The following is a 100,961-nucleotide window of genomic DNA, read 5'->3' on the forward strand; positions in this document are numbered from 1 at the left end:
CCTGGAATCTCACCTTGGAAATTTACTCCTTACTTAGGCCACGTTCAGACACCTGTGTGCCACGGTCTGTGTATGGACTGATCACCGGTCTCCAGACCCAACCTCTGCACCCTCCTAGTTGGATGTAAGGCCGTTCCGTTCACAGCGGGAGCCCGGCAGTCAGTCTGTACACGGCCATGTTTCACTGATGTCTGAATTCAGCCCTATCGGGATTTTATTGGGGAGGGTCTGTGAGTTTAGCCTTTCATCGATCCTATTTAAAAGGAGAGTCCATCTTAGGTCGGGATCACACATTCGAGAAACTCGGACAAGTCTCGCATGTTAATACCCGGCACTGCCGCCGGCACTCGTGAGAGGAGCGTGCGGCCGCATAGCTAATACACGCAGCCGCACGCTCCGCTCCTGAATGCCAGCGGCAGGGCCGGGTATTAACATGCGAGACTTGTCCGAATTTCTCGAATGTGTGATCCCGACCTTAGACTTTCCTCTGTATCGGTTATAAATGTCTGATTGCTGCAAGTCTCCCCCCATCTCCACAACAGGTGTCCTCCAATCCCCTCTTGCCTATTTAAATGGCTGCTCTGTGCCTCTTCTCCATTCACTTCCATGGAAGTTCCACAAAGGGGCAAACACACATTATAAAAGAGAATAAAGAGAGTAGCTGCTTTAACAAGCGGAGCAAGGTAGGTTCTGGTCCTTCAGTCGGACCAACCTCTGTCACACATATATTTCAGATCTGCTGGATATGCAATTCAATGTCTAAAATGGGAACAGATTTTTGACATCTGACCAGAATCTGCCATTACTTTGTGATTGCTGGGAGTCTGACCTTTGGAAACCAGACCAATGTGCAGGATAAAGGGGCTTCAGGGATACTCTTTACATTTTTTTTCCCTACACAGCAGCGCTCTTGCGCTCCTAGATGCGCAGGGAACGGCTGCGCTTCTGAGCTCCCGACTCCGCAGGGAATGGCTGCGCTACTGCGCACCTTCCTCCGCAGGAAACGGCTGCGCTCCCGACTCCACAGGGAACTGCTGTGCTAGTGAGATCTTTGCTGTGCAGGGAACAGCAGTGGCCCCCATAAACTTAAATGGAGCCCCTGTACAGATGTATCTCTTCAGTCTCCGAATCGTCGCAATATGTCATCATTTTCTGAGATCAGAATATCCCCGCCAGGAGGTCTGAGAAACTGAACCCCATCTGTCAGTTCACCACTGTACAATTATAACATGACTAACATAAATCTCAATGGCTTCATCATAACCACCAGTCATAAACTACAGCTCTCATTTTCTCATAATGGTGCTATAAACTGTGTTCCTGTCCACATCCTTCTCTGGTTCTTCCATTTCAGGTGTCATATATGCGGTACCAGGCTCTTGATGCCAGATGCAGATTAATAAGGACCTGTAAGCCCTCCTGACAATTTTTTGTTTTACTCAATGATGTGTTATGCTGTCCCTCTATTATTCTTCCTGGAAATGTATAACTAAATTTACCACTGTCATTAGGATATGTCCCTACATAGGCTGACACTGTGCCCCCAATGCTGACCCTATCGCCCATTTGCCAGTTTACTCCTCCGTTTCCTATAGGTATAACAGGGAAGCAGAACATTGCAGAGCACATTTGGATGTCTCTACACTCCGTCGTCCTTCGTTATGGATCATTATTATTGATAATTGGCATTTGTTACAATCTGATTTCTAGATAATAAATATACTGTAAATTGCGCCTCCTATAAGTGTCATCTTTTTGTTAAAGACTCAACCAGTTTGGAAAGCTTTCATTGTAAGTATTCAGAATATAGGTTGGTTCACGACCGTAGATTATAACTACAGAACCGGAGGAGCACTTCACCGAACTCCAGCGGTAAAATCCTGGGTGCAAACATGGGGAAGATTCAGAGAGACCGAACAGTCTGAAAACGGAGCAGATTTCGTGTGGTTCAAGCTGAACGATCCCTTTACTACAACGCTGGACACTGTTCTCTAACTTTCCACAGCCTCCTCGTTGGATTAGTTTGTGCCAGTTTTTTACTCCCCATCCTTCTTCTCAGGTGACCTGTGTAGAACTAGATATTTGCTAAAATGTGCGCACAATAGGTTTTTTGGGGATTTTTTTTAAAGGGTCCCCCTTTTAAAAACATAAACACTCGTCCCCTTCATTTCTACTGTAAAACTAAAAATACTTTGCTGTTTATATTTTAGATCTTTTTAGTCTTTTTTTTTTCCCTGTTTCAAGTTTTGGAAAAATGCCTAATAAGAGAAAAAATAATTATATGAAGCTTTTCCTGATGTAAAACGCTCCCAAATAAGCACTGTTCAATTAAAAGGCTAAAAAAAAAATGCAGCGGCAAAAAAAGTTTCTCGCACGTATGATCCTGGCCTAAGGGGCATGTGCATTGCTACTTCATTCTATGGGGCTGCTGACGGCTGCATTCGGCCGATCGATGTGGGTCCCAGAGGGCCAACCCCCTCCTGTCAATGAATTATTACCCATCCTGTGAATAGGTGATAACTTGTTTTACCGGACAGCAACTGAAAGCTTCCTGGTCTATAATTATGTGGGAAAAACCTACAGCCCTTCATAAAAACTGACTTCTCCAGCAAGACCTTTTCCTAAATCTAGGCCCATGTTCACACGCAGGCTGGATATGATGGGGAGCGCTCCCTTTTAGCAGTCCCAATAAGCACATCACTGTTTGGCACAGGATTTTTCGTTCCAGCAGAGCTCATCTTCTCTTTCTTATAAAGGCATTTCCTGCTTTTAGTCACCTCTAGAGCCGCACCTGGAGCCTTAGCTCAGTAGGTCTAGTGAACATCCCACCCTGGCTCTATAGTCACTCCTAAATCCCGGACCCTAGAACCCACAACTTGGCAAATAAAAGTTACTCAGTGCACAAATCCTCAGGGCCATGTACCTCCCCATCCAACAATCTACCTGCTTACAAGGGGCCAGCAATAAGTGAGCATTGTACCTTAAACAGCAACCGTTCTTTTAATTTTTATTTCATACATCATTAGCACACCTGAAAATAAGAAATTGTGTAATATATCTTATGTGAAGGGACAGTAGAGCGCGACAGACCCCGCACTACACATGGAGGACAGGTAGAGAGTGACAGAACTACACACGGAGGACAGGTAGAGAGCGACAGACCCCGCACTACACATGGAGGACAGGTAGAGAGTGACAGAACTACACACGGAGGACGGGTAGAGAGCAACAGACCCCACACTACACACGGAGGACAGGTAGAGAGCGACAGACCCCGCACTACACACGGAGGACAGGTAGAGAGCGACAGACCCCGCACTACACACGGAGGACGGATAGAGAGCGACAGACCCCGCACTACACACGGAGGACGGGTAGAGAGCGACAGACCCCGCACAAAACACGGAGGACGGGTAGAGAGCGACAGACCCCACACAAAACACGGAGGACGGGTAGAGAGCGACAGACACCGCACTACACACGGAGGACAGGTAGAGAGCGACAGACCCCGCACTACACACGGAGGACAGGTAGAGAGCGACAGACCCCGCACTACACACGGAGGACAGGTAGAGAGCGACAGACCCCGCACTACAAACGGAGGACGGGTAGAGAGCGACAGACCCCACACTACACATGGAGGACGGGTAGAGAGCGACAGACCCCGCACTACACACGGAAGACGGATAGAGAGCGACAGACCCCGCACTACACACGGAGGACGGGTAGAGAGCGACAGACCCCGCACTACACACGGAGGACGGGTAGAGAGCGACAGACCCCGCACTACACACGGAGGACAGGTAGAGAGCGACAGACCCCACACTACACACGGAGGACAGGTAGAGAGCGACAGACCCCGCACTACACACGGAGGACAGGTAGAGAGAGACAGACCCCGCACTACACACGGAGGACAGGTAGAGAGAGACAGACCCCGCACTACACACGGAGGACAGGTAGAGAGCGACAGACCCCGCACTACACACGGAGGACAGGTAGAGGGCGACAGACCCCGCACTACACACGGAGGACAGGTAGAGAGCGACAGACCCCGCACTACACACGGAGGACAGGTAGAGAGCGACAGACCCCACACTACACACGGAGGACAGGTAGAGAGTGACAGACCCCACACCGAGGAAAGGTAGAGAGCGACAGACCCCGCACTACACACGGAGGACAGGTAGAGAGAGACAGACCCCGCACTACACACGGAGGACAGGTAGAGAGTGACAGACCCCGCACTACACACGGAGGACAGGTAGAGAGTGACAGACCCCGCACTACACACGGAGGACAGGTAGAGAGAGACAGACCCCGCACTACACACGGAGGACAGGTAGAGAGAGACAGACCCCGCACTACACACGGAGGACAGGTAGAGAGCGACAGACCCCGCACTACACACGGAGGACAGGTAGAGGGCGACAGACCCCGCACTACACACGGAGGACAGGTAGAGAGCGACAGACCCCGCACTACACACGGAGGACAGGTAGAGAGAGACAGACCCCACACTACACACGGAGGACAGGTAGAGAGTGACAGACCCCACACCGAGGAAAGGTAGAGAGCGACAGACCCCGCACTACACACGGAGGACAGGTAGAGAGAGACAGACCCCGCACTACACACGGAGGACAGGTAGAGAGAGACAGACCTCGCACTACACACGGAGGACAAGTAGAGAGCGACAGACCCCGCACTTCACACGGAGGACAGGTAGAGGGCGACAGACCCCGCACTACACACGGAGGACAGGTAGAGAGCGACAGACCCCGCACTACACACGGAGGACAGGTAGAGAGAGACAGACCCCACACTACACACGGAGGACAGGTAGAGAGTGACAGACCCCACACCGAGGAAAGGTAGAGAGCGACAGACCCCTCACTACACACAGAGGACAGGTAGAGAGCGACAGACCTCACACAACACACGGAGAACAGGTAGAGAGCGACAGACCCCACACTACAAACGGAGGACGGGTAGAGAGCGACAGACCCCGCACTACACACAGAGGACAGGTAGAGAGCGACAGACCCCGCACTACACACAGAGGACAGGTAGAGAGCGACAGACCCCGCACTACACACGGAGGACAGGTAGAGAGTGACAGAACTACACACGGAGGACAGGTAGAGAGTGACAGAACTACACACGGAGGACAGGTAGAGAGCGACAGACCCCGCACTACACATGGAGGACAGGTAGAGAGTGACAGAACTACACACGGAGGACGGGTAGAGAGCAACAGACCCCACACTACACACGGAGGACAGGTAGAGAGCGACAGACCCCGCACTACACACGGAGGACAGGTAGAGAGCGACAGACCCCGCACTACACACGGAGGACGGATAGAGAGCGACAGACCCCGCACTACACACGGAGGACGGGTAGAGAGCGACAGACCCCGCACAAAACACGGAGGACGGGTAGAGAGCGACAGACCCCACACAAAACACGGAGGACGGGTAGAGAGCGACAGACACCGCACTACACACGGAGGACAGGTAGAGAGCGACAGACCCCGCACTACACACGGAGGACAGGTAGAGAGCGACAGACCCCGCACTACACACGAAGGACAGGTAGAGAGCGACAGACCCCGCACTACAAACGGAGGACGGGTAGAGAGCGACAGACCCCACACTACACACGGAGGACGGGTAGAGAGCGACAGACCCCGCACTACACACGGAAGACGGATAGAGAGCGACAGACCCCGCACTACACACGGAGGACGGGTAGAGAGCGACAGACCCCGCACTACACACGGAGGACGGGTAGAGAGTGACAGACCCCGCACTACACACGGAGGACAGGTAGAGAGCGATAGACCCCACACTACACACGGAGGACAGGTAGAGAGCGACAGACCCCGCACTACACACGGAGGACAGGTAGAGAGAGACAGACCCCGCACTACACACGGAGGACAGGTAGAGAGAGACAGACCCCGCACTACACACGGAGGACAGGTAGAGAGCGACAGACCCCGCACTACACACGGAGGACAGGTAGAGGGCGACAGACCCCGCACTACACACGGAGGACAGGTAGAGAGCGACAGACCCCGCACTACACACGGAGGACAGGTAGAGAGAGACAGACCCCACACTACACACGGAGGACAGGTAGAGAGTGACAGACCCCACACCGAGGAAAGGTAGAGAGCGACAGACCCCGCACTACACACGGAGGACAGGTAGAGAGAGACAGACCCCGCACTACACACGGAGGACAGGTAGAGAGTGACAGACCCCGCACTACACACGGAGGACAGGTAGAGAGTGACAGACCCCGCACTACACACGGAGGACAGGTAGAGAGAGACAGACCCCGCACTACACACGGAGGACAGGTAGAGAGAGACAGACCCCGCACTACACACGGAGGACAGGTAGAGAGCGACAAACCCCGCACTACACACGGAGGACAGGTAGAGGGCGACAGACCCCGCACTACACACGGAGGACAGGTAGAGAGCGACAGACCCCGCACTACACACGGAGGACAGGTAGAGAGAGACAGACCCCACACTACACACGGAGGACAGGTAGAGAGTGACAGACCCCACACCGAGGAAAGGTAGAGAGCGACAGACCCCGCACTACACACGGAGGACAGGTAGAGAGAGACAGACCCCGCACTACACACGGAGGACAGGTAGAGAGAGACAGACCTCGCACTACACACGGAGGACAGGTAGAGAGCGACAGACCCCGCACTTCACACGGAGGACAGGTAGAGGGCGACAGACCCCGCACTACACACGGAGGACAGGTAGAGAGCGACAGACCCCGCACTACACATGGAGGACAGGTAGAGAGAGACAGACCCCACACTACACACGGAGGACAGGTAGAGAGTGACAGACCCCACACCGAGGAAAGGTAGAGAGCGACAGACCCCTCACTACACACAGAGGACAGATAGAGAGCGACAGACCTCACACAACACACGGAGAACAGGTAGAGAGCGACAGACCCCACACTACAAACGGAGGACGGGTAGAGAGCGACAGACCCCGCACTACACACAGAGGACAGGTAGAGAGCGACAGACCCCGCACTACACACGGAGGACAGGTAGAGAGCGACAGACCCCGCACTACACACGGAGGACAGGTAGAGAGCGACAGACCCCGCACTACACACGGAGGACAGGTAGAGAGCGACAGACCCCGCACTACACACGGAGGACAGGTAGAGAGCGACAGACACCGCACTACACACAGAGGACAGGTAGAGAGCGACAGACCTCACACAACACACGGAGGACAGGTAGAGAGCGACAGACCCCGCACTACACACGGAGGACGGGTAGAGAGCGACAGACCCCGCACTACACACGGAGGACGGGTAGAGAGCGACAGACCCCGCACTACACACGGAGGACGGGTAGAGAGAGACAGACCCCGCACTACACATGGAGGACAGGTAGAGAGCGACAGACACCGCACTACACACAGAGGACAGGTAGAGAGCGACAGACCCCGCACTACACACGGAGGACGGGTAGAGAGAGACAGACCCCGCACTACACACGGAGGACAGGTAGAGAGCGACAGACACCGCACTACACACAGAGGACAGGTAGAGAGCGACAGACCTCACACAACACACGGAGGACAGGTAGAGAGCGACAGACCCCGCACTACACACGGAGGACGGGTAGAGAGCGACAGACCCCGCACTACACACGGAGGACGGGTAGAGAGCGACAGACCCCGCACTACACACGGAGGACGGGTAGAGAGCGACAGACCCCGCACTACACATGGAGGACGGGTAGAGAGCGACAGACCCCGCACTACACACGGAGGACAGGTAGAGAGCGACAGACCCCACACAACACACGGAGGACAGGTAGAGAGCGACAGACCCCGCACTACACATGGAGGACGGGTAGAGAGAGACAGACCCCGCACTACACACGGAGGACGGGTAGAGAGCGACAGACCCCGCACTACACACGGAGGACAGGTAGAGAGCGACAGACCCCGCACTACACACGGAGGACAGGTAGAGAGCGACAGACCCCGCACTACACACGGAGGACGGGTAGAGAGCGACAGACCCCGCACTACACATGGAGGACGGGTAGAGAGCGACAGACCCCGCACTACACACGGAGGACAGGTAGAGAGCGACAGACCCCACACAACACACGGAGGACAGGTAGAGAGCGACAGACCCCGCACTACACATGGAGGACGGGTAGAGAGCGACAGACCCCGCACTACACACGGAGGACAGGTAGAGAGCGACAGACCCCGCACTACACACGGAGGACAGGTAGAGAGCGACAGACCCCGCACTACACACGGAGGACAGGTAGAGAGTATTATGTCTCCTTATAGTCTGCAGTGACCTGATATTGGAGCAGGTTACATACAGGGAGGACACAATGTGCACCTAGCTGCTGCTCCTCCACCTCTGTTGTCCTACGACGTCACTGCACTGATCTCTATATTTCGCTTTTTAGTTTCCGGAACTGTTATTCTGGTCTCAGTTTCCACACGGGGAGATAAATTAAGCGGACCCAGCAGGGGAGTGAATTCACAGACGGACCGTTATGACCACGCGTTGTTAGGAAGGTGCTTGTTCCCCAGCCTGTCATGTAGGTATACTGTGCATGTGGTCTGCATTGGTGTAGGGTCTGCATTGCCTCCGTTTATGTTATTTCTGTCTGTCCTTGTTCTTCTGCACTGTGCCTGACTCACTATAAGTCCCAGCATGCAGGGTGCACTGATACACTGATGACTATTTAATACGAGTGATTTGATTTATGTTTTTCTGAACCATTTATTCAGCATTGTTATGAAAGTGTCCTGGGGAGAAATAATATACCGCAGGCATGGAGGAGGTGAGTTATGTCCCCATGTGGGAATGTAGGGATTAATTACTGTGACAGCGCTGTAGAAGTGACCCCCTAAACCAGTACAGCCTGTGGCCAGACCCCTACATAGGCCCCAAGCTGACTCCATCCAAATAAATGCAAATTTCACCCCCCTCCCCCACAAAAATCATAAATATAGATCTCTTAACACACACCGCCAATAAACGCAGATATCCCCGCCACCCCAAAGTATAAATAAAAGCTAATATTCGAGTGCACACACCCCATTAAATATATGCTACAGACCCCCTAAACAAATAGACCCCTTCAATAATTACAGGCAGCAGGCCCCATTAATGAATATAAATCCCAAAGAAGACCCCCATAAATCACCAGTGGTCAACTCAGACCTCATCCTAAATATATGTAAACCCCCCTCCTCAATTTATATGGACCCCAGAGCAAGTGCTGTCAGCAACTGGAGACACCCCAGTCTATATGGATTTCAAGGGAAGAACACCGAAATAAATTAATATAAGCCTCAGAGTAGACCACTTAAAAACACAGGTCCCAGGACAGACTTTTTGCCAAAAAAAAATTCTCCCCCCCCCCCATCCCCACACAAACACTAATCAAAAAATATTTTTTTTTTTTTTTTTTAAATATGCATTTTCCCCTGCATGACTGCTGGAAAATATATTATTCCCAAAGCAGGTCTAGCATCAGTTTGGGGACCTGGTGAGAATGGGGGGATTTGTATATGAGATCCTGAGTGCGGTAGTAATGGCTTCCTATGGAGCCATGAAGACGTGCTGTTCTGTTACATGGACAGGTCTGGTCTGATGGGGTAGGAGCTGCTGTCTGACATCGGGACATCCTCGCAGGACATGAGGTCCGGGGTTTTCTCAGTAGGGGATGGCACCGGAAACATTTCCTGCTATGAGAGATTATGTGTCTCCGCCACTGATTGCTGCTCTGCAGGAATTGTACTGTAACAGGGGGCACCCCCCCCCCATCATGTACAGTCAGCGAGTACTTCGAAATGCTTCTAATATATCAGTCGTGTTGATCACAACTAGTTTGCAAGACAAAATCTTCCCCATGTTCATTTCTCAGGCTCCCAGAGGGACGTTTGAAGATGAGTTGGAGTGGTGCATCAGTCAGCTGGAAACTGGGCTCCTGCGGCGCAATCCAACGCCGAGACAAGGTGTGTACAGTGTGACCCCCGGACTATCACAACCCCTTCATAAATTGGCTTTTTGCAATTTGTGTTTTTTTTTTTTTTCTCCCCTCTTCCTGGAGTCATACTTTTTTTCTTTTCTTTTTTTTCATTTATGGAGTTGTATGAGGACTTTTTGGGCAGGGCTGTGGCGTCGGTAAGCCAAACCTTCGACTCCTCAATTTCCATGACACTGACTCCTAATCCGACTCCACGGCCCTGTTTTTGGGGTACATACAACTTGTTTTTATTTTTTAATCTTGTTTTAATAAATTGCTTGAATAACTTTTTATTTATTTTTGTTATTCATTTAATTTTGAAGTTGGGTAAATGAATGTGAGCTGTATTTTTATATATATATATATATATATATATATTTTTTTTTTTTTAATTTCTTTTTCCCCTCCCATAGCTGCGATTGCATGTTCTTTATACTGCAGTTTTGCAGTGTACAGTATAAGAATATTATTAATCTCCCAGGGGCCTTCAGTAGGCCCCTAGCTGCCATTGCAACCCATCAGCTCCCTGTGACCTTATCTCCATGGGCGGCAATGTGTGTTCGAATTGATGTGCCATGCAATCAGGCCATTTACATGCCATTGTCAGTGGTTAACAGTAGCATTTAAAACGTTAAACAGCAATTTGAGCTCACTGCAATAGAAAAACAAATTTTCTGTGACTAATGGTATTTCCTTAGTGGAAGATACTCAGCGGGTACTGCGAGTCCTGCGTTCTCGGAAAACTCCCTTTGTGAAGAAGAGGCAGGTGATGAACCAAGTATTTGGAAACTACCGACTTAAGATGGCCGAAGAGAGACGGGTACAAAAACAAGGTGGTGAGTGATAACTACCGTATATACTCGAGTATAAGCCGACACCCCTCCCCCCCCCCCCCCCCCCCCTGTAATTTTGTCACAAAAAACTGGGAAAACAATGACTTGCGTATAAGCCTAGGGTGGAAAATGCAGCAGCTACTTGTAAATTTCAAAAATAAAAATAGATTCCAATAAAAGTAAATTTAATTGAGACATCAGTAGGATAAATGTTTTTGAATAGCCTTATTGAATCAGGAGCTCCATATAACGCTCCATACAGTTCATGATGGGCTCCATACAAAATACACCCCATATAATGCTGCACAAAGGTTAATAATGGCCCCATAAGATGCTCCCTAGAATAATATGCCCCATATGCTGCTCCATAAAGGTTATGGCCCCATAAGATGCTCCATAGATTATGCCCCATATGCTGCACCATAAGATGCTCCATAGATTATGCCCCCATATGCCGCCCCCATATGCTGCTCCATGGATTATGCCCCCATATGCTGCTCCATGGATTATGCCCCCATATGCTGCCCCCATATATTATGCCCCCATATGCTGCCCCCATATATTATGCCACCATAAGATGCTCCATAAATTATACCCCCATATGCCTCTCCATATATTATGCCCCCATATGCTGCCCCCACAAGGTGCTCCATATATCATGCCCCCATATGTTGTCCCCATATGCTGCTCCATATATCATGACCCCATATGCTGCTCCCATATGCTGATCCATGGATTATGCCCCCATATTCTGCTCCATGGATTATGCTGCTCCATATATTATGCCCCCATATGCTGCTCCATATATCATGCCCCCATATGCTGCTGCTGCAAATAAAAATAAAAAAATGACATACTCACCTCTCCGTCACTGGGTGCCAGGTGCCGGTGTCGCTGCTGCCTCAGGACCTGGCACCTGAGACATTCACCTGTCCTGCGTCCATCGCTGCTCGCCGTCTGCCATGTCATCTGTCAGTGACGTTCAAGCAGCAGAGGGCACGGCACGCACTAACCACGTCACCGCGCCCTCTGCTGTCTGAATGTCACTGACAAGAGGACAAATCAGACAGCAGCAAGCACCGATGGACCGGGGACAGGTGAATATAGCCTATACTTACCCCGTCCTGGCTTGGTCTCTGTAATCCCGGTCTCCCTTCCTGCCTTCAGTGGTCACGTGGTACCGCTCATTAAGCTCATACATATGCGCATATTCATGAGTTTAATAAGCGGTACCATGTGACCGCTGAAGGAAGGGAGACCGTGGAGAAGCGGGGGGCTGCAGAGACCGAGCCAGGACGGGGTAAGTATGATCTGTGGCACCCCCGCTCCCCTCCCCCGCCGACCCCCAGGTATATGACTCGAATATAAGCTGAGAGGGGGACTTTCAGCCCAAAAAAATGGGCTGAAAATCTCAGCTTATATTCGAGTATATACGGTATTCAATGGTATAAAACTAGATTTTTTTTTTTATTTTTTTTTATTTTTTTTTTATTTTTTTTTTTTTTCTCCCTAGAAAAAGCGCCAGTCCTGTCTGTAGGCTCCTCCTGATATTGCAGTGTTGGCTTCTATTTGCAATCCCAGGCACGGCCATTGACAAGTGCGGCGCTGTTTCTGGAATAAAATACTCGATCAATAGATGATAAATCATTGACCATCGATGTCCGAGCGCTGGGACCCCTCAGTGAGAGCTATGCAAGAGCAGCTTCTACTCCAGCAGACTCTGGTGATCCTTGTATATCGTGGACTGTCGTGTAATACTACACTTGATGTGCCTGGCTGGCTGTGGTTTCCCTATGCAAAACTGGGCACATTTTGGGAGGTGGCTAAGTGTCCATATCTCTTGGACGGAGCGGACCGTTACAATACTGTCCTTGCTGCCATAATCTGCGTTCCTCTATATCTGCTGCTTTGTATCTAACAGTTGTGAAATCCCCTTACTCCAATAACTAAATATCTTCCTTTCTTTTTTTATACCAATAATCCTCCAGAACCTAAAATTCAAGAAGTGACATCTCGGGATACCCACAGCGTCGCCTATAGAAAAAGTGTAAAGGATGCACAAAGTGGCGCCAGGCGCTGGTTCACCCCATCCGGCAGCGAGTTTAACTTCAACTTCTTGCCAGATCAAGAACATCAGAATGCAGGGGGACAACCGGAGGACAAACTGGAGGACCACGCCAAGGAGGTGAAAAACACTGAGCCGTCAGTAAGCCAGCGGGACGGGACTTTATGTTTAGGTGGTGGCTCGGAGTTCACCTTCAATTTTCAGATCCCTGAAGAAACATGTAGCACTTCAGAGACCTCCACATCTCCGCTGACCACACATGGCGCTGAAGGTGACCACCTCGGTGCTTCTCATATGACTGTGGCAACTGTGCCGGAAAACTCGTCGCAGAAGTGCTTTAACATAGGCATTGCAGCCAGTACCCTTGGGGTGTCGGCTAATCGGACACAAATTGGTAACGCTGATGAGAAAAATATAGCGGACTCCCCAAAGAAGAAGAAAAAAAAGTCCAAGTCTAAAAATGCGGAGGAGCAGAGAAAAGTGAAAGACCCTAGAGAAACTGTGCTTCCAAGTCCACCGCTAAAGGAAGAAGCTAAGGTAGGTGCACAGGGAGGTTAGGACCTCCAGCACTGAGCAGGACGTAGGTTACTGCACCAAACCGTGGCAGCTTTTCTTGGTAAGTCAAAATCAGCAGGCAAGCCCAAAAGGTCCAGTCTGTATTTAAGGTCATTCAAGAAGCCATATTCTTGGTGCCAAAGAAAGGATGTGATCCAGTCTGTGACATAATATAACCTTGTTATATTGCGTCTCTATGGGGCCTGCATAGAATTGGTAAAACATGGCTGCTTTCTTCCAGAAACAGTGCCACATCCATCCATGGGTGTTGTCTGGTATCGCAGCTCAGCTCCATTGAATGGCATTCGGATGCCGAACCTGCGGACAGGTGTGGCACTGGTTCTAGAAGGAGTTAACCACTTTTTTTTTTTTTTTTTTTTTTTTTATATTTTATATCCTTTTTATTATGTATCATTGTACTGCTTGTTATATAGTCAGGAGATGATGAGCTGCGGAAGGAGCTGGACTGGTGTGTGGAGCAGCTTGAAATTGGACTACAGCGTCAGAAATCGACTCCTAAACAAGGTGAAGTTTAGGTAGAACTGTAGCAGCTTAAATGGTCCTCCATCTTTGCCATCCGTTATTAGGGAATTGCATTTTAAGGAATTACCCTATGGACATATGGGTATGAATAATATGATATTGTTTGATCTTCCCCCGTGAATTTATTATTCTCTCCTGAGTAGTGGAGGAAGCGGTACGGGCTATTAAGACTTTGAGGAGTGCGAAAGTCCCATTGGTGAAGAAACGGCAAGTGATGCGGGTGATGTTTGGTGATTACCGCCACAAGATGGAAGAAGAAAGGGTTAAACAGCTGAGACTGATGCAGGCTGGTAAGTAACCGAACGAGGGATTCACATGGCGTGTGGCTTACTGATGCTGAGGTTTTCTGGCTGCGTTTTAAAAAGGGGAAGGGAAAGCATTTAAACCAGGTTATTTGATGTCCACCTGTCCATTCTCTGTCTATGGGACTAAAAAATGGCCCAAGCTTTGAACTCGACAGTCTCATAGACAAGTATTGGAGCAGTGATGTGCATTCACAGCCACTGCATCTTTCCAATGTGGGGTATTTAATAGGCCCTGTTCTAGGGAGCGGTAGGGGTTCCCCCGAGAGCAGTAGGGGTTCCCCCAAGAGCGGTGGGGGTTCCCCAGGAAGTGGTGAGGGTTCCCCCAAGAGCGGTGGGGGTTCCCCAGGAAGTGGTAAGGATTCTTCCGAGAGCGGTATGGGTTCTCCAGGGATCAGCAGGCTGCCGCCTATCCTGTGTTCATAATGTTATGGCTGCAGTATTGCCATGACTCATTTGGTGTGTTGTGTGTGTTTTTTTTTTTTTTTTTTTTCACAGCAAATAAATCGGCAAAAATGACAGCAGTGACTCTGGCGACAAGACAAAACCGCAGCAAGGTTTTCCGTAAGAGTATTCACAAATCCCGAACGAGTGCTGCACCTGCAGACACCCAGGGACCCTCCCATCAGTATACAGCGCCACCGTCCTCCTCCTCTGGTCAGCAAGAATTCACCTTCAAACCGTCCCAGGTGGCCTTTTCCTTTAACTTTTTCTAATGGGGACAGCCACACCACGGAGCAGCCATTTTGTTGTGGACTTCTCTGCACCGCTGTAACCTGCAGCAATACCGTGCCTTTTTCATTTGGACACTGAACAATAAGCCAATGAATGAGAAATTGGCGCCATTGTTTATTACAAGTTATATTGTATGAACTATTTAGTTCTAGAAATGTTTTTGTTTCACTTTTTTTTTTTTTGCAACAAACTGGAAAGTGTGAATATCTGGGTGCAGCGACACTGCTGAATAAAGTGGTTACAAAGATGAGCTGTTCTGGATTCTGCATTGGGCGCTGGGATCACTGTTTCTTTTTTATACAGGAGCTTTCATGAATGACAAATCGACCCCCCCAAAAATTGGAAAAATATTGAAGACTTGTATCAATTGATGCAAATAAAAAGTGGAATTTAACTGCTCTTCTTTTCCATTGCACCAATTTTGATATATATCTCCCTCATGGGTTAAATGTATTTTTCCAGCCAGTAGGTCTAGTTAAAGGGATTATCCTGCGCCCTGACTTCCATTTTACGTTGGGTATTGCAGTTTTGCAGGATGGATATTGCTAGGGAGTTGAAGTTTTGTAGAAGTTGTATAGTCGTAGGTTGGAGACCAGGTTGGAGACCACTGTTGCCTATCTGTGACCCACCCCGCCATTCTAGTAAAAGACATCCTCCATTACTGCAGCCTTAAAGGGGTATTACACTACAGAAATTATCTCTGATGCAGAAAGCAAGCATGACCGGCTGCTCCATTCCACTCCTTGCAGTTTGACGGTCATAACTAGGTGACATATGGAGACCTGAGTGCTCCTTTTAAGATTAATTTCACCGATAATGGGTGAAATTTATCAGAACTAGTGCAAGGGAAGTTTGCAGCAGCTGTTCGTAGCATGTCAAACATAATCCAACGCTCATATAGGGGGTGAGCAGTGCCCTGCCTGGTTGTTTAGGGCATTTGCACTACTTTTCACATGCACCAAGTTGCTAAATGTTAGAATATATTGCACATAGGGTAGCCTATAATAAGTGCAAAGCATGACTCGGTCTCATGTCAGGAGGTGCAGTCTTAGCTCGCCCCACCAATCGCAGCCCCTGGGTACCACAAGCCCTGCCCTACATACAGTGAAATATCCACTCGCTCCAGCAGATGTCCAGTGTGTGAACAGGGGGTTAAGGGGACACGTTCATTTTATATGATCCAGAATAAGAGGACGACAATCACAATCCAAAGGAAACTGGACTACAACTCATATCCAACATTCTATATTTATCCCTTTTTACTTACCTGGTGCATTGCTTTTGGATCTGTATTAGACCAGATATTTTTATATAATCGCTCGGCGCCATTTTCTTTGTGACGTCAATAGCAGGTGACATTTGACCTCCCATTATTTTATTATTTTTTTCTCATTTTCTGACAGTTTTTTTACGGGGAATTTTGAACTCTTGGCAACTTCTGTAATTTTGTTTTTCTCTGGTGCTATAAAGAGAGGATTTCTCAGAATCTACAGCTGAAAATAAGTGGGAAATGGATGAAGTTTGGATCCTGTCTCTTTGCCTCACCTTACTTGGATTTTTCATTTTTATTTTATCCTTAAAAACCAAGCAAGAGCCGGAGCCAGAAAGTATCAGCAAGTCGTCTGGATCCTCCGCAGCGGCCTATTCTAGCTCCGGGGGTAAGAGCCTGGAGGTCGGCGACGATGAGCTGGAGAAGATGATGGAGCGGATGAATAAACTCTTAAGTGGAACGGAGCCGACCAAAAAAGAAATCCAACCGGAGAGGAAAAAAGTTCTTCTGGAGAAGCAAGAACACCTTCCCCATCGCAGAGCAGACACGGATAGCACTAATGAAACCCAAGAGCCAGTGGGCAAGGTGCCAGGGCATACCCAGCCCGCCAATCAACTGAGTCATCACAGAGTTCAGGTATGGGCCAGCCCCGTCAGCAATGCCACCGAGAGCGAGCGCAGAATTAGCAGCTCGGGAATTATACAGGGATATTAATATCGCCTAGGTACCAGACCAGGGTCCAAATCTGGAAGTTTGATTTTTCCATATAGCCACATCTGAGTCATTCTGCTTTCTTTAAAGGGATTTTACAGTTTTTTATTTTACTTTTTTTTTTTTTTTTTTTTTCCTGCTAGAGCTTAACTGCTGCTTTGCGAAAAGTTCTGCCACTTTCACATATATACTTTGTGTATTAAGTTCCTGCCATTTTCCAGATTTACTTGATGTGAGTGACAGGTAAAAACTAGAGGAGCGCATAAAGATTTCCAGCGGCCACGACGGAGGACCATTAAAGCCCTTCGACCCTCCTGCCACCTTCTGACACCCCCAACTCCTCTTCTGATTAGTAGGCCGAACAATCGCGTCTCTCTGGAGCTACTAATCAGAAAGGATGCTGCAGGTAGGAGGCGAGTCGCAGGGCTTTGGTCCTGCGGCCACTGACTACCGACATGTCCAATGGATCCGAGTACTAAGAATGTTTTTGCTCATGAAAGCCCATCCTGATGTAGTCTGGCTCATTCAGCTGCTTGGGGGTTGTTGTGGAACACAGACCATGCTCCCTGTTCTTCGGGGGTCTCCTGCATGTCTACGAGGCAGTTCGCTCAGGTCAGGAGACCACGATCTGTGCTTCACTGACGTTTGATACCAACCTAAGTGCATTGATGCAATACACCTGCATATTTGGTGTTTGTGAAGCACCCCGACCTGACATTGTTTCGGGCCTATGCTGTAATTGCAGATCCTGATAAGGTAAGAAAAATATGGGGGGGGGGGGGGGGAGAGATGCAGCTGCAGGCTTTTTTTCTTTATTCAATCACTGAAACTGCATCATGTGACATGGGAGGTATCTGAATGGCTAATAGTCATCTGTAGAGCCCCAGCATCATAATAGGAAGAGCCTATCTACCCGGAGAGAGAAAATATGAGAAAACCAATATATTGTTTACAGGAGACACAGGCATTCATGTGAGGTCGTCCTTCCATTGTAGTCAGGACTGAATTTCTGTTTAAACTACATTGTTCTTGCTCAGGGGCCCTCAATGTCCTCCAAATATGTCACGTCGCTTACTATTGATGGATGTAAAACATGAAATTATTTAAAAAAAACATTTTTCTAGTTTTTTTTTTTAATTTTTTTAAAGTTCCAGAATGACTTTTGGTTGGCATATGTTATTCCTAGTTTAGAACTTCAGGGGTACAGCATGACATGAGGATTGAAAAAAAAAAAAAAAAAAATCGCAGAAGTAGGAATCCCTTCATTGCCTGACATCCAGTCAGCTTTACCCTGAGTGTTCTAGTAAAGGGGACACGGAACTTGTCATAAATATGTAATTTTTAATATGACATAAATGCCGCTGTTCGGCAACTTTATCGCTTCTAATTGATTGGGCAAGAGATACCAACAAACTCTGGACAGAGGTTGCGAACGAGTCATTATCAGTACCGATTTCCACTGTCCTCCACTCGTCTACAGGTTTTATAAAGAAAGTTCTTTCCCCAAATGCAATAACAAAAAATTTGATCAAGACCTGGGCCAGATTTTCAACCTCACTAACGCCGCTCCCATCGCCTCTGATAAAAGTAAGGGACCTACCTGGCCTTTATTTAGACCGCCCTTTTACTAGGGACACAGACTCTTTACATAAGATAGACGAAAGTCCAGATGCTTTCATAGAGGATGGCGCGATCCTCCCACTGCAAGATTTACAAGCCAAATTCCCACATTACCATTTTAACTTTCTTCATTACAACAGGCTCAAAAATTCGATCAGATCCTATTTACAATCTGGACTTCCACATAGAGAGTTGACTGATTTTGAGAAGTTACTGTCTCAGAGAAATAAACCAAAGGGCGTGTTGGGTAAGTGCTACCAGGTGCTCTTAACCCACTCCACTTCGGTTAAACCAGCGTTTATATTGAAATGGGAAAGAGACCTCGAGGTTAAATTGCAAGATTGGGAAGTTGAAAAGATATATAAAAACTCGCATGGTCCTTCTGGTTGTGTAAGGGTCGAAGAAAACTCTTATAAGGTCCTTACTAGGTGGTATACCACCCCTGACACAAGAAAGAGGTGGCAACCTGAGACATCCTCCAATTGCTGGAGATGTCTTGGTGAGGGAGGATCATACCTCCTCATTTGGTGGCAGTGTGATAAAATTCAACCTTTCTGGGAAAAACTGCTTAAAATTTCTGCGGGACTTTGTCAGCTTCCAAACCCTCCATCCCTTAAGTTGATCTTTCTAAATTGGTCTAGTGACACTGCACAATATAAACACAAAAATCTTCTTGTGTACTTGTTAACAGCAGCTAAAATGCTTATCCCCTTACATTGGCTATCACAGAACTGCCCTACCCTGGGAGAATGGTTGCACAAAGTAAACCAAATATATTACTTAGAAGAAATAATTGCCAGTACGACCTTTAAGATGAATAAATTCAGTTCGACTTGGGAGCCGTGGACACTCTTCAGAGAACCAGATGACTACTTAAACTTACTAAACCCTCAGTAAATCATATCAATCTGCCCCAAGATCAGCTAAACTTGAAGCAACACTGACTAACCAGACAAACAGGGAAAAACAACTGCCGACTGGACACCATTCCTGTTGAAATTCCTACCCCTCCCTACCCCCAAATATTTTCCTTTTCTATGTTTTTCCCCTTCTCTCTAACTTCTATCTTTATATTTAATTGAAAGTTAATACTCTGACGCGACTATTGTATATATAATTACCATTGATCCAAGTTAGTGATCTTGTTTTGGACTTACAAGTTTAAGTTCTTTATAACCTAGCTATTGTCCGACCTGTCATATGGCAAAATGCCACAATTAGCAATATTAGAGTTGCGAACAGTTGTTCGAAACGTCCGGACAGAAATCTATAAAGCCAATGAGGCTTGCTCGTACTTGTCGCATGTACAGTCATGGCCAAAAGTTTAGAGAATGACACAAATATTATATTTTCACATGATCTGCTGGCCTCTGGTTTTTGTGTGTGTTTGTCAGATGTTTTTATCACATACAGAAATATAATTGCAATCATATTATGAGTAACAAAAGGTTATATTGACAGAATGAGTTAATGCAGCAAGTCAATATTTGCAGTGTTGACCCTTCTTCTTCAGGACCTCAGCAATTCTCCCTGGCATGCTCTCAATCAACTTCTGGATCAATTCCTGACTGATAGCAGTCCATTCTTGCAAAATCAATGCTTTTATTTTGTCTGAATTTGAAGGTTTTTGTTTGTCCACCCGTCTCTTGATGATTGACCACAAGTTCTCAAAGGGATTAAGATCTGGGGAGTTTCCAGGCCATGGTCCCAAAATCTCTATGTTTTGTTCCCTGAGCCATTTAGTTATCACCTTTGCTTTATGGCAAGGTGCTCCATCATGTTGAAAAAGGCATTGTTGATCGCCAAACTGCGCTTGGACGGTTGGGAGAAGTTGCTCTTGGAGGACATTCTGGTACCATTCTTTATTCATTGCTGTGTTTTTAGGCAAGACTGAGAGAGAGCCCATTCCCTTGGCTGAGAAGCAACCCCACACATGAAAGGTTTCAGGATGCTTGACAGTTGGCATGAGACAAGACTGGTGGTAGCGCTCACCTGGTCTTCTCCGAATAAGCCGTTTTCCAGATGTCCCAAACAATCGAAAAGGGGATTCATCAGAGGAAATGACTTTACCCCAGTCCTCAGCAGTCCACTCCCTGTACCTCTTGCAGAATATCAGTCTGTCCATGATGTTTTTCCTGGAGAGAAGTGGCTTCTTTGCTGCCCTCCTTGAGACCAGGCCTTGCTCCAAGAGTCTCCGCCTCACAGTGCGTGCAGATGCACTCACACCTGCCTGCTGCCATTCCTCAGCAAGCTCTGCACTGCTGGTAGCCCGATCCCGCAGCTGAAACACTTTTAAGAGACGGTCCTGGCGCTTGCTGGTCTTTCTTGGGCGCCCTGGAGCCTTTTTGGCAACAAGAGAACCTCTCTCCTTGAAGTTCTTGATGATGCGATAGAAAGATTGCACCTCAGTCAACAATCTAGCTGTGATACTCTTCCCTGTTAGGCCGTTTTTGTGCAGTGCAATGATGACTGCACGTGTTTCTTAGAGATAACCATGGTTAACAGAAGATAAACAATGATGCCAAGCACCATCCTCCTTTTAAAGTGTCCAGTGGTGTCATTCTTACTTAATCATGACAGATTGATCTCCAGCCCTGTCCTCATCAACACCCACACCTGTGTTAATGGAGCAATCACTGAAACGATGTTAGCTGGTCCTTTTAAGGCAGGGCTGCAATGATGTTGAAATGTGTTTTGGGGGATAAAGTTCATTTTCTAGGCAAATATTGACTTTGCAAGTAATTGCTGTTAAGCTGATCACTCTTAATAACATTCTGGAGTATATGCAAATTACCATTAGAAAAAATGAAGCAGTAGACTTTGTAAAAATTAATATTTGTGTCATTCTCTAAACTTTTGGCCATGACTGTATTGTTATTCTTGTCTATGTTAAAACAATATAAGGATGTTTAAAACAAATAAATGCCGCTGTTCTCCTGAATCCGGCGTTGTTTTTCTTTTGTTCCTGAGCCTCTCTGTTCCTGAGATATGGCCTGTTCTTCCTTGGATATAAATTACTATTTTCAGCCAAGTGGGCAGGGTCTTCAAAAAGACTCTCATAGAGAAGAGTGGATGACCACACCCAGTTGGTAAAAATATTTATATACCGGGAAAAGGAAGCCATATCTCAGGAACGGAGCGGAGCAAAAACAAAAGAAAAACATCTCCGGATTCAGGAGAACAGCGGCATTTATATCGGGTACAAAAAAAATACATAGGTCATCTTTAAGTCAGAAAGAAATGACAGGATACACAAAGAAATTCATTCATTCCATTACAACAGCAGGCGGGGATGTGATGGGTCAGCGTTGTTGTGCAACCTTCCATCGTAGGGAGTTTGAAGAAATGGAGAAGTGTCTGCTGCAAGAAATTGTGTCTGGGGAAGCAGGACAATGGAGACAAAGCATTGCTCAATAGATCAAAAACGTTTGGTAATGTTTCACAGCTCCTCTAGTGACAACTCTAACAATGGTGTTCAGTTCTTCATAGATTGGATGAATCTATAGGAACATTGGGTTGGTCGGAAATAGTAGTAAAGGCTCAGACCCAAATACGTATTAAGTCTTCATGCACCCAATGTAATAGCGCACCTATACTTGGCAATGTGCTGAGCCTTACTGTAGGCCTCTAATATAAAGGGGTATCTCAGGAAGAAAAAAGTTATCACCTATGTACAGGATTACGTCAAGATTGATGAGGGCACTATCACTGAGATCACCATTGATCACCAGAACTGGAGACATGTCCCTTGTTTGAATGGAGCAGTAGTCATCTCTGGAGGTCTCATAGGGAATGACAGGAGCAGCAGTCATCTCTGGAGGTCTCATAGGGAATGACTGGAGCAGCAGTCATCTCTGGAGCGCTTGTAGGGAATGAATGGAGCAGTAGTCATCTCTGGAGGTCTCGAAAGGAATGACTGGAGCAGCAGTCATCTCTGGAGGTCTCATAGGGAATGACTGGAGCAGCAGTCATCTCTGGAGCGCTTGTAGGGAATGAATGGAGCAGTAGTCATCTCTGGAGGTCTCGAAAGGAATGACTGGAGCAACAGTCATCTCTGGAGTTCTTGTAGGGAATGACTTTAGCAGCAGTCATCTCTGGAGGGCTTGTAGGGAATGAATGGAGCAGCAGTTATCTCTGGAGGTCTTGAAAGGAATGAATGGAGCAGCAGTCATCTCTGGAGGTCTCGTAGGGAATGACTGGAAAAGCAGTCATCTCTGAAGGTCTCGTAAGGAATGACTGGAGCAGCAGTCATCTCTGGAGGTCTTGTAAGGAATGAATGGAGCAGCAGTCATCTCTGAAGGTCTCATAGGGAATGACTGGAAAAGCAGTCATCTCTGAAGGCCTCGTGAATGGAGCAGCAGTCATATCTATTTAAGTATTCTTTCTATGGATTGGTGATAACTTTTCTAACAGAATACCCCTTTAATGCAGTGAAATATAGGATCTGTTTCTTTGAGCAGCGCATCCCATCAGACATAATATGGTGTGACAATATGGCGGCCCATGAAGTGCCAAGGCTTCACACTGCAGAGCAGTAGGGATTGTGTGTTCTTAGAAAAGTATTTTAGCATTTTAATATCTGATACTAAAATCCTCACTGAATTTCCACATAACGTCACCAGAGTTTTCATTTTGTGGTCAGATAAAAAAGTGTGCACATAAGGGACACAATATTCAATATATTTAGAAAATGGAAATCTGTGCTATCGGGTGTAATATTCCCGGCCTGCAGTGACAGCGGCGTACTGCTAACGGCAGCCCTGATTGCCAGTATTAGTCAGGCCCAGGGAAATGATACTTCGAGCTCATCTGGATGTCGCAGTGTTAGTATTTTTCCCGTGTAGGAGTCTCTCCTGGTGACCCACAAAGATGATGCATCTTGTGTCCTTTGGATGTACGCTTCGTATACTGTAGTCCTGGGGGTTTTTGGAAGCGTTTCCTTGGTCACATTTGCACCCAGGATCCCGGTGCATTCAGCCATTATCATCACTACTCTGCTCCTTTTGCCCCTTCTTCTTACTAAGAAGAACATGGTTGCTGAAATGTACATAATAATGCAGATTCATTATTGCATTTGCACCTGTTTTTGTCTAGTTTTTTGTGTTTTTAATTCACATGTTATATATGCAGATGGTATATCTGCAAAAAAGAAATTACAGTAGACATGTCCATTTTTGATTGTCATCTCGGATCAAGATTATCCAAACAAGTCCATGAGAAATAACAGATGGCACACATTGCCCTCAGTGTATAATCCCCATGCTGTCTGTTCTTAAAGTTTTTAGCACTCTGCTTTGTTTTGTTCCTCTGTTATTCTTCCTGAAAATGCTGACCCTACTGATAAGGTGAATGGCAACATCCCTAATGCGGTTTTCCTGGCTTGCGGCTCAAGTCTGCAGTTATTCTATGTGACTGCAGACTTGTGAATCCTCGCAGTGCGCACACTGCAAGCTGTCAGGATTCTCCAGTACCGGGAGCGGGTGGTTATGTGACCACAAGTATGCGATTTGCATACTTGCAGACACATTACGACTAAACGCATCCCACTTAGCTCAATTCACTTGCATTGAGCAACGCCGCTCACGTCTAGTAGGCACATGACCACACTTGCATTCAAGCGCCCTCCCGCTCCCAGCGCCGATACAGGAGAATCCTGACTGTGCACTGTGAGGATTTACAAGCCTGCAGTCACGTAGAGTGACTACAGACTTGAACCCCAGGCCTGGACAACCCCTTTAATCCTACTTTGCATGAGCAATAACAGAGGAATGCTAAAAAGTAGGGTTCTGAGAAAGATACGTGCAGAATCGGTATTGTATGGGGATACAAGAAGTGTCAGGATTGGAGTTCTTTCTCCTCCTGCTCTCCCACTGTATAAGTACACATGAGATGACACTTTTCTGCTGCCCCCTGTCACCATCTGTACCCTATAGATGTAGAGTAAGGTGACTTATGGTGAAGTCTGTAACATGTAATAAGTCAGATACTGGTGTAGATTGCAGCTGAGGATATAAGATCTGTAGGACACAATTCTGCAATCTTTGTATTGAGTTACCCAGAGGCTTTCTCAGGAATCTTGGACCGTCCGGCATCATGATCCAATATAATATCTGTTACTGAGATTATCATGGAGTAACCTCTTAAATGTCACAAGCGCAGTCCGGGGGATAATTGAGTAGAAGCAGCTGGATGGCGTAGTGCGGCTTCCTCACTGTAATTGCTTAATCCTACGTAAATCTTCAAGGATTTCTACAAAGAATCAGAAATTCAGACCTGAACTGCCCAATTTGATTGTCTGCGCAATCTGCAATCTGATTGTGATGCAAATGCATGACTTCCTGTTAGGAGTGGTGGAAGGCACTAAATAAAAATTATGAATAAAGTGCCTTCGCCACCCGGGGTCCACCGTGCGGCAGATGGTAAGACCGCTGCTAGGAGATGGCAGAATATAAGGCGGTAGAGTGCACGGGGTTAACGTCACCCTGGTGCACTGGGCACGCTCAGTTTAGCTCACAGAGCTGCCAGGATAAACAGAAATGCAAAAGTGCTGAGTCTGTTTAACTCACAGAGGCTCAGCTACACAGACGCGGTAACTGGTCACAGGAGAGGCGTGAGCTGACGGCACCAACTCCGTCTAGACCTACCGTATACGTCTGTGACAGAGACGTCGCAACTGCGAACGTACACTGTGCTGCTACAGCAGCGCGGCAGGAACGCAACCGCTAAGAGAACACTGCTATCAGGCAAGCGCAATATGGACGCTAGGCTGCTGAGGCAGGGATGCAATGGCGCGCTGGCGCTGTAACTGACTAAGACCGACACACTGTCACCCTTCGTAATAACCAAGGGAAGGGGTTTCATAATAAGTCAGTCACCAGTCCATGCATCCATCACCATACACACACAGCATAATATGCTACACTAGCGCATGGCGGAACGGCCATGCGCACTTTTTATAGCGCGCGGGACCTTCCGGAAATCTCCAGCAGTCCAGGAAGAGCCAATAGGATCCGGAGCGGGACCTGAGCACATGACTCCCGAAGTCCAATAGGAGCTCGTCCCGTGAGCATGCCCAATAGATGGAATAAAGGACTTAGCCTCTGGAGACAGTTGTTGTGAGACAATCTCCTCAGCAATCCCTTCTGCTGCAGCAGATGAGCAAGAGACTGCAGCATGTGAGAATCTGGGTTTCTGTATAGACGTGTCAGAAACCAGATTCCTAACACTTCCATTCAGCATTTTATGGAAATCAGATGCTGTAAATGATGCAAGCACAGACAGTACTACCTCCTAGTCTCTCCCTGTGCATTGTTTAGACACAGATATGACTGCCCTCTTGTATCACCCTGTAAATAATGTAGGCACACATAGGACTGCCTTTCCTTTCACCTAGTAAATCCAGTAGGCAAAGATGATGATGTCTTTCTTTTTCTCCTTGTAAATGATGTAGTTGCAGATAGTACTGACTCCTTGTTTCCGCACTTGCTTTCTTTAGACACAGATATGACTCTGTATGTAGGAACACACAGGGCTGCCTTTCTTTTCACCTAGTAAATACAGTAGGTAAATATAGTACTGTCTTCCTTTTTATATTTCTTAATGATAAAGGTACAGATAGTACTGCCTCCTTTTCTCTCCATGTGCATTGTTTAGACACAGATTACACTACCTACCATCACAGTAGCTCTCTGTATGTAGATACAAATAGGACTGCCTTTAATTTTCACCTAGAAAACATGATAGGTATAGATGGTAGTGCCTTCCTTTTTCTCTTTTTTTAATGATATAGGTACAGATAGTGCTGACTCCTTGTTTCTAACTGTATTAATGTAGTTGTATAAAGTACTAACTCCAAGTCTGTCTCTGTAAATGATGTAGACCCTGCTATTACTACCTTTATATCTCTGTAAAGGATATTGGAAAGACTGTAATTCATCCTTATTTCTGGCTTTAATTGTAGTAGATATAGATAAATACGGTAGATAGATAATGTAAAAAAGAGAATGTTCTGCCTATCTGTATCACCCTGTACACTAGAGTGACCAGATCTCTAATCGGGGGAAAAAAATGTCGGAATCTTGTTCGTCTGGACCCCACAAAACGATTACCCTTTCCAGATATTGAGATAGCCAACATTTGAGCTCGATCAAACGACGTTAACCCGTGCCGCTCGTCGCTCAAAGTTTGAAAAAATCCAAATTTTTGGCCTTTTTTCAAACTTTGAGCGACGAGCGGCACGGGTTAACGTCGTTTGATCGAGCTCAAATATTGGCTATCTCAATATCTGGAAAGGGTAATCGTTTTGTGGGGTCCAGACGAACAAGATTCCGACATTTTTTTCCCCCCATTAGAGATCCGGTCACTCTACTGTACACAGATAGTACTGGCTTCCTGTTTCTCTCGGTAAATGATGGCGGAAAGGTGCTGGGGTCAGATGAGATCAAAATTGAACTTTTTGGCCATCAAGATAAACGCTATGTCTGGCGCCAAACCAGCACAGTTCATGACCCCAAGAACACCATACTCACAGTGAAACATGGTGGTGGCAACATCATGCTGTGGGGATGTTTTTCGGCAGAGGGACAGAGAAAATGGTCCGAGTCATGAGGAAGATGGATGGTGTGAAATACAGGGATATTCTTGAGCAAAACCTGTTTCAGTCTTTCAGTGATTTGGGACAGGGATGGAGGTTCTCTTTCTAACAAAACAATGACCCAAAGCATACTGCTAAAGTAACACTCAAGTGATTTAGAGCATAAAAAGTACCAGCACAAAGTCAAGAAAATTTCATGTATATAAACTCAGAGTCTTGAAGATTGCTGTTCACCAGTGGATATCATCTTACTTGAAGGAGCTGGAGCAGTTTTGCCTTGAGGCATGGGCAAATATCCCAGTGGCAAGATGTGGAAAGCTCAGAGACTTTTCCAAAGCGACTTGCAGCTTTAATAGCCGCAAATGGAGGCTTTACAAAGTACTAACTTTAGGGTGCTAAATAGTTATGCACACAGAAGTTTTCAGTTATTTATTGTAAAAAAAAGACAAAACATTTTAGGCATGTTCTTTACATGAACTTATGCAAACCCTAAAAAAACAGTGAAATTCCAGGTTGTGAGGTAGCAAAACACCAAAAATGACAAGGGGGTGAATACTTTTGCAAGCAACTGTATAGTACTGCCTCCCTACCTTTTCCTATAAATAATGTACAAACACTATTGCTAGCCTGTCCGTAAATGATGCAGGTACAGATAATACTGCCTCCTTTTATCTTCCTGTAAATACTGCAGGCACAGATAGTACTGGCTTCCTATATTTGCCTGTAAGTATTGCAGCCACAGATAGTTCTGCCTCCTTGTCTCTATCTGTAAATAATGTAGACATGGATATTAATATCTCCCTGTTTTTCGCAATAAATGATGTAGGTACGGAATTCTCCCTCCTTTCCTCTTCCTGTGAGTAATGCAGGCACACATAGTGCTACCTCCTTGTCTTTTCCTGTAAATAATGTAGGCACAGATAGTGCTGGCTCCATGTTTTAACTGTAAATATCATATTCATTGATCATTGATGCTTTCTATAGTGATCAATATGGACTCTATGTGCAGTTTAGCAATAGGAAAGTGAACTGTTGGTTCGTTTGCACCCATTGGTGACACTGTATACGGCTGTTGAGTTCTTGCCACCTGTCTACAGTCTGCTGCTTGATGAATTGGATGTTTTCTATGTTTTAGGAAAGATCTGCCCATGCTGCTGTCGAAAATATAATGGATGAAATTGGTGAGTAAAAGTATTCTGCTATTGCATAAAGTGCTGTGTAGTGTCAGCCAACTACAATATTCTGTCTTTTTTCTAGAACAAGCTGTGCAGGAAACTGAGGAGTCAGATTACTATGCCAGACGTAGGCAGGAACGGGCAGCAGCTCGGGCCAAGCAATGGCAAGTACAAAATAAGAATTTACTGGACACAGTGAAGGAGCCAGTACGCTCTTGTGAACAGCACCGCTTCTTCGTTCTGTTGATCGTGGGGTTTCAAGGGTGCAAGCTCCAGCCAATCATACATTGATGGCCTAATGAAGTGAACAGGAGCTGAGCTGCAGTACAGGCGAATGACCACTATAGAGTGAACAGAGCTGTGCTGTTCTGGCTCAGCCAATGAGTGAAATGTTGGACCTCCACCCATCTGATATTGATGACCTATCTTAAGTTTGCGTCGAGGTGTTGTGAAAAAAAAAATAAAAAATAAATTTTTTTTGCTTTTTTCTTAATCTGAATTAATTGTACTTTCTTTGCCAGGACTGAGTGAATGTGAGGAGATCCTCCTGCCTGGTAGGTAGACATACAGGATTGCCATGTTCTGCTATAGCAAGTTAAATATTATCTATTTGATAGAAGCATTAATAAAAAAAAATTATTACCACCACTAGGTGGAGCTAACTGCATACTGAGTATACAATGCACTCTTTATTAATCCCTTCCCGACATCCATCGTACATGCTAATGTATGGAGCGGGCTCAGAAGCTGAGCCTGCATCATCCCTGACAATTGTCGACTGTGTTACACAGCCAGCATCTGCCTCAGTAGCTGCGATTGGAGCTCAGCTGTCAACCCCTTAAATGCTGCTGTAAATCTCTGACAGCGGGCATTTAAGGTGAGCAATCCGGGTGAGCACTGTTTTGTACAGCCATTATCCCCCTCGCCACATGATCGCGTGGTGCTGATTGTTTGCCATGGTAGTCAGGGGCCTGCAGTGTCTGTACTTTTGTGAAGCCCAGTAATCAGACGATAACAGGTTTAAGTTCTCTAAAACCCATGGAGTACTACAAATAAGTAAATAATTATAATCAGCAAAAATTGATCCAACAATTATCAATGTGCCTCACGCAATGATATAAAATCCATCTATTCCATAGAAATGAATAAAGAACAGAAATAGCACAAATATAAGGAAAATACTACAAATAATTTTATTTCACAAGGAAAAATTTTTTGTAAATAACAAGAAAAATAGTCAAGCAAAGAAACACTCAGTGGTGGGACCAAAAAAGGCTATAGGCTACTTTAAACACATCAATGTAACAATAAAAAACAATAAATACCGGCCCTTTAAATGCTTGTAGCTAAGGGTTAATTATTTGTGACGCCCCCTTAAGAGGACGAAATGCGCGTCGGGGTGAGGGACGTGGCATAAGGCTCCACACCTGTAAGCTTTTGTTTCTTATTTATCGTCATGGCTATGTGCTTTCAGCATTCGGGGATGAGATTTATTTTGTTCCAATGTTTTGTACCAATTTATTAACCTATGGCTATTGTCGGGCTTAGTGCAATATTGGCGGAGGTGGACAAATAATTAACCCTTAGCTACAAGCATTTAAAGGGCCAGTATTTATTGTTTTTTATTGTTACATTGATGTGTTTAAAGTAGCCTATAGCCTTTTTTGGTCCCACTACTGAGTCTTTCTTTGCTTGACTATTTTTCTTGTTGTTATTTACAAAAAAATTTTTCCTTGTGAAATAAAATTATTTTTAGTATTTTCCTTATATTTGTGCTATTTCTGTTCTTTATTCATTTCTATGGAACAGATGGGTTTTATGAATAAGTAAATAGTAAAAAAAAAAGTTAAAAAAAAATATAAATACCGGTGTATATATATGTAAAATATATACACACATGTATATAATATATACAAATATATATACTATATATATAACATATACAGTCATGACAGAAAGTGTTGGCACCTTTGAAATTGTTCCAGAAAATGAAATGTTTGTCCCAGAAAATTATTGCAATTACACATGTTTTGTTACACACGTTTATTTCCTTTGTGTGTTTTGGACCAGCACAAAAAGAGAAGAAAAAGGCAAACTGGACATAATTTCATAATACCCCAAAATCGGGCCGGACATAATTGTTGGCACCCTCAACTTAATATTTGGTTGTGCAATAAATAACTGCAATCAATCGCTTCGTATAACCATCCACAGGCTTCTTACACCTCTCAGCTGGAATTTTGGACCATTCTTTTTTTGCAAACTGCTCCTGGTCTCTCATATTTGAAGGCGCCTTCTCCCAACAGCAATTTTAAGATCTCTCCACAGGTGTTCTATAGGGTTTAGATCCGGACTCATTGCTGGCCACTTCAGGACTCTCCAGCGCTTTGTTTCCATCCATTTCTGGGGTGAAGTGTGTTTGGGGCCATTGTCCTGCTTGAAGATCCATGACCTAGGATGCAAACCCAGCTTTCTGACTCTGGGCCCAACTTTGCAACCCAAAATCATTTGGTAACCTTCAGAATTCATGATGCTTTGCACACAGTCAAGGCACCCAGTGCCAGAGGCAGCAAAACAACCCAAAAACCTCCACCATATTAGACTGTAGGTACTGTGTTCTTTTCTTTGTAGGCCTCATTACATTATCAGTAAGGAGTAGAATAATGTGCTTTATCAAAAAGCTCTATCATGATCTCATCTGTGCACAAGATGCTGTTCCAGAAGAATTTTGGCTTACTCATGTATATTTTGGAAAACTGCAGTCTACCTTTTTATGTCTCTGTGTCAGCATTTCATTCAAAAGTCGGCGGATTGTCCGCACTGACACTGATGCACCCTGAGCCGGCAGGACAGCTTGAAGCTCTTTGCAACTTGATTGTCGCTGCTTATCCACCATCCAGACTATCCTGCGTTTCAACCTTTCATCAATTTTTCTTTGCCATTCACGTCCAGGTAGATTAGCTACAGTGCCATGGGTTGTAAACTTCTTGTTTACGTTGCGCACAATGGACAAAGGACCTTCAATATCTCTGGGGATGGACTTGTCACCTTGAGATTGTTGATATTTGACAACAATTTGGGTTCTCAAGTTCTCAGACAGTTCTCTTCTCCTCATTCTGTTCTCCATGCCTAGTGTGGCACACACAGACACACAATGCAAACATTGAGTCAACTTCTCCCTCTTTTCATCTGGTTTCAGGTGTGATTTTCATATTGCCCACATCTGTTACTTGCCATAGGTGAGTGTGAACCAGCATATATATATAGTAAATCGCCTCTCTTTTCTCTAATAAAAAAAGATCTTTAAAAGTAACCAATTTGGTATTGTCGTGTTCACAAAACTGTGATCTGACTAACCATAGAATGATTTAATCCATAAAGTAAAAAAGAGTTTGAAATGCCAGGATTGCCACTGTTTGCTCGCTTCTCCTCTGCAAAATAAATGCAATAAAAAGTTAACAAAAAACATCATATTTACCCTAAAATGAGGTCAATAAAAACATCAACTTCTCCTGAGAAAAGCCATCCCACAGCTCAATTGTAGTAAATATAAAAAAAAGTTCAGTCTCAGAAAATAGCGACAAAAAATATATATTTTTTCTTCAAATTTCTGACATTACCACTTAAATTAAAAAAATAAATAAATAAATATATATATATATATATATATATATATATATATATATATATATATATATATATAAAAGTTTGTTATCGGTGTAGTCACACTGACCCGGAAAATAATGTTATCAGGTCATTTTTATCATACAATAAACGCTGTAAAAACAAAATTCAAAAAACAGGGGCAGAATTGCAGTTTTTTGGTTATTTCATGGAACTTTTTCACATTTTCCATTGAATTATATGGTGAAATGAATAGCGCCATTCAAAACCCCAACTCTTCCTGCAAAAAATAAGACCACATACTGCTATGTGAATGGAAAAATAAAAAAGTTATGGCTCTTGGAAGAAGAGGAGGAAAGAAACAAAAGTGCAAAACAAAATAAAAAGAAAAAACTGCATGCAGCGCGAATAGTATGCAGTGAGCTCCAAAGCTCCCTCTAGTGGTGGCTGCAATCAGAATCTTATAACTTAACTGCATGTTTACAGGAGATTTGGAGCTCTGTATCGGCAAAACAAAGCATTAACCGCTATAAAGATATATTAGGAAATTAATTAGCACAGAATTTTATATAATCTTAGATTTAAAAAAATATAAATAATTTTAGTATGTTTGAATTTTCGTGGCTGATTATCGATTTGAGTTTTTGATTTATGGAATTGTTATTTATTACGTTGGAATGTTATGTCTGACTGCACTTTTTTTTCGGTGAAGTTCCTCTTGGCATCTAGACAACCTTCACATTGTTCCTGTTCTTCCGCTTGTCTTATACAGGGTCAGCCATGGAGTTTCCAAGAATGAATACCACATCCTGCCATCCTCTTCTGCTCACATCCATGCAGTCATCAGAATCGTCATTTCTAAAAAAAAACAAAACCATATGGTCACTGACGTGTTTATATGTGACTTGTACCTATTTGTACTGTGGATTAAAGGCTTCATGGCACATTTATTGGATTGTTGCATGGTTTATCAGTACAGCCATTTACATAGGATGGCCAGGGATTGAAGAACAAAGGGTCTTCCTTTTTTTTTCCAGAAACAGTGCCAATCTTCTGCAGTGGATGTGTTCGGTATTGCAGGTCAAAAGTAGGAACACAGTATGCAGTGAGCTCCATAGCTCCCTCTAGTGCCGGCTGCAGACAGTCACAATTTTATCATTTGACTAAGGATTTACAAGAGATTTGTAGCTCAGTAAGAACAAAATAAAGATAAATTGGGAAATTAATTGGCACAGAATTTTGGATCATATTACTTAAAAAAATATAATTTTAATATTTCTGAATTTTTTTAACTTATTTTCAAATTGAGCTTTTAATTTACAGGATGGTAATTTATTATGTCTCAATGGTATGTCTTGCTCTGACAATCTTTTTGTGAAGTTTTTCCCTTTTATGAATGAGACTGAGCTGCAATACCAGATTTGACATATGGACAAGAGTGGAGCTGTTGTCTGGAAAAGCAGGCATTCATTGTATTCTCCGACAACCCCTTTTATTAGTTCACATGACAGTTTTGCAACCCATATATGCAACTCTATAGGCATAAATGTCTATATAGCCCCCATCGTGGGTCATTTCTGACCCTAAACTAATTAATCACTAATGAATCACTTATAATAGACCTGTATTGTTCCAATGTTATACGGTACATAGGATACAGTCACACTGCTCCTGGCAGGAATATTCCGAGGTAGACCCATAGTAGTGTCTACCAGGTGAACACACCCTGCATGTGTATACATAAGATTCTCCATTTTTTGGTTAATTCAGTGATCATGGACCCTATGGATGAGACTGGTAATGAAGAGGAGCAAAGTCATAATCAAAGTGTGACAGTGTGAAATGACGTCTTTGGGTCAAGAACTACTCAAGGGTCAACCGTTCTAGAAGACCCTGGGGTCCATGAGAAGTGAATGACTTAGCTTAAATTGGCCCCTTCTTGACATAGTGGATAGAACTGTCTTTTTATGTTTTCCCGCCAAGGCCAATTTTCATTTTTGCATTCTCAATTATTCCTTACCCATTCTTACAACAGTAATAACTTTTTTTAATGTTCCATCAACATACTCATTTTAGGGGTTGTTTTTTTTGCAGTTTTGAATGACCCCTGAAAACTTGCAAAAAAACACACACACAAAAAAAAATGAAATAAATTCCAAGTGTGGTGAATTCCATCATTGTTTTTAGGTTTTGTTTTTTTCACCAATTTTCTAAGTAAATATATATCTAAAGGTGCTATTGACCCAAAATTCTCACAAGATGTTAGAAACAAACCATCCAATACACACAGGCAAAAAAATCATACCATAGATGTCCATAAATTAAAGGGAATCTGTCACCCCATTTTTGGCCTATAGGATGCGGCCACCGCCATCAGGGGCTTATCTACAGCATTCTGTAATGCTGTAGATAAGCCCCCTGATGTAACCTGAAAGATAAGAAAAACGAGTTAAGGCCCCGTCACACATAGCGACTCACCAGTGATCCCGACAACGATATGAGCTTGTCAGGATCGCTGGTGTGTCGCTACATGATCGCTGGTGAGCTGCCAAACGGGCAGCTTCACCAGCGATCAGCACCAGCAACGACGAGCGCACGTGTCGCTGTGTACCTTAGTTACCAGCTCACTGATCGCTGGTCTCCCGCCTGCCACGCGCAGCGATGCGTGCTGGCCAGCGGTAGACCAACGATCGAAAAAATGTCCAGGGCTTTCCACAACGATCAGCGATACCCGGCAGGGGGGCGGTCGCTGAGAGGTGTCACACACAGCGATCTCACTGGTGAGATCGTTGTTGCGTCACAAAACTTGTGACTCAGCAGCGATCTCGCTAGCGAGATCGCTGTGTGTGACGGGGGCTTTAGATTATAATCACCTGGGGATCCTGTCTGATCCGATGGGTGTCGCGGTCCAGTCCGGCGCCTCCCATCTTCAAACGATCTGCCCTGTTGAGGGCAGAGTAAAGTACTACAGTGCGCAGGCGCTGGGAAAGGTCAGAGAGGTCCAATGCCTGCGCACTGCAGTACTCTGCTCTGCCCTCAAAAGGTCCGATAAAGTACGCCTGCGCAGGAGCCGCGGCAGAAGTAAGAAGGAGGACGTCATCTCTAGAAGATGGGAGGTGCCGGAGTGGACCGCGACACCCACCGCACCCGCCCCCGCCCTCTGGTGAGTATTATCTAACTTGGTTTTCTTCTCTTTCAGGTTACATCGGGGAATACTGTAGATAAGCCCCAGATGGCGGTGGCCGCAGCTTTTAGGCCGAAAATGGGGTGACAGATTCCCTTAAAGTTATGTGCAATAATGAGAAATGACAGGGGAAAAATATTAAACACATTAAGAAAGAGAGGTGTAAAAAGCCGTGGAAAGTTATGACACCATCTGAAATCTACCACTTAGTGAAAAAAAAAATATCAGCTGGTTCAACTGTGGCCTATAAAAAGGTGTCTCATTGCTAAGGTGCCACAGAAGAAACAATTCATGATGGGTAACACAATTGAGCTGTCTCAAGATCTTCACAACCTTATTGTATACTGATCACGTTGGTTACAGAACAGCTTCAGGTTCCACTGAGCACTGTTGTAGCAATAATCTTGAAGTGAAAAGCCGGCCACGACCAGGTGTTCCACACATGATTTCAGGCAAAGGAGTGAAAGGAATTATCAGAATAGTTGACCAAGAACCAAGGACCACCTGAGGACAGCAACAGAAAGACCTGGATCGGCAGGTGCAATTGTTTTAATGAAAACTCTTGAGTAAAGCTTTCAACCTCAATGGGCTGTATGCTCGATGAAAAATTCATTGCTGAACATGAAGCATGTTCAAATGTGTTGCTCAACAACATTTAGACAAGCCTGTGAAATAGTGGGAGAATATAGTCTGGTCAGATGAGACCAAAATTGAACTTTTTGTGTGCCATAATGCACGTTATGTTTGGAGGCCAAAAGGCGCTGCATATCACACCAAAAACACCATACCAACAGTAAAGAATGGAGGTGGGAGAATTATGCTGAATGGCTGTTTTTCAGCATACAGCACAGGCAAACTTCATATAAATAAAGCATTACTGGACAAATGTACAGAAACATTCTTGATAAAAATTTGCAACCATCTACCAGGATGATGAAGATGAAGCGAGGGTGGACATTTCAGCAAGACAATGATCCCAAACACACAACCAAGGAAACTCACAATTATTTTCAGATAATGAAAATAAAGCTGCGGGAATGGCCGAGCCGATCACCGGACATGAATCCAAGAGAAAATGTATGGACGGAACTAAAGCTCAGAGTTCATAGAAGGAGACTTTAGGATGTGAAGTGTTTGTGTGGAGGAGTGAGCCAAAATCACACATGAGCAATGCCTGCGACTAGTTTCTCCATACAGGAGGCGTCTTGAAGCTTTTTCACTAAGAAAGGCTTTTGTATAATGTATTAAACAAATTTCAGTAAGCGTGTGCAATACTTTTTTCCTGTGTCACTTCTCATTATTACACATAGCTTAATTTATGGACATCTATAGATGAATTCTTTGCCTGTGTGGATTGGATGGGTTGTTACCAACACCTGGAGAGAATTTCATGTCAATAGTGCCTTTAGAAATATATTTACTTAGAAAATTGGTGATGTGTTCAATACTTATTTCAGCTGCTGTATCCTACAATGGGAAGGGTTTAAAGACCAAGAAATAAAAATAAAGTGGGGGGGCAATCATGGCGGCGTACCCCCTCTGCTTTCTCAGTAGCTCAGCTTTGGGAAGTATCAAGAGTCAACCTGCCTACTTAACATTTTGCATATTTTTTCACCAGCCTGCAACAAGCCCTAGTGGGAACCCGTCAGCTTGGAGATACCGTGCAATCTACCAGCAGCGCAGTATATCAGAACAGACAGATACACAGATCAGTGGGACAAAATTACAACCCCATTCATCATTTACATTTTTTTTCTTTAAATCGCTTTTCTTTTTTTGTCTTGTATTATTTGTGGACTTTTTTTCTTGCACCAAATTCTTTAAACTTGGCACATGCGCAAAATAAAAATAAAAAATGCTCTTTATTTTTGCCTTTTACGCACCTTTTCTTAAAGCAAAAAGGCATATGTTTGGCTTAAATGTTGCAAAATATACTAAAAAAAAAAGCAGGCTTACATAAAATTACTATGGGGGAGGAGGAGGCTGGACTGGAATACATTTGTAAAAAAATGTAACTTTTTGAAAAATTCACAATTGATGAATCAGCAATATTCTGCATCTGGAAAACAGAAACTACGTCTGCAGTGCAAAACATAACACAAGCAGGAGAACACATTGACTTAAAAAAGGCTCAAATTAAAAGAAAAATTTTAATAAAAAACAGGTGAAAAAAACATAAACTAGATGAAGAAAATGCAATAATGCAATAATGAATGGGGCCCTTTATATGTATTGTATTTTACTCATTCTATGGTTAGGAGTCCAGGGGGCGGTGCTACTCAGTAATGATAGATGAATAGATAGATGGATAGATAGTCTTTGTATGGGACTATCGGCTAAGATAGCTGCTGACCAAGCCATGGCTCCTTTGTATGGGACTATCGGCCGAGATAGCTGCTGGCTGAGCCAGGGCTCATTTGAATAGGGCAGTCGGGTGAGATAGCTGTCGGCTAAGCCAGGCTCCTCTCTACAGGACAATCAGGTGAAATATCTGCTGGCTGAGCTAGGGCTCTCTTTATGGGACTAATAGGTGAGATAGCTGCCAGCTGAGCCAGGGCTCCTCTGTATAAGACAGTTGGGTGAGATAGCTGCCAGCTGAGCCAGGGCTCCTCTGTATAAGACAGTTGGGTGAGATAGCTTCCGGCTGAGCCAGGGCTCCTCTGTATAGGACAGTCAGGTGAGATAGCTTCCGCCTGAGCCAGGGCTCCTCTGTATAGGACAGTCGGGTGAGATAGCTGCCGGTTGAGCCAGAGCTCCTCTGTATAGGACAGTCGGGTGAGATAACTGCCGGCCGAGCCAGGGCTCCTCTGTATAGGACAGTCGGGTGAGCTAGCTGCTGGCTGAGCTAGGGCTCTCTTTATGGGACTATCCGGTGAGCCAGGGATTCTCTGAATAGGACAGTTGGGCAAGATAGCTACAGGCTGAGACAGGGCTTGTCGGTATTGGACATGCGGACGAGATAGCTGCTAGCCAATCCAGGGCTCCTCTATATGGGATAGACTGGCGAGATAGCTGTCAGCTGAGCTAGGGCTCCTCTGTATCAGATAGTCGGACTAGATAGCTGCTGGCTAAGCCAGGGCTCCTCTGTATGAAACTATTGGGCGAAATAGCTGCCAGTCAATCCAGGGCTCCTGTATATGGGTCAGTTGGGAAAGATAACTGCCGGATGAGACAGGGCTCCTCTGTATGGGACTATTGGGCGAGATAGCTGCCGGACGAGACAGGGCTCCACTGTATGGGACTATTGGGCGAGATAGCTGCCGGACGAGACATGGCTCCTCTGTATGGGATTATTGGGCGAGATAGCTGCCAGACGAGACAGGGCTCTAAAGTATGGGACTATTGGGTGAGATAGCTGCCGGACGAGACAGGGCTCCTCTGTATGGGACTATAGAGACAGATAGCCGCCAGATGAGACAGGACTCCTCTGTATGGGACTATTGGGCGAGATAGCTGCCGGACGAGACAGGGCTCCTCTGTACGGGACTACTGGGCGAAATAGCTGCCAGACGAGACAGGGCTCCTCTGTATGGGACTATAGAGACAGATAGCTGCCAGACGAGACAAGGCTCCTCTATATGGGACTATTGAGTGAGATAGCTGCCAGACGAGACAGGGCTCCTCTGTATGGGACTATTGAAAGAGATAGCTGCCAGACGAGACAGCGCTCCTCTGTTTGAAACAGTAGTGTGAGATAGCTTCCAGCTCAACTAGGGCTCTTCTGTTTTGGACAATAGGGTGAAATAGCTGCTGGCCGAGCCCTTTTTCATCAGACAACCATCTTGAGTGTATGGGGTCTTTACTCTCACAGACACACACGATTTAATATGATAGTACTCATTGATGGCTGGTGGTCAGTGTGTGTAATCATGAAGGGTTAACCAGACTCCCATCAGCGGTGACCAACATCTGGCAGTGATCAGGCCCTCTCTACTCCCAGCCCTAATCCCTTCAGTGGGGAAGGATCCTAAAACAGATCTTGGTGTTTTACAGCGACGTGTACATTAAAGGTTTCGGATTTCAGAAAAAAGTAACAGCATTTTTTTTTTTATCCTGGGTTTCTGGGAATGAGAGGGGTGGAGAAGAGGAAGCTGGGAAGTGGCCTTCAGAAAAAATTAGGTCAGACATGCGGTGGAGGAGACAGGATGCTCAGTAAGTTTCTGGGGCCTGTAACTACTAAACTAGTGGTGGGATTATACTGATGAATACAGTAGTGATGGGCCGGGGGGCCGAAAGAGGACAAACTTCTAAAATCACAGCAGTCAGTGATGTCGCCCAGCGCGTCCCGGGCGATTACTGTAAATGGTCAGCGAGGAAAACCATCTTATATTTCTTCCAGGTTTAATGCCGTTATCCATGATAATATGTGAATAGGGCGGAAAATAATCTGTTGTATTAGATGTAGATAATTGTCACATTATATGTGTAAATAATGTTTTAATATCTATCTATCTATCTATCTGACCTTACTTGGGCTTTCATTCATTTGGCTGCCTTAACCCAATGCAATGGATAAAGTAAGGTAATTTATCGGTGTCGCCCCCAGCACTCAGTGGCACATGTCTCCTTTGACCACCTAGCTACATTCTGATAAACGTTCATAGAAAAATGTCCTCCAACTTTCTTAAATCTCTAATTAACAAATATACATGAAAAATGAATAAACAAAGTCTAAAGATAGAAAAAATACGATACCAGATACCAAATACGTTAAAATAAAATATTTGGTATCAGAGGGTGTGCGATTGCCTGGAGTAATTAAGTACTATAATATTTATTCCATGAACGACAAAATGAAAAAAAATATATAAAAATGTCACAATCGCTGTTTGGCTTTGGTCACTTTGCTATCAAAATATGACATAACAAGAAACGAGAAATTTATATAAACATCAAATTGGTAAAAATAAAAACTACAACTTGCGCTGAAAAAAAAGCAACAAGCCCCCTGATACAATACTATTGACTGAAAAATATAAAGTTATCGCTCTTGGAACGTGAATTGGAAAAGTAAAAACTGAAGAGAGGTCCAGGGGACGCTGACTTTGGCTAAACCTGGATCGGACCTTGTTGGGCTGGTGTACTTACACTTTCTGACAGTGTCCAATCGGTGTTGACAATATTGGGACACACCCCTATGACAAGGGAAATGGTTACACACATTTATTCGTAAATTTAAAAAATGAATAACAGATGAACAACATTGAGTAATCAGTAAAGATTCTCCAGAATTGTTATTTAACCACTTAGCTCATATGGACATAGCAGTACATCTGAACAGTGCTCCACAAGTGGGGAGGGTGATCAGTAACTGAGCTCTCTTCACACGTCATCGATGCTGGCTGTGTTAAATAGTACTATGGGTTCATCATACTGTGTGTGTGGGTGTGGGGGAATGTACTGTGGGGATGTGGGGGCATCATACTGTGTGTGGGGGAATGTACTGAGGGGTATCATACTGTGTGGGGAAATGTACTGTGGGGACATCATACTGTGTGTGGGGGGAATGTACTGTGGGGGCATCATACTGTGTGTGGGGGAATGTACTGTGGGGACATCATACTGTTTGGGGAAATGTACTGTGGGGACATCATACTGTGTGTGGGGGGAATGTACTGTGGGGGCATCATACTGTGTGGGGGAATGTACTGTGGGGGCATCATACTGTGTGTGGGGGAATGTACTGTGGGGACATCATACTGTGTGTGGGAATGTACTGTAGGGACATCATACTGTGTGTGGGAATGTACTGTGGGGGCATCATACTGTGTGTGGGGAATGTACTGTGGGGCATCATACTGTGTGTGGGGGAATGTACTGTGGGGACATCATACTGTGTGTGTGGGAATGTACTGTGGGGTATCATACTGTGTGGGGGAATGTATTGCGGGGTATCATACTGTGTGTGGGGGGAATGTACTGTGGGGTATCATACTGTGTGGGGGAATGTACTGTGGGGTATCATACTGTGTGGGGGAATGTATTTCGGGGTATCATACTGTGTGTGGGGGGAATGTACTGTGGGGACATCATACTGTGTGTGAGGGAATGTTCTGTGAGGTATCATACTGTGTGGGGGAATGAACTGCGGGGTATCATACTGTGTGTGGGGGGAATGTACTGTGGGGACATCATACTGTGTGTGGGGGGAATGTACTGTGGGGACATCATACTGTGTGTGGGGGAATGTACTGTGGGGGCATCATACTGTGTGTGGGGGAATGTACTGTGGGGACATCATACTGTGTGTGGGGGAATGTACTGTGGGGTATCATACTGTGTGGGGGAATGTACTGTGGGGACATCATACTGCGTGTGGGGGGAATGTACTGTGGGGACATCATATTGTGTGGGGGAATGTACTGTGGGAACATCATACTGTGTGTGGGGGAATGTACTGTGGGGTATCATACTGTGTGGGGGAATGTATTGCGGGGTATCATACTGTGTGTGGGGGGAATGTACTGTGGGGACATCATACTGTGTGGGGGAATGTACTGTGGGGAATCATACTGTGTGTGGGGGAATGTACTGTGGGGACATCATACTGTGTGTGAGGGAATGTACTGTGGGGTATCATACTGTGTGGGGAAATGTACTTTGGGGACATCATACTGTGTGTGGGGGAATGTACTGTGGGGACATCATACTGTGTGTGAGGGAATGTACTGTGGGGGCATCATACTGTGTGTGGGGGAATGTACTGTGGGGGCATCATACTGTGTGGGGGAATGTACTGTGGGGACATCATACTGTGTGTGGGGGAATGTACTGTGGGGTATCATACTGCGTGGGGGGAATGTACTGTGGGGGCATCATACTGTGTGTGGGGGAATGTACTGTGAGGCATCATACTGTGTGTGGGGGAATGTACTGTGGGGGCATCATACTGTGTGTGGGGGAATGTACTGTGGGGACTTCAAACTGTGTGTGGGGGAATGTACTGTGGGGCTTCATACTGTGTGTGGGGGAATGTACTGTGGGGGCATCATACTGTGTATGGGGGAATGTACTGTGGGGACATCATACTGTGTGTGGGGGAATGTACTGTGGGGTATCATACTGTGTGTAGGGGCATCATACTCTGTGTGGGGGAATGTACTGTGGGGGCATCATACTGTGTGTGGGGGAATGTACTATGGGGCATCATACTGTGTGTGGGGGAATGTACTGTGGGGTATCATACTGTGTGTGGGGGAATGTACTGTGGGGACATCATACTGTGTGTGGGGAGAATGTACTGTGGGGACATCATACTGTGTGTGGGGGAATGTACTGTGGGGCATCATACTGTGTGTGGGGGAATGTACTGTGGGGTATCATACTGTGTGTGGGGGAATGTACTGTGGGGACATCATACTGTGTGTGGGGGGAATGTACTGTGGGGACATCATACTGTGTGTGGGGGAATGTACTGTGGGGCATCATACTGTGTGTGAGGGAATGTACTGTGGGGTATCATACTGTGTGGGGAAATGTACTTTGGGGACATCATACTGTGTGTGGGGGAATGTACTGTGGGGACATCATACTGTGTGTGAGGGAATGTACTGTGGGGGCATCATACTGTGTGTGAGGGAATGTACTGTGGGGGCATCATACTGTGTGGGGGAATGTACTGTGGGGACATCATACTGTGTGTGGGGGAATGTACTGTGGGTTATCATACTGCTTGGGGGGAATGTACTGTGGGGGCATCATACTGTGTGGGGGAATGTACTGTGAGGCATCATACTGTGTGTGGCGGAATGTACTGTGGGGGCATCATACTGTGTGTGGGGAAATGTACTGTGGGGACTTCAAACTGTGTGTGGGGGAATGTACTGTGGGGCTTCATACTGTGTGTGGGGGAATGTACTGTGGGGGCATCATACTGTGTATGGGGGAATGTACTGTGGGGACATCATACTGTGTGTGGGGGAATGTACTGTGGGGTATCATACTGTGTGTGGTGGCATCATACTGTGTGTGGGGGAATGTACTGTGGGGGCATCATACTGTGTGTGGGGGAATGTACTGTGGGGTATCATACTGTGTGTGGGGGAATGTACTGTGGGGCATCATACTGTGTGTGGGGAATGTACTTATGGGGTATCATACTGTGTGGGGGAATGTACTGTGGGGACATCATACTGTGTGTGGGGGGAATGTACTGTGGGGACATCATACTGTGTGGGGGGGAATGTACTGTGGGGACATCATACTGTGTGGGGAAAATGTACTGTGGGGACATCATACTGTGTGTGGGGGGAATGTACTGTGGGGACATCATACTGTGTGTGGGGGGGAATGTACTGTGGGGACATCATACTGTGTGGGAGGAATGTACTGTGGGGACATCATACTGTGTGTGGGGGGAATGTACTGTGGGGACATCATACTGTGTGTGGGGGAATGTACTGTGGGGCATCATACTGTGTGTGGGGGAATGTACTGTGGGGGCATCATACTGTGTGTGGGAGAATGTACTGTGGGGGCATCATACTGTGTGTGTGGGAATGTACTGTGGGACATCATAATGTGTGTGGGGGAATGTACTGTGGGGGCATCATACTGTGTATGGGGGAATGTACTGTGGGGGCATCATACTGTGTGTGGGGGAATGTACGGTGGGGCATCATACTGGGTGTGGGGAAAGTACTGTGGGGCCATCATACTGTTTGTGGGGGCATCATACTGTGTGTGTGGGAATGTACTGTGGGGACATCATACTGTGTGTGGGGGAATGTACTGTGTGGCTTCATACTGTGTGTGGGGGAATGTGCTGTGGGGGCATCATACTGTGTATGGGGGAATGTACTGTGGGGACATCATACTGTGTGTGGGGAAATGTACTGTGGGGCATCATACTGGGTGTGGGGGGAATGTACTGTGGGGCCATCATAATGTTTGTGGGGGTATCATACTGTGTGTGTGGGAATGTACTGTGGGGACATCATACTGTGTGTGGGGGAATGTACTGTGTGGCATCATACTGTGTGTGGGGGAATGTGCTGTGGGGGCATCATACTGTGTATGGGGGAATGTACTGTGTGGCATCATACTGTGTGTGGGGGAATCTACTGTGTGACATCATACTGTGTGCGGGGGAATCTACTGTGGGGCATCATACTGTGTGTGGGGGAATGTACTGTGGGGCATCATACTGCGTGTGGGGGAATGTACTGTGGGGGCATCATACTGTGTGTGGGGGAATGTACTGTGTGTGGGGGCATCATACTGTGTGTGTGGGAATGTACTGGGGGGCATAATACTGTGTGTGTGAGAATGTACTGTGTGTGGGGGCATCATACTGTGTGTGGTGGAATGTACTGGGGGGCATAATACTGTGTGTGGGGGAATGTACTGTGTGTGGGGGCATCATACTGTGTGTGGTGGAATGTACTGGGGGGCATAATACTGTGTGTGTGGGAATGTACTGTGGGGCATCATACTGGGTGTGGGGGGGAATGTACTGTGGGGCCATCATACTGTGTGTGGGGGCATCATACTGTGTGTGTGGGAATGTACTGTGGGGACATCATACTGTGTATGGGGGAATGTACTGTGGGGCATAATACTGTGTGTGTGGGAATGTACTGTGGGGCATCATACTGGGTGTGGGGGGGAATGTACTGTGGGGCCATCATACTGTGTGTGGGGGCATCATACTGTGTGTGTGGGAATGTACTGTGGGGACATCATACTGTGTGTGGGGGAATGTACTGTGGGGCATCATACTGTGTGTGGGGGAATGTACTGTAGGGCATCATACTGTGTGTGGGGGAATGTACTGTGGGGCACCATACTGTGTGTGGGGGAATGTACTGTGGGGCATCATACTGTGTGTGGGGGAATGTACTGTGGGGCATCATACTGTGTGTGGGGGAATGTACTGTGGGGCATCATACTGTGTGTGGGGGAATGTACTGTGGGGCATCATACTGTGTGTGGGGGAATGTACTGTGGGGCATCATACTGTGTGTGGGGGAATGTACTGTGGGGCATCATACTGTGTGTGGGGGAATGTACTGTGGGGCACCATGCTGTGTGTTGGGATCATACTGTGTGCTGTCTATGTCTTATGGCATCAGCTGAAGCTGAGTTCTGATCACTGCGGTTAACCATAAAGATTTCGGACTTTTCATTCCTCACAGCCAATAAACTTTTCTGATATTTTTCTACATCTTTACAAGTTGAAAATCATATTTTATTATTTGCTTTTATCATAATGACACAACATTTTTTGTGCTATTTATGACTTTTCATTAGTTTTGGAATGTAAACTTTTTTTCCACTTCTTAACGATTACTAAATATCCTGTGCAGTCACTACTGAGTCATCAGAATATCGGCGACTTATAAAAAACACCCTTCATTTTACGCTCATTTGTCTTTGTGTCTAAAAGGAGAGAAAATGTGACCTATGTTGTAACCACTTCCCCGAGATGTCTGAATCCAGGAGCATCTGCATTTGGTTAGTATCAAGATACAAATTTGTTAGTGCATATTTTGTGTATTTTGTCACTTTTTGCTCTGTGTCACCAGCTTGGAACTTCCACACAAATCGTAAAGCGAGCCTGGCAGCTTGGAAATGATGTGCGATCTATGGGCAGCGGGATAGAGAGCGCAAAGAGCTGAGCAGATTCATATATAGGTTCCTGGGAAAAGATTTAGAACGAATGTTTTTTTTTTTTTCCTTGAAATGACAGCATTTACTATTCGTAGGAGTCCGATAGGCAGTTCTACTCTATTAGGACCGCCCACTGGACTCTTAAATACAGAAAGAGTCAAGAATTCAATGAATGAATTACAAGTTATACTAAATTTTATTTCCACAAACCAAGATATAAATCCGCTCAGCTCCTTCTGCGCTATAATATTCTGCGGGAAGATCAGACATCATGTTCAATATGGCAGGTTTCCATTAAAAAATATAGGGGACTGAAAGTTCATATGGACTGTAAGAAATATATGGGCAGAAATATGTATTTTTGTTTAAAGCAGGGTTTTTTGTTAAATGCATTTTTTTCATTTTTACAATGTGTTTTTCATATCACAATCTGCATTGAAAAAATAGAAATCTTGCAATTTTCACACTGGCGCTATTATAGACTTATATTTCCGTTGTTTAGAAGACATTATAGACTTTTAAAAGTCTCATTATTATCACAGACAGGATTACAATATCAGGGAACACCTCTATATACAGTAGATAACACAGGATCTATCATTCACAGTAGGTGATGTCACAGCTCACCTCCTCTTCCTGTATAATGACTGATATCACTTCTATATACAGTAGATAACAGAGGATTCACTATTCACAATAGGTAATGTCACAGCTCACCTCCTCCCGCACAATGACTGATAACACCTCTATATACAGTAGATAACACAGGACCCACCAGTCACAATAGGTGATGTCACAGCTCACCTTCTCCTGTACAATGACTGATAACACCTCAATATACAGAAGATAACAGAGGATCCAGCATTCACAATAGGTGATGTCACAGCTCACCTCCTCCTCCTGTACAATGATGGATAACATCTCTATATACAGAAGATAACAGAGGATCCAGCATTCACAATAGGTGATGTCACAGCTCACCTCCTCCAGAATAATGACTGTCAACACCTCTATATACAGTGGATAATGCAAGATCCACCATTCACAGTAGATGATGTCACAGCTCACCTTCTCATCCTGTATAATGACCTTTACACACGCTTATTAGATGCTGCAATACAAAAGATAGTGTCAGGCACAGTGTATTGCTGCTAATGTACATGTGCATTTCCTGAAAGAACAGTAAGTATGAATCTAGAATACTCCAGGGGCCAGTATGAAAATTGCAAGAATTCTATATTTTTTTCCAATACAGATCATGATATGAGAAATAAAAATAAATACCACATTTAAAAAAGAATAAATTTTACATAAACTGTAATTACATTTCTGATGGCACATTTTCTTTACGCACCTTATTCAGGTTCTGTAAAGTGTCAAATAGTAGTGAACAAATTATAAATGCCAGACCCCAATACGTCTTCAAAGCTGTTGCTTGAAGCTACGAGGTCCGAATGCAAAACTGGTACGAACGTATCATTTGCCATATATACCTCGATATGCATTAAGTGTCCCTTTAAAGGCAGATGTTTTGGATTTATGATGCTATGCACTATACTATATTGTAAGATTAGTTTTTACATTTTTTTTAAATAAAACAACAACAAAAAACTTCTCAAAGGAGAAGCAGTAATAAAATACCGTAAGTTAAAAAATTCTTCACTTTTGACCTGGTGACAGGTTCTCTTTGAGAGTGGAATGGACTGCGATATCCACCACATGTGAACATGCCCTAAGTTTGGATTTAGTTGTATAATTTAGATTGATGGATCATTGACACTTTTTTTTTAGATCTTTGATATGTTGAATCATTATACCTCACGTTCAGAGAATAGATACCATTGCCTCCTCAAGATCCCCATCATCATATTCCCTTATTCTCCACTAGATTGAATGAAACCCTTTCCTTCTACCCAAGATTATCAATATTTAAGGACTTTGTAGAGAGGTAAAGAGAGATATGGCTTCTTCAAAATCAGCAGTGGTTGTGTTGCTTGGAATTTTCTTGGTTGTCAAAAGTCAAAACCTTATTAAAAATCCCAAGGAGGTGAATTTGGAAGGACGTCTCTTCATCAGTGAAGTCAACCCAGATAACCCCGGGCATGATACTGCTGAATTTATTGAACTCCGTCACACAAGCGAACAAAATGTCTCTCTCGATGGTTATACACTGGTTCTCTATAATGGAAAAACGGACACAGCCTATAAAGTCCTCGACTTAACTGGAAACTTTACTGATAAAAAAGGATTTTTCCTAATTGGATCTGCAAGTGTTAAACCAGTTCCCACCATTATCCTGCCACCCAATACCATTCAGAACGGACCGGATGCCATAGCTCTTTATTTTGGAAAGGGACCTTACGTCAATGCGATGGGTGTAATCCGTGACGGGCTGGTGGATGCCCTGGTACACAAGACGAAGAGCACGGACCAAGCTGATGGGCTTCTCAATGTCCTCACACCAGGAATGGAGGCCTTCTTGGAGGATGTCAATTTTCAGATCTCAGATGAGTCCATTGGGAGGTGTTTGGACATTAATGGCCAATTGACCTTCCAGCTGACACATCCATCACCAGGCAGCGAGAATTACTGCAGTGGGTGTTTAGTCGTGCTGAATGAAGTCTCATCTCCTTACGCTGAGGAGATATATGTAGAAATCCATGGGCCGCCATCCACCCTCCTCTACGGTCTGACCTTGGCATTTATTAGAGCGATGGATCAACTGGTGTATTACGCTACAGAAATTAGAGGTCAGACTGACACCAATGGATTGTTTTTGCTCGTAAGTGAAAATCATGATAATCGAGGTATGCAAAATTTACAGTTACGTTTTTATTTTTCATTTGACTAGATATGATGAATATTATCTGGGATGGTAATTTCCTTTTGGAGACATCTGGGGTGGTAACTTCTTTTTGGAGATTCCGTAAATATTTTGGTGTGATTATCATTTGCCTGCCTGTAGTCTAAAAATGTGTATGACTCTGTACAAAGGTGTCCAACAACAAAGGATGGATGCAATAGATAGTGGACTTCTGTTACAACCAATGGGATCAAAGAAAACTCTGATCTCGGTCATTTAATCCAGTAGATGGTGTCGTAACCTAAAGATCATGAGCCCCAATGCAAAATTTACAAGGCATCCTGAGTCCAGGCATCTTTTACAGTTATATGTGCTCAAGCTGCTCCCTTGGTCCCGGTCCCAGGTGTGACTGCACCACGTGCACCCGCGGTAGGTACGCCGTACCTCCCAATTCTGAAGGACAGGAAAGAGGAACACATATTGCAGTAAACTTTTTTATAGTTTAGTCATCACCTATCCCCACCCATATTATTTGTGCTTCCACAGAGAAATAGTGAAGCCTTTAGTGTTCCCACACACTTTGATACCCCTTTTGTATCCCAAATGCACTAGGATGCTGCACAATGCCCTCACACACAATGTGACACCCCAGTACCCCTCCCATACAATGATTCCCAAAAAGTGCCAGTATATGACCTGCAAAGCCCACCCCTCAATTTCATGCCCCCAAAGCCCTCCCATAATATGGTGTTTCTACAGCTTCCCACAATATGTTGCCCCCCACAATATGTTGCCCCCACAGTCCCTCCACAATATTTTGCCCCACAGTCCCCCACAATATGTTGCCCCCACAGCCCACTACCCCACAATATGTTGCCCCCCACAATATGTTGCCCTCACAGTCCCTCCACAATATGATGCCCTCACAGCCCACTATCTCCACAATGTGTTGCCCCCACAGTCATACTTCCACACACAGTAGTATGCCCCCACATTACCCACTTCCCTCCCAGTATCGTGCTACCAATACACTTTATTGACAAACGAATGGTGGATCGGGGTGCTGGCGGCTCCCTGCTCCACCAACATAGTCAACTGTATAGGCATTCAAAGGAAGGCAAGTACAGCTTAAACCAGGACATAACTGCGATCTTCCAGGATTGTCCGCCTGGTTCTGGGATGGTTGGGAGACATGGTTATGCCTCTGTCAGCACAGTAGAAGCAACCACATCATCTATTCATAGGAAGTCATAGGAACAGGGCTCCCTTTGTTAGCCCACCGGCATCACTACAATGACACTCCAGATGTCTGCCATGTACAGAAGCCTATTAGGCCGTGCAGAGGTACGCAAGTAGTATAGTGTACTATGTAAGCAATTAAAGGACTGTATGTTCAAATCCCCTCACGGGACTAAAAAATGTTATTAAAAAATGTTTTGAAATATAAAAAAAAATCCCAAATGAAAACCTCAAAAAATCAGTAAATGCTATAACTCTTCTTATCTCTTCCCTTCCAGTAAAGGCTAAAAAAAAAAGATAACCTAAAAATTACAGCTCATCCCCATAATAAAACAATCCCTAAAACTATGAGAAAAGTAGAAATATTAAGGCTTCTCTAACGTTATAATGAAAAAGTAAGAAAAACTACTATTACTATTGAAATTGGTTGTTCCTTTTAGTGCAATGTTGGCTGCCGGCTCAGTTCATTTTAAAAATCACAAGTCCTGCCTTACCTACCCTCCCCGGGTCCAGTGCTGAATCTCTACAGCTGCCCCACAGGTCTTCGTTGTTTGGCTGCAGCGGTGACGTCATGTCGACGGTGCTGCAGCCAATCTCTTAGCTAAGCATCTCTGCTGGTCTACGCCGGTAAAGCCGCTGAGCTCAGTGATTGGCTGGAGTGATGTTGATGTGACATTACCGCTGCAGCCAAACAGAGACAGTAACAGCACCGCAGCCGGGGACAGCCATAGGCTGTTGCTTTTATGGCTGCTCAGAAAATCGGAGAGCAAATTCGTAAATGAGACATGGATGTGGTAGTACCGGCATTTTCCACATCTATGGACATACAGTCATGGCCAAAAGTATTGACACCCCTGCAATTCTGTCAGATAATATTCAGTTTCTTCCTGAAAATGATTGCAAACACAAATTCTTTGGTATTATTATCTTCATTTAATTTGTCTTAAATGAAAAAAACACAAAATAGAATGAAGCAAAAAGCAAAACATTGATCATTTCACACAAAACTCCAAAAATGGGCCGGACAAAAGTATTGGCACCCTCAGCCTAATACTTGATTGCACAACCTTTAGCCAAAATAACTGCGACCAACCCCTTCCGGTAACCATCAATGAGTTTCTTACACTGCTCTGCTGGAATTTTAGACCATTCTTCTTTGGCAAACTACTCCAGGTCCCTGATATTTGAAGGGTGCCTTCTCCAAACTGCCATTTTTAGATCTCTCCACAGGTGTTCTATGGGATTCAGATCTGGACTCATTGCTGACCACTTTAGAAGTCTCCAGTGCTTCCTCTCAAACCATTTTCTAGTGCTTTTTGAAGTGTGTTTTGGGTTATTGTCCTGCTGGAAGACCCATGACCTCTGAGGTAGACCCAGCTTTCTCACACTGGGCTCTAAATTATGCTGCAAAATTTGTTGGTAGTCTTCTGACTTCATAATGCCATGCACACGGTCAAGCAGTCCAGTGCCAGAGGCAGCAAAGCAACCCCAAAACATCAGGGAACCTCCGCCATGTTTGACTGTAGGGACCGTGTACTTTTCTTTGAATGCCTCTTTTTTCTCCTGTAAACTCTATGTTGATGCTTTTGCCCTAAAAGCTCTACTTTTGTCTCATCTGACCAGAGAACATTCTTCCAAAATGTTTTAGGCTTTTTCAGGTAAGTTTTGGCAAACTCCAGCCTGGCTTTTTTATGTCACGGGGTAAGAAGTGGAGTCTTCCTGGGTCTCCTACCATATAGTCCCTTTTCATTCAGATGCCGACGGATAGTACGGGTTGACACCGTTGTACCCTCGGACTGCAGGGCAGCTTGAACTTGTTTGGATGTTAGTGGAGGTTCTTCATCCAACATCCGCACAATCTTGCGTTGAAATCTCTTGTCAATTTTTCTTTTCCGTCCACATCTAGGGAGGTTAGCCACAGTGCCATGGGCTTTAAACTTCTTGATGACACTGCGCACGGTAGACACAGGAACATTCAGGTCTTTGGAGATGGACTTGTAGCCTTGAGATTGCTCATGCTTCCTCACAATTTGGTTTCTCAAGTCCTCAGACAGTTCTTTGGTCTTCTTTCTTTTCTCCATGCTCAATGTGGTACACACAAGGACACAGGACAGAGGTTGAGTCAACTTTAATCCATGTTAACTGGCTGCAAGTGTGATTTAGTTATTGCCAACACCTGTTAGGTGCCACAGGTAAGTTACAGGTGCTGTTAATTACACAAATTAGAGAAGCATCACATGATTTTTCGAACAGTGCCAATACTTTTGTCCACCCTCTTTTTTAAGTTTGGTGTGGAATTATATCCAATTTGGCTTTAGGACAATTCTTTTTGTGTTTTTTCATTTAAGACAAATTAAATGAAGATAATAATACCAAAGAATTTGTGTTTGCAATCATTTTCAGGAAGAAACTGAGTATTATTTGACAGAATTGCAGGGGTGTCAATACTTTTGGCCATGACTGTATGTTATACAGTTGGGTGTCATTGTGTTCCGTTTTGTGAAGTATGTACCATTTATTTCCCTGACATCCAGCTCAGCAGGAACTGCCTAACAACGTTCGAGTGCTCATCAAGGGTGGCGGAGCGGTAGCGTTGTACATGGGGAAGAGCAGTGACATTTTGCAGAACAAACGATACCCTATGAGTGGTTTGATCAATGCCTTGGTGTACGGTGACTACGAGGACATGGCGGCTCATCCCCTTCAGGATCTAACCATAGGCAATAATATAATTTACTGGCAAACGTGGTAAGTGGGAAAAAACTGTTCCATACTAATAAACATTACAGTATTTTTTTAGTATTTTATTCACTTTAAAGTGAACTTGTAATTTGCCATAAATATGTCATTTTTTTTAACCCAGTGTAAATGCCGCTGCTCTCCTGAATCCGGCGTTGTTTTTCTTTTTTCCCAGCGCCTCTCCGTTCCTGAGATATGGCCTCCACTGCCCTTTATAGAAAGTTAGTCTTTTTAGCCAATGGGTCATTGTCCTCAAGAACACGCCCACAGAGAAGAGTTGAAGACCACGCCCACTTGGTAAAAATTACTAGATTTATAAGTAGGGAAGAGGGGGCCATATCTCAGGAGCAGAGAGGCGCAGAAATAAAAGAAAAACATTGTTGATTCAGGAGAACAGTGGCATTTACACCATGTTAAAACAAATAGGAAAGAATGAATGAAATGACGTTGGAAAAATAGAAATAAACAAAAAATGTAAAAAAATGAAATGTTAATATATATGTATCACAAAATGGTACCTGATAAAAAAAGCAAGGCCCCATCTAGCCACATTGGAGTAATGTGTGATAATGGTCAGATCGCGAGTAAGTAAAGTAAAAAATATAGGTCCTGGGGCGCCAAAGTGTCTGGATCCTGAAAGGGTTAAAGAGACTCTTTTACTAGTTTTTTTTTTTTAATTACCTCCTCCAATTGCTGCCGCTCCACTGATTCTAGAACAGTTTTTCTTTTTCTTCTGTGCCCCTCGTTCCAAAGTTACGCCTCCAGGAAGTAAAGATGCAAATTTTCAATAAACTGGGCGTATACCACAGAACTTCTCTGTGGGTGTGGCCATGTTTTGATTGGCTAGTATCCATGGAGAAAAGCAAACGCTCACAGAGAATTCCTGTGCTATACGCCCGGTTTGTCGAAGCGAAAATTTGCATATTTTTTTCTCGATAACATAACTTTGTAATGGAGGGGCACAGAAGAAAAAGAAAAACTGTTCCAGAATCAGTGGAACAGCAGCAAGTGGAATAGGTAATTAGAAAATCTAGTGAAATAGCATCTTTAACCCCTCCAGAACCAGTGGAGCGGTGGCAATTAGAGGGGGGGTTCAGTTTAAATGCAATAAGCAGTATGTACTGATAATCCTGGGTAATGCAGTGTTTTCTTTTCAACTTTAGGGATGTAAACATTTCGGCCAATCTATGCACCGTGGGTGAAGACCCCATTTTTATTCTCGGAGGGAGCACTCCAGGGCAGCCGAATAACTGCCCCCAAGATTCGAACGATCACAGTTTGAGGCTCTGCTTTGAGATAACTACAGGTAAAATTTTTTTTCGTATTTCCAACGTTGTTCGTTGTCCCTTTTTGTGATTGGGTAAACAGGTGAATATGGCTTAGCTGCAATACCAGTCACGACCTATTGACCAGAGTGGCGCTATTGCATTATATATAATAAGACTATTCATACTACTCTTAAATGAATGGACTTAATGTTTTCCTCAACCTTGCTGTCTCATTGCAGATTGCTCTGAATGGGAGGGAGACCAGGTTACTGCTAAGGTTCTGAATGCGGTGGTCCGGTCCTGGCAGTCTCTCTGCAAATGTCACGTACATTCCAACTTATTTACAGGTGAGATGAAGCAGTGAATTGGGACTGTTGGACTAGGGGCTGTAATGCCACCTATACTACCCCAAATAATGCCGCATTTCCATCCCATGTGGTCATACGGGCCATGAACATCATTTGACCAGACCAATGAATCAATGATCTAATCAATGAAGGTGACCATTGATTGTAGCAAAGACAAAACAATGGAAAGTTTGCGTTCTATTTTATCCCCTTCCCGACATGGTATGTTATTTCCTTTGTCGGTGCTTGTGTATGGAATGGACACCTGCCTCTAACAGCAGCAATCGGAGCTGGCTCTGACCGCTGCTGCTTAACCACTTAAATGCTGCTGTCAGTTTCTAATGGCGCCATTTAATCGTGAAGATTCCAGTGGAATGCCTGTTCAGATGCCCTGACACGATCACGGGGAGCCCATGGGATGCCATCAGTCGCCACCATGTTGAAATTTTTGTAAAAGCTCCTGGGCTTCATTTGACACCATGATTTCCACTATACGCTACAATACCAGTCTATCGATCAAATGATCGAAGCTTCAAGTAAAATATAAAGATCATTAAAAAAGTCTTAAAATAGATAAATACATAAAAAAAATAAATGAATAATATATACATACTGTATATATAATAAAAAATATAAATATAAAACTATATAAATATATAATATATATAAATGTCTGGGACCTGGACCCACACATAATACAGAGGTTTAGTGACTCTGCGTGTTATAAAGCTCTGGTAGATGGAGAACAGGGGCCGCACTAATGTCACTACTTCTGCTTTCTGTATTTGTGTAGATGCCAACCTTACATGCCAATCACACCAGCTTACTCTTCATGTCAAACCCAATGCTACATTATCTCAGCAAAATGTTGAAATAGATGTGGGCCTGCACTTTGTATTGATGGGGAGAGTTATAACGGTGCAGAACAAGAATGCCACCTTCACCGTCTGCCTGCATCCTGGTGACACGCCAACGTCACCTCCAGGTAATTGAACTTGTGAATTTTTGTGCCCTAAAGTGTTATTGCGGTTACGTGGCTTCCTGACAGAGTATTTGTATATCTCCTAAAGGGAATGTGTCATCAGAAAATGAATTATGGCTAAAAACAGGTTTTTATGTTCAATGTATTTTTTTTTATATTTTTTTTATTTGTTATATATCATATAATCTAAAATCTTGCAATTTTCACACTGGCCACTAGGTCTAATGTTAGACTCCTATTTCCTGGTCTTCACATGGACATTAGCAGCAACAGACTGACTCAGACGCTCATTAATTGTAGGCCCTCATCAGTGCAAAGGTCATTGTACAAGAGGAGGAGGAGGTGAGCTGTGACATCACCTATTGTGAATGGTGGATCCTGTGTTATCTACTGTATATAGAGGTGTCATTAGTCATTTTTTTTATGTCCATCATTCACTTGGAATAGTGATCACACTATTTTAATTTTGTTTTCTTTTTAAAAATCAACAGCACATAAGAAAGTAGAAAAACTTTTTTATATATCTTATTAGAAAAATCTGCTTTTTTCTCTGCCAGGACTGCTCACTCATTCTCAAAATTTTTAGTTTATGGGTAAAATCGGTCTTCAGTTCCCATTACTGAGATAGGAGGTGACAGTTGGTGCTTGTAAATTTCAATGGAGAACTGCAACTGTTGTTTCAGAAGAACTTGCAGCAGAATGTCTGTGTGTTCCTCTAGCTCCTCCCTCCTCCATGGAATTGTAAAAGCACCAACTGCCATCTCTTATCTCAGTAATTAGGAAATCTGACTTCAATGAATACAGATTTTGCCCATGAATTGAGAATTTTGAGGATGAATGATCAGTCCTGGCAGAGAAAGAAGCAGATTTTTCTGATAAATTATAAAGTTTCTTATTTTCATGTGTACCATTGATTAATGAAAAAAAAAAAATGAAAACTATGGTTGCTCTTTGATATACATTTTCTGATGACACATTCCCTTTAGCGTGAGCTTCAATAGCAGAAAAGCTTTCCCATCCAGGCGTGATTGTTTTCTCAATGGCAGGAGAGAGGAGTAAGCTGCTTCCAGACACTTCAGGCAATAAGGTCTTCTCTCTTTCTCTAAATGATCGTTATGGGGAGAGGCTGCAGTAGGTTCCTGTCATCACTGTCCCCATCAGGGCTTACAATCCAAGTTCCCTATCAGTGTGTCATTGGAGTGTGGGAGAAAACCAGAGCACCTGGAGGAAACTCAGGCAAAGATGGGGAGAACAGGCAGACTCCATATTTGCCATTATAAATGGGGGACACAAGGGCGGACTGGCCCATCAGAGTACTAGAGGATCCAGGCTCTATCACAGTGGTGGCACTGGTGGTCCAGCAGATGACAGCCCCCATTGGAGGTGATTTTGGAGCCAATCAGTCCCCACTAAGTCAGATTGATGATATCCCCTATATGGGACGTTGATGTTCTCCTGTTCTGTATAGATGGAGGGTGCTCCTTGTATTATGTCCTCTAGTGGGTGCCACCAACTCCAGTCTGACCCTATATCTACGTTACGTTTTGGTAAATTTCTTCTAACTTTGGCATGCAATAAATGCAAGCTGGAGCCAAGGATATAATTATTCCTCCTTACTGGATCTGTTTTGCCATTGACCCAGTTAAAATAGGATCATGAAAAGTGCAAAAAGTGCTAATATTTACATAGATGGTAATATGGATGATCTTCCCCATATTGGCTAATATACTCTGTGCGTCAAGGAGGCTCCCAAAAAAGGGGAGATAGTTATCAGACTCCCGAAAGAGTGGTCACTTCTTCCAGACACCGGAAACCTTCTTGGAACCATCCCGTGACCAGAAGTCCCTGAGATTTGTAGAGGGCAGGAAACAAGTTGTGGCCTGTTAAAAAAGCTTATTGATGCACATGGGTAGCCAAGAAAGATGCTGCCCACAAAACTTTGCTAAAAGTTGACAAGAAGGAGCTCCCGGGTATGCGAAACACCACTGACCTCCTTACTTCTATTTCTACAGCTCGGCCGACCGGCACGTCTCCAGTTCTGCTGATCAGCGAAGTGAACCCGAATACCCCGGGATCAGCAGAGGATACTGAATTCGTGGAGCTCTACCACACCAGCGACAGCTCCGTTAGCCTGGCAGGCTACTGGCTCGTGCTCTTCAATGGGAAGAACAATTTGGCTTACAGCGTCATTAGCCTCACGGGGCACTATACGGATAAAAATGGCTACTTCCTGGTTGGAAGCGCCAGGATGACCCCGAAGCCTCACATTCTGTTACGTCCTAACACCATACAGAATGGGGCAGACGCAGTTGCTTTGTATTATCGTCCGGGAAAGGCATACGTCGTTAACTTGCCTGTGACGGCAGAGGGTCTGGTGGATGCTGTGGTGTACGTCTCACAAGCCAAAGATGACGCTTCCGGCCTTCTAAATGTTTTGACGCCAATGCAGGCAGCAATACGAGAGGATGAAAAATTTTTCTTAGAGGACGAGTCTTTGAGTCGCTGCCATGGGTTTGCGCCGTTGGACCATAACAGCTTTCAGGTACATTGGTAAATGAGGGTTGAAGGTTCCTGGGTCCACCAGCATCTAGATAGGATGAGTTTTGAGACACAACATGAATCTCCCAGGACGTAATGCAAAATATGTATCCCCCACCCTAACATGTGCCACATACAATACTAGTGTCTTCTTCTGGTGCCCTTCACCATCTTTTGGAACAAGGGTCCAGGTCCAATTACAGGTGTCATTGCTGATGTTTATAGAGAGATCGCTTAGCATGTCTGACAATGACGGTGGGGTACAATGAGGCATAAGTACTTCTAGGTAACAGGTGCTTAATTATGGGGTACTCACATACAGTCACTCGTTAGTACTTTATACTCAAGCATCCACCTAGATCCGCCAACATGCCCCAAAAATTACAGTCCATGGAGATCTTGTTGGGTGTTCCCTGTATACGGCAGGTTTTGTAGGGTGCTACATTGGGGGAAATAAGTATTTGATCCCTTGCTGATTTTGTAAGTTTTCCCACTGACAAAGATTTGAGCAGTCAAAAATAAAATACAGAAAATCACATTGTATAAATTATATACATTTATTTGCATTTTGCAGCGAGAAATAAGTATTTGATCCCTCTGGCAAACAAGACTTAATACTTGGTGGCAAAACCATTGATGGCAAGCACAGCAGTCAGACGTTTTTTGTAGTTGATGACGAGGTTTGCGTACATGTCAGGAGGAATTTTGGTCCACTCCTCTTTGCAGATCATGACTAAATCCTTAAGATTTTGAAGCTGTCGCTTGGCAACTTGGAGCTTCAACTCCCTCCATAAGTTTTCTATGTTATTAAGATCTGGAGACTGGCTAGGCCACTCCATGACCTCAATATGCTTCTTTTAGGGCCACTTCTTTGTTGCCTTGGCAGTATGTTTTGGGTCATTGTCTTGCTGGAAGACCCAGCCACGACCCATTTTTAATGTCCCCCAATGTATATGATGGGTCTTGTGAGGTGTTTCTGCATGCAATGAGTCTGATAGGATGCTTCTGGTGTACACTGGATCTTGTAGGGTGTTTTAGGTATACAACAGGTTTGGTGGGGTGTTACTGGTGACTATTATAGGGTATTTCCAGAATACAGCAGACCTGGTAGAGTGTTCCCATTACAGAGCATGTTTTGTAGTGTGCCCCTAATATTTTTTGGTTATTGTGGGGTGTTCCCGGTATACGGCAGGTCTTGTGGGGTGTTCCCTGTATACGGCAGGTCTTGTGGGGTGTTCCCGGTATATGGCAGGTCATGTGGGGTGTTCCCGGTATATGGCAGGTCTTGTGGGGTGTTCCCTGTGTACAGCAGGTCTTGTGGGGTGTTCCTGGAATACGGCAGGTCTTGTGAGGTGTTCCCGGTATATGGCAGTTCTTGTGGGATGTTCCTGGTATACAGGTCTTGTGTGGTGTTCCCTGTATACGGCAGGTCTTGTTGGGTGTTCCCGGTACATGGCAGGTCTTGTGGGGTGTTCCCTGTATACAGCAGGTCTTGTGTGGTGTTCCCTGTATACGGCAGGTCTTGTTGGGTGTTCCCGGTATATGGCAGGTCTTGTGGGGTGATCCCGGTATATGGCAGGTCTTGTGGGGTGATCCCGGTATATGGCAGGTCTTGTGGGGTGTTCCCTGTATACACCAGGTCTTGTGGGGTGTTCCCAGTACACGGCAGGTCTTGTGAGGTGTTCCCGGTATATGGCAGTTCTTGTGGGGTGTTCCCGGTATACAGCAGGTCTTGTGGGGTGTTCCCGGTATATGGCAGGTCTTGTGGGTTGATCCCAGTATATGGCAGGTCTTGTGGGGTGTTCCCTGTATACAGCAGGTCTTGTGGGGTGTTCCCGGTACACGGCAGGTCTTGTGAGGTGTTCCCGGTATATGGCAGTTCTTGTGGGGTGTTCCCGGTATACGGCAGGTCTTGTGGGGTGTTCCCGGTATATGGCAGGTCTTGTGGGGTGATCCCGGTATATGGCAGGTCTTGTGGGGTGTTCCCTGTATACAGCAGGTCTTGTGAGGTGTTCCGGGTATACGGCAGGTCTTGTGAGGTTTTCCCGGTATATGGCAGTTCTTGTGGGGTGTTCCCGGTATACGGCAGGACTTGTTAGGTGTTCTGAGTACACGGCAAGTATTGTGAGGTGTTTCAAGTATACGGCAGGTCTTGTGGGCTCTTCCTTGTATATGACGGGGCTTGTGGCGTGTTTCAGGTACATGGTGAGTCTTGTGAGCTCTTTTAAGCATACGACAGGTGTTGTGGCGTGTTTCAGGTATGCGGCGGGTCTTGTGGCGTCTTTTTGGTATACTACAGATCTTGTGGGGAGTTTCTGCTATGCAATAGTTAGTGCCAACCAAAAGGGATCCAAGAAAGGACACCTGCTGAACTCGTCAGAGTGTCATGGGTGATGCACTTGAGGAGTCATGTGAGCCAAACAATGGCCTGAAGCCTAAGTCTGAGCCCAAAGAGGATCTCTCCATAGGATTGTTGGTGCAGAGTGATGGGCTGTTATTACTTAGACTCCAAACTATGGCAATATGACTATTACACTGAACATATGAGATGATGACATTATACAACCTGTAATTTTTTTTTTATTTCTGCTCCAGATCACCAGGATTACTCCTCTTACAAAGAATGAGTGTAAGACTGTATTATCTTCGGAAGCTCCATATGTGACCTCACAACTGGGGCCAATCTCTACTTATCCCGGGATACCCTCCACCCCAGGGAGGCTTGTAATCAATGAGGTGGGCATCCTTCAGGGATCAATGCCATACAGCTTCATTGAACTAAAGGGCCCCCCTGGAGTCGATGTTCAGGGCCACACATTGGTCATCAGTTCTAGCGATGGGAAAGTCTATTATAGGATTAGTTTACAAGGCAAAATCAGAGATGACGGGCTGTACCTCATCGGCACCAATGAGACCAGCGGTAAGTAGCTGTTATGTTACTGTTCGCATTATGAGAATTGAAAGACTGAGAGTGTAGGTAGGTTGTCAGTGTATGTAGGAGAGTGAGGGATCTGTTGTCAGAGGATAGTCTGGATGCTCTCATACATAGGAGGCCCTGTCACTGCACCCTCAGGTTGCGGAAAAGTGGGATTGAGCATGTTGGAATTCAGCGTAATCATTGATGCGTATTTATTATTTTCATGTCCTAATGAGGGACCATCGGCAATAAGTTCACATCTCGCACACACACTATATGCTTACAGTGGAGATTATGCAGGGGTTACACTGCCACAGTATCAGGTATTCCCATATTCTTGGTCTGCTGCACAGTGTCCTATTCTTAGCCCAGTATTGGCCGTCGGTCAGCGGATAAACTCAGAGATGTTTCTAGTTGGACTGTAATGTGAAGTCTAAAATGCTAAACCTTTCAGAATAAGTGTTCACATGTATACCTGAAAAATAACATTATCTCTGGTTATTATATGATTAGTATTTTGCATTCTCCCCCAGTTATTATTCTTTTTAGGCTTTATCTCTTCTGTGCAGTTGACTCTAAGCTAGTGGGTGGAGACCAGCTGCTATGATGTCTCTCATACCCTGCACACGCAGACATGAGGGATTCCTGGTCTCCTGACTCTATGTAGTTCAATTTCAGAAGCAGCAGCAAGGATATTAAACAGCAGTACTGAGCAGTGTAGCTGTGAATCCAACATTGGTCTGTGTGTGTCCCTTTGACTCTTCTCAATCTGCCTCTAAAATTATAAGAAATACATTTTTAAAATGCTTTATTTTTTTTCTCTCTTACTTTTTTTAGGCCCCTCAGGGGTCTTTAACTTGCAATCGTCCAATTGCCTACAGTATATACAACAATATTGCAGTATATAGTGTAAATCATGGTCTCCTATGACGTGTTAACCATTTAGATTAGTTCAGTCGTAGGCTAACACGAGGGCTTGGCCCTCAGTTATAGCATGTTTGTTAGACACAGATGCCGGCTTTGTCATTTAAATTGTTAACAACAGTGAGCAACGCTCAGCTCCGGTTCGGATGTTAGACACAGGTCTTGGATGTGTAATCTAAATTGTTAACAGCAGCCAGTGACACACAGCTCTGGTACGGTTGTTAGGCACAGATGTCAGCTGCATCATCTAAATGGATAACAGCTGCCAACGACGTACAGCTCCTTTACAGTTGTTATACACAGATAAAAGAGAAAAAGAAGCCAGCTCACCTGAAGGCATGTGTAGTGGATAGCCCGGACCACGTGCAGTCTTCACGCAGTAACCAAGGAAAAAGAAAAAAGGTCCAGCTTTGCAAATTCAAGTCAAATTTATTGTTAAAAACAAGTCCAAAACAGAGCAAAAAATGGTGTGTTCACATGAGTAACAAGTAGTAGATTACGCGTTTCGAACAATAGCTTGTTCTTTCTCAAAAAAACCAAGAAGAACAAGCTATTGTTCGAAACGCGTAATCTACTACTTGTTACTCATGTTTTGGACTTGTTTTTCTTAGACACAGAGGTTGGCTGCATCACCTAAATGGCTAACGGAAGCCAAGGATGCACAGCCCCTTTACGGTTGTTAGACACAGATGTCAGCTGCGTCATCTAAATGGCTAACAGCAGGGAGCGGAGCTCAGCTCCGGCACAGTTTTTAGACACAGTTGCCTGCTACGAAATGAAACTTGCGTCTGTGCCATCTGCAGCAGGTTCAGTTCCTGACCCTGATCCACACACCCCCTGAATCTATCCACAACGGATGTATCAACCATGGAGTATTAACTGGTTAACGAGTCATCGGGCCAGTGTCAATACCAGGAAGAACCAAACGATCCTGAGCCTTAATGCTGGCACATGGGCTCATAATATATGATCAAAATGGGCGCTAAAACCCTCAAATTTATAGATATAGGCTATATATAAAATATAAAGTTGAAAATTCATATATTCAATGTTTATATAGACCCTATTGTACTCAGAGTGCAGATATATGTTTGCTTGAATGCAGTCCTGATTTTAAACCTGCCTGTGTCCCCATTGTTTTATACTCGCAGACCAGCAACTTCCTCTGATCTCCAGACCACACGTTCTTAGCCCTGAGACCCTGGCTCTCTACAGGGGGCGCCCAGAATCATTCCCTGTTGGATCGTTCATAACCAAGAAAAATATTTTGGATGCTATAATATTTTCATGGGAATATAACTCAAGTATGGAAGTTCTCAGAGACTTGACCCCGCACATCGTCTTCTTCTATGAAACTAAACCGTGAGTATCATCAGCGACCACACCGCTGCAATAAAGTAAATGATCACTATATGTCATTTATCAGACTTCTTCACTTTCTATTGCAGTTTTAATTAAACAGTGATTCACGGCGTGTCTCCTTCTGACGTCCTCCTCGATACCATTTCTTAAGTGTTTTTAATGTTCTTTTTTATGCTATTTTTTGTGTTCTTCTTGATCTTATATTTCTCTCTGATGTTCTCTGCCCTTTATTCTCTTTCTTTTTCGCTCTCTAAGGACAATTTGACACTTTCTCCCATTAACTCGTTTGTGACTAAAAGTAGTCTGGAGCATATAAAGTTGTCATTCTTGTCCTCCTCTCTATGGAAGTTGCCTGCCTCAATATCTTCGAACAGCAAAACGTCTTCTATTCTTCCTTTTGATGTACAGATAAAAGCCAATGCCTGCTGAGATCCCTGTAGATACTAGCACAGAACTAGTCATAGCAAGAATCGTATGGTAGCCTGTAGAAAGATAGACAGACATTGTATTTCTTGGGTGTATAATACACAGATCTCCAAGAAAATATGTTCCTATTAATAAAAGTTCAACGAACGCTTTACGTGATTACTACCAGCTCAATGGTAGAGAGCCCAGTGTAATAAAATAGCCCCCCAGGAGCTGTCGAGTCCCTGGGCCCCTCCCACGAAAGGCAAACATGTCAATCACCTCTGCATAGGAGTCAAAATCCAGATCTAAGGTGCTGAAATGGTTCAGGTTCACCTGGGGCTGCCGTCAGTAGATGATAAGAAGACCGGAATCCGAAAATCAATTGCTGCGGTTTATTGGTCAACACGTTTTGAAGTTTGGAACGTCTTCATCAGGTCAAAAAGCAGATTTACCGAGGTTTTGTCCTGATGAACAAGTTTGAAACTTTGAAACGCGTTGACCTTCCTCGTTGGTCTGCAGCAGCCTAAGCTTCTTTCAGTGGTTGTGTGCACACAACCTAATCAGGTGAGCGCGTCAGTGCATATTCTCCTCCAAATAAGACCCTATTACGCTCTTTGTCCCTTCCAGGTTTATTCCTTCTCAAGATCCAGATTCATCGGAAGTTGACAAGCCAAGTTACTACTGAAGAGCCGTCATTGGTCTCTTCACATTATATGATGTTGCCTTTTATACCTTTTTTTTCGTTTTTATGTCTCACTCCAGATTGGTGTCGGTGAGTCTCTGCTCCTGGCCAAGTGGTGGATCCTCTTCCCTAATTCTGCCTGTCCAACAACCGAGCCCAGGCTCCAAAAATATCTGTCCTTCTGCAGTCACCGCGATCCAGCTTGACCTTTGTATAAAGGCCTCCAACATTGGTAATATAGGACGGTTCTCTGACATCGGCTGCCATGTGCCTTCTATAGGGATAGTTGTGTTTATTGACCCATATTAGTAAGATGCTGCTGCAAGGGTTTATATCGCTCATAAATTTCAGGGAATTCTTTACTATGCCCCTAAAGGCGTTTTTCACTTTCACCAAAAAATGGACAAAATGGGTAAATGTGATAACAAAGGATTTAGCACTTGTTGTGTCTCCCCTTGCAGTATCACTGTTTCGATGTTTTCAATGTTCATAGAAAGTATTGGGACACACGCGTTACCCACTGCACTCAGGTTCTTTATTTGGTCCTACTGATCCTGGTGTATAACCGCTGGTGCAGAGCTCACTGATACCAGCGCGATGCTAATAGGAGCCACCGGTGTAACAAGTCTGTCCATGACTTTCTTCCTCCTAAATCTTCCCCCATCACCTGTGAGTGATATTATTGAGAAGTAGAAGGAACCGCAGCAACTCAACCACGAAGTGGAGAGACCGTAGCTAAGCGAGGGACCGAGTGCCGAGGAGCATAAAAGTCACCAAAGCCCTGCTGACTCCATAACTGCAGAGTCCAGACCTCTTCAGGCATTATCATCAGCACAAACACAGCGCCCCCGCCAGGAGCTTCATGGCCGAGCAGTTGCATGCAGCTGTACATCACCAAGCACAATGCAGAGCGTCAGATGGAGTGGTGTAAAGCTGCCACCACTGGACTCTGGAGGAGACGTGTTCTGTGCAGTGACGGCTCACACTTCTCTATCTGGCATCTGATGGAGGAGTCTGGGTTTGGTGATTCCAGGAAAACGTTACCCCCTGACTGCATTGTGCCCGCTGTACAGATAGTGGAGGAGGATAATACAACGGGCTGTTATCAGGGGGCGACCTCGGCCCCTTAGTTCCAGTGAAGGGAAGTCTTAATTCTTCATCACAAGACATTGTGGAATATTGTAGCTTCCAGCTTTGTGGGAACAGAATGGTGAAGACTCTTTTCTGTTCCCCATGACTGTGCCCAGTGCACAAGCTCCATACAGACATGGAGGGGGAGTTTGGTGGAAGAACATGAGCGTAGGTAGACATAATGTTTCTCCTCTTCTTACAGATTGCTCAGAATGGCAGACAGTAAAACAAGGTGCCCTGGATGGACTGAAGATCACTCTCAGCCAGTCCTTGCAGAATCACTGTTCATGCTCAGCCCCGCCATCCTATATACAAGGTCACCTTCCCAAAAAAGTATTTTTTTCCCCAATAATTAGGGTGGTTAAATAATGCAACTTTCCTGTACTTAACCTGTTCTTTCCTTTTAGATGTGACTGTTACATGTAGCCCAGAGAAGCTGTCCATCTCTGGCAATGTCTTGACCACAGACAGTGACCGGCACCTTATAGAAAGATGGAGCACAGACCTAATCAACCATGGAGAACCCTTCACCTTACAGGGAACCTCCATGACCGGGTGTCTTATGACAATGAGCAGACTAGGTAAATCCATACTGCTGTCCGGGAGAACACATGCCCCCTTTTTCACAGACCTTACTTGGTTCTTGCATCCTCAATGTGTGTTTGGACACCAGAAGGTTTGTCAGTGGCATAACTTGAAGTTTATGGGCTCCAATAGGACCCCAACTACCACTGGCCTTCTCATATGGGCCAAATGGACCATCTAATCTCTAGGAACCTCTGCACCCACTATAGTTACACCTCTGAGGTTTGTTCTTCCCCTAGAGAGTTGCCAACAATTCTCGGGGAGCTCAGAAGTTTTCCCTGGGAGTTTCCTGGACAGGGCAAACCATGGGAATGGCGGCTCTAAGGATGATAGCAATCCCATAGAGTTATCAGTCAATTTGGTGCTCCGTCCCCTCCAGGCCCCGTACATAATACAATATATCAGATTTGTAGACTTTTCCTTTAAATCATACATGTTATTCAATCTGTTCTGAAGGCCACCAAAGTCCTGCACCTCTGAACGTCATAGTTCTTTTCCATTTTGACCTTTAACTTGCAGTGTCATCTTTTTCTTGGCCCGATCCTTTGGTCACTTTCTCTGATACCGCTGCTACAGGAAGGAGCCAGATGAAGACATCTAATCCAGAGTTATTTATAGGGCATGGCGGAGGAGTCCGCAGCCAGAAGAGATGGATGATATCATGAGTATATCCATCCCATCATCTGCTGTATTCCCCGTCTGTCTGACATTTTTTGCACTTTTGTTTTTTCCTCCTAGTCTTCCAAAAGTCACAACTTTTGATTTTTACTTTTCCATCGATGGAGCCAAATCAGGGAGTTATTTTTACTGGAAGCGGGGTAATTTTGAATTACAACATTAATTTTACTATATAAATGTGTCGAAAAAAAATGGAAAAATAATTCTAAGTTGAATGAAAAAAAAAATATATCCAATGTATTTTTTAATTTGTTTTCACCTTGTTCAATCTGCGACAAAAATTATTTGGTAGCAATATTCTCCAAGGCAGGACGATTACAGAGACGCCAAACTTGTAGACATATTTTTTTTAGTCGTTGCCCAGACTTTCTTTATTTTTCCACTGAAGGAGCGGTCTGAAGGCTTGCTTTTTGCTTGCCAAGCTGTTTTCATTGATGCCATTTTGGGGCAAATTTTAATGCAATTTTTTGCAGTTTTCATTTTTTTTTCTTGCAGTACATCACTTTTTTGTGGCTGTGGCTATGTAAATATGTTTATTTTTTATTTCTTTATTTTTTATATTGGCAAAAGGGGGACAATTGAAACTTTTTTTTTTGCATTTTTAATAACTTATTTTGTTATAGTCCCACTTGTGTTATATAATTCAGTACTGAAGGTGTCTCGGTTAGATATTCTATCGTCACCCCAACTCATGGGGGAAGGCGATGGGAGCACAAAATGACTTGCCTAGATTAGGTGTTTGTGTTACATGTATTTTTTTTATTTTACCTTATTTTTTATTGAAAATAAAGGCTTTTTATTTTTCATACTATGATGATGATTAAAAAATAAATTTGGTAATCTTGTAATTTTCACCCTAACGAATGGGCCATTATAGACTCATACTTCCTGTATTTTCAGGAAGAGTTTACAGCAGTCTCAGTATCATCAGAGGCAAGGTTTCAATGACAGGTAACACCTCTATACACAACTGATAAAAGGAACCAGTAATCAAAAAATATGATATCGCAGCTCACCTCCTCCTCCCTTCACAATGACCTTTACCTTTGCACACGTTCATTAGATGCGTCAATAGAAAAGACAGGGTCAAAGATGACTCGTTGCTGCTAATGTACATGTGTTGTTTCCTGAAACAACAGGAAGTAGGAGTCTAAAAAAGCCTCAGTGACCATTGTAGGAAATGCCAGATTTCTCATTTTTTAGTGAGCTATAGAAAAATACATTTAGTTTTTTTTCTTGTCCTGATGTAGAATAATCTTTGTATTTGTGTTTCCAGGATCCTTTAAATCATGGCAAATCTCCCTCCTGGTGCTGCTGTTACTGCTCATGATATGTGGAGTCATTGGATTTATAATCTATCTACGGAAAAGGTAAAGAGGCGCCTAAATTCTGAATGTTTTATCACTTTGGACCATAGCCCAAGTCATGCTCCGGGGTCCCAGAAACTGAGATTTGGGATGCTGCATGCGGGTCCGTTGTGGCCAGTGATTAGCTCAGCAGAATCTCCATCCTTATTACAAGGAAGGGGGGGACATTAACACAATCTCGCGCCACGTTAAACTCTTACATCATGAATGGGGTGAAGCGGGCTCAGGTGCTGAGCCTGCTCCCCACAAAACGTTTGTCTCTAACAGCAGTGTTCGGAGCTAGCTCTGGTCGCAGCTGTTTGCTGCATTTTAGTGGTCAATCTTTGACCACTCCTTTTAAATGTTGTGATCCAGGTTGGGAGTCTGTTTGGGCGCCCATTACCAATGGGTTACGAGGTCAGTCAGGCGCCTACTGACTGTTCCTGTTGCCAAAACCTTGATGCCCCAGTGAAGATAAGTCAAAGGCCATGATTTTCGCTATATACTTCAATACTCATATATTGTAATATATAATATAAGTGATCAGTCACAGGTTCAATAGCGACTAAAATATACAGTGGAAATAAAAATTGTAAAAAATGAAAAAAAAAAATGTGTGTATATATATATATATATATATATATATACACACATGACGTTTGAACTTGATAAAGAAAAAAAACAACAAATACCAGCAGTTTGATTAAAATATAAAATTATTTAACCCAGTCAGTAAATGCCATAAAATAATTAAAAAAAAACAATGTCAGAATAGCTATTTTTTCAGTTGCTGCAATTTCCAATCCAAAAATGCAACAAAAATGGTTCAAAATATTGTATTTACCCCCAAACAATACCAATGAAAACAACCTGCAACCTATCCCGCAAAAAGAAAAAAACAAACAAAAAAAAAACCAAGAAAGCAAAAAGACTTTCATATGGCTATGATGTCTAAAAGTTAAAAAGTATGTAAAGGGAGAAAACCAAAAAACCAAAGCACTAAAATGCAAATTGTCTGCATGATTTAGGGGAGCGTTTATGTAGCAAAATCAACTCTGGACTTGAAGTTTTATTTTTCACTAAAGACAATTGTAGATTTGGAGGAGTCAAACAGCAGGTATAATAATAAAAAAATATAACAAAATAAAATTACATTTTGTTTGCCCAACCTCAAATTATTTTTCTTGTATCTAAAACCTTCATAAAAGTGACATTTATTTTCCAGGACCCCTCAGAACTACACAACCATGGAAATGAATCTGCACACAGAGTTAACCTCCGACTACTGAGGATCTAGAGGAAGGCGGCCTACAGACGTGGGACTCGTCTCGAGATCAGCCATGTCCAGGATCATAGGTTGGATTTCCATTAGGCTTAGTGATGTCCTCGCGGTCTCTTCTGTAAAACTCTTCCTTGGAGGAACTCGTCTACAAGAATAAACAATTATTACTAGGAGGACATGGAGCAGACATGACAACTCCTTGGAAAGTGATGGATCCTTAGTCTGGATTATACCTAATCCCAAACTATAGGGCCACCAAATTTTGGACTGAAAAGGGATCTCAGACTTTCCTCCATCTTCTCAGAGATCTGAACTTGCCATCATTCTTACAACTAGACCGTCGTCATACTAAAAATATCCATATTTTAGGTCTGAGGGCCAAAACTTGTTCATCACGGAGGAAACATTTGCAGGACCTTCAGGTCAATAGAAGTTCAGTAACCTTGTTCAGTTTCTCAAGCTCAAGGACGTGATTATTTTTTTACACAAAAAAATTAGTTTTTAATATTAAAAAGTAAATAAAAATAAAATAATAGATGTAGATGTGTGTGACCCAGGCTCGAAAAGAAGAACATGGAGGCTAAACCAAAAGGCCAAAGCCCAAATCGATATAAGGACTGGTACGTTACAGCAGAATAAATCCAATTCTTGTTGACCCGAAACTATGTAATCTCTATAGACTAGACCACCTTCTTTTATAGAGCCCATGCATGTCACAAAGTGGCATGGGATCCCTCCATTATCCAGAGAGAAGAGCCTTTATGGAGCCGATCTCACTGTGGCGCTCCAGCCCATCCATTTACTACATGGCTAGTGTGTAAAACCACATTTCACATGTCCAACCCACGCTGTTCGCTGTATACAACCCTCATGGAAGTCGATAGAGATGAGCAAAAAGATTCAAACTACCCTGGTCCAGCATCTAGATCAGTCCCTTTGTGGCAGCTGGACCGGGGCAGTGTGAACTTCTATACCGGCAATCCTCTGCCACTTACTAGGTGCTCAGGACATCATGGCATGACACGCTTTAGGACGTCGCAAGGGTCCTTGTAAGAGGAAGCAGCACCCAGGTAGAGGATTGCCAGGGAATAAGTAATACTACCCTCAGCTGGTTTGCACGGTGGCCAGAACTGGACGTCGGATCAGGGTAGTTCAAAAGTTTTTGCTCATCTCTATCAATAAAAAGTTGGCGAAAAAAAAGAAGAGAGAAAAGGTCAAATAAAAGCTTTTAATCTATTTTTGAAACCTTACAAGGAGTATATGGAGAGTTATGCAGATAAAGAATCATTTATAAAATCATCACATAATATTTCATTTACAAATTAGATTTTTTTTTTCTTCCTAAAAAAGTCATCATTTCCATTCTTCTCAATGGAATTATAAAAGTAAGAAAGGAATTCTGTGATCTCACCTGAACATAACGATCTAGTCAATGGCTTGTAAGAGAGAAGGAGGCATGCGGACTTTCTCACGGACACCCACATTGTATGGAGCAGCCGCATAAGGCGGGAATCACACCTGCAGTTTTATAGAAGTGGATCCAGCAGGAAAGAGAAGTATACGTCCCATTCCTTTTGGATCCACTCTTGACCTTGGAAGAGTAGATTTTTTTTTATTGGCATTTTTCCTGAAGATGAACGACTGTCCCTGTAAAGGGGTCATCAACAGGTCTGCGGACTTTCTAAAGCGGTAGAAGTCACATTTTTGTTACGGCAGATTTCACCATTTACATTGCAAAATGTGAAGATGTACAGTGTATTGGAAACGTGGGAACTTAACCCAAGGCTAAATTCAGATTTTTGTGAAGCACAGACCTTGTACGGACAGGTTGAAGTTCTCCCGACCGATAAACTTACATACGCCTATGAGGCTGTCACGTCTGGGTCATGTGCGGCCACTCTGTGCATCGTGGTTTCTACTCCAACCAGGTTTTACAGACATCTGAATGAGGCCTTACATACAAGCAGATATATCTGACAGACCGGGAACAACTCGTACACATTTCTTATAGAAGGAGTGCCCCTTTATGATGTCTATATGCCCTTTGTGAGACATCACCCTAACGCTCAGCTAACTCGGAAGACACTTTTATATAAATGGAGGAGTATGTGACACTAATTCTTTAAAAAGTTACTCAGCTATAGTATGATAGAGCAGACACACACTACGGTGACAACTTTCTGTAGACCCCTATGCCACTAATATTCGAGGTCTGGCTCGGTGTATTTATATAGGTGTACCATCCCCAGTTTATTTTCTGTGTCCCTTTAAAGGGCTATAGTGCACCTTGGACATTTTTGTCCAATGTCTGACAGATGAGGGTCTAATCAATGGGACCCCACACTTCTCTCTAAAATGGGGCCCTTTCTTGGGCCGCTGGGAAAACAGAGGTAACTGCGGATGTGCAGCTCTCCACTCACACAAAAGCTGACTGATAGATGTGGCTCCCTCTACTTGTCATTTATAGATGTCCAAACTGTGAACACCCCTTTAATATCCCAGAGATCAGAGTTCTCTCTAGTTTCTAGTGGGAGCAGCAGAGAAGAGTATGATCAAATGATTCCATTGTGCGTGCAGAGTTCTCCAGCTTCGCCGGTGGGTCCATCTACAAAAGAAATGCAGCTACAGAAGAATGTAGAAAAACAAAGCCTCATATAAAACATGGAGCCCTCTGGTCTGGAGATCTTCTGTCCGCCATGATTTATGTGGCTGTTCCTTCAAAAAAGTTCCATCTTAAAATGCCCAAAATCAGGCAATTGAGCATCAGTCTCTTGGCTATTACTCATGCAGGGCATGCAGGTTTGAGAAATCTTTGCTCCCAGCTGCTGGATCTGTGACAATACCTCTTGGTGGTTGCATTGCCGTTGTCTCATTTGTTCTTGTTCCCACCGATTCTGTCTCTCTATAAGAGTCTGCATGACTTGTGTCAGTCTGTGAAGCTCCCCTCTTATGGAGTCCAAATGCTCCACATTGGTTTCTGGCCTTGCTTGAGGAAATGGGGGTGCCGTCTGTGTGCTGGCGTCCTTTAGCTGGTGAGCAAAAGCGTAGAAGAGTATGACAATTGATAAGTGACCAGCAGAAAGCAGCTAGAATATAATGTTTAGCTTTTCGTCATCCCAATCACGAAGCTTCTGCTGAGAACAGGAAGGTGCCTGAACACTAGGACACCAGGGACATATCACCATTAATCAAGACAGCTTGGATGTAAATATAAACCCACCAGCATGGTATTATTACCCCCACTATACACGTAATGGTACCACCAAACTATCTGCACACGATGGAGTCACAAACCCCAACAGAACTGCAGTGATGGAAGCCACGAACGCCACCAGAGCGCCAGGGATGGGGGTTACGAGCTCGGCCAGAGCGCCACGAGCCCCGCCAGAGCACCACGGGCCCCGCCAGAGCACCACGGGCCCCGCCAGAGCGCCAGGGATGAAGGCCACGAGTCCCGCCAGAATTCCAGGGATGGGGGCCACGAGCCCCGCCAGAACTCTAGGTATGGGGGCCAAGAGCCCCCCCAGAACTCCAGGGATGGGGGCCACAAGCCCCGCCAGAGCTCCAGTGATGGGGGAGCCACGAGCCCCGCCAGAACTCCAGGGATGGGGGCCCAAGAGCCCCGTCAGAACTCCAAGGATGGGGGCTAAGAGCCACGCCAGAACTCCAAGGATGGGGGCTATGAGCTCTGCCAGAACTCCAGGGGTAACAATATTAACTTCAATAGCTACTATACATGATTATATGAAAACCACTAGACCACCAGGAACAATACTAAACTTATTATGTAATAGGAGATATTAAGTCTGATTGATTACTATAGTCTTTGGATTACACAGCTGATTAATTTTTACTCTAGTTATTCATACCCAAGTACTGGCATTGTCCGCCTGGCTTATATCATGCTGCTTGCTTGTTGCCGGAAGTGGATACTGTCCTCCTGGATTCAAAGGCTGACTTCCATTTTGAAATATTACCTGGTAACAAACCAAGAAAAAGAATGTCACTTTCTCAAAGATATAGGTGTGAGGGTTGTCTGGGATTCATACACTGATGCCCTGTCTGTCGGTCATAAATATATAACCGCTGGAGAAGGGGGATAGTACATCTGGCACCCCATCAATCTGGCAGCTATCCGCAGACAGGTGGGGATGCCCGTTGTCTATAGAGGCCGTCAATATGTTAAGCCCCAGTATAAACCTGGCCCAGTTTGCAGCAATAGGATTCCTCACTTTACCTTCTTCTGTAGGGTGATGGCTTTGTCTACCAACTTCCTCGTGACCAGTAGTGCTGGGTTCCTGGGGGCGAGGAGGGGAGTCCTTGCTCTCCCATTGACGTGATTATGAGATGTTAGATATGTAGGGCTGGGACGAGGTACACTTGGCAAGGGATGCTGGACAGCACGAATAGCGCCAGGTCCTTACAACGCAAATGGAAAATGGTTAGTATTTTAAAGGTATGAATCTTCCATCTGCCTCCACAACATGGACTCCAGTCACATTGACCCTGTGATGACATTTCTATATACACTTCACAATACTCACGCGTCTCCTGCACCCTCTGTGCTTGAGTCACGCCCTGAGGCGCAGTCCTCGGAGCATTGGTTGGTGGCTCCAGGGATGGATTTCCCTGAGAAAGAGACGTCACGCTCACAATTTTAATCCTTCCGTCTGTGTCCTCTTGCGGTTTTACGCTTGGAGGTGGCTGTGCATTGGGCGCCTGAGGACCCTTCTCCTTTTTCTGGCCACCATTGTCCTGCAGAAGCCTCCAGAGCTGTGCTTGTTCCCAGGCTTGTCCCTTTGCAGGAAGGTTTTGTGGGGAAGTACTAGACTTCTCAGGTTCAATATTCTTACGTTTCAAGAAGAGGTAGATTGCTTGTGGCGTGACTTTTATATTGTCAAGCTCAAGGACCTTTTTGATTTTCCGAAAGCTTAGACCGGCTTTCCTCAGCACCACAATCCTGTGTTTTGCCTGATCATCCAGACGACCCATCGCGTCAGATATCTAGGACTTCACAAGATGACTGGAAGATAAGGAGTCCTGAAAGAAATGGAAGCATCCAGTCACAAAAGAAATAAAGATCCAATAGTAGGATCGATGCAATACAGAGACCGCTACTGAGCCTCATACACACACATAGTCCTCCTCCTATAACATGTCCCCGTCCTCCTCCTAATACACAGCCATCAGGACACAGCCCCGTCCTCCTCCTAATACACAGCCATCAGGGCACGACCTCGTCCTCCTCCTAATACACAGCCATCAGGGCACGGCCCCGTCCTCCTCCTAATACACAGCCATCAGGACACAGCCCCGTCCTCATCCTAATACACAGGGATTAGGGCACGGCCCCGTCCTCCTCCAAATACACAGCCATCAGGGCACGGCCCCGTCCTCCTCCTAATACACAGCCATCAGGACACGGCCCCGTCCTCCTCCTAATACACAGCCATCAGGACACGGCCCCGTCCTCCTCCTAATACACAGCCATCAGGACACGGCCCCGTCCTCCTCCTAATACACAGCCATCAGGACACGGCCCCATCCTCCTCCTAATACACAGAGATCAGGACACGGCCCCGTCCTCCTAATACACAGCCATCAGGACACGGCCCCGTCGTCCTCCTAATACACAGCCATCAGGACACGGCACCGTCCTCCTCCTAATACACAGCCATCAGGACTCGGCCCCGTCCTCCTCCTAATACACAGCCATCAGGACACGGCCCCGTCCTCATCCTAATACACAGCCATCAGGGCACGGCCCCGTCCTCCTCCTAATACACAGGGATCAGGACACGGCCCCGTCCTCCTCCTAATACACAGCCATCAGGACACGGCCCCATCCTCCTTCTAATACACAGCCATCAGGACACGGCCCCGTCCTCCTCTTAATACACAGCCATCAGGACACGGCCCCGTCCTCCTCCTAATACACAGCCATCAGGACACGGCACCGTCCTCCTCCTAATACACAGCCATCAGGACACGGCACCGTCCTCCTCCTAATACACAGCCATCAGGACACGGCACCGTCCTCCTCCTAATACACAGCCATCAGGACACGGCACCGTCCTCCTCCTAATACACAGCCATCAGGACACGGCACCGTCCTCCTCCTAATACACAGCCATCAGGACACGGCCCCGTCCTCCTCCTAATACACAGCCATCAGGACACGGCCCGTCCTCCTCCTAGTACACAGCCATCAGGACACGGCCCCGTCCTCCTCCTAGTACACAGCCATCAGGACACGGCCCCGTCCTCCTCCTAATACACAGCCATCAGGACACGGCCCCGTCCTCCTAATACACAGCCATCAGGACACGGCCCGGTCCTCCTCCTAATACACAGCCATCAGGACACGGCCCCGTCCTCCTCCTTGTACACAGCCATCAGGACACGGCCCCGTCCTCCTCCTAATACACAGCCATCAGGACACGGCCCCGTCCTCCTAATACACAGCCATCAGGACACGGCCCCGTCCTCCTCCTAATACACAGCCATCAGGACACGGCCCCGTCCTCCTCCTAATACACAGCCATCAGGACACGGCCCCGTCCTCCTAATACACAGCCATCAGGACACAGCCCCGTCCTCCTCCTAATACACAGCCATCAGGACTCGTCCCCGTCCTCCTCCTAATACACAGCCATCAGGACACGGCCCCGTCCTCCTCCTAATACACAGCCATCAGGACACGGCCCCGTCCTCCTCTTAATACACAGCCATCAGGACACGGCCCCGTCCTCCTCCTTGTACACAGCCATCAGGACACGGCCCCGTCCTCCTCCTAATACACAGCCATCAGGACACGGCCCTGTCCTCCTAATACACAGCCATCAGGACACGGCCCCGTCCTCCTCCTAATACACAGCCATCAGGACACGGCCCCGTCCTCCTCCTAATACACAGCCATCAGGACACGGCCCCGTCCTCCTCCTAATACACAGCCATCAGGACACGGCCCCGTCCTCCTAATACACAGCCATCAGGACACGGCCCCGTCCTCCTCCTAGTACACAGCCATCAGGACACGGCCCCGTCCTCCTCCTAATACACAGCCATCAGGACACGGCCCCGTCCTCCTCCTAATACACAGCCATCAGGACACGGCCCCGTCCTCCTCCTAGTACACAGCCATCAGGACACGGCCCCGTCCTCCTCCTAATACACAGCCATCAGGACACGGCCCCGTCCTCCTAATACACAGCCATCAGGACACGGCCCCGTCCTCCTCCTTGTACACAGCCATCAGAACACGGCCCCGTCCTCCTCCTTGTACACAGCCATCAGGACACGGCCCCGTCCTCCTCCTAATACACAGCCATCAGGACACGGCCCCGTCCTCCTAATACACAGCCATCAGGACACGGCCCCGTCCTCCTCCTAATACACAGCCATCAGGACACGGCCCCGTCCTCCTCCTAATACACAGCCATCAGGACACGGCCCCGTCCTCCTAATACACAGCCATCAGGACACAGCCCCGTCCTCCTCCTAATACACAGCCATCAGGACTCGTCCCCGTCCTCCTCCTAATACACAGCCATCAGGACACGGCCCCGTCCTCCTCCTAATACACAGCCATCAGGACACGGCCCCGTCCTCCTCTTAATACACAGCCATCAGGACACGGCCCCGTCCTCCTCCTTGTACACAGCCATCAGGACACGGCCCCGTCCTCCTCCTAATACACAGCCATCAGGACACGGCCCTGTCCTCCTAATACACAGCCATCAGGACACGGCCCCGTCCTCCTCCTAATACACAGCCATCAGGACACGGCCCCGTCCTCCTCCTAATACACAGCCATCAGGACACGGCCCCGTCCTCCTCCTAATACACAGCCATCAGGACACGGCCCCGTCCTCCTAATACACAGCCATCAGGACACGGCCCCGTCCTCCTCCTAGTACACAGCCATCAGGACACGGCCCCGTCCTCCTCCTAATACACAGCCATCAGGACACGGCCCCGTCCTCCTCCTAATACACAGCCATCAGGACACGGCCCCGTCCTCCTCCTAGTACACAGCCATCAGGACACGGCCCCGTCCTCCTCCTAATACACAGCCATCAGGACACGGCCCCGTCCTCCTCCTAGTACACAGCCATCAGGACACGGCCCCGTCCTCCTCCTAATACACAGCCATCAGGACACGGCCCCGTCCTCCTAATACACAGCCATCAGGACACGGCCCCGTCCTCCTCCTTGTACACAGCCATCAGAACACGGCCCCGTCCTCCTCCTTGTACACAGCCATCAGGACACGGCCCCGTCCTCCTCCTTGTAAACAGCCATCAGGACACGTCCCCGTCCTCCTCCTAATACCTGATGTTATGCTGAGACTTGTAGTCCCTGTGTCAGTGTACTGTACATACCTCTGCACTGTCAGTTTCCGGGGCTGCAGCCATGTCACTGCCTTTGTTTACGTTAGGTGTGTGGGGGGGGGAGCTCCTATACTATCACGTGATTAGTGAGGAAGGGGCGGGGCTTCCTCTGGTGTCTGTTTATGAAGGAGCAGAAGTGTCAGCACGTCATAAACACGGGGCGCGCTGCACTGACGTCATCAGAGCGCGCCGCCTCCTTTTCTCTCTCCGTGGGAGGTGTAGAGGAGAGGCGGAGGCTGGTAATAGGAGGCTACTGTACTTGAGCCTGACACTGCCCCCATCTACAGAGCAGCAGTCAGATATCTGTCAGTACATGGTGATTGCCTGTCTGCAGGCTGATAACAGAGAGCACTAGCCTGCACTCACCTGTAATTCAGTGAACATCCTATACGTTTGTAGAGTTTATCCATATCCAAGCAGTATCATTTCTCCTTCTGGGGAATGACATGTTAAGCATGTCGAGGTGAGGAGACTAGTGACAGCTCGGCCGCCAAAGTTTTCCACCTCCATTCTAGAGAAACTTTGAAACTTTTACGCTCTGGAATAAATTGACATTTTTGTGAAAAATTATGTCATTGAACGTCCAGGAGCAGTTTCATTTTTTTATTTTGTTTTTATATATATACAGTATATTTTATCACTCTTTACTCCCCTTCTGGACGTTGGACCCGCCACCATTTGGTTGCTTGTAATGTCAGTAGTTCCGTATTGCAGTATATTGTACAAATCAGTCTCTTATTTGGAGCAGCAAGATGGCAGCGATGGGGGTGAAGGCGACCTCTTGGCACTCCTCAATCACAGAGGCAGGAGACAGTGAAGGGCACCTTAAAGCATTACTGGTATCAAACCACTTAAAGGGGTTGTCGGGAGATGAAAACGTTTTTATTTTTTCAGGCAGGAATATTTTTAAAGTAATAAATGGAGGCGTACTCACCTTCTAGCAGCCCCTGCATCCAGCACAGACCGCTACTGAGGTTTGTGCCGGCTCTTCTAGTCTTGTGACTGCGGCAGCGCTCCTTTGACTTCCAACCTGAGCATCTTGTGCTGGGTCTGTGAGGTGCTGCAGGTGGAATATGTCTCCTATTATATTAAATCCATCAGGTCCTCTCTCCTTCTGTACTTGTGTGTGTCTTGTATTGCTCATGTTTATTGCACTTGTCTATATTTGCCCCTTTTTCACATGTAAAACGCCATGGAATAAATGGCGCTATAAAAATTAATAATAATTATAATAATCTAAGACTATAGATTATTTTTTTGTGTTTAACAATCCCTTTAAATACTGCTGATTGATTTAAATGGTTAAATAGTAATGCTAAACACTGATTCCAGTTGCTGGTTTAGAGGCAGGTACTGGCTGAGTAACACAGCCAACGTCTACCGCAGGGAAGGTACAGGTTCTTCTCAAAAAATTAGAATGTCATCAAAAAGTTAATTTATTTCAGTTCTTCAATACAAAACGTGAATCTCCTATATTCTATAGAGTGATTACACACAGAGTGATCTATTTCATGTGTTTTTTTCTGTTACTGTTGATGATTATGGCTTACAGCCAATGAAAACCCAAAAGTCATTATCTCAGTAAGTTAGAATACTTTATAACACCAGCTTGAAACAAATGATTTTAAAATCCAAAATGTTGTCCTACTGAAATGTATGATCAGTAAATGCTCTCAATACTTGGTCAGGGCTCCTTTTGCATCAATGCGGTGTGGCATGGAGGCGATCAGCCTGTGGCACTGCTGAGGGGTTATGGAAGCCCAGGTTGCTTTGATAGCAGCCTTCAGCTCGTCTGCATTGTTGGGTCTGGTGTCTCTCATCTTCCTCCTGACAATACTCCATAGATTCTCTATGGGGTTATGGTCAGGTGAGTTTGCTGCCAATCGAGCACAGTGATACTGTTGTTTGTAAATCAGGTACTGGTACTTTTGGCAGTGCAGACAGGTGCCAAGTCCTGCTGGAGAATGACATTTCCATCTCCATAAAGCTTGTTGTCAGAGGGAAGCATGAGGTGCTCTAAAATGTCCTGGTAGACGGCTGCGCTGACTTTGGTCTTGATAAAACAGTGGACCTACACCAGCAGATGACATGGCTTCCCAAACCATCACTGACTGTGGAGACTTCTCACTAGACCTCCAGCAGCTTGGATTGTGGCCTCTCCACTCTTCCTCCAGACTCTGGGACCTTGATTTCCAAATAAAATGCAAAATTTACTTTCATCTGAAAACAACACCTTGGACCACTGACAACAGTCCAGTTGTTTTTCTCCTTGGCCCAGGTAAGACACATCTGGCGTTGTCTTTTGGTCATGAGTGGCTGACACAAGGAATGTGACACTTGTAGCCCATGTCCTGGATACGTCTGTGTGTGGTGTGAAGCAATGACTCCAGCAGCAGTCCACTCCTTGTGAATCTCCCCCAAATTTTTGAATGGCCTTTTCCTTCCTTTTGTGGCTTCCCCTCCTTGTGGAGTGTGTCAATGACTGCCTTCTGGACATCTGTCAAGTCAGCAGTCTTCACCATGATTGTTGAGCTATTGAAACAGACTAAAGGCCCTTTTACATTTAGCGATGCACCAGCGATCCGACCCGGTCAGGATCGCTGGTGCATCGCTAAATGATCGCTAGTGAGCTTTCATACAGAAAGATCTCACAGCGATGCAGCAGCGACGCAGCGCACGATACTTACCATTCACACACAGCGATCCTGCGTCCTCCCGCCCGCCTCCACGCGTCGCTGGACGTCACAGCAGGAAGCCCAGCAGGAAGCGCCCGACGAGAAATGGAGCCGGACATTCTCACGTGATCAGCGATGGACAGCGGGGGAGCCGGTCGCTGGTAAGTATCACACATAGCGATATCACTAGCAATATCGCTATAACGTCACAAAACCAGTGACGTTTTAGCGATATTGCTAGCGATATCGCTTAGTGTAAAACCCCCTTTAGGGACCTTTTTAAACTCTTAGGAAGCCTTTGCAGGTGTTTTTCTTAATTATTCTAATTTACTGAGATAATGACTTTTGGGTTTTCGTTGGGTGTAAGCCATTATCATCAACATTAAGAGAAATAAACACTTGAAATAGATCACTCTGTGTGTAATGACTCTATAATGAGTTTCACATTTTGTATTGAAGAACTGAAATAAATTAACTTTTTGATGATATTCTAATTTTGTAAGAAGCACCTGTAGGTATAGCGTGGAGCACGATCATTAGATCATTTAGCAATTTTGCTTTATCTTTAATTACCAATTCAATTTTTCTATTGTTTTCAGGATTTCATTTTTACAACATCTTACCTGATAATATAATTCTCCAGGGTCAGGACTATTACGGCAATGCCAAATTTGCTAGGCTTTATTTTACATTTTAGTGGTTACATTTTTTTTTTAATTTTGTAAACAAAAAATTATTTTGTTTCACCATTTTTTGAGACCCGTAACTTTTTAAATTGTTCATCAATAGACTTGTGTGAGGACTTGTTTTTACTCGCACTGAGATGTAGTTTTTTATGGATACTACTTTGGGATACAATCAACCTTTTGATTGCTTTTTATGGAATATGTTTTGGGAATGCGGCAACGAAAAATAGTTTTTTTCCAATTATTTTTACTTTTTGCTTTTTAATTTAGGGTATTTTATATTTTAATTGATCTGACTTTTACAGACACAATGATACCAAATAGTTTTTTTTCATCTACTTTTAAAAAAGGGAGATATTTCAACATTTATATTTTTCTATTATATATATATATATATATATCAACAAAAGAGTCCAAAAAATAGGTAGGGCACTTCAACCGTGTACTATACAACTAGTCCCCCATAGACATATGAGGGGCACAAGAAAAGATCCCACAATGATATTCAATTTAAATATGTATATACTTTATTAGAAAAACAGCTAAAAACAGAGTGAAACAAAAGCAAGATAGCCATGACAGGGGACACCTGGCAAAAAATTAGGAATAGGCTATGACATCATATAGATATTAGTATTGTATATAGCACAAAACACCTAATATAACTACAAAAACAATGCAGGGATCCTAAATAGAATAATCCCCTAGGAAGGTGGCTATAGTATTCAAGCATGAACAATAAATGATCCCAAGGATGTGCTGCATAAATTATGTGTACTACACATATGTAAACATAGCCCTAATAGTGCTAACAAGCCTCACAAATAGATAAGTCCTATCGCTGTGAAACATGTAAATCAGTTGGTAAATATCAATAGTAAGTGTAAGGTGCATGAAAGGAGCTAAAGAAATATCTACTTGTAGCACTGTGTCTTCGGGTGTCCCCTCACCCCAACGCGCGTTTCGCCGCCAGCTTCTTCCGGGGCGAAGCGTATTAATTTTTAGTGTATTTTAAAAACTATGCCTATACTGTGTCATGTAGTATCATCCTTCACACACCATGCATGTGACACGTGACAGCGAGTGTCACAAGTCAATAAGGAGTCATTCTATTTTTGAAAATTTGTACATTTGTAGACAATAGAATGAATGTATAAATTAAGAAGAAACCTTTTTAAAGCACAATATTTGTATTACCACGCTCCCTGGCGTATATGCATATGCATTTTTTTCCAAGTGTTTTCTAATTTAAAATGTTAAAAATACATTTTAGGGACTCTGTCAGCACAGAATGACTTCATACCAAGTACAGGAGCTTGGTGCATCATGGCGGCACCAATCATTTAAATAAACCTTCCCACCTCCTGTTTAATTTTCCCTTTATCTCTGCTCTTATCTGGCTCTATGAAGCCAAACTGTCAAATCAAATACGGAGGGGGTTGGATATAGAGGGAAAACAAGCAGGTGGGAAGGAGTATTTAAATGTTTGGACGCCATGTTGCACCAAGCACTTGTTTGAACAGTTACTCTATGCTGACAGACTTCCTTTATCCCCTTAACGACCGCCAACATGCCTTCCTTTTAACGGCGGCAGTTAAGGGTACTTATTCCTCAGCGTCATTTTTTAATGGCACTGAGAAATAAGTGTATATCGCCCCCCAGAGTCGGAAATGCTCTGGGGTCTTGGCTACCAGGGGTAGCTGAGACCACGGAGAACATGATTTGGTTCAGTTTTTACCATCCCCAGTGTTGCAATCGCCGTTAAGCGACCGCAAAAAAAAGTCTGATTTCCCATTTAATTTCTCTCTCCTCTGATGTGATCGCACATCAGAGGAGAGAGAAATGGAGTCCCCCGATCCACATCCGGTGTCCCTCGACCCTCCTGCATCCCCCCCGTGATGTTCACCGGCCGGCGGCGTCTTCTTTCTGGTAGTGATCAAAATAAAAAAAATAGCAATCAAACCCCCCTTTATCACCCCCTTAGTTAGGTAAAAATAAAAAATTAAAAGAAGTATTTATTTCCTTTTTTCCATTAGGTTTAGGGTTGGGCTAGGGCTAAGGTTAGGGTTGTGGTTAGGCTTAGGGTTGGGCTAAGATTAGGCTAGGGTTAGGATTGGGCTAAAGTTAGGGTTGGGCTAGGGTTATGGTTGGGATTGGGATTAGGGTTGTGGTTAGGGCAGGGATTAGGGTTAGGGGTGTGTTGGAGTTAGGGTTGTGGTTAGGGGTATGGTTAGGGTTGGGATTAAGGGTGTCTTGGGGTTGGGTTGGAGTTACAATTGGGGGGGGTTTCCACTATTTAGGTACATCAGGAGGTTTCCAAATGCCGCCATTGATTTCAGACAATTTTGCATTCAAAAAGTCAAACGGTGCTCCCTCCCTTCTGAGCCCCGCCATGCACCCAAACAGTGGCTTTTCCCCACATACGGAGTATTGGCTTGCTCAGGAGAAATTGTGCAACAAATTTTATGGTCCATTTTCTCCTGATACCCTTGTGAAAATAAAAAAAAAAATGGTTCCAAAGTAAATTTTTTGTGAAAAAAGTAAAATGTTCATTTTTTTCCTTCCACATTGCTTTGGTTCTTGTGAAGCACTTGAGGGGTTAATAAACTTTTTGAATGTGGTTTTGTGTATCTAGATGGGTGCAGTTTTTAGAATGCTGTCACTTTTGGATATTTTCTGGTATATTAGTCCCCCAAACTCACTTTAAATCTGATGTGGTCCCTACCACAATGGTTTTGTGAATTTTGTTGGTCTGTTTATTAAACAAGATGAACGCTCATTCACAATTATAGACCCATCAACATAGACTTTAATTTTGCAGTGTTTTGTAAAATGCTGCATTTCTCTCTCATGAAGCCTGGTTACAAGCTACAGGCCACAAGCTTGGCTCCACAGGTGTACAAACATGGCTGACCTTCAATAGGCGCCTGGCTGCCATGACAATGCCATTACCACCCGACAGTCATGTTGCAATGGGGCTGCGAGAGACACCTTTCCCCATTTTTTACCTCTATGGATGTGTTCACAATGAGTCTTTTAGCCGGGTTTTCGGAACAGAAATGCTCTAAAATTTGACTTAAAGGAATTGTTGTCCATTACTAGAACAACCCTTCTTGAACTAAATGTTTGGCCTCGATAAAAGATAAAAGCCTACACTCATCTCCCATGCCGATGTCGGCACGCGCGGTCTCGGGGCTCCCATGCGGTTGTTGTGGCACGTGGTGCCTGGGGACCTCAGCGCTGGCGGCACTGTCTCCATATGGATTGAACATGAAGAGGAGGTCCAGGCTGATCTGACTTCCTCTTCATCTTCAATGCGTATGAAGGCGGAGACAGAGACGCCAGCGCTGATTGGTCGCCGGGCATCACGTGTCACAACAGCCGTACGAGAGCCCCGGGACCACAAGTGCTGACACGGGAGGTGAGTGTAGGTTTTTTCATTTTATCGGTGGCCAATTAGTTCAAGACGGCGGCGTCTTAGTAGTGGACAATGCCTTTAAGATCTTGGGATTTCCTATTCAAAGTTTTCAAGACTTTGTAGATTTGGAAAGTTTCCACCCAAACAAGTCGAAAAAGCTCCGTGCGCACAGAGATCTTCAGGAGTCTTGGGGAAAGTTTCTGCTTGACTCTTTACATTTATTGCTCTCCATATCTTTCAGCCTTTGAGCTTTTTCTTCTTCTTCGGGTCTCGAAATACGTCAGGTGGGAAAAAAGAAAATGGACGTCAGTTCCCGGCGCGACCGATGGAAAACGCTCCAAACTACCAACCGTCCAATCAGAAGTCTGGAAAGCAGCTCCAGGAGAAAAAGGAGCCTTCCCTGACACCAGCATCCCCCTCAGAAAACGGCACGGGCAGATAAGCTCTGTTCACATGGAGGGGATTTTACAGCAAATAATAAAATACCGCATCAAAAAATGCTTGGACTTCTATTCTAGGGGAAATCCACTTTGCTGCTCATATGAAGTTTTTTTTCATTTTTTTTGTGTTTTGGAAAAAAACAGATAAAAAAAGATATAAGTAGAAAACCTCTGAAAACAAGGCGCTGTCCCATCAGAAGGCTGCAAAAAAATAAAAAAAACACTTTAAAGAGAAACCTACTCAAAATGTGAAGTGTTTTTTATGGACAGGCATCTAAGAGGTTAAAGTGTTGAACTTGGCGCTGGCTGCAGCTAGCCGCCATTATTCCACTCCCTTCACAATGTGAGAGCAGCGGGATGACCCTCCCGGGACCCCGTACCTGCTGAGTGTCTGCAGTGGGCGGGAACTTGAGGTTAACCCTTCACATAGAAACGTGCGGAAACTCCTTCATTTTAAATAACCCAAGCAGCTTCCTTCCCCTTTAAACCTCCTGCCGCGGAGGACACGCCCCTTTTCCACTCTAAGGCCTTGACGTCATCTCCTGAGCGCCGGACATTCAGTCTGTAGGATGGCGGCGCCGCGTCACAAAGAGCGCGACGGCTTATCCGAGCTGAAGAGGGAGAAGCAGAGAAAGGCCGGCAAAATGTAAGTGTCGCCTTCCCCATCCGCCCCCATCCTGCGGCGCGGGCGCTGCCGGCACCCCGGGAGGACATGACTCGGGCTCTGCGGGCCGGAGGCCTCGCTCATGAGTCGGTATTACCCCCCGGATGGCGGCTGGTGTGTACGAGCTGTTCCTATGGCTGCGAGAGGCCTTGTCTAGTGGGGGCAAGATGGCGGCTCCCAGTGCAGCCTTCACCCCCTCGTCACCCTCCTGCGGGACTTGTTTTGTGGCGCTGAGACCTCCCATAAAAGACGCGGTTTCCGCCATTTTTACTGTATGTGATCTGCCGATGCGCTCCACACTGACACATTGTAACAAACCCTCAGCTCTGCAGGCCGGGGACACTTTGATTGTGAATCTGTCCTTTTCACTGACAGCAAGCAGAGATCTTAGAAATGAGTGAAAATATGGTGTGGAATGTATGAAATGAGGCCGAGTGACCACCCTCCACCCCCAGGAGCGACCCTGTAAGCCTGGGTGGTCTTTAAAGGGATATGTGAGTAGTGATGGCTTCTCTAACCCTGATCCTCAGGAGAGGAGGCGATCACTGGTAGTAATGGGGAGCCCCGATCTTCAGGAGAGGAGGCGATCACTGGTAGTAATGGGGAGCCCCGATCCTCAGGAGAGGAGGCGATCACTGGTAGTAATGGGGAGCCCCGGTCCTCAGGAGAGGAGGCGATCACTGGTAGTAATGGGGAGCCCCGATCCTCAGGGGAGGAGGCGATCACTGGTAGTAATGGGGAGCCCCGATCCTCAGGAGAGGCGGCGATCACTGGTAGTAATGGGGAGCCCCATTCCTCAGGAGAGGAGGCGATTACTGGTAGTAATGGGGAGCCCCGATCCTCAGGAGAGGAGGCGATCACTGGTAGTAATGGGGAGCCCCGATCCTCAGGAGAGGAGGCGATCACTGGCAGTAATGGTGGAGCCCCGATCCTCAGGAGAGGAGGCGATCACTGGCAGTAATGGTGGAGCCCCGATCCTCAGGTGAGGCGATCACTGGTAGTAATGGTGGAGCCCTGATCCTCAGGAGAGGAGGCGATCACTGGTAGTAATGGGGAGCCCCGATCTTCAGGAGAGGAGGCGATCACTGGTAGTAATGGGGAGCCCCGATCCTCAGGAGAGGAGGCGATCACTGGTAGTAATGGGGAGCCCCGATCCTCAGGAGAGGAGGCGATCACTGGTAGTAATGGGGAGCCCCGGTCCTCAGGAGAGGAGGCGATCACTGGTAGTAATGGGGAGCCCCGATCCTCAGGGGAGGAGGCGATCACTGGTAGTAATGGGGAGCCCCGATCCTCAGGAGAGGCGGCGATCACTGGTAGTAATGGGGAGCCCCGATCCTCAGGAGAGGAGGCGATCACTGGTAGTAATGGGGAGCCCCGATCCTCAGGAGAGGAGGCGATCACTGGTAGTAATGGGGAGCCCCGGTCCTCAGGAGAGGAGGCGATCACTGTTAGTAATGGGGAGCCCCGATCCTCAGGGGAGGAGGCGATCACTGGTAGTAATGGGGAGCCCCGATCCTCAGGAGAGGCGGCGATCACTGGTAGTAATGGGGAGCCCCGTTCCTCAGGAGAGGAGGCGATTACTGGTAGTAATGGGGAGCCCCGATCCTCAGGAGAGGAGGCGATCACTGGTAGTAATGGGGAGCCCCGATCCTCAGGAGAGGAGGCGATCACTGGCAGTAATGGTGGAGCCCCGATCCTCAGGAGAGGAGGCGATCACTGGCAGTAATGGTGGAGCCCCGATCCTCAGGTGAGGCGATCACTGGTAGTAATGGTGGAGCCCTGATCCTCAGGAGAGGAGGCGATCACTGGTAGTAATGGGGAGCCCCGATCTTCAGGAGAGGAGGCGATCACTGGTAGTAATGGGGAGCCCCGATCCTCAGGAGAGGAGGCGATCACTGGTAGTAATGGGGAGCCCCGATCCTCAGGAGAGGAGGCGATCACTGGTAGTAATGGGGAGCCCCGGTCCTCAGGAGAGGAGGCGATCACTGGTAGTAATGGGGAGCCCCGATCCTCAGGGGAGGAGGCGATCACTGGTAGTAATGGGGAGCCCCGATCCTCAGGAGAGGCGGCGATCACTGGTAGTAATGGGGAGCCCCGATCCTCTAGAAGGCGATCACTAGTAATAATGGGGAGCCCTGATCCTCAGAGGAGGCGATCACTGGTAGTAAAGGGGGGGCCCGATCCTCAGGAGAGGCGATCAGTAGTAGAAAAGGGGGGCCCCGATGTAACTCCTTGTGTCTATTAATAGAGGAAATGTGAGGTTTTTTTTTTTCCATATGTTTAACCTGCTAAATTAATTTATCCCCTTCACCATTTTGCGTTTTTATTTTTTCTGTCTTTCCTTTTTTTTATCCCCTTCTTCCCAGAGCCATAACTTTTATCTGTCTGGTAGTATGGCCGTGTGAGGGCTTATTTGCGGGACGAGGTGTACTTTTGAACGACACCTCTGGGTTTACCATATAGTGTACTGGAAAACAGGAAAAAAATTGTAAGTGAAGCAGTGCAATGCCACAACTGGTTTTTATTTGGCATGTTCACTAATTGCAAAAACTGACCTGCCATTATGATTCTCCAGGTCATTACGAGTACGCAGACAACCAACATGTCTAGGTTCTTTTTTATTTTAAGTGGGGGGAAAAAAAAATCAAAAGTTTGTAAAAAGTCGCCATTTTCCAAGACCCATAACGTTTCAATTTATCAGGATCTGGGGCTGGGTGAGGGATTGTTTTTTTGAGCCTTGAGCTGCCTTTTTATTGATATGGTTTTGGTGTAGATGCAGTGTTTTCATCTCCTTTTATTGCAATGTTGCGGTGTCCCAAAAATTCTGGTGTTTCGATTTTCTTTCTTGATGCCGTTTACAGATTGGATTAATTTACTTTACATAATGATTGGACATTTCTGAATGCTGCAATACCAAATATGTGCATTTTTTTACATTTTTTTTTTTAATGGTGGCAAAAGGGGTTTATTTGAACTTTTTTTTAACATTTTTAAATTCTTTTTTTTTTTTTTTTTTTTTACACTTTTTACTTCAATAGCTTCCTTAGGAGACTTGAAGCTGCGATCATCCGATCGTCTGTGCCACACAGCAGGGCTAGAACCCAGTTATGTGTTGCATAAATCATAATTTACCATGGGCCGGCATTCTTATTTACAGTGATGGGGATGAGGGTCTTCTACAGATCCCCTGCTGTCATGGCAGCCCATCTGTACCCCACAGTCACGTGACGGGCATCTTTTGGCGGGACCTCTATGTATAAGGTCGTGAAGTGGTCAAACAACTTTTTCAGGCTTATGACGTCCACTGAACAGATTACTTGCTGCAGCCAGATGTGAGCGGAGTACGAGGGGCGCGTGTCCGACCACTTCCATGTAGAATTCTGGCTGCTGGGGTTTGTGTGCATCAATACTTATGGCTTCTTTCTTTGAGTTGCGCCAAAGACTTCTTGTTGACACTGATCTCCCTCGAAGCAATTATCGGATGCAGTAAAATCCAGCCTGTCTCACATTGGTCAGGTGCGCTGCTCCTGACCAAGTGTATAGTAATGTGATGAATGCGGAGTAACTAGGAGCTCAGACCTAGTCATATAATATTTCCTTTTTTTTTTTTTTGCTTGGTTTCCAGGGCTCCTTCTCCTAGCAAACGTAAAGAACGGTCTGAGGATCGGGCGAAAGAGCGAACAAAGGAGAAGGCGCCCAACAAAGAGGCAGGAGAAAAGGACCGCGGACGGGACAAAACTAGGAAGAGGCGCAGCGCATCCAGCGGCAGCAGTAGCAGCAGGTACAGCTTGTCTCAATGTGTTGGATGCTTTGATGCTTCAGCGTTGCAGTCGCTGACTGGCTGGTGTCCTCTGATCCCTTCCTTTAGTCGTTCCCGGTCGAGCTCATCATCCAGTTCGTCCTCTGGCTCCAGCTCCGGGTCAAGCTCAGGATCAAGCTCTTCATCCGCGTCCAGTCGGTCAGGCAGCTCCAGCTCATCAAGAAGCTCCAGCTCCAGCAGCTCCTCTGGTTCACCAAGTCCATCCCGGCGTCGCCATGATAATCGACGGCGCTCCCGCTCCAAGTAAGTTGAGGCGACTACTGTTTGGTTCTGCTTCAAAAAATATTTTCGTCTCCCTTTCTTTTCTGTTAATTTTTCGCTTGATTTTGGCACAGCACCTGCACAATTCTATCATACACTATGTCCCCATGATAACACTTTTTGGTCTGTGTCCTAGTTGGACTATGATTTGGCATTTGATAATGATCCTACTAGTTATACTGCTTTGTATGTAGATTTTGATGCAGAATGTGAATTGGATTCATTCAGTTGCAAAACAAGAAGTGTTGTCATGGGGTCTGTGGAATAGGGCAAGTTCAGGCCTTTTGGCATAAACCTTGGTTTTCTGCCCTGTATAGTCATTGTGTGGATTTAGATTACCATGCATGTCACTGTGACAAGATTCAGCTGCTACAACAAGAAGTGTTGTCATGAGCACGTTGGTGTAAAAAAAAAAAAAATACAGCCGTTAGTTTAAGGAGAACCTACAATTGTGACTTTTTTAATTTTTCTGATTACAGATCAAAACAGCCGAAACGTGATGAGAAAGAGAGAAAGAGGAGAAGTCCGAGTCCAAAACCCACCAAAGTGCATATTGGGAGGCTGACCAGGAACGTTACCAAGGTTGGCTTAGATTTTAGTGTTTCTCACGATCGTCTCCTTTTGGCCCATACATGATCCGACTCTCTGCTTGGACAGCAGCAGGGTGTGCTGACACATGGTGACACAACTCATTTGTTTATTGCTAAGCCCAAAGACCTTACATGGGAAATACACGGAGAAGTGATGGAAAACGCAGGGCCCGTCCTGAGACCTTCCACGGACTGTTAGGGTAGAAGCTGCTCATTCGCAGCAGGCTGTCATCATTTCCGAGAGGCGGTGTGGTGCAGGGTAGATTTTCTGTTTAGGAATAGTGAATACAGAGGTTCAGCATATATCATATTCTGAGTAGTAGGAAAGGCACAGGATAAATGGCAGGCCTGCAATAGATGGCACATCAGCAGACTCCTCTAGTTCTCTGGTGAAGGTTTATAGCAAATTTGGCTAATGTTGCTTCAATACCAACAGGTCGCGGCAGCCATCACACCATGAATTAGAAGTCTAATATTCTGCATTTTGTTCACCTAGGACCACATACTGGAGATCTTTTCTACGTACGGGAAGATTAAGATGGTCGACTTGCCCATAAACCATGCGCACCCACATCTCAACAAGGGCTATGCATATGTGGAATTTGAGGGTTCAGATGAAGCTGACAAAGCTTTGAAACACATGGATGGAGGTAATGGGGGGATGTGGTTGATGAGAATATATATATATATATATATATATATATATATATATATATATACACACACACACACACTAAAAGGACAAAAGTACTGAACTCGCATCTTAATCACTAAATTCAGGATTTTCATTGACTCCCATTGCCCCCGATGTATAACTTCTGACCCTGTCCCATTACCACTTGACTCTGGAGGAGACGTGTTTTGTGCAGAGATCGATCACACTTCTCTGGTGTCTGATGAAGGGGTCTGGGTTTAGGGGTCAGCCTCGGCCCCTTAGTTGCAGTGAAGGGAAATCTTAATACGTGATCACAACACATTGTGAACAATTGTAGCTTCTCTCTTTGTGGGAACAGTTTGGGGGAAGACCCTTAACTGTTCCCCATGACTCTGCCCAGTGCACAAGGTCCATTATTACATGGTTGGTGGAAGAACCTGACACAAAGCCTGGACCCTAACACCATCCAACGCCTTTGATATCCACTAAAATGGAGAGCCTGTCCCCCAGAATAGCAGGAGCCGTTTTGTCTGCAGAGGGGCCGACTCCATATTAATGTCTATGTAAGTAGAATGGGAGGTGAGAAAAGCTCCTGCAGCTGTAATGTGGAGGGCGCACATACTTTTCACCATACAGTGTATGTTATAGGCAATATCCGTAGCATAGTGTCTCTGTACATTGTCTTATTATGGCTGCTCTTGTGGCTTTCTGTGCCTCACTGCTAGAGGCCAGGTAATCCATACAACATGGACCCGTAATATCACCCCAGCTAGAACATAAGTGTCAGCTGCAGGCGCTGGGATGAGTCCCCCAGATCGCGCTCTAGCCTCACTTTGCTGGCCCAGGATGTGCTGCTTCTACATATAAGGGCCCTTCCTAGCACAGTAAGTAGAGCCAATCTTACTCTTAATTCACTGGCAAAGCTAAGGCTCTGTCCTTGGAAGAACCGATGGTGTGTATGTAAGCGGCAGCACTGGAGAGCTACCAACGTGATGGTGTGCTCATGGTGATACTAACAGTAAACCAGGGATTGACTGAACTTGTTGTTTTGTCACTTTCAGGACAGATTGACGGCCAGGAGATCACGGCTTCTGCAGTGCTTACCCCACGACCCTTGCGGGTGCTGCCTCGAAGATTTAGCCCTCCCCGTCGGATGATGCCCCCTCCCCCTATGTGGCGTCGCTCTCCCCCGCGTATGAGGAGGAGGTAGTGCATTTTCAGTTTTTGTGCAAGCCTTGTGTTACCTGCTCTCTCCTGTCTGAGCTTTTTTCCCCACTTAACATCCTTGACTGTGAGTCGCTCTAATGACCTGGGGGTATTTTCTCATGCACCAACGCCAGCTTTCAGCTTTGCCTAACCACTGATCTATCAGCTGCTTGCGCCTCCCTGTCCTGTACCGTTCTTATGTTTTGTGTGATAGCACTAGTTACCTTCTCTCTTCTAACTACTGTACAACATGGGCCAAGTAACGTAGTCTTTACCCCATACTGACATTTTCCTTTAATGGAAATCTGGCAAAAGTCACAATGTTGTGTCTAGGGTCGGAGTCTTTAGGGTGGGACATGACACTAAACTGCAAAGAGAATCCTCGTCATGTCCTGCTCCTTCAGACCTAATGTTAGGCGTAGCACCGTGTCACACTTGCCTGTAGACCCCCATGAAGGATGACCGTTCTGTCCTATTGTGTTTAGGAGCCGACGTCAAATCTTAGCTGAAGTCACCACAACTCCTTCTACACAGATAGATGGTTACATGTAACTAGATTAAAGTGATTCCTCCTCCTCCCCCCCCCCCCTAAACAGCGCATACACCTTTTTCTTTCATACTGCCCGTTTTAGATTGTATTTTTTTTTTTCTTAATGTGAAGTGTATGGAGTAGCAGGTAACACTCTGTTCCGTTCGCAGGTCCCGTTCCCCTCGCCGACGCTCCCCTGTCCGGCGGCGCTCTCGGTCCCCTGCACGCCGCCGTCACCGCAGCCGCTCCAGCTCCAATTCATCACGGTGAAACCTCGTCCTTCCCTCTGTCACAACGCCCTATCCGCCAGGCCACCATACACACAAAGAAGCAGACCATGATTATTGACGGCACAGCCACATCAAGGACTGTTGTACGGAACGCCACGGCTGTAGCTGGACCGTAGTGGCAATCTTGTAAAATATGGTGATCAAGGACTTGATGTTGCAGAGCGTCGCCATATTGTAAGAATTTACAGCAGCCCGAGTTTATCATTTAATATTTTAATGCCTTTAATTAAAAAAAAAAATGCTTTCCCCTCTCATTTGACTTCCCTATATCAGCCCTAGGTGCATGAGCCTAAATGGGATGTACCGTAGATCGTTGCTAACCGGCTCTCATTAGAAGATTGTATCGCTCTTCAAGAGCCTCTGTCCCAACAGGAACACCCTGTGTAATCGGGGGCCGCCTTATACTGGATGGGTTATGACTTTGTTCATGTAGTAGTTGCCGTATATACCACTCCACCTACAAACCACCGGACACTGCAAAAGCATTGCAGTCTATTAGACACTTCTACCATTATAGAAAAGGACTCCTTTTTTTTTTTTTTTTTTTCTGCATAGAGTTGAACTATAAAATTGTTACCATTTTACAACCACCACTAGAGAGAGCCTTTCCTGTTCATATCTATACATTGAATTCAATAGTAACAGTATGTGCTAAGCTCCCTTTAGTGGTGGATCCAGGCAGCAAAACATTTTTTTTTTTTTTGTAATATTTAATTTTTTTTTTTTTACCAGGAATTTTGATCAGTGTGTTTTATGGCATTCCTGCATGTAGAGTGCTGGCTAACCAAATTTTTGGACCCTATCTGGTAGCCATTGAGGGATTGGGGGCTCATCTACTGAATCTATAAAAGACCCTCTTTACCTTTGTTGATGATGCAGCTTTATGTGATGCCATATTCAGGTTACTACCTACCTTGGTTATACTGTACCAGCTGATATAATGCATGTGTGACCTTACCTGGCGGCCATGGTTTCATCTTTCAGTTATTTTGCTCTAATAAAGGATCGAACGACCTTAATGTAATAAAATGTTTTTAGGATAAACGTGATGACTTACAGGAAACCCCCCCCAATGTTCCTGACGGGGTGCAATGTGGTGTAGGCACGAGCTGTTTAATATTCCCAGTTGCATTGTTTGTCCCATCCTTCATATGGAGAATATATTTGAAGGTAGAACTTGTACAGTTGACATTTTTACATTTAATGTTTTATTGTTTTTGTAGTATTCCATTTTTTTTATGTCTGTTCCATATCTGTAAACTGAAAAAAAGCTGTGGAATAAACGGACAATTTATGTTGTGAGGCCTGATCTTACTTTTAGATGATATCGGTAATGTCTGGGTTATGACCGATACACGGGAGGATGGCTGCCGCCATCAGCTGGACACTGAGCGAACGGTATAAAGTTACTGGATTGGTTAAAGGAAAATGCAAGTCAAAATGATCTAAAATCTATAATTTTGGACGACTACTGATATTATAGAGTTACTGTGTTCCAAATTATTATGCAAAAAATATTTCCTCATATTTTCTCTAAATTACCTATATGAATTGCAGTCAGTTATTTTCCAGTCATCTAATATTCTAGTATAATTGCAATGTGTTTGAACAAACTGCCTATGAAAACAGTATATTTTTAAAAATAAGAAACACTCAAAATGCGTGTTCCAAATTATTATGCACAGCAGAGTTTTCAACCTTTTTATTTTGAACAAAAAAATGGTCAATTGTGAAATTATAAACATTATCAGCTTATTACAAAATGAAATCAAACAGTCAAAACTTTATTCTAGGTGATGTTACATTTGCACAAAGGACCCCTTGTTTGAAAGAAGCTTCTGAACTTTCTCGTCCATTGAATGTCAGTTTACTCTGTCGCCTCATTGGGGGACACAGAACCATGGGTGTTATGCTGCTGTCCACTAGGAGGCGACACTATGCTGCTGTCCACTAGGAGGCGACACTATGCATAATCTCAAAAAGATTAACTATGGCTCCTCCTCTGCAGTATACACCCCTGGATGGCGTCAGCCTTCTTCAGTTTTTGCTTAGTGTCGCATAGGAGGCACACCTAAAGAATTTTTTCTCTTTTTCACTCCGCTTTTTTTCCGGATGACAGATGAAGAAAAGTGGGTCTCCTGTGAGACTCCTGGCATGGCTCCTTCCTCGGCCCCCTATTATGGGGTGCCCGGGTGAAGTTGAGATGGCTGTTCCCCATGTCGCTCCTTCCCCAGTCCTGCGGGTGCTGGTTTGAAGTCGAGACCCCCCTCCTTCCCCAATTCCTTTTGGTCTTGGGTTGAGGTGAGGAAGAAGCCCCCTGGTGGTGATAGCAGCACCCTCCCTAATCCCCCTCTGGGGGAATTAGGTTGAGACGCCTCAGGTAGGGTCTGTACCACGGCAATCTGCATCTCACAGTATCCAGGGACCCCAGCCCGACTTCCGCGCTGGCCTGGCGCCCTTTCTGGGCATCGGTAACTAATTTAGGTTGTGGCTTCGGCCTAGCTGAGGTCGCCGCCTCCTCTCCGCCCCCCGGCCGACAAATATGACACTCTACAGTGTCATAGAAGGGGCGGAACAAGACGGCGCGTTTTTACACATCTCTGCGTGCTCTCTCTCAGCTCTCCGCCCCCTTCTCCCTCCTCATCCTCTTGGCAGCCATTTCTGCTGCAGGTATCAGCAGCACCACGCCAGCCAGTCTCTGGGGGGCACAGGACTGTGGATCTTCGGTGCTGGACCTAGGGGCACGCTGGTGGGGTAAGATCACAGCTCGGGTTTCTTACTCGGCTGTGAATCCGGATTCCCTGTAAGGCTCTCCTATAGGTTTTTCCCTGCATAGCCACCTCTGTAGGGCCCTCTCATAGCCAGCCCTTCCGCACTCTGTGCACTATGCCGGGCTCAAGGTCCAAGAGAACCAGGCAGGACTGCTTTTATGCATTCTGCACAGCCTGCAAAACCACTCTCCCCAGTGGCAGCACGTACCCCCACTGTCGGGACTGTATCCATAATACTGGGTCTGAACCTCAAGAGGCTCCTACCAATGCTTTAGCGGCTGCTACCATGCCGGAATGGGCTACCCAGCTGTCAGTCTATGACGCAGTCCATAGATAACCTAACCTCCACATTGCTCCAGGCTCATGTCTCGGCTATGAGCTTTACCCAGCAAAGGGACAGCTCCACTCAGGGACAGGCCGTTTCTGGCTCTCCCAGACGTAAGCGCACCCACACGTCGCGTTCCTCTGCGTCATCCCATAGCACACGGTCATCCCCCTCTAGGGAGAGACACCGTAGTTCCAGGTCACCTAGACCGTCCCCTACCAGAGACAGACAACACAGATCTCCACAGCGATCCCCGAGGACAGAAGGTCTTCGCCCCAGCTCGCCCACCAGGGAACGCCTCAGCGATACGCAGGATTCGGAAGGCATCTGTGACTCCGACTCAGACAACGAAACCGCGTGGTCTCTGGTCCCTTGTCCCCCTAGCAATACAGCGCTAGTTGAGGACATAATCTCTTCCATCCATCGGGTGCTGGACATTTCTGATCCAACCCCGGAAGCCCCAGAACACAAGATTTGCTTTGAAGGTGTTCTGAAACCATCTAAGGTCTTCTCTAACCACCTGGAATTTCAGGCGATCCTTATTAAGCAGTTTTCGCAGCCTGAGAAGAAATTCACCAATTGCAAATATTTGGAGGCTAGGTACCCCTTTTCCCACAAAAAGATACCAAGGAGTGGACAGATCTGCCCGAAGTGGACCCCCCAGTCTCTAGGCTAGCAGCACAGACCCTCCTATCACTGGCAGGTCAAACGCATGGCTCGTTCAATTTTTGAGGCTGCAGGGGCCTCCATGGCTCCCGCGTTCGCTTCAGTGTGGGCAGCCAAGGTCATTCTAGCTTGGGCCAAAAAATGGCAAACTGGCCTCCAAGCTTCAAATCCTGAGCTGTCGGACCAAGCGGATCAAATAGAAGTGGTAGCAGATTACATGCTTCATGCAGCCCTGGATTCCGCAAGAGGTGTAGCGGGGATTGCATCAAACACCATCACGATTCGGCGTATCTTCTGGCTGCGGGAATGGAAAGCGGATGCGGCCTCAAAGATGTCTGTCACGCATCTCCCGTACTTCAGTGGACGGCTTTTCGGTGAAAAGTTGGATACAATAATATCCAATGCCACTGGGGATAAGAGTACCTCTCTCCCTCAACTAAAACCTAAACGCACGTTCAAACGGCGTAACCAAACACGATTCCGATCCTTTCGGAATTCTTCGGGCTGGTCCGCCTTGCGTACAGCACAAAACCGTAACCGCTCTCCATGCAGGAACAACCCATGGGCGGCGCAGAGGCCAGACAGGAACTGGCAGTCGAAAACAGGCCAGGCGAAGCCCAAAGGAGAACCTCAGAATTTCTCCTCATCGTGACTCACGAACTCCGGAAGACATCCCTCCCGTAGGCGGACGACTCCTACTCTTTCAGCAAGTCTGGCTGCCTATTACAGAAGACAGGTGGGTCAGGGAAATAGTGTCTTCCGCATGAAGTGATTAAACAGAGTCAGCATGGGTTTGTAACTAATAAGTCATGTCAGACTAATTTAATTTCCTTCTATGACGGTATTACTGATTGGGTGGATCAAGGAAATGCTGTAGATATAGTATATCTTGACTTCAGCAAAGCATTTGACAAAGTCTCTCATACAATCCTTATTGAAAAAATGACTAAGTATGGAATGGACAAGGCAACTGTTAGGTGGATTCATAACTGGCTTAGTGATCGGACCCAAAGAGTGGTCGTAAATGGCTGCACATCCAGTTGGAAGAATGTCTCAAGTGGGGTACCACAGGGCTCTGTCCTGGGCCCTGTATTGTTCAACATCTTTATCAATGATTTAGATGAAGGAATTGAGGGTAAACTGATTAAATTTGCTGATGACACAAAGCTAGGAGGGATAGCTAATACTAGAGAAGAGAGAGAGAGGATTCAAAAAGATTTAAATAAACTGGAGAAGTGGGCAGCAACTAACAGAATGGTTTTTAACAGGGAGAAATGCAAAGCACTACATCTGGGCAATAAAAATGAAAAAAGCATATATAGAATAGGAGGAATAGGGCTAAGTGACAGCACATGTGAAAAAGACTTGGGTATACTAATAGATCACAGACTGAATATGAGTCAACAGTGTGATGCAGCAGCAAAAAAGGCAAATGCAATTCTAGGATGTATTAACAGAAGCATACAGTCTAGATCACGTGAAGTCATTATTTCCCTCTACTCCTCTTTGGTCAGACCTCATCTGGAATATTGTGTCCAGTTTTGGGCACCACATTTTAAAAAAGACATCAACAAACTGGAGCAAGTTCAGAAAAGAGCGACCAGAATGGTGACCGGTCTGCAAACCCTGTCTTATGAGGAAAGGTTGCAGGATTTGGGAATGTTTAGTTTGCAAAAGAGAAGACTGAGAGGAGACTTAATAGCTGTCTACAAATATCTAAAGGGCTGTCACATTGTAGAAGGATCAACTTTATTCTCATTTGCACAAGGAAAGACTAGAAGCAATGGGATGAAACTGAATGGGAGGAGACACAGATTAGATATTAGAAAAAACTTTTTGACAGTTAGAGTGATCAATGAGTGGAACAGGCTGCCACGAGAAGTGGTGAGTTCTCCTTCAATGGAAGTCTTCAAACAGAGGCTGGACAGACATCTGACTGGGATGATTTAGCGAATCCTGCTTTGAGCAGGGGGTTGGACCAGATGGCCCAGGAGGTCCCTTCCAACTCTACGATTCTATGATTCTATGATTCTAAGATAGAGTTCACTTCCAGTCCACCGAACCAGTTCTTCCTCTCAGTTCCACCAAAACCACCAGAAACGGCTCATGCTTTCCACCAAGCGGTTTCCTCTCTCCTTCAAGCAGGAGTCATACCGGTTCCCGTGGCAGAACATTTCCGAGGGTTCTACTCCAATCTATTCATAGTCCCTAAGAAAGGAGGCAGCGTCCGGCCCATACTAGGCCTAAAACAACTCAACAAGTATGTACGAGTTAGTCATTTTCGCATGGAGTCCCTTCGGTCCATCATTGCGTCCATGGAGCAAGGACAATATCTCGCCTCCATAGACATACAGGACGCATACCTGCATATACTGATTGCTCCCGCCCATCAGAGATTTCTCAGGTTCGCAATCGACCAGGACCACTACCAGTTCGTGGCTCTCCCGTTCGGACTCGCCACGGCTCCCAGAACATTTACCAAGGTCATGGCTGCCACCATGGACGTTCACTCCAGAGGCATAGTAGTCGTTCTATGCCTGGACGACCTTCTCATCAAGGCTTCCACCTTCAAGGACTGCGAGGTCAGCGTCTCAATCACATTCGACACTCTGAGTCGCCTGGGCTGGTTAGTCAACCTACAAAAGTCATCGACTACCCCGAGTCAGTCTCTGACCTTCCTGGGGATGCTATTCGACACCTCCAGGGGTCTGGTGCTCCTTCCCAGAGACAAGGCACTAGTACTCCATCTAGGAGTTCGCATACTCCTCTGCAATTGCCCCCCTGATCTCTCCGGTTTGCCATGAGAGTCCTCAGCAGGATGGCAGCAGCAATGGAGGCAGTACCATTTGCCCAGTTTCACCTCAGGCCTCTTCAACTAGCCATCCTCAAGTCCTGGGACAGGAATCCTTTCTCCCTCGGCAGGGAGTTCCGGCTAACATCGGCAACCAGGAGGTCCCTGCACTGGTGGCTCAAGCCAACCTCACTGGCAATGGGAAAATCCTTTCTCTCTGGTCAATGGAAGGTCCTGACGACCGACGTGAGCCTGACAGGTTGGGGTGCGGTGCACCTACATCACAGGGCAAGTGGTCACCAGTGGAGGCGAACATGCCCATCAACGTCTTGGAAATTCGGGCCATCTTCCTGGCATTGAGAGCCTTTCGTCACTTACTGGCAGCCTCTCATATCAGAGTACAGTCGGACAATGCCACGGCAGTGGCATATGTGAACCACCAAGGCGGGACCCGCAGTACCCAGGCGATGAGAGAAGTGGCACATATCCTCCATTGGGCGGAAGACACGAGGTCGGTACTCTCTGCGGTCCACATTCCGGGTGTGGACAACTGGGAAGCCGACTTCCCCTAAGCAGACAAGGAATGGACTCGGGAGAGTGGTCTCTCCATCCCGAAATCTTTCGACAGATCTGCCATCGCTGGGGGACCCCGGACGTGGACCTAATGGCATCCCATCTCAATGCCAAGGTCTCCAACTTCATGGCCAGGACACGCGATCCGCGGTCGCTCGGAGCAGATGCCCTGGTTCAGGACTGGACCCAGTTCCAGCTTCTGTACATCTTTCCACCTCTCCCCCTGATATCCAGAGTCGTGAGGAAGATCAAATACGAGGGAGTTCCAACCATCCTGATTGCGCCAGACTGGCCCAGACGTCGTACAACTCACTGCAGACGTCCCCTGGCGTCTTCCCAACCGTCCCGATCTTCTGTCACAAGGCCCGTTCTACCACCAGAACTCAGGGGCTCTCAATTTGACGGCGTGGCCCCTGAGACCTGGGTTCTAACCCAGGCAGGACTCTCAATGGACGTCATTAGAACCATGATCAGGGCACGTTAGCCAGCCTCCGCCAAGATTTATTACTGTACCTGGAGAGCTTTCTTCACCTGGTGCGAATCTCGCTGCCAGATTCCACTCCCTTATTCCCTCCCAAAAGTCCTTGGCTTTCTCCAATCGGGACTGGACGCCAGGCTATCCCTGGGCTCGCTTAAGAGCCAGGTGTCAGCGCTCTGTGCTTTTTTAGAGGCGCATCGCTAACTAGCCATAAGTAAGGACCTTTCTCCAGGGGGTTTCCCGATTGGTTCCCCCCTACAGACGTCCACTGGAAAGTGGGACCTCAACCTGGTCCTGACAGCATTGCAGGCACCACCTTTCGAACCCCTTAAGGAAGTTCCACTCCGCATTCTATCACAGGTGGTTTTTCTGGTGGCAATCACCTCGCTTCGCAGGGTATCTGAATTGTCAGCACTCTCCTGCAGACGGCCCTTCCTAGCTTTTCACCAGGACAAGGTGGTTCTTGTACAGTCCCATCCTTCCTTCCGAAGGTTGTGTCCAACTTCCACCTCAATGAGGAAATTTCACTGCCATCCCTTTGCCCGGTTCCGGTTCATAGAGTGGAGAAGGCTCTGCATACGCTTGACCTCGTCGGGGCATTGCGTATATA

General features: G+C 45.6%; 5 protein-coding genes and 1 long non-coding RNA gene across 8 annotated transcripts; 5 read left to right on the plus strand and 1 right to left on the minus strand.

The window, feature by feature from the left end:
* Positions 1–8,489: 8,489 nt before the first annotated feature.
* On the plus strand, positions 8,490–15,351 carry CUNH8orf33 (chromosome unknown C8orf33 homolog). The gene is made up of 8 exons (XM_073553598.1): positions 8,490–8,631; positions 8,825–8,877; positions 9,967–10,057; positions 10,767–10,904; positions 12,890–13,503; positions 13,956–14,046; positions 14,208–14,354; positions 14,865–15,351. Exons 2-8 carry the CDS (start codon positions 8,869–8,871, stop codon positions 15,080–15,082), a joined length of 1,308 nt encoding a protein of 435 aa, XP_073409699.1. The 5' UTR covers positions 8,490–8,631; positions 8,825–8,868; the 3' UTR covers positions 15,083–15,351.
* Positions 15,352–15,489: 138 nt separating this feature from the next.
* On the plus strand, positions 15,490–28,762 carry LOC141057077 (uncharacterized). Its single transcript, XM_073553599.1, has 3 exons — positions 15,490–17,007; positions 28,431–28,476; positions 28,553–28,762. The coding sequence occupies exons 1-3, from the start codon at positions 16,612–16,614 to the stop codon at positions 28,759–28,761; spliced, it is 651 nt and encodes a 216-aa protein (XP_073409700.1). The 5' UTR covers positions 15,490–16,611; the 3' UTR covers position 28,762.
* Positions 28,763–28,990: 228 nt separating this feature from the next.
* LOC141056978 (uncharacterized) lies at positions 28,991–33,044 on the plus strand. Its single transcript, XR_012221967.1, has 2 exons — positions 28,991–29,024; positions 32,867–33,044. It is a non-coding gene; the product is annotated as an uncharacterized lncRNA (long non-coding RNA).
* Positions 33,045–39,381: 6,337 nt separating this feature from the next.
* On the plus strand, positions 39,382–69,782 carry LOC141057078 (uncharacterized). Of its 2 annotated transcripts, none has more exons than XM_073553600.1 (15): positions 39,382–39,430; positions 45,666–45,733; positions 47,778–48,696; positions 52,466–52,679; positions 53,834–53,976; positions 54,178–54,285; positions 55,079–55,270; positions 57,280–57,809; positions 60,401–60,725; positions 62,798–63,008; positions 64,179–64,330; positions 65,432–65,545; positions 65,637–65,810; positions 67,769–67,862; positions 69,064–69,782. In XM_073553600.1, the coding sequence occupies exons 3-15, from the start codon at positions 47,850–47,852 to the stop codon at positions 69,125–69,127; spliced, it is 3,168 nt and encodes a 1,055-aa protein (XP_073409701.1). In that variant the 5' UTR covers positions 39,382–39,430; positions 45,666–45,733; positions 47,778–47,849; the 3' UTR covers positions 69,128–69,782. The 2 variants fall into 2 exon arrangements, with proteins under 2 accessions (XP_073409701.1, XP_073409702.1); XM_073553601.1 differs by having other exon boundaries at positions 39,398–39,430; positions 47,681–48,696.
* A 552-nt stretch (positions 69,783–70,334) lies between these two features.
* Positions 70,335–77,639, minus strand: LOC141057079 (uncharacterized). Its single transcript, XM_073553602.1, has 5 exons — positions 77,505–77,639; positions 73,665–74,160; positions 73,358–73,539; positions 72,990–73,097; positions 70,335–72,149 (listed from the first exon to the last, which is right to left on the minus strand). Exons 2-5 carry the CDS (start codon positions 74,110–74,112, stop codon positions 71,838–71,840), a joined length of 1,050 nt encoding a protein of 349 aa, XP_073409703.1. The 5' UTR covers positions 74,113–74,160; positions 77,505–77,639; the 3' UTR covers positions 70,335–71,837.
* Positions 77,640–85,253: 7,614 nt separating this feature from the next.
* RNPS1 (RNA binding protein with serine rich domain 1) lies at positions 85,254–94,049 on the plus strand. Of its 2 annotated transcripts, none has more exons than XM_073553603.1 (7): positions 85,254–85,378; positions 89,022–89,177; positions 89,265–89,459; positions 89,957–90,059; positions 90,564–90,717; positions 91,784–91,928; positions 92,628–94,049. In XM_073553603.1, exons 1-7 carry the CDS (start codon positions 85,302–85,304, stop codon positions 92,725–92,727), a joined length of 930 nt encoding a protein of 309 aa, XP_073409704.1. In that variant the 5' UTR covers positions 85,254–85,301; the 3' UTR covers positions 92,728–94,049. The 2 variants fall into 2 exon arrangements, with proteins under 2 accessions (XP_073409704.1, XP_073409705.1); XM_073553604.1 differs by lacking the exon at positions 85,254–85,378 and adding an exon at positions 85,464–85,510.
* Positions 94,050–100,961: the final 6,912 nt, after the last annotated feature.

This window comes from Dendrobates tinctorius, unplaced genomic scaffold (genome assembly GCF_039654945.1).
Source record: "Dendrobates tinctorius isolate UK_male_01 unplaced genomic scaffold, ASM3965494v1 ptg000202l, whole genome shotgun sequence".
Lineage (NCBI taxonomy): Eukaryota > Metazoa > Chordata > Amphibia > Anura > Dendrobatidae > Dendrobates > Dendrobates tinctorius.

Bases quoted from the DNA above. Each gene is read 5' to 3' on its own strand.
- LOC141057079 (XM_073553602.1), bottom strand. From the start codon at position 74,112: ATGGGTCGTCTGGATGATCAGGCAAAACACAGGATTGTGGTGCTGAGG. The intron at 73,540-73,664 runs GTGAGTATTGTG...TTGCGTTGTAAG, and splicing joins ACAGAGGGTGCAGGAGACGC to GACCTGGCGCTATTCGTGCT. The intron at 72,150-72,989 runs GTATGAATAACT...TTTGCTCACCAG, and splicing joins CGGACAATGCCAGTACTTGG to CTAAAGGACGCCAGCACACA.
- LOC141057078 (XM_073553600.1), top strand. From the start codon at position 47,850: ATGGCTTCTTCAAAATCAGCAGTGGTTGTGTTGCTTGGAATTTTCTTG. The intron at 54,286-55,078 runs GTGAGATGAAGC...GTATTTGTGTAG, and splicing joins ACATTCCAACTTATTTACAG to ATGCCAACCTTACATGCCAA. The intron at 65,811-67,768 runs GTAAATCCATAC...TTGTGTTTCCAG, and splicing joins TATGACAATGAGCAGACTAG to GATCCTTTAAATCATGGCAA.
- RNPS1 (XM_073553603.1), top strand. From the start codon at position 85,302: ATGGCGGCGCCGCGTCACAAAGAGCGCGACGGCTTATCCGAGCTGAAG. The intron at 90,060-90,563 runs GTTGGCTTAGAT...TTGTTCACCTAG, and splicing joins TGACCAGGAACGTTACCAAG to GACCACATACTGGAGATCTT. The intron at 90,718-91,783 runs GTAATGGGGGGA...TGTCACTTTCAG, and splicing joins TTTGAAACACATGGATGGAG to GACAGATTGACGGCCAGGAG.
- CUNH8orf33 (XM_073553598.1), top strand. The intron at 10,905-12,889 runs GTGAGTGATAAC...ATAATCCTCCAG, and splicing joins ACGGGTACAAAAACAAGGTG to AACCTAAAATTCAAGAAGTG. The intron at 14,047-14,207 runs GTGAAGTTTAGG...TCTCCTGAGTAG, and splicing joins GAAATCGACTCCTAAACAAG to TGGAGGAAGCGGTACGGGCT.
- LOC141057077 (XM_073553599.1), top strand. From the start codon at position 16,612: ATGGATGAAGTTTGGATCCTGTCTCTTTGCCTCACCTTACTTGGATTT. The intron at 17,008-28,430 runs GTATGGGCCAGC...TCTATGTTTTAG, and splicing joins TGAGTCATCACAGAGTTCAG to GAAAGATCTGCCCATGCTGC. The intron at 28,477-28,552 runs GTGAGTAAAAGT...TCTTTTTTCTAG, and splicing joins AAATATAATGGATGAAATTG to AACAAGCTGTGCAGGAAACT.